Source organism: Diceros bicornis, chromosome 15 (assembly GCF_020826845.1).
Source record: "Diceros bicornis minor isolate mBicDic1 chromosome 15, mDicBic1.mat.cur, whole genome shotgun sequence".
Taxonomy (NCBI): Eukaryota; Metazoa; Chordata; class Mammalia; order Perissodactyla; family Rhinocerotidae; genus Diceros; species Diceros bicornis.
The window spans coordinates 49,383,738-49,488,879 of NC_080754.1; the positions used below are offsets into that span (position 1 = coordinate 49,383,738).

Here is a 105,142-nt window from a genome sequence, read left to right on the forward strand (position 1 = left end):
ACGAGGCAGGAAAGCAATAAGAACCACATGGGAAAGAACCTTACAAGAGAGTCATGTCCCCAAAACCACGAGAACTAAAACATGGTGTGATACTGAGCAATTGGAGGAGGGCTTGCTGATGAGAAATGGAAATCCATTTGAACTGGAGATGAGGATCATTTGGCTTTGATTGGTATCAAGGTTGAAACATTGAATTTATAATCCTAACTCATTACGTGTCTCTACACTGGACAGTATTCACTTAGTCATAATAATGTAAATGCTGTGTGTTGATATTCAACCTTTGAATTAACCTATAAACCAAACCTAGAAAACTGTAAAATGTTACGTCACAGAGTGTAAATGTTATCAATTTTGACAATCTAAAATTTTTTTTCAGGGCAGACAATTTAATGCTCTCCACCAGCATCACCATCCTCCCCCATCCTCCATGAGGGCCCCTGCCCCAGGGCACCTCGTCCTGGAGCCCCAGACAGTGTGCCTAAGAGAATGCCCACCATCAGCACCACCTTTCCCAGCCCTGATGCCCAGGACTTGGAGGGGTGGCTTTTTGCTCTGGGGACCTGGGGTCAAACAGAAGAGAGGGTTTCCTCTGAGGGAGAAGAGCCACAGAGAAGGAAGACCAGTACTCTCACTCTAGAAGGTGAACAGAATGTGTGTGGGGAGTGAAAAGGGAAAAAGAGCTGTTAGATGCAGGGGGTCAGTAGACACAAGGTGAAAGTGGAAAGGTGAAGTGGAGGGAAGGCGAGGCTTCTAATGGCTTGCTCTGTGGGAAACCGTAGAGCATAATAATTAGTAGCACAGATAATGGAGCATCCCAGCTCTACCACTCACTATCTGGTAACCTCACACGAGTTACGTAACTACTCTGTGCCTCAGTTTCATGTCTGAAAAATGGGGATAATAATCTCTATTTCATAGGTCTGATGTGAAGATAAAGGAGTTAAAATCAAGTGTTTAGAACAGTTCCTAGCATACAGTAAGAACTCAATAAATGTTTAATATTATCTAACATCATTGGGAGTTATGAGACACTGTCTCAGTAGAATAAAAATAAAACAAAAATAACAACTGTTTTAAATTGGAGGAGGAAGGGGAGGAGAGGAAGTGTAGCTTAGGTAGACTAAATTCCTTTCAGCTTCTCAGAAGTTCAGCAAATAAATAATGCCTAAAGGTGACAGTTGAAGAAACAGCAGTGTTTTGTATTATTTAAAGTTAGGGTAGTAACCATGAGAAACACTAAAACTAGAAATAGTTATAAGCATTTATTCTTTTTCTAATCAAGTAAAGAATTATACAATTATTTGCTAAAAAAATCAAGTTACAATAAAGTTGGCACAAATTAATTCTGTGAAAGCTGAAACCACAAAAGCCAAATAAATCAAGCTGAATTTATTCGTTTGCAAATGAATTCAGCCTGGCAGATTTATTTGGAGGTGAAAAATAATCTCTCAGCCTACAATATTTTCCCGAGTCTTTGTCACACTTTCCAGGGTTATAGCAATGCCACACCTCTTGGCGGTGAGACGCAGATCCTGGGGAGGTACAATATTAGTGCCTTATGTCACGTTTTCAAACTCTACGAAAATTATCCTGGCCCATAGCCCAATTTCATCCAGGCTCGTGTGGCTGCTTTTCTAGCTCTAGCGTGTGGGTGCAGCGTATCTGGAGGGCTGAAACGCTTTCTCTAACAGATTGCTACACAGGTTATCAGTTTTCACACTTCTCCCAGGCAGGTGATCTGCGAAGTGTTATTTCCATCACTAACAAGACTGCTCTTTGGACGGATTTAGCATGTCAGAGCTGCCACCTTTCTCGTCTCTTTACCTAACACTCCTTCATGCAATGCTTAAAATCTGCATTCTTTCTAAGGCACGTCTAAAGGGAGCATGTCAGATTAACAGCTTCTGAGAGGAATGAAACCCCAAAGGTATTTAGACATACATTGAATGTGGTGATTCTTCGTCTCTGTGATATATACAGTTGGTTCATTTTCCCTAATATACAGCTTTCCCATAGATACTGAAACAATTTCAACAGTTTTTAAGCACCTATTATCTGTCAAGTTCTGTGATAGGAATTGACAATCTAATTTAACAGATAAATTAGACCAAAAAAAAAAAAAAGGAACAGAATATAATAAGTTCTATGGTGAAGGTAAACACAGGGCACTGCTGGAACGTGAGGAGGGAAACGAACCCAGCCTGAGAAGACTAGAGCGTCGAGTGAGGCTTCCTGAAGGAGAGAACAGTTGAGCGAAAAAGGAGAGGAAGGGCATTCTAGAAAGAGAATACAGCGTAGATAAGGAGCCAGAATCAGGGTGGGGCATGTTCTGGAAGGGTTTATATGGGAAGTGGTGAGTGATGGCTCTAGGGAGGTAAGAAGGGGCCAGATCATAAAAGGAGGGCCTTTATGATATACCAAAGAGCATATATTTTTCTGGAAGTCTCTAGAAGAGACATTGAAACATTTTAAGCAGGAAAATAACATAATCATTTTGTTTCAAAGATTACTCTGGCTCTAAAGAATGGATTGCAGAAGGACAGAATATTAGTTAGAAGGCCAATCAGACACTTCCTGTGGGCCACTTCAAACCATCTCAGCCCCACATTTTCTTAGTGAAGCCATTGCTGGAGTGTGTGCTACCCACTTCTCTCTTCCTGCACCAGGGATTTCTGAGGCTTTGGGGTGTCAAAATCACTAGCTATTCACGTAAGAGCAGCCTGGAACTGCTGGAGTCTTAATGTCCAAAGGACCACTCTTGAACGACTGGAGATAGAAGCTGAGAAATCAACGCTTCCCCCTTTCACACAAGAGATGAAAATTTTCCACAGGACTGAGCAACAGTGGTTTGTGGTGGTGGCCAACTTGACATAGCAAACTGTGTTGGCTTTCCCTTCTTCTCTGTTTCTCCATTCCTACTCCCCAGGATAAATTACCCAAAGAAACCTGAACATAAGATTTTTCTCTAGATTCTGCTTTTGTGGAACCCAGGCTAAGACTAAAGATTACCACAGAAATCCAGGAGAAAGTCATGCATGCCTGAAATAAAGCATGGCAATGGGAATGGAGACGAAAGAACGGATTCACTCATAAGATCTTAAGGATGTGGGATCAGCAGCCTGGCTGTGAAGAATGAGGAAGAGAGTCAAGCCTGGGTCTAGGATGATACCCAGGTGTCTGGCTTAGGTGGTAGGGTGGATGGTGATGCCATTCATAGAAAGCTGTAGAGGAAAAAGAGAAACAGTATTGAAGGGGTGAAGGAAGAAGACATTACAGATTTGAACATGCAAAGTATGAGGTGGTTTTAAAGCATCCAGGGGAGGTTTTATAGATAGATACAGGCAGTTTTATAGATAGATAGATATAGATATAGGTATAGATATGGATATAGAGATAAAGATATATAGATACACACACATGCATAAAATACTATAGTGTAAGTATGTAAAATGCAAAGAAATGAGGACCAAAGATGGACATTTGGGGAACATCTATAAGTAAGGGATGGGCAAAGATTCTCTATTTTATATATTCAAAGAAATACACTGAGATGTAGCTCAATAGGTTGGGGAAAAAATGTAGTGAACAGAATCAAAGGACAAAAGAGTTTTTACAAGGAAGGAATAATGCATCAAAAAGAATAAAATATTTAGAAAAAAATTTAACCAAGGAGGTGAAAGATCTGTACACCAAAAACTATAAGACATTAATGAAAGAAATTTTAAAAAGGGACACAAATGAATTGTAAGACATTCCATGCTCATGGATTGGAAGAATTAATAATATTAAAATGTCCATTTTGCTACACAAAGCAATTTACAGATCCAATGAAATCCCTATCAAAATTCCAATGGCATTTTTCACAGAAATAGGACAAACAGTCCTAAAATTTATGTGGAACCACAAAAGACCCTAAACAGCCAAAGCAATCTTGATGAAGAAGAACAAAGCTGGAGGCATCATGCTCCCTGATTTCAGACTATATTACAAAGCTATAGTAATCAAAACAGCATGGTATTGGCATAAAAAGAGACACACAGATCAGTAGAACAGAATAGAGAGCCCAGAAATAAACCCATGCATATATGGTCAATTAATTTATGACAAAAGGGCCAAGAATATACAATGGGGAAAAAGTCTCTTCAATAAATGGTGTTGGGAAAACTGGACAGCCACATGCAAAAGAATGAAACTGGACCACTATCTTACACCATACACAAAAAAGTAACTCAAAATGGATTAAAGACTTGAATGTAGGACCTGACCATAGAACTCCTAGAAGAAAACATAGGCAGTAAGCTCCTTGACATTGGTCCTCATGATGATTTTTTGAATTTGACACCAAAGCAAAGGCAACAAAAGCAAAAATAAACAAGTGGGACTACATCAAACTAAAAAGCTTCTGCACAGCAAAGGAAACTACCAACAAAATGAAAAGGAAACCTACTGAATGGGAGAAAATATTTGCAAATCATATATCTGAAAAACAGTTAATATCAAAAATATATAAAGAACTCATACAACTCAATAGCAAAAAACAAACAATCTGATTAAAAACCGGGCAAAGGATCTGAATATACATTTTTCCAAAGAAGACATACAGATGGACAACAGGTACATGAAAATGTGCTCAACATCACTAACCGTCAGGGAAATGCAAATCAAAACCACAATAAGATGTCACCTTACACCTGTTAGAATGGCTATTATCAAAAAGAGAAGAAATAACAAGTGTTGGTGAGGACATGGAGAAAAGGGAACCCTTGTGCACTGTCGGTGGGAATGTAAATTGATGCAGCCACTATGAAAAACAGTATGGAAGTTCCTCGAAAATTAAAAATAGAATTACCGTATGATTCAGCAATTCCACTAACTCAAAAAGATATATGCACTCCCACGTTCACTGCAGCATTTTTTACAATAGCCAAGACATGAAAACAACCTAAATGTACAATGGTGGATGAGTGGATAAAGAAAATGTGGTATATGTATATATACAGTGGAGTATCATTCAGCCATAAAAAAGAAGAAAATCTTGCTATTTGTGACATCATGGGATAGACCTTGAGGGCATTATGCTAAGCGAAATAAGTCAGACAGTGAAAGACAAATATTGTATGATCTCCCTTATATGTGGAATCTAAAAAAAAAAAATGAGCTCATGGATATAGAGAACAGATTGGTGGTTGCCAGAGGCAGGGAACGTGGGGTGGGGTGTGGGTGAAATGGGTAAAAGGGGTCAAAATGTACAAACTTCCAGTTATAAAATAAATCAGTCTTGAGGATGTAATGTATAGCATGGTGACTATAATTAATAATACTGTATTGCGTATTTGAAAGTTGCTAATACCTAAGATCTTAAAAGTTCTCTATGGTGATGGATGTTAACTAGATTTACGGTGGTGATCATTTCACAAAGTACACACATACTGAATCATTATGTTGTGCACCTGAAACTAATATATGTCAATTTTATCTCACTTTTTAAAAATTTATAAATAAATAAGTAAAAAGAAAAAATAAACAAGATTCTGAATGGAAATGCAGTGAATTTAGATATTAATTTGGGAAGAATTATTTTAAATATTAGGTATCTAGGAAAAATAAGTCTCTGTGGTCATTCGAGACTGATTCACACCCTTTAATAAGGGTTTGTATTTACATAGGGCCTGTGCCTTTCTTATTAAATTTATTCCAAGGGTTTTTGTAAACTTTGTCACTATTGTGAGGGAGATTTTTTATTTGTTGCTTCAAATGCTAGCTGGATATTCCCAACTTGGAGAAAAGCTTTTGATTTTTGTATATCTTTCATGTAACCAGCCAAATATTAATTCTACAAGATTTTTAGGGAAGATTTTTGGAGTATACAGCCACAATATCTGAAAATAAAAATGTTGCCTATTTATTTTTTTATACCAATTATTTAATTTTCTTGTATTATTGACTTAACTAAGACTTTCAAAACCAAATACATAGTTGTAGTGATAGAGGGTAAATCTACCTTTTCATAATTTAACGCAATGGTGTTAGTATTTCACTATGTACCATGATATTTGCTGTCAGTTATAAAGTCTTTATCATGTTTAAGTGATTTCTTCCTATTACTGTTTTATTTTGAAGATTTCTTTCTCTTCAAAAAAATTTTATTGTAAAGTAGATAATACAACTTAAAATTTAAAATGAATATTATGAGAATAACAAAATAAATACCAATGTATACACATTCCTGTTTAAGAAATTAAAAATTGCCGTTACCTTAGACGCTCCCTCGGTGTTCCTCCCTGACCACATCTCTCCGTACAGCCACACCTCCAGGAGGTAACTTGTTACCCAGAATTTTGAGTCAGTTATGCCCTTGTTCTTTAAAGTGTTACCAGCTATCTATCCCTAAATAACTCAGTTTTTCTTGTTTTAGAACTTTATATAGATAGAATAATGCCATATCTATTTTTCTGCCTTGCTTTTTTCACTCTGTATGTTCCTGAAATTAATTTGTTATTGCATGCAGATAAAATGCATTCATTTTCATTGCTGTATGTCATGAAATTATATGAATATGCTGCAATTTACTTATCTATTCAATTGTTGATGGACATATGGGTTGTTTCCAATTTGGGAATATTATAAGCAATGCTGCCGTGGGCATTCTTGCACTTGTACAGCAGCAGACACGTGCGCAAGGGTTTCCCTAAGTAAAAGATATAGGCTTGGTCATGTACAACTTTACCACACAATGACAAATTGATTTCTGTTCAATAAATCACTTTATCTATACATCACTACATCAATTTATCTATTCTTGCACCAAATACCGTATTGTTTATGTCTTGATATCTGGTGAAGCAAATGCTCTCACCTTGTTCTTGCTCATGAGTATCTTAACTATTACTGGCTGCTTGCTTTATCAAGTCCATTTTAGAATCAGTCAGTTTAACAAATTAAAAATTCTTATTGAGGATCAACAATCAATTTGGGGAATTGCCAATCTAAGAATATTCTCTATATTTTTAGATTTTCTTTAATGCCTTCCAATAAGTTTTAATTTTCTCCATAAAAGTCTTGCAAATCTTCTGTTGGAATTAACTCCAGCATTTTATATTTTTTGTTGCTATTATAACTGTTACCTTTTTTTTTTACTATAACTTTTGATTTTTGCTGGTGTATAGATATGAAATTGATTTTTAATTATTGTTTCCAGAACCTTATTAAACTCTCATTAATTCTCCTAATTTCTCTGTATATTCTTTGGGGAGAGGCAGATGGGACTATGTAGACAATAGTTTCCCTGTGAATAACAGGTTTTTTTCCCTCTTAAATTCTTATACCTTTTTTTGTTTTTGGTCACTGTACTGGCTAGGATCTCCAATACAATGCTTTAAAGGACATCATTGTATTCTGATCTTGAAGGGAATACTTTTAAACTTTCACTATTAAGATGTTTGCTGTAGTTTTTCTTTGGCTAAAGTCCTTTATTACCGTAAAGAAGTGCTTTTCGATACATTACTAAGTTTTTCCAAGGCTTTTTACTTATTTATTGAGATGATCCTATGACTTTCCCCTTTATCTGTTAATGTGGTGAATTACATTAATTGATTTTGTATTGTTAAAGCAAGCTCGCAGGCCAGAGATAAACTCAACTTAGTAATGATGCATGATCCTTTTTACACAATGCATATTCACTTCGTTAATATTTAGCATATTAGCAATTTTAGAATTTTTCCATTGATAGTCTTGAATGAGGTTAGACTATAGTTTTCCTTTCCTATTCTGTCTTTGTTTTAATATCAAGGTTATGTTAAACTCATTAAAAGATGGAAAACAATCTCTCTTTAATCTGTCTCTTGAATTTGGGGTCTAATTATCCCAAAACCATCTAGGCCAAGTGTTTGTTTTCTTTGTAAGAAAGAATTTTAACTTTGGTGTCTACTTTTTAATAATTGTAGAATCAACCATGTTTTTTTTCTTATTGACAGTTTTGTTAATTTATATTTTCTTAAAAATTTATCGATTTCAACTAAGTTTTCAAGTTGGTTGGCAGAAAGTTGTTCATAATATCATGTAGCATGTGTCCAGTTGTATCATATCATACCTAACATTATTTATTTGTTCTCTCTCTCTCAACCTTGCCAGATGTTTGTCACGGTTATTGGTCCTCTCAAAGAAGTAACTAGTAAATAAAACAATAAATTACCATGAAGGGAACAACTGAATAAGAGATAGAACCGGTTAAGAGACAGAATGCTGCCAGCAGCACAGTTCCCATGTGCCCCTTCCTTATTTTCCCCCATGGAGGTTATACTACGTTGGCTTTTAGGTAATTATTTTCTTGCTTTTCTTTAAACTTTTACCAGATAACTCTGCAACCTTACACAATAAAGTATCACTTTACCAATTTTTGAACTTTATATAAGTGGAATGATATGGGAGTTATTCTTTTATATCTGTTTTCTTTCTTTCTGTATTTCTTTTTTTTTTTTTTTATTGATATTTTAATGGTTTCTAACATTGTGAAATTTTGGGTTGTACATTTTTGTTTGTCCATCACCCCATATATGACTCCCTTCACCCCTTGTGCCCACCCCCCACCCCCACTGCCCGGGTAACCACAGTCCAGTTTTCTCTGTCCATGTGTTGGTTTATATTCCACATATGAGTGAGATCATACAGTGTTTGTCTTTCTCTTTCTGGCTTATTTCACTTAACATAATACGCTCCAGGCCCATCCATGTTGTTGCAAATGGGACGATTTTGTCTTTTTTTATGGCTGAGTAGTATTCCATTGTATATATATACCACATTTTCTTAATCCAATCGTCAGTCGAGGGACACTTAGGTTGCTTCCACTTCTTGGCTATGGTGAATAATGCTGCAATGAACATAGGGGTGCATAAGCCTCTTTGGATTGTTGATTTCAGGTGCGTTGGATAGATTCCCAGTAGTGGGATGGCTGGATCATAGGGCATCTCTATTTTTAATTCTTTGAGGAATCTCCATACCGTTTTCCATAGAGGCTGCACCAATTTGCATTCCCACCAGCTGTGTATGAGGGTTCCTGTTTCTCCACATCCTCTCCAACATTTGTTGTTTTTTGTCTTGGTGATTATAGCCATTCTAACAGGCGTGAGGTGGTATCTTAGTGTTGTTTTGATTTGCATTTCCCTGATGATTAGTGATGTTGAGCATCTTTCATGTGCCTATTGGCCATCTGTATATCTTCCTTGGAGAAGTGTCTGTTCATTTCCTCTGCCCATTTTTTGATCGGGTTGTTTGTTTTTTTTGTTGTTCAATTGTGTGAGTTCTTTATATATTATGGAGATCAACCCCTTGTCAGATGTATGTTTTGCAAATATTCTCTCCCAGCTGGTTGGTTGTTTGTTCATCTTGATTCTGGTTTCATTTGTCTTATAAAAGCTCTTTAGTCTGATAAAGTCCCACTTGTTTATTTTTTCTTTAGTTTCCCTAGTCTGGGTAGGCATGTCATCCGAAAAGATTCCTTTAAACCCAATGTCAAATAGTGTGTTGCCTATATTTTCTTCTATGAGTTTTATAGTTTCAGGTCTCACCTTCAGGTCTTTGATCCATTTTGAGTTAATTTTTGTGAATGGCGATAGCACATGGTCCACTTTCATTCTTTTGCATGTGGCTGTCCAGTTTTCCCAACACCATTTATTGAAGAGACTTTCCTTTCTCCATTGCATGTCCTTAGCACCTTTGTCGAAAATTAGCTGTCCGTATATGTGTGGTTTTATTTCTGGGCTTTCAATTCTGTTCCATTGATCTGTGTGTCTGTTTTTGTACCAGTACCATGCTGTTTTGATTACTATTGCTTTGTAGTATGTTTTGAAGTCAGGAATTGTGATGCCTCCTGCTTTGTTCTTTTTCTTTAGGATTTCTTTAGCTATTCGGGGTCTTTTGTTGCCCCATATAAATTTTAGTATTCTTTTTTCTATTTCTGTGAAGAATGTCATTGGGATTCTGATTGGGATTGCATTGAATCTGTAGATTGCTTTAGGTAATATAGACATTTTAACTATGTTTATTCTTCCAATCCACGTGCATGGGATATCTTTCCATTTCTTTATGTCATCGTGGATTTCCCTCAATAATGTCTTGTAGTTCTCATTGTATAGGTCCTTCACCTCCTTGGTAAGATTTATTCCTAGGTATTTTATTCTTTTTGATGCGATTGTAAATGGTATTATCTTTTTGAGCTCTCTTTCTGTTAGTTCATTATTAGCATATAGAAATGCAACTGATTTTTGTAGATTGATTTTGTACCCTGCAACTTTGCTGTAGTTGTTGATTGTTTCTAACAGTTTTCCAACAGATTCTTTAGGGTTTTCTATATATACAATCATGTCATCTGCAAATAGTGAGAGTTTCACTTCTTCGTTACCTATTTGGATTCCTTTTATTCCTTTTTCTTGCCTAATTGCTCTGGCCAAAACCTCCAGTACTATGTTGAACAGGAGTGGTGAGAGTGGGCAGCCCTGCCTCGTTCCTGTTCTCAGAGGAATGGCTTTCAGTCGTTCCCCGTTGAGTATGATGTTAGCTGTGGGTTTGTCATATATGGCCTTTATTATGTTGAGGTACTTTCCTTCTATTCCCATTTTATTGAGAGTTTTTATCATAAATGGATGTTGTATCTTGTCAAATGCCTTCTCTGCGTCTATTGAGACGATCATGTGGTTTTTATTCTTTGTTTTGTTGATGTGATGTATCACGTTGATTGATTTGCGGATGTTGAACCATCCCTGCGTCTCTGGTATAAATCCCACTTGATCATGGTGTATGATCTTTTTAATATATTGTTGTATTCGGTTTGCCAATATTTTGTTGAGGATTTTTGCATCAATGTTCATCAGCGATATTGGCCTGTAATTTTCTTTCTTTGTATTGTCTTTGTCTGGTTTTGGTATCAGGGTGATGTTGGCCTCATAGAATGATTCAGGAAGTGTTCCATCTTCCTCTATTTTTTGGAATAGTTTGAGGAGGATGGGTATTAAATCTTCTTTGAATGTTTGGTAAAATTCACTGGAGAAGCCGTCTGGTCCTGGACTTTTATTTTTTGGGAGGTTTTTGATTACTATTTCAATCTCTTTACTTGTGATTGGTCTATTCAGATTCTCCATTTCTTCTTGGTTCAATTTTGGGAGGTTGTATAAGTCTAAGAATTTATCCATTTCTTCTAGATTGTCCAATTTGTTGGCATATAATTTCTCATAGTATTCTCTTATAATCCTCTGTATTTCCATGGTATCCGTTGTAATTTCTCCTCTTTCATTTCTAATTTTATTTACTTGAGCCTTTTCTCTTTTTTTCTTAGTTAGCCTGGCTAAGGGTTTGTCTATTTTGTTTATCTTCTCGAAGAACCAACTCTTTGTTTCATTAATCCTTTCTACTGTTTTTTTGGTCTCAATATCATTTATTTCTGCTCTGATTTTTATTATTTCTCTCCTTCTGCTGGCTTTGGGCTTTGTTTGTTCTTCTTTTTCTAGTTCTGTTAGGTGTAATTTAAGGTTGCCTATTAGGGCTTTTTCTTGTTTGTTAAGGTGGGCTTGTATCGCTATGAGTTTCCCTCTCAGGACTGCTTTTGCTGCATCCCATATGGTTTGATATGGCATGTTATCATTTTCGTTTGTTTCCAGATAGTTTTTGATTTCTCCTTTAATTTCATCAATGATCCATTGGTTGTTCAGTAGCATGTTGTTTAATCTCCACATTTTTGTCACTTTCCCAGTTTTTTTTTCCTGGTTCATTTCCAGTTTCATAGCCTTATGGTCTGAAAAGATGCTTGTTATGATTTCAATCTTCTTAAATTTATTGAGGCTTGCTTTGTTTCCCAACATATGGTCTATCCTAGAGAATGTTCCATGCGCGCTTGAGAAGAATGTGTAGTCAGCTGTTTTTGGGTGGAGTGCTCTGTATATGTCTACTAGGTCCATCTCGTCCAGTTTTTCATTTAAGTCTAATATTTCTTTATTAACTTTTTGTCTGGATGATCTATCCATTGCTGTAAGTGGGGTGTTAAGATCCCCTACTATTATTGTGTTGTTGTTGATTTCTCCTTTTAGGTTTGTTAATAGTTGTTTTATGTACATTGGTGCTCCTATGTTGGGTGCATATATATTTATAAGTGATATGTCTTCTTGATGCAGTGTCCCTTTTATCATTATATATTTCCCTTCTTTGTCTTTCTTAACCTGTTTTATCTTGAAGTCTACTTTGTCTGATATGAGTATGGCAACACCTGCTTTCTTTTGTTTGCCATTAGCTTGGAGTATTGTCTTCCATCCTTTCACTCTGAGCCTGTGCTTGTCTTTAGTGCTAAGATGTGTTTCCTGAAGGCAGCATATTGTTGGGTCTTGCTTTTTAATCCATCCTGCCACTCTGTATCTTTTGATTGGAGAGTTCAATCCATTTACATTTAGGGTAATTATTGAAATATGAGGGTTGAATGTTGCTGTTTTGTCACTTATTTTCTGGTTCTTTTGCATTTCCTTTGTTTCTTGTCCCATTTGTTTTGGACTGCCAATTCAGTTTGGTTGTTCTGTCTTATGATTCTTCTAGTTTTCTCTTTGTTTATCATATGTGGTTTTAATTTGATTATTTGTTTAGTGGTTACCTTGAGGTTTGGGCGAAAAATCTTCTGTATGAGATAGTCCATTATCTGATAGCCTCCTATTTCCTTATACTAAGTCAATTCATTCACTTTCCTCTTCCCCTTCTAAGTTGCTCTTGTTATACCTTATTCTATCTTGTGTTGTGGCTGTGTGTTTACAGTGATGAGGTTAAATTTATTTTTGGTGAATTTCTTCCTTTGATCTTTGAGTTTAGTATTTAAGTGGTTGCTAACCTATTCCGGTAAAGATCTACTATTTCTCTGATTTTGTCTACCTACTTTTCTCCTTACTCCAAGCTTTGTGTTCCCTTTCTCTTCTTGTTTTCAGGCCTGAGGGCCTTCTTGAGTATTTCTTGTAGTGGCGGTCTCGTGGCCATGAACTCCCTTAGCTTTTGTTTATCTGGGAGAGTTACTATTTCTCCATCATATTTGAAGGATATTTTTGCTGGATAGAGTATTCTTGGCTGAAAGTTTTTGTCTTTTAGTATTTTGAATATATCATTCCAGTCTCTTCTAGCCTGAAAAGTTTCTGTTGAGAAATCCGCTGAGAGCCTGATGGGAGTTCCTTTGTACGTTATTTTTTGTTTTTGTCTAGCTGCCCTTAATATTGTTTCTTTGTCGTTGACCCTGGCTAGCCTTACCACTAGGTGTCGTGGTGAAGGCCTTTGTCTGTTAATATATATAGGCGTCCTGTTGGCTTCGCTTACTGGTATTTCCTGCTCCTTCCCCAGATTTGGGAGATTTTCAGCTATTATTTCCTTGAATAGGCTCTCTGTTCCTCTTTCCCTCTCCTCTCCCTCAGGAATACCTATAATTCTTATGTTACATTTTCTAATAGAGTCCGATATTTCTCGGAGTCTTTCTTCATTTCTTTTTAGTCTTAGTTCTCTCTCTTCTTCCATCTGGAGTATATCTGTATTCCTATCCTCTAAAGTACTAATTCTTTCCTCCATATTGTCAGCTCTGTTCTTTAAAGATTCCAGATTCTCCTTTATCTCCTCCATTGTGTTCTTCATCTCCATCAGCACTGATAGGTTTTTCTTTATGATTTCAATCTCTTTTGTGAAGAAACTCCTAATCTCATTTAATTGTTTGTCTGTGTTGTCTCGTATTTCGTTGAGTGTTTTTATGATAGCTATTTTGAAATCTCTGTCATTTAGTTTATGGATTTCTGTGTCTTCGGGGTTGATTTCTGGGTGCTTGTCATTTTGTTTCTGGTCTGGTGATTTCATATATTTTTGCATTGTGGTTCCTGTGTTGGTTTTGATTTTCCTCATCCTGGAAGTCTCTGGTTGCAATTTCCACCTGCTGCCACTGTCTGGTGGTAAAGGGCTGTGTAGTCTAAGCCCCCTGCGCTCTGCCCCAGTTTTTCCGCTGCGATCCGCAGTTTTGTTTTGTTTTGTTTTGTTTTCCCCACTGCGATCCACGGGTCCAGTCCAGTTTATTCAGGTCTGCCTCGGACCGCTAGATCTGGTCGAGCTGCAGACTCCGGGTTGCGGGGAGGGGGGAGCTCTCTCTTTTGCCCTCTGGGTCCCTGACGTGGGAGGCTTCTCGTTTGCCCCTCTTTATCCGCTCTCTGGGTTGCTCAGATGTTGATGGTAGCCCTGTGGCTCCTCTGAGCCCTCTGTGCGGGAGTTTCCCACTGGCTGAGAGAGCCCGAAGAGCTAGTTTCCCGCCGAGGGCCGCCCCTCCCCCCTCTCTGGGAGCCGCGCGGACCGGATCGCTGATCTGATGGGGAGGGAGCAGAGCTCTCCTTACCTCTCCCCACTTCCTCCGGGGGCCCAGCACGTTCCGCTCTCAGATGTGCGGCAGTGTGGATCCCTCCGCTCTAGCTTTTCACTGTCTGGGATTCCGTTGTTGGTCTGTGGCTGTTGCTTTTGTTGTATCTTGTGGGGGAAGAATTCACGGGAAAGCTCACTCCGCCATGATGCTGACGTCACCTTCTTTCTGTATTTCTTAATAAGCTAATTAGCCATTTGGATTTCCTTATTGTGAAATGCCTGTTTTTCTATAGGGACGTCTGATTTCTCTGATTTTTTAGTTCTTTATATATTCTGTATATGAGTCCTTTGTCAGTTATATATATTGCGAACATCTACTCTGTGACTTTCACTCTCTTAATGACGTCTTTTCATGACTAGAAGTTCTTAATTTTAATATAGATTTACCAATCTTTTCCATTATAATGATCTTAAACATGGTAAAATGCTTAAGCATCTTTCCCAATCCAACAGATTAAGATACTCTCCTATATTATCTAGTAAAATCTTTTAGCTTTACCTTTCACATTTAGGTCTATAATACCCTTGGAATTCATTTTTGTAGTCTGAAGAAAAGATTAGATTTCCTTCTCTTTTTTATAAAATACGCATTGTTCTCAGCACTATTTATTGACTTGACTGTTTTCCCCCACTGTTTTAAAGTGCCACTTTTGCCTGTCTGTGGATTTTCAGTTATGACCCATTAATTTGCTCAGTACACCAAGACTTCTAACACCTCAGGCTTGCTTTACTACAGCTTTACAACAAACCTGCTTTCTGACAGAGCCAAGTCCTCTCACTTCTTCAACCGATTGGTTATTCTTAACCCCTTTGTATTTCCACATAAATTTTGGAAACAATTTGTCATGTTACACACACACACACACAACCTCTCAGTATTTTGATTGGCTTTGTTTGAATCTATAGTTCAATTAGGGGAAAAGTGCTATTTTTCAACATTGAAGCATCAAATCCATGACTGTGGTATATCTCCATTAAGGTCTTTAACTACTGTAAATAAAGTTTCATAGACTTCTCTGTAAGATGTTGTACATCTTTTATTAGATTTACTCTTAAGTGCTTCAATGGTTTTTATGCTATTGTTAACAGGTATCTTTCAAGAAAAAGTATCAACCTGTTTGTGGCTGGTGTCAAGAAATACAACTGAGGGGCCGGGCCCATGGCGTAGCGGTGAAGTGCATGCGCTCTGCTGCTGGCTGCCTGGGTTCAGATCCCAGGAGCGCACTGATGCACCGCTTGTCAGGCCATGTTGTAGCGGCGTGTCACATAAAGTGGAGGAAGATCAGCACGCACGTTAGCTCAGGGCCAGTCTTCCTCAGCAAAAAGCGGAGGATTGGCATAGGATGTTAGCTCAGGGCTGATCCTCCTCACAAAAAAAAAAAAAAAAAAAATACAATTGATGTTTGTATATTGATTTTTGTATCAGAATTTAATGTAATAATTTATCTGTAGGTTTTTTAGGATTTTCTATCTACACAATCATATCATCTGTGAATAATAAGAGTATTATTTTTTCCTTTCGAATTCTTATACCATTTCTCTTTCTTGCAATACTGCACTGGGTGGGGCTAACAGTAAAATGTTGATTAAAGGTAATAAAGTGAGCAGTCTTTTCTCCTTTCTGATCTCAAGAGATGTTGCCAATGTTTGACCATTAAGTATGATGTTTGTTATAGTATTTTTGAAAATAGCCTTTATCCGATTAAGGATGTTCCATTCTACTCCTAACTTGCAAAGAGGTTGGTTTGATCATAACAGACATTAAATTTATCAAATGTTTTCTCTGCAACTAGAGAGATACTACTACTTTTCTCGTTTAATCTATTAAACTGGGAAAATATACTGATGAATTATCTAAACTTGCGTTCCTGGCATAAACCTTGGTCATGATATATAATTCTTTTTACTATATTACAAGATTTAATATTTTATTTTGAAATTTTGCATATATTTTCACAAACAAGATTGATCTTTCTTAAAATGTCCTAAGGTGTCCAGGACTCTTAAAATGAGTTAGGAAGTGTTCCCTTTCTCTATTCTCTATAAGAATTCGTGTAAGATTGGTATTAATTCTTCATTAAATACTAGAGAGCATTACCCAATGAAGCCATCTTGGCCTGGTGATTTCTTTCCAGGATTTATTTATTTATTTATTTGCTTGCTGAGGAAGATCTGCCTTGAGCTGACATCCACTGCCAATCATTCTCTTTTTCTATGTGAGCTGCTGCCACAGCAGTGCCACATGTGGCACTGACTGCCACAGTCAGTGAGCAGTGCACTGACGAGTGATGTAGGTCTACAGCCAGGAACCAAATCTGGGCCACCAAAGCAGAGCACACCAAAATTAACCACTAGGCTACCGGGGCTGGCCCTTTCCAGGAATGATTTTAAACGTGGATTCCCTTTCTTTAGTTTTATAGGAATATTCAAGTTTTCTATTTCTTCCTATATCAATATTAATGTTATATTTTTCTAGAAATATGTCTATGAGAATTGTAGTATTCCATTGCAGTAATGAATTCCAATCTGCTCACATCTTCCTGCATCCACACCCCTGGGTAATAGTACCTTACCACATTGACTTGAGGTTTAGCTATGCATATTTTGAGGAAAAAGTTCACACATGTGGGATTACTAGGTCAAAGGATAAATGTATATAATTTTGGTAGATATTTACTAAATTCCTCTCCATAGGGGTTGTAATCATTTTATACTCCCACTAGAAATGTTTTGAGAGTACGCTTCCCCACAGCCTCACCAGCAGAAAACACTGTCAATCATTTGGATTTCTGATAATGATTAAAAATAGTACATTAGTGTAGTTTTAATGGTATTTCTTTTGTAAGATTGACCATCCTATCCTTTTAAGGGTCACTTTTCATTTCTTTTATTGTGAATTGTCTTATTTCCTGACAATTTTTCTATTTCATTGTCTTTTGGAGATTAATTCTTAAGAGTTCTTCATGTACTCTAAATGTAAATCTTTTTTTGTGTGTTATATTTTCTTCCAGTCTGAGGTTTCTTTTTGTTTTTTGTGTGTTATATTTTCTTCCAGTCTGAGGCTTCTTTTTGTTTTTTGTTTACATTGTCTTCTTTTGTATTAAGTTTCATAAAACATCCACTAAGCTTTTGGTTGGACTTAAATGTGTAAGTCAACTTGGAGAAAATTCACATCTCTTATATTGAATCTATTGATAAACTCATTAGAACTCACCATGTATTTTTCTCCTACTTTGTCATTACAATGTTCTCAGGATTTTTATTGATCCTGCTTAGTTGATGTGCATGCTTGATTTTAAGTTCCACGTCTTTCTACAAATTTTGAAAACACAGCTATTACCTCTTCAGATACTGCTTTCCATGACTTCCCAGGATTTAAATTTCTTCCAGATATGTTATACGGACATTGGATCTTTACATTCTATTTTTTATATCTCTTAAACACTTTCTAGTACTTTCTAACTGTGAGGCCTTCTGGGTAACTTCCTAAAATTTATCTTTTAGTTCAGTAGTTTTCTCCTCAGCTGTGTCTCTATTTTTATTTCATTTCTGGAAGTTCACCTTGGTTCTTTTTCAAGTTTTTAAATTTTTTTAAAATTAATGCTGGCCTATTAGTGAATATAAGTTTTTTTTTTACAAATATATTAGTGTCTTTGTGATTGATCCATTATTTCCAGTTCTTGGAGTACAGATTTTATTTGCTACATCAGTCTACTCTCCTGACACCTTTTCATTTCATATTTTGCTTTCAATTGAGATCTTCTTTTCAGCTAAGTGTTTTCTTTTCTTTTAAAGGCCGTTTCATATGCCCTAAGCCATTTCTAACAGATGGGTCAGATTTTTAAAGTTAATAGGGTATTGATTCAAGATCTATTATCTTCCATTGTCCCAAGGAACTATCTCCTACACCTGCAACAGGATGAGGCAGGATCCACTCTCCAGCTCCATAACGCCTCCATCTTGGTCTTTAATTCCTTCAGCTCATCATTGGTATCAGTTTGCACTCACCATTCTGGCTTTGATTCCTCTCAATTTCTCATACCTGGTGATTTTCATATTTCCTTTTAACCTCAGTTATACATTAAAATTATTTTTTAGTTATATTTCATAAAGAAATGTTTGATGTTTCTGTTAGAAGGACATCCACTCTGACTGTATTAATTTAGTCATGTTGCCGAAAGTCCTTAGAATTTTATTAAGAACAGTGGCTGAGGGGGCTGGCCCAGTGCTGTAGCAGTTAAGTTTGCATACTCCGCTTTGCATGGTGGCCCGGAGTTCGCAGGTTCAAATCCTGGGCGCGGACCTATGCACCACTCATCAAGCTATGCTGTGGCAGCATCCCATATACAAAATAGAGGAAGATGGGCACAGATGTTAGCTCAGGGCTAATCTTCCTCAGCAAAAAGAGAAAGATTAGCAAAGGATGTTAGTTGAGAGCTGATCTTACTCACCAAAAAAAAAAGAGTGGCAGAGTTTTATTCATTGACCCTTTGGAATCTATTGATATATCATATGCCTTTTCTCCTACAAATTATTGATATACATCATATTGATAAACTTCCTTATATTGAAGCACTCTCGCATTCTTGGAAGAACATTATTTGATGCATTAAAAGCCCTAAAGCAGTTCAAAAGGTTCGTTAGCATTAATGTGGGAGCTATCTAGGAAACTGATCCTCATTCTGGCTCTATAACAGTGCCGAGTTGAGGAATATACTTGAATCAAACTGTTTTAGTCTAAGAAGGCTGAAGTAATGGATGAGAATATATTCAGATTTCTAAGTCATGCACTATATCTTGTAAACATGCTGTATGTCACATGACTGATTCTTTCTTCCTTCAGACAAGAAAACAATGTTCCATTTACCAGGATAATTATGTCAATTCAAACCTAGTATGTTTATTAGTCAGTCCAACGGTCATATATTTGGTTAGGTTGTATTTTCTTAATTGCACTTCTAGATTTAAATGTTGATATTTTATTCAGAATGCTTGCTTCTATATTCATAATTGAAATTAATCAGTACTTTTCTTTCTTACATTATTCTTTTAAAATGTTGGTATAAAGCTAATGTTGGGTCCGGCCCATGGTGCAAGTGGTTAAGTGCACCTGCTCCGCCGTGGCGGCCCAGGGTTTGCCGGTTTGGATCCCGGGCGCACACTGACGCACCGCCTGTCAAGCCATGCTGTGGCGGCGTCCCATATAAAGTGGAGGAACATGGGCACAGATGTTAGCCCAGGGCCAGTCTTCCTCAGCAAAAAGAGGAGGATTGGCAGATGTTAGCTCAGGGCTGATCTTCCTCACACACACACACACACACACACAGACACACACACACACAAACAAACAGCTAATGTTAACCTCATGAAATGAACTGGATAGCCACCAATCTTTTTTAAGTCTGTGAAGTATAATTATTACTATAAATTAAGTAGTCTTTAAATGTTGGAACTTGGCTTTAAAATCATTTGGAATTCGTGTTTTTTTTAATAGTACAGATTTAACTTTCTAATGTGCTATTTATTCGGCCTTTAGAATTGTCTCTCTTCTTGGGTCAAGTTTGGCTATATTTTGCCTAATTTCTCCAGATTTTCAAATCTGCTATGGAGTTAAACATTTTCTTATGTTTTTTTCATATATGGGATTCTTTATTTTTATGGCTCTATATTCAATACATTATGACTAAGTAGGGTATAACCTACAAATACAAGAGTGAATTAACATTAGAAAATATATTAATATAACCCATCAGATTAAAGATCAATAAACATCATTTTCTCAACAGAGAAGTTTGATTATATTTAAATATTCATATATGATAAAGCATATTAACAGATGAATACATGCAAGCTGTCTTCAATCGACAATGGGGATATACCAAAAAATACTAAATATTAGAGCATGTGTAGTTAATGATAAAAACTAGAAGTATTCCCTTTAAAGTCAAAATTAACTACCTGCTATATTTTGCCAGTATCCAATATGTTTCCATCTCCATGCCTTATCTCATATCATTTCCTCTCCCTTGAAATCCCACACTTTTTGAGGGAATCACAGCTCCATCCCCAATAAAATAATAAAAGTTGTGTATTTTCTGCTAGAAAAATGCATACATGCAAATAAACACAAAATTTTATGTAAGCTATCATAGGATTCACTACCACCATTCTGCAAAATAGATTACAGATTAAAAACTTCTATCCTACACATAACCCGTATACATAATGCTCAAAAATATTAATAGAGGAAGGAATAAGCATATAAATATGCAAGCAAATACACAACAGAGCAGAAGTGGATGCAGGCATTCACACTGGCCTATGAAAATCTGTCTAAAAAGTGTTTACAACACGAAACATAAAATATACTTGGGTTTTAAGTATTTATTTACAAAGTTCTTACTAATACAACTGCTTTTAAAATATAGCAATAAAGGGTCATTTACTATTTAAGAGTGGCAAATACGTGGCACAGAAAAAAATCTAGGTAGTCAAACTATTAAGGCAGACAATTGGAAATCGTTAAATGACAATTAAAAGTTTGCAGTACTCCCTAAACAAGTAGGAAATAAAAATGCATTTATTCATAGGAATTTGATTCTTTTATATCACTGACCCTTAAAAAAAAAAACATTGTGAAAAATAACATCAGGGCTTGAAAAATATTTTACAACTGCAAAAAAATGCATTTTAATTTTACATTTAATTATGAGACCACCATAAAAAATTGACCATACACATACCTATGTATTTTACAGCAGGTTAGTATAACTGACGCCAACTTTAGAGTTATTTCATAAAGAGTATAAACAATCTATAAAGAGTATAAACAATCTATACCACAATTTCCCCATGGTCTTATCCTTCAAAATAAAATTCCATACACTATCAAACTCAATTAAGATTTGCTAATGGCTAAAATCACCATAAATATATTGTCTCTGAAACAGCTACAAGTATACACCAATATCATGTTTGTGCAAAATATACATTATTTTTTAATCTTTCTGTCCTTATTTCAATTCGCAGAAGTATTTTGAAACAATCTCCTTTAAATGTTATTCTTGTTAATATGGGCAAATCTTTTTAAATCCACACCCTAGATCTTGAAAACTTCTGAGAATAAAATAAACTGCAAACGGAGCAGTTAAATAACTACTTCAAACGGCACATGTGAAACAAGGCTCCACCATTTAATTGGAAATCTATGCAGGTTTTTAGCTAGTAAGTACTGTGATATCACTTAATTTCTGCACAAACTGAGATACACAAATACGTATTTCCAAAAATTCATTCATGGATATTATACAAAGAGATTCACAGCAGTATTTGGCATCCACCAATAAAATTTATTTACTGTATCAGGTTGCAAAGCTACTGATATCATGAATAACTTAAATTATTGGTCTTCAAATGAAGGATTGAGCAGAGAGAAAAATTACATCAAAATCAGTATAATTTTTTACATGAATTAACTCAGAAAATGTAACAGGTTAACCTTACTCTTTCAAGAAGAAAATCAAAAGGCATAGCTTAGTGTTATTATCTTCTTTCCAGCTTTCACCAAGTGCTAATGATAAGTACCATTTAAGTCAGTTTCTTATTTCCGTATGAGGTGTTTATAAGTTTCTATAAATTTAGATTTTTTGCAGCTTCATATCAAATGAGTTGTAGATCTACTTAAAGTATGACTTCTCCTTTCAAAAAAGGAAGGAAGGCTGACAAGGGAGGGAGATGGGATACCCTGTAAAGATAAGCCAAATATTTTAGATTTTAGATTTTTCTTTCAAAAAATTATAACATACAGTTCAGCATCATGCATATCATTTTTACATTTTACAAATTACCATAGCAATGAATTAAAAGACATCTGAAAATTCAGTTAAACTCTTTAAATAAATACAATAATTTAAAATTAGGAGAGGGGATAGGGAGAAAACAATTAAAAGTATTTTAGCATTCTGAAAACAAAAAAACAAATGGATAGACCAGTTAACTATATATTAACTCAATTGGAATAGATATTGGCTTACTGCTAGTAATGGTACTTAACTTCAGTGAGTTATTAATTCAGTGTTTTAAGTTATAAAAAAAATTATAAATTAGTTAACAAGTTTTTGAGGTAAAAAAACAAACCCTAGTGGTTTCTTCTTAACTTAATCATAAAGCAGAATGAAGAGAAGTAAAATTATTTCATGGGAAAAAATTTTCTAAAATTAAAACTCATACACTCCTAAAGTTTTTGTATTATGTATGCAACCCATATGTAAGTGTACGTTTGTGTGTGTATGTATAATTTTGCTCCAAACAAAAATTGAGCAAAACAGCAGCACTTCTGATAACTGAGATATTAAGTTACTCAGCTATCTAAACTTATTTTTTCAGGGTTCAAAGTTAAATACTATCAGAATTTTTAACAATAACAAAGAAACATGCCCAAGAATACCAAAAACCCAAGAGTGAGTGTAAATCAAAATGAATTATAAAGAAAATTACTGTTTTATTTTAACATACATAAATGGCTAACTGTAACTAAACTTAGAGCCAACAAGGTAGCTGGCTATTAAGTTCTCATCAACAAGGTAGCAAAATGAAGTGTTTAAAGAGCTGAGTTGGTAAAGTATCACCATTCAAGCGATAACAAAGCAACGATTTAAGTAGATAGTATAAAAGTTTACATCTTCCTCAGTTGAAACTTTTATGATTTGCCATACTAAAGGCATAAATTTATTTAAATGCCATAAATCTAAGATTAAGAATCAGATTTAGAATATAAATCCACTTTACATGACAATTATTACTATTCTTTAAAATGATGGTTTTCATAAATAAGAAATTTTCTAAAAAGATTGGTTTTTTCTGGACGTAAGAGTAAATTACCTTGCAAAAATATTTTCATGTGCCAATATGCAAAGAAACTCTATTAAGCCTAAGTTGCTGTGAATTCAAAGCAGTTATAAAGTTGTGAATTCAAAAGTCCCCATCCACCTAATAAGTGATTCAGTTTAGAAAGAATACTTTCTTTTTTAACAATTACAAATTTCAAATAGCTAATAAGCTCACATTAAACTTCACGAGGCTTGTTTCCATTACTGGTTGGCATATCTCCTAATTCTTCACAAATGTCAAAGATGACTTGGATAGAACTTTTTTGGAAATTTGGAAAAGTATTTTCTTCTAGTATCTCTGAAAAACTAGCTCGTGAGGCAGAATGACGTATAGATCGAAACCAGGAATTCTGAGAGCGCCCACCAGTAGAGTTTGAGCGCTGAACAAAAAGAAGCTTAGCAAATCCAATTACATTGCTTGTGGAAACAGAATGGGTAATCTGTTAGAACAGAAACAAGCAATTGAGAAGAGGACATAAATGTCCCAAAGATATTTTAGATACTTATTTATATTTTATTTACATAAAAATGACAAAACCATAAATACCATAAATTAATTTTCTAAAATTTTTCTATAAAATCCAATTACTTTCATATGAAAAGCAATAATGTTTATTATAGTTACTATAGATGCAAGAAATAAAGAAGGGATAGTACTTTGGCCTTCAGAAAGCTTAAAATCTGATTTTAATAAATGCATGCTTACTGTATTTTGTCTATTTTAACACATTTTTCATTGATCAAATTTCTTTGCATATATTTATATTATCAACTAAGTACAACTTCTCTCCCACTGGAAGTTTAACCTTGATCAAAAATACGTATAGGGGCAGGCCCAGTGGCGCAAGCGGTTAAGTGCGCGCGCTCTGCTGCGCCAGCCCAGGGTTCACTGGTTCGGATCCCGGGCCTGCACCGATGTACCACTTGTCAAGCCATGCTGTGGTGGCATCCCATATAAAGTGGAGGAAGATGGGCATGGATGTTAGCCCAGGGCAGTCTTCCCCAGCAAAAAAAGAGGAGGATTGGCAGATGTTAGCTCAGGGCCGATCTTCCTCACACACACACACAAAAAAATGTATAAACATACTCATAGATTTAGCTGTAACTCTTTAATGTATTAACTAAAGACTTAACTTGTAAAAAAATAAGTTATTGAGCATTAAGTGCCTTGCTATATCAATTTTATATAATAAACGGCAACCACTTATAAAACACTAGAGCACTCACTGTGTGCCAGGTACTGTTCGAAGTGCTTTGCACATATTAATTTATTTAATCCTTACAACTACTACTTTAGATTCATTTTAAAGACAGTGAAATTGAAATAGATCTTTAACAACTTGCCAAAAGTCATATAGCTAGTAAATAAGCAGAGCCGGGATTTGAACATGTAAGTTCCAGAGTTCATGCTCTTAACTACTCAAACTGCCTCTCAGTATATAATCGCATCATACGCATGTGCGTGTGTGTTGTATGTATTCAGTCCTTACAATAACACTATAGGGTAATATAATACAGGATTATATACTATTAACCTCTTTTCTCTCATCTACAAAAATGGGGATAAGAGAATAAGAAACTTGCTGAAGGACACATAACTAAGAAGTGACAGTGACTTGCTTTTCTTAACCTTAGTAGGTTAGGTTAATAACTTTACAAAGAACAGATACATCACTCATATACTCAGTGACAGAAGTAAATGTTAGAAATGTGCTTAATATTAATTAAATGTCTAATAATGACAATGACACTATTGGGAATTTGTTCAGGAAACATTTAAAAATATACACATGAACCCATATCATCCTTTGACGTTCATAGCTTCAGAGATTATATTCTACTCATCACAGAAATAGTAAAAGGAATAAGACCTAGTTTCTGCTACATTGTTGGAGCCAATCTGTATAAACAGAACCATCACTATTTATGTTAGTAAAGAGATAGGCCAGATTGAAACATGTTTCTTTTCTTAGTGATTTTAGAACATACCTTAATCCCTTCATATCAAATAAACTACACATTAAGTACATCTCTAGTTCATTAAGCGAGGTTATCTCAGTTATCTTTAGCCAATTAAGAGGTTAGAAGTTTAGAGATATATATTAAAAGAAGACAGAGATATTAAGATTTCCATTTTTAAAAAGTTAACAAATCGCACACCAACTCCATAAGTGTGAGTAAATCATTTAGCCCATTAAATCAAAGTCACTTACTGCTAATGATGATGTGCTAGACAGACGACTCATTACATGCTTGTCACTGCTGGGAGGACTTCTTCCCTCCACTGAGCTTTGAGACGCCATAAGGGCCCTGCGTAGAGCTCTTTTTGGAGTTTTGGAGAAAGAGAATGCTCTTGTAACCTAGAGTTCAAGAGTTATAATTAATTAAGCCTAGACAAATTTAATATAACTGATAAGAATGACTATGCATAAACAAAGCCAAATACACATCAACAGCTTTCTACAAATAGCATATGGCAGAATTAGAACCTCTTTGGACAAAGCAGTGAGAAAATGTAGTACATTGTAGACTATGCCATTTTGCACTCATAGAGCATTACAGTCCAATGGGAGAAAGAAAGCGGGAGGAAAAACCCGGCCTGGGAGAGAAGAAACCTGGGTTTTTGTCTGACCCAGCTAAAATTCAGTTGTGAGATCTTTAATCCAAAGCCACTTGAACCTTAATTTCTTTACTGAAAAAGTGAAGGAGTTCATTTGAATCATCATTTAACATGTTTATCCACTATATATCATAACATGTTAAATGCTGGGAGATACAAAGATGATTAAATAAAGCACAACGCCTCCCCTCAAAGGCAAAGAAAAGAAACAAAAAACTTATAAATCTAGCAGTAGACTATGGCTGTAAATTTCACCTAGAATTATGAAAATTTCAGTTCTACTTTTGAAAAGCCCCATTACCAACATTCTTACATAGTCCTCAACAACTCTGATAAGGTAAGTAGGAAAGTTATCTCCATCAGAAGACTGAAACATACTTATGGTCAGGAATAGATCCCAGGTCTCCTGACTCTGTCACACGCTCTTTGCTGAAAAATATCTGAGGCAATATTTAAGATGAATGCACATATATCTATATCTAAAACACCATCAGTACATTTCTACTCAAGTATATAGCTCATAGAAGTATCACTCTAACAAGAATGAGAGAGATAAGTTGTTATAATCACTGTGGCAAAGAATCTACTGAACTAAAACTATTATCTCTGTGGACTATTCCCTAGAACCAAAAAACAGTTTTGTTTTATAGACTATCTCTACATTGGTGTCTATGGCAATATTATTTTTAATATACTCTGACAAATACATTTTGTAGCTATGTTAAATAATAATTTCAGCAAGACTTACCTTTTTTTCTTTGCTAGGAAAGATTTGCTCTGAGCTAACATCTGTTGCTAATCTTCCTCTCTCTTCTTTTTTTCCCCCTCCACAAAGCCCTAGTACATAGTTCTATATTCTAGCTATAGCTCCCCTAGTTCTTCTATATGAGCCGCCACCACAGCACGGCTGCTGACAGACGAGTGGTGTGGTTCCACGCCCAGGAACTGAACCCAGGCCACCGAAGCAGAGTGTACAGAACTTTAACCACGAGGCCATCAGGGCTGGCTCAAGACTCACCTTTTTTGAAGTCTTTTTTATTGCTCTAGATGCTCTACTCAATGTACTGTCCATATCTTTTGTATTTACTTCAAAGGATTCTGGATCAGCAGTGTAAATAAGGTTCTCCTGTTGAAAAATAACACTTTTTAATTGTTTTAAATAAATAAAAAATAAAAATACACAACTGTTTCTAAAATCAAACCTTTAAGCACTCATATATGGAAGTATATATAAATCAATCTACTCAAGATTTTTGATGTGCTTGACATAATTTCTACTCTGAAATGTACTAATTTAAGGATAGTGGAAAATAAGCATTAAGTAAACGAAAAATTCACTTCAAGGACCATGAACACCAAAGCAATTGGATAAAGAACTCAGTATAAAATCTTACTAACAAGCCTAAAACTAACAAGTTAGAAATTTAGTAGACATTTGGGCCGGCCCTGTGGCTTAGCGGTTAAGTGCGCGCACTCCGCTGCTGGTGGCCCAGGTTCGGATCCTGGGCGTGCACCAACGCACTGCTTCTCCGGCCATGCTGAGGCCGCGTCCCACATAGAGCAACTAGAAGGATGTGCAGCTATGACATACATCTATCTATTAGGGCTTTGGGGGAAAAATAAATAAATAAAATTAAAAAAAAAAAAAAATTTTAGCAGACATAGTGTTTAAGTATAAAAACTGCTCCAAAACAGTATCACAAACTTTCCTTAAGATAATCTCAAATTAAAATAGACTTTCTCCCATTTTTCCCTTTCTTCTTCAATTAACATCTAGATGAATTCTAAATCAGAGGTTCTAAATCTGTGATCAAGAGCTCCCAGAAGTGGCAATGGATAGAAATCAGGAGGTATGCAACCTCCATGAAATTATGTGCAAAATTCTGTGTGTACATAGTACAAAGGAAACTTTCTCTGATGACGGGGTTCATAGCTTATACCACATTCTGGAAGGAGTCCAAGATTTCATATAGGCCAAGAACCACTAACCAAATTAATTTTAAATGAGACAACTAATCTCAAGTAATTAAAAATATTACTTGCTCAAATTACGTTTGGGCTTTCAGAAGAAAGCAAGTTAGACAAAATGTTTTTGCAAATTCCCATAGCCAATTTTCACTTTAAATTTACAAAGCTAGGCCATTAATTGGCAAGTTGCCTCACTACTCTAGCACTATAAGACCATCTTCCAGCAAGATCATTCTGTAGCTAGAGAGAATTTTATACAACACTGTAAACGTTGGTTTTTCTGAAAATTCTCTCATCTGTAAGATGTAGAAAATACCTGGTATATATAACCACAGTAATCATAAGGCTAAAAATACATGCTATTTGAAATGAAATGTTAAACGCCTTTACAAACACAAGGTGTTAAATATTATACTCTACAATTTTAAATGCTTGCTTTGGCTCTTCACCATTGTCGTCCACATAGATAGCCTTGGTTTTGCTAAAGCTTCTCTGATTTCATCAGGAACAACTAAATCCACTCTGACTGCTCCAGACCCTCTCTTTCCACTTGATCCATTTGCCAAATGACTTATAGTTGCTAATCTAATCCCAAGCAGGTAACAGTACTTGTAATCATCAGTATCTTTTAAAAATAATGTTACAATTTTTTTCTGAGTTTTAAAACAAATCATATCCACTATAAAAAATTTGGAAGAAAAATTTAAAATAAAATCACCCACTACTCTACCAACCATCTACTATTTACATTTTGGTATATTTCTTTCAGATATTTTTCTACATGCATAAAATGTTTCATTTTAAAAAAACGGGAGTCATACTATCCAGTTTTGGATCTCGTGTTTTTCAATTAGCTGTATACTATGGGTATTTCTTTCATGTCATTAAATACTCAAAGGAATTACTCTTAATAAACAGCTGATAAGAGTCTTTTCTGATTATACTAGAATTTTATCATTATACTATTTTTGAACACTTAAAAAGAGCTTCCACTTTCTTGTTGTTAAGAAAAACTATTGAGGCTGGCCCAGTGGCGCAGTGGTTAAGTGCATGCGCTCCGCTTTGGCAGCCCAGGGCTCCCAGGTTCAGATCCCGGGCACACACTCGACACACCGCTGTCAAGCCATGCGGTGGCAGCATCCCATATAAAGTAGAGGAAGATGGGCATGGATGTCAGCCCAGGGCCAATCTCCCTCAGCAAAAAAGAGGAGGACTGGCATTGGATGTTAGCTCAGGGCTGATCTTCCTCACCAAAAAAAAAAGAGAAGAAAAGAAATAAACTATTACAACAGCATTAAAAAGAATAAAGTAATACTTAGGAATAAACTTAACCAAGGAGATGAAAGGTTTATACACCGTAGACTACAAAATATTGTTGCTGAAAGAAATTAAACAAGACACAAATAAACAGAAAAACATCCTTTGTTCATGAAATGAAAGATTTAATATTGTTAAGATGTCTATAACCCAAAGCAATCTACAGAGTCAATGAAATCCCTACCAAACGGCAATGATTTTTCTCTCAGAAAAAGAAAAATTCATTCTAAAATTTATATGGAATCTCAAGGGACCCCAAATAGCCAAAACAAGCTTGAAAAAGAAGAACAAAGTTGGAAGTCTTAAACTTCCTGGTTTCAAAACTTACTACAAAGCTACCGTAATCAAAACAATATGGTACTGGCATAAAGGAATGGAATGGAATAGAATAGAAAGCCTTGAAATAAACCCTCACATAATATGGTCAAATGATTTGACAAGGGCGTCAAGACTATTCAATAGGAAAAGGACAGTCTTTTCAACAGTATGGAAAAACTAGATATTCATAAGCAAAAGAATGAAGTTGGGGGGCTAGCCCGGTGGCACAAGCGGTTAAATGTGTGTGCTCCGCTGCAGCGGCCCGGGGTTCGCCGGTTCGGATCCCGGGCGCGCAGCAACACACCGCTTGGCAGGCCATGCTATTTCAGCATCCCATATAAAGTGGAGGAAGATGGGCATGGATGTTAGCCCAGGGCCAGTCTTCCCAGCAAAAAAAGGAAGAGGAGGGGCCGGCCCGGTGGCGCAGGCGGTTAAGTGCGCGCGCTCCGCTGCGGCGGCCCGGGGTTCGCTGGTTCGGATCCTGGGCGCGCACCGACGCACTGCTTGGTAAGCCATGCTGTGGCGGCGTCCCATATAAAGTGGAGGAAGATAGGCACCGATGTTAGCCCAGGGCCGTCTTCCTCAGCAAAAAAAAAAGGAGGAGGATTGGCGGATGTTAGCTCAGGGCTGATCTCCTCACAAAAAAAAAAAAAAAAAAAAAAAAAAAAAAAAAAAAAAAAAGGAAGAGGATTGGCAGATGTTAGCACAGGGCTGATCTCCTCACCAAAAAAAAAAAAAAAAAAGAATGAAGTTGGACCTTACTTTACACTATATACAAAAATTAACTCAAAATGGATCAAAGATCTAAACACAAGAGGTAAAACTCTTAAAAGAAAACATAGGGCAAAAGCTTCAAGACATTGGATTTAGCAGTGATTTCTTGGATATGACATCAAAGGCAAAGGCAACGAAAGAAAAACAGATAAATTCAACTTCATGAAAAGTAAAAAAACTTGTCCAAAAGACATTATCAAAAGAGTAAGAAGGCAACCCACAGAATGGGAGAAAATGTTTGCAAATCACATATCTGATAAGGGATTAATAGGCAGAATATATAGAGAATTCCTAAAAACTCAACAACCAAAAAATAAACAACCAGATTCAACATTCACTACCTAAATTTTCTTGTGAGTTTTTGAAATGGTTTCATTTTTTCCTTTTTAAATCTATAACTTTTGTGAATATAAGGTTAGGATACACACCTAATTTTCTCTAAGTACTTAATCAACTATCTTAGCACCATGTGTTAACAATCTTATTCAATTATTATAGTTCTACATTTATCATACAATCAAGTCTTATCTCAAGGCTATTTATCCTTTCCATTGATCTACCTATAAATTTGTGAATCAGTGTAATAGTGTTCTGATCATTGTAACTTTAAAAATACAACTTAATAGCTCATAAAGGAAGTACTGTTTTCTAAATTTTCTTATTGTTGCTTTTTCTTTAGAATCATTCTGTCAAACTCCAGAAATTCCCTATAGGATTTTATAAGAACTGCAAAGAATTTACATCTTCATGGCTAGTCAGCATTCTCATTCAGGAACACCGTAAGTCTCTCCATAAAGTGTTGTAGTTTTCTTAAAATAAGTTTCATTTGCTCCTTATAAGGCTATTCCTAAATTTATGCTAAAATTTCCTGGCCTAGCCCCGGTGGCCTAGTGGTTAAGTTCGGCGCAATCTGCTTTGGTGACCCAGGTTCGGTTCCCGGGTGCAGACCTACACCACTTGTCTGTAGTGGCAGTGGCGGTGGCTCACATACAAAAAGAGGAAGATTGGCAACAGATGTTAGCTCAGGACGAATCTTCCTCAGCAAAAAATAAAAATTATAATAAAAATTTAAAAAATAATAAAATTTCCTAAACGTATACCAAATTTTATTGGAAAGGGGGGGTTTTCACTTCCTATACTTTCTAGTTGGCTACTGCTAGCATAGAGGAAAACTATTGATATGTATTTATATTTTATTTAGCTACTCAACTAAACTGTTATAAATAAGTTCTAATAGTTTTCAATTGGTTCCTGTCAATTATCTAGACAATCATTTGCAAAATAACTCTGAATAGTTAATGTCTCTTGCCAATCCATGAGAAACAAAGCAGTCAGGATTCAAGTTCTGCCTATCTCTGAGTGTCTCTGCATCCCCATTCACATACACCTGCAAGATTTTGCACTATTAAGATTTCCTACATCTCACAGGAGAGGGATCACATTTCCTACACTGCTGTACATATGGCACCATAAACTAAGCACAGCTGTAACTTTAATCTTATGAACTTAATTTTGTTTTCATTTCATTTCATTTTCAATTTTAATTTCATTTCAATTTCAATTTTTCATCCAATCAACAAATATATATTGAAAATCTACTATTTGATAGAAGTTTTTTATATTCCTAGATATAGAGGCAAATTCAAAAAAAGGATGTTTTGATGCTGAAATATGTTCTCATTATTTATGTTTTGTTTCTAAACTACAAAGTAATTTATCAATGCTCATTCTGAATTAGTCAACTTATGACATCTTTTAAAAACTAAAAGCTGAAAAACAATAGAATTAGGTGGAAAACAATTAGAAACAATAAAAGAATTAATTTAATACAAGTGATGGGTTACAAAATTAACATGCATATATCAAAGATTCACCTATATACAAAACTAGAAAACAACTTAAACAGCTAAAATATCTCATTTATGATACTCTTATAAAGAGAAAATTACCTACGAATAAATCTAATTAACAATGCATGTTTACACTTATATTTCCTTTGTGTGTGTGTGTGTGCGTGTGTGTGAGGAAGATCAGCCCTGAGCTAACATCTGCTAACCTCCTCTTTTTGCTGAGGAAGACTGGCCCTGGGCTAACATCCATGCCCATCTTCCTCCACTTTATATGGGACGCTGCCACAGCATGGCTTGACAAGCTGTGCATTGGTGTGTGCCCAGAATCCGAATCAGCGAATCCCGGGCCACCACAGCAGAGCGCGCCCACTTAACTGCTTGTCCCACCGGGCTGGCCCCTACACTTACATTTCTGGGAGATACCTAGGAAAGTATCAAAAGTTGCACTGCTGAGGGGCCAGCACAGTGGCATAGTGGTTAGGTTCACACACTCCGCTTCAGCGGCCTGGGGTTCATGGGTTCAGATCCTTGGCGCAGACCTACACATCGCTCATGAAGCCATGCTGTGGCAGTGTCCCACATACAAAATAGAGGAGGACTGGCACAGATGTTAGCTCAGGGACAATCTTCCCCAAGCAAAAAGAGGAAGTTGGGCAATAGATGTTAGCTCAGGGCCAACCTTCCTCACCAAAAAGAAAGTTGCACTGTTGAAAAAAAGACTTGTGGGAAAGGTACAAATATTTTACTACAGTATACTTTTATCTATTTGATTTTTTTCTTAGGTACAAATACTATTTTTCAATTTAAATTAGAGTAAAAATCATAGCATGAATATAAAACTAAATATTGGTAACTTTACCCCTTGAATAAAATATTTGACTGCAAAATGTATTAATGTATATATAATGAAACTAAATGCCAAGTGTTTCATTTTGGTGAAATGCTTTTTTTATAATGAAGGCCTCTGAAATTTAAATCCTTAAGCAGCTGCTAATATAGAAACGAGATTCTCAGTCCTTCCTATTGCTATCTTAACTATTACTAATAAGCTTATAATAACCACTCATGAACTGAGAAGGAAGCAGATGGCTTCATGTTTTCTCTCAACAAAAAAGTAAATTACTTCTGATTTGGTGAGGGGAGATAGATTTGAGGTCTTTTACATTTCTAGAAGGATCTGGGTTCAGCATGACTGAAAGAGTAAACATCTAGGTAGCTCACTAGTCACTGAGAATACAGCTGTTTGCTAAGATGTAAAGATGAAGTACTTTCTTTAGTTCTCTCTGCGCAGAGGAAGGTAGATAGGGCAAATCATAGGCAAAGTGCAAAGGAGGGGAAACTTATCTTCAGTATTCCTAGGCTTTTTTCTACTATTTTTTTCTCATTAATAGTTCCCAATCTCTCTTCCAAAAAAACCTCACTGCTTTCTAATCTATTCCTCTAAATTTCTAAAATAAAAGTGAAATCTATACCATAACCAAAACTCATTTTCAATAACAAACTAATATAATTTTTAAAACATTTTATGACTTATTCAAACTATCTTGAGCATTAAAGAAGCTTGGGAGAGGAAGGAGTTCTTCAGTTGGCCCCAAATTCACATATACCTAAGAGTAGTTCTAAAGACAGATCAGCTGAGTTTAAGATTAGAAAGTAGTAATCAATTTCTCCCATTGAGATATAATATTAATTTCAGGGCAAACTGAGCCTCAGCTACAGATTTTAGAGGCCTATTCATAGGTGTTAATTCACAGGAAATTTTCCAGCATTTCTGACATCTTAAGCCAATGAACCCAGCTACATGCGAGTTATTGGACCCTTCTTTCCGTAAGTTCTCCTCTCCCGCTAGTCCTCAAATTCACAGATACAAAAGGGAAAATATCTAGCATCATTGTGTCCCCTCCCTTAGCCTGTGCCTCAGTGATTTCCTCAAACTCTGAAATCATGTTTATAGCTTAGAGCTTCTGATTTGGTCAAATTAAAGTAGTACCAATAACAGACATTTATATTAACAACTTACTACATATGGCTAATAACCAGGAGTAATTATAATTTTAAATATAAATCATATTAACTCCATTAGAAATATTATTGGCTCAGAAGCACAAACTCTTCTAATATATGTTCTATCTTCAGTCTATTCCTTATATAGTTAGAAATCCCAATTAAACAAGTTTAAAAACTAAGAATGAATATTACTACTCATAAATAGCCAGCGGTGATTTGACCAAGATGTAGGCCAAGTTTGATTCTTAAAAGAAATATAAAGAATTAGTGGTAAAAGTACTTAATTGTAGCCTAAGGAATTTAATTTTCAAGTTACTTCTTTTAAACTATTTGAAGTGGGGGGAAGGTAGTGGTAACATTGCTTAAATTCATTTGTTAATAAAATTATACTTTTGATATTAGAGGTTAGAAATCTATAATGGCTTCAGCAAAGCTACCATCTGACTTCAGGCAATAAATGAACCTTTACAGTATGGACTATGTAATTAAAGGTTACAGGTTGGCAAGAGACTAAAAATACATACCTAAGTATTCTGAGAGAGAAAATTTTCAACAGATTAAAACTTTAATCTTTAAATTCTCCAGTAACAAAATTTGGGATATATCCATGGGGAGAAAAACTACTAAAGGGGTTTAACCAAGAACAAAGATACTTGGATTCTAATGTTAGCTTTATGCTCTTGGCCTTAGTTTCACAAGTAAAAGAACGACATTAGATTAAGTTTCTTTCAGCCTGAAAATTTTAATTTTTAAGTCATTTACAAATGGGCATGACAAACGAAATAGTGTAAAATAAAGTAGTTGTACTTATTTTACTCTTAATTAAGTAACCTCCAATTATTTAGGGCACCAAAAAACATACAACAGGAGGAGAAAAACTACTGTCAAAGAAATCAGAGATTTTTTTATATCTTTTACATCTTTTGTGAAGATATATTTTTAGAAATACATTCTCTTCAACATGGCAATGTTCTCAAATGATGAGACACTGATTCAGGGCTTTTTAGAATTTTACCATGTGTAATATTTTAAATGTGGGAAAGAGATCGACTGAAGTCACTGAATATATGAATTTACAAACATATTTCTTAGAAACAAAATTTGACAACATGAAAGAATTTTGTGGTTTAAGACAGTAAATCAAGATATGGTTAAATGTTTGCTGCCATCTTGTGGCTAATTTTACTCTAAGAAATCTTTTCCTTAGCTGTTTATATTTCAGTTCTAAGATTATTAGCTATCTTGTGGCTAGTTATTCAATAGATTGCATTTTAAGGAAATTTTTCTATTAATTGTTTACGCTTCCATATATAAAGCCATGCTTCCATGGCTATAAATTTGGAAAGGAGTGCATAAGCCATCTAGTCTGACATCATGATAAATGCAGGAGTATGAACTAGAACCATGAAAAACAATTCTTCCTTATAATGAGCATTTTTGTAAGCTTTAAAACAAAAGCTATCTCCATCATTTTTGTAGCAAGCATTCTGTTCTATGTTCTAGCATTGTATTACCCTCTATGAACATTCTGGGGAACAATCCTTTATTTATAACATATTCTTGTCCCATAGAAATTTTAAAAAACAAACAAATCAAAGTCTGTTAATTGTTCTAAACACTGAGGTAGGGAGTTTTAATCAAGTATTATCTAGTTTATAAACCACAATAATTTTACCTCAATGTCTTTTAAGGTCAGGCTTAACTATGATAAAATAAACGTTTATTCCCAGGAATGTCCAAGACAATCTCAGTTACAGTGCCACTGTACTGAAAAGAGTCGTCTATCAACACATTCTCCTCCGTCTATGTCATTTGTGCAAAGATGAAGGGGTCTATATCTGTCTATCACATGTCTTTCCCATATATGATGCAGAAATCAAATTATCTTTTTTTTTTTTTTTGTGAGGAAGATCAGCCCTGAGCTAACATCCATGCTAATCCTTCTCTTTTTGCTGAGGAAGACCAGCTCTGAGCTAACATCTATTGCCAATCCTCCTCTTTTTTTTTCTTCCCCAAAGCCCCAGTAGATAGTTATTATGTCATAGTTGCACATCCTTCTAGTTGCTGTATGTGGGACGTGGCCTCAGCATGGCCGGAGAAGCAGTGCATCGGTGCGCACCCGGGATCCAAACCCGGTTCACCAGCAGCGGAGCGCGTGCACTTAACCGCTAAGCCACGGGGCCGGCCCCAAATTATCTTTTTTTTAAGGGACAAGATTTCATCCAAGATCTACTACAGGCTATATGATTTCTGGTGAGTCATTTAACTTCAATAATTTATTTTCTCATATATCTTAACTTTAATCTGTATATAATAAAGATAATTATATATTCATAATGGCATTTGATTTTAAGAGGTCGGACTGAGAAAACTGGATTGGCAACTTGCCTGATAGGAAAAGCAACTAGCTATAACTCACCTATTGCTTTCACTAAGATAAAAGAACAAGAGAACAAAATACCCTCTATTTTACAAATAGCCAGATCAAAGAGCACTAATGAAAATCACAAGGTATATTACAATAAGTCCCAGAAGCCTCACTAAATCAGAGCCACAAGAGCCACAGGCTATGAGGACCTGTTTATAAGCTAGGGACTCAAAGAAATGTTTCATGCGTCTATACTTCTAAAAATCTTTTCCAAATAACTTATTAAACCATTTGTCTTCAACACACACAAATCTAAAACTCTCTAACATTCATAATTAACAAGTCATTAGAAATGTACAGGTTTAGACTGAATGCATTGCTATGGAGTTTAAATTTTCATTGTAGTAGTAGTTTAAGAACTTACAGCATCTGCTTTACAAATGGTGTTGGCTACATGTCGACATAGCATCTTTAACCAGTTTTCTTTTGGAAGTTCCTCCGATGTCATCTGGAAACTGAGCAGCACATTTGCCTGCTCTGTTGGTGGCCTCACAAGTAAGGCAAAAGCATTATGACAATCTAGGATTCCAGAATAAACATAAACATTAAATGTTACTCCTTGGAAAACGACAGATTCATGCAAGTTTAGTTCCTTCAGAGCAACAAAATTCCAATGAAATTATCTCTTCTCCACCCTTCCTGTCCCCTCTTTTTTTAACTGGACAAAGAACATCACCATATTACGTTGAAACATTGGAAAGAACTATAATAGTAAGTACCATGTGAGAAACTAACAATGATAATTTCACATTAAAGAAGCAGTATTTTCCATGACATTTAATATTTTATATGATGGAGTTTTTAAAATTATATCATTTCTTAGAATTCTAGAATTTAAGTTTTAAACTAAAATGGCATTGTTAAGAATAACAACTCAAGCTACTCAAATCAAGTTCACAAAAATAAAATTGCTATTTCCAAATATCAAAATTGTTACAAAATTTTTTTTAACGAAAAAAAAAACAAATTTTATTCTTTTAGCATCCTGGAACCTATTTTAAACAAAGAAGTCTTCCATAATTGTAATCCAAAAATATGGAGATGATTTAAATAAATGCATTATGTAACCTTTAATGAATCCAGAATTTGACAACCAAGTAAAGATAGCAATACAAATTGCTGTTCAAGTTTTCTTTAATTGTTTCTATTAATTCAAAGCCTTCCATCTCTATAGGATGGGATCAGTAAGGGAACCAGCTTACATTGTAAAAACATATGCCTAACATCCAAAATATGGCCATGCACACACATCACTAGGTGCTAATTAAACAGATGATGCTGTTTTTGGTAGGTATAAAGTCTGGCAATTTCAAGAAGCCTCCCTAACACTGTCAAAGTTGAGAGTAAAAGCTTTCCTTAATACACATTTGACCCCATGTCAAGTCTACCACAGTTACTTTGGATGTATTTATTCACGCACATCTTTTCCTATCATATCCTAAATATATCCCTAAAAATGCAGCCATTGGCAACAGGGAAGGTATAAGACATGGAGCACAGGTAACAGACTGGTGATTTCTTTTGGATTCTGAGGGAATAAAATAAGTTTTGGTGTGGGAATAGACTAGGCTAGGGCACTATTTTGACATGTAACCATTGAAGGGAGGAAGATACTCCTTAAGGGAAGAAGATATCCCACAGGTTGAAACAGCACTTTCATTTGAAAAAAATCAAAAATAAAGTCAGTTCCTAGAGATAGAGTTCAAGTTGAGATAGAAGTGTAAAAACAACTACTCTACCAGAACTAACCAACTACACTTAAAGATTAATTTACCAGTTAAAGAAAGAAAAATAAGGGAGTGAATCAAACCTACAATGAATATAAACTATTTTTTATTTAGCCAATAGTTTATCCAATGAGCATACCTTCTGTCTCTCTTATGTCCAGCACCTTCTTAATTTGAGAAAGAGGCATTAGATGAATATGCTTAAGAGAAGCTGGGGGTCGGGTATGGCCATGAGGACTCCTAAAAGGGCCAATAACCTTGTGCCGTTTTCTTGCTATCTGATTAGAGGGAAAAAAAGTCACTATCAGTAACATGAATAAAAACAATTAAAGACCAAATACTTAAAAATAAAATGGTACTAATGACATAAATCTATACGCAGCTCATTTGACTATCAGTCATTCCAGAATTAGTATGTGATAAGAAGTAGAGTTACTTTGTGACAAATGCATACATGTAACTGTACCAGAAATTGTGTAGCTCTTCTCATGTTTATATGGCAAGAGCTCAAAAGTCAGGAAAATAGGCCAAGGGACAGGGTCTAGGCAAAAGGTCCCAGAGGTGTGAAAGAACTTAGAAGCATTGTCAGAAGTAATAGGATCAAGGGTGGAAGAATCTTCTTGAGTTCAGGAAGAGGAATAGTTGCTCTGGGATCTCCGTCTTGGGTTCAAAAGATAATCGATATCAATTTAAGAGCAGAATTCACAATTATCTCAGATCTTGTGCAGGACACTGAGGATAAAGAGTGAATAACACAGAAATGGTCCTGCTCTCATGATATTTATACACTACTGAAAAACAGAAAGATTACAGAAATAACTAACCAATACATTAAACAAATAATACAAATTATAAACTCAAGGTGGTGTGTTAAGATATAACTTTTACCGGGGCCGGCCCGGTGGCATAGCGGTTAAGTTCGCGTGCTCTGCTTCGGCGGCCTGGGGTTTGCAGGTTCGGATCCCGGGCACGGACCAACGCATGGCTTGTCAAGCCATACTGTGGTGGCGTCCCATATAAAGTAGAGGAAAATGGGCATGGATGCTAGGCCAGGGCCAAGCTTCCTCAGCAAAAGAGGAGGATTGGCATCAGATGTTAGCTCAGGGCTAATCTTCCTAACACACACACGAAAAAGATATAACTTTTACCTAAACTGGGAACTCATGCAAAAGGAAGAGATAGGTAAAGTAACACTGGAAAAGACAGGAGGCAAAAGCACAAAGGACCTCGTGATTCATGATGTACTTGAGTTCTGTGAATTTTATAAAGTCTTTAAATTTATTGTTTTCATTTCCATGGAAGCCTAGTATATTATTTTGACTTTTTAAAAGAACATCTCTTTTGAGGTTATAATCATCAACTGAAAGACATTAACACAAAAAGATTTAGATTAAGTTACTTAATGACTTGAGATTGGTCATGATAATGAATATGAAAAAGTATAACTGAAAACTGTACTAACTTGTATTGACTAATGAGAAAAGATCAAAAGGCAGTCAGTATCATATTCACACTGAAGCAGAAATATGACACAGATCTATGTTACACATCAAATACTAAAAGTTCATTTGCATTAACAGTAAAAATAAGCAATAAAGACTCTTTATTTAAATAATTATTTCCACTGGAGTATTTAGATGTACTTTTGATGATATAAATGATAGTACATCAAGGTAAAAAATTCAAAACATAGAAGAAAATATATCCTTAAATACTAAATTAGTTTACCTTCAGTAAAACATCACCCATATTTAAGTCAATATAGATTTTTTCCATTTTAAATGTCTCTAACTTTTACTACCCTCTTCATCTCAAATTTGCTAAGAGTTTTGTTTTGTTTTGTTTAAACAAACAAGCTAAAGGAAGAGTTTAGGATTAAAAATCTTGAAGCTCAAACTTCACCTTAGAAACAGCTGTTTCAGCTAATGTGATTCTGAGGCATGGAGACTAAGAGAGAGTAGAACAAAAAGTCACAGGTAAAGGAAATGAGAGGCTAGGGTATCACATAATGGACTCAGAAGTCACAGGGAATGACCAATGGCAGGAATTAAAGTGGAAGGGAAGTCAATGAGCCAGTTAAAAAAGACTTCACGGAATTTGAAGGGGATGTAAGATCAAAACCTTAAAGTAAACCAAAACTCTCTCAGGATTAAGGGGATAAAAACCAGAATGGATTAGCAAGGAAGTAAAGGTAACCTAACCTAGTAGATGAATGGAGCCAGCTGACCTAGGGTCTTCAACAGGAAAAACTTCAAAAAGCTTTAATAGAAGCAAACAAATAGAAGTACCGAGCAACCAAGTACAGTAAAACCCCAACGTAACACAAATTCAGATAAAATATGATTGAATATTGACTCCACTTAGCCCTTTTCTCAAAAACAGAGCAGGTAAGAGACAAGGAGTTCAGAATGATCTACTTCATGATTTTTTGACTCTCTCAGTTTAGGGTACAGTATTTTTTACTGTCTTTATTTTTGTGTTTTGTGACATTACTGACCAAATGAAAGTATCATTTTTCACTAACCTCACAACAGCCTCTGCATTTAACACCAGTGAATTTTTGGTGAGATTTTATTGTACCTGTAACTGTGCATGGCTTGTTCACTAAGATTCCCTTGTATTTTACACTTTAAATAATAATATACATGATATAAGAGGGCAGCTCTAGAAGAGAAGTGAAGTAGAAAAGGTTAAAAGGAAGAGGTATAGACTTTAAGGAAACCCATCAAATCACTTTAATGAAAGCAAAAGAAAGTTACCCAATAACAGACATGTCAAATTAGTCTTCTGTTATGTCTGTTTTATCAAAAAGAACAGTTTTATCTTCTGAGATGAAGGAAAATACACTCCCTTTATATCCCCCATTAGATTGTTTCGTTGTTTAAAAATACACTATTAAACGAATGAAAGAGAGCTGAAAAAGCAAACAAATATAACACCATTTGCCTGGGGGAAAAATTTAACTTAGATGAGAATTTTAGAATTAGAATCATTGCAACCCATCTGATATACTGACCACTCAATCACTCTAAACCTACTGACTTAAGGAAGAATCAGAGGATCACAGTTCATAAAATTAAATAATCAAGTTATCGCCCTCTTCAACAAAATACTGACCTCTTTTTTGCTGAAAAAAGCTACTTAAATTTTAAAAAGAAGAACTCATAATTACTTCATAAACCTTGAATAAATATACATAGAAACAAGAAGTTCCTAAAATTCTTGACCTAAGCATTTACGTGCCCTGAAATAAACTAAATTTTCATTTGGATTTGGATTTGAAGCCATGGAAATTTATTATACTTCTTAATATTAGGCCTTCTCCTAAAAGCATTCTATTAAAAGTATTAAACCAACAATTGCTCTCAATTTAAAAAATATGATTATTTAAGTTCACTTTAAACATATAATACTTCAATCAAAGCTTGGTTTTAAACATTCAGGGAAGTCACACAGATCAGTGGTGTTATACTCTATTAAGCACAATTTTACCTCCAGGCAGTCATTGAAGAGGAAGAGAGTTACTTGTTCTCCTCTGTCACAGGGGTGCTCACCTAGAGAAATTGTTTCAACTCGTTGGACTAAGCTTCGGTGAGAAGATAAAAGATTAGCCTGTATAGATTGAAATATTAATAGAAGAGATCACTTAGTAGTACGTAATTTTTTAAAAGTTATAATTAAAAAAAAAAGTGGGGCCAAGATTCTGTTCATATGAAAACTATAGAATCTAAATAACAATAAAGAGAAAGTAAATTCACAATCATCAAAAACGAACACTTACTGGGCATCCATCTACTTCATAGACAACATCAAAAATTTGCTTTTGAGCTTCAGTTTTTCTCTTATCTTCATTAATATGCCTGGAAAATTAATAAGGTTACCTTAAAAACTTTAACTTTTAAAACAACAGAATATGAAAACTGCAGACAAATACATCTCATGTCACAAAAAAGTCCTTCCATGTAGCCTCCCTTAATTTTGATAGTTGAATCAGTTAAAATATTCTCTAAAAGTATCCCATGACACTAAAAAAAAAATTCCACAGATCCTTCAGCAAAGTATGTCTTACTATACTCCTTACTATATTCTTTTCTTATAAATCACTATATACTTCAAGTTCTAACTATAAGTTCAGTTAAGGTTTTATGCAAGTCATTCCCAAGTCATACGCTAATCATTTCACTGAAACAAAAACTAAGACTACTGCTTCCAAATAAGATGGAATAAGGAGGAAAGAATTATACCCTTCTGCCTGAAACAATTAAAAAACCATCAAAACATAAAAGAAACAAGGGTTCTCAAGACACTGAAAGTCAATTCTTGAGACAGGAAACAAGGTAAGTCAGCTATAGTCTACTATACTGTTTATAAGAGACACATTTTAGGTTCAAAGACATAAAGAGGCTGAAAGAAAAATGATGGGAATACTCCACCCAACAAAAGCAAAATATACGTTCTTCTCAAGTGTACATGGAACATTCTCCAGATTAGGCCATAAAATAAGCCTTAAAAAGTTTGAAAGGATTGAAATAATATAAAGTATATTTTCCAACAACAATGGAGTTAAATCAGAAATTAATAACAAAAAGAAATTCTGGAAATTCACAAATATGTGGGAATTAAGTAACACACTCCTAAATAACCAATGGGCCAAGAAGAAATCACAAGAGAAATTAGAAAATACTTTGAGATAAAAACACAACATAGCAAAATTTATGGGATACAACTAAAGCAGTGCATTAAGGAAATTTATAGCTACAAATGCATATAATACAGCAAAATAATCTCAAATCAATAACGTAAGCTTCCACTCTAAAACACTGGGGGGAAAAAAGCAAACTAAATCTAAAGCAAGCAGAAAAATGAAAAATCATAAAGACTAGAGTAGAAATTAATGAAATAGAGAATACAAAAATAACGGAAAAATCAACAAAACTAAAAGTTGGTTCTTTGAAAACATCAACAAAACTAACAAACCTTTAGCTAGGCTGACCAAGAAAAAAAGGGAAAGAACTCAAATTACTAAAATTAGGAATAAAATATAGGACATCACTACCAACCTTACAGAAATAAAAAGGATTATAAGAAAACACTATGAACAATTATATGTCAACAAATTAGATAGCTTAGATAGCTCTGGACAAATTCCTAGAAAGACACAAACTACAGAAACTAACTCAAGAAGAAACAAAATCTGAATAGATCTATAACAAGAAATTCAATTAGTAATTTTAAAACGTCTTACAATAAAAACCCCAGGTCCAAGGCTTCACTGAGGAATTCTACCAAACACTTCAAGAATTAATAATAATTCTGCATAGGGCCGGCCCCGTGGCTTAGCGGTTAAGTGCGCGCGCTCCGCTGCTGGCAGCCTGGGTTCGGGTCCCAGGCGCGCACGGACGCGCTGCTTCTCCAGCCATGCTGAGGCCGCGACCCACATACAGCAACTAGAAGGATGTGCAGCTGTGACATACAACTATCTACTGGGGCTTTGGGGGAAAACAAATAAATAAATAAAATCTTTAAAAATAATAATAATAATTCTGCATAAATTATTCCAAAAGATAGAAGAGGAAGAAACATTTCCCAACTTCTTCAATGAAACCAGTAGTAGCCTGATACCAACACCAGACAAAGGCATTACAAGAAAACTATCAACCAATATCCCTTTGAATATAAACACCAAAATCCTTAACAAAATACTAGCAAACTGAATCCAGCAACATATGAAAAGGATTATACACCATGACCCGGTGAGATGATATCCCAAGAACTCAAGCTTGAGTTAACATGTAACAATGTAATACACCATACCAAGAGAATAAAGGACAAACACCACACAACCACCTCAGTAGATGCTGAAAAAGCGTCTCACAAAATCCAAGGCCCTTTCATGATAAAAAAACTCAACTAGGAATAAATGAGGACTTTCTCAGCCTAATAAAGGGAATCTACAAAAATCGCACAGCTACCACCATACCTAGTAGTGAAAGACTGAACGTTTTTCTCCTAAAAGGAACAAGACAAGGACAAGATGTGCGCTCTCACCACTTCTGTTTAATATTGTACTGGAGCTGCTAGCCAGGGCAATTAGGCAAGAAAATGAAATAAAAGGCATCCAGATTGGCAAGGAAGAAGTAAAACTATCTCTATTTGCAGACATGATCTTGTTTACAGATAATTCTAAGCAATCCACTAAAAAGTTATTAGAACTAAAAAAAAAGTTCAGCTAGGCTGCAGAGCACAAGATCAGTCTACAAAATTCTACTGTCTTTCTATATACTAGCAGTGAACAATCCAAAAATGAAATTAAGAAAGCAATTCCAGGGCTGGCCCAGTGGCTTAGCGGTTAGGTGCGCGCGCTCCGCTGCTGGCGGCCCGGGTTCGGATCCCGGGTGCACACCAACGCACTGCTTGTCCGGCCATGCTGGAGCCGCGTCCCACGTACAGCAGCTGGAGGGATGTGCAACTATGACATACAACTATCTATTGGGGTTTTGGGGGGGAAAAAAAAAATTAAAAAAAAAAAAAAGAAAGCAATTCCATTTACTACAGCATCAAAAACAATAAAATAGGAATAAATTTAACAAAAGAATTGTAAAACTTATACTCCGAAAACTACAAAACATAATTGAAAGAAATTAAAGAACTAAAAAGTGGAAATAAATGTTCACAGATCACAACCTTAATATTGTTAAGATGACAATACTCCCCAAATTGAAATACAGATTCAACAAAATCCCTATCAAATTCCCCACTGTTCTCCTCCCCTAAAACTGACAAGCTGATCCTAAAAAGCTATATGCAAATTCAAGGGACCCAGAATAGTCAAAACAATCTTGAAAAGGAAGAACAAAGTTGGAGGACTCACACTTTCTAATTTTAAAACTTAATATACAAAGCACAGTAATCAAGCCTGTGCAGTACTAGCATAATCATAGACGTATAGATCAATGAAATAGAATTGAGAGCCCAGAAATAAACCTTCACATTTATGGTCAGCTGATTTTCAACAAAGGTGCAAAAGAAATTCAGTGGAGAAAGAACGGTCTTTTCAACAAATAGTGCTACAACAGATTTCCATATTAAAAAAGAACATCAGGGGACGGCCTGGTGGCGCAAGCGGTTAAGTGCACGCGCTCCACTGTGGCAGCCTGGGGTTCGCCAGTTCGGATCCCGGGCAAGCACTGACACACCGCTTGGCAAGCCATGCTATGGTGGAGTCCCATATAAAGTGGAGGAAGATGGGCATGGATGTTAGCACAGGGTCAGTCTTCCTCAGCAAAAAAAAAAGAGGAGGACTGGCAGATGTTAGCACAGCGCTGATCTTCCTCACACACACACAAAAAAAACATCAATCTGTACCTTGCCCCTTATACAAAAATTAACTCAAAATGGATCACAGACCTAAATGATTTTTACCTAACAACTAACATTGCAAAGCTTCTTGAAGAAAACAGGAGAAAATCTTTGTGATGTTGGGCTAGACCAAGATTTCTTAAATAAAATTATAAAAATACCATTCATAAAGTGGACCATGTGCTATCGCCATTCACAAAAATTAACTCAAAATGGATCAAAGACCTGAAGGTGAGACCTGAAACTATAAAACTCATAGAAGAAAATATAGGCAACACACTATTTGACATTGGGTTTAAAGGAATCTTTTCGGATGACATGCCTACCCAGACTAGGGAAACTAAAGAAAAAATAAACAAGTGGGACTTTATCAGATTAAAGAGCTTTTATAAGACAAATGAAACCAGAATCAAGATGAACAACCAACCAACCAGCTGGGAGAGAATATTTGCAAAACATACATCTGACAAGGGGTTGATCTTCATAATATATAAAGAACTCACACAATTGAACAACAAAAAAACAAACAACCCGATCAAAAAATGGGCAGAGGAAATGAACAGACACTTCTCCAAGGAAGATATACAGATGGCCAATAGGCACATGAAAAGATGCTCAACATCACTAATCATCAGGGAAATGCAAATCAAAACAACACTAAGATACCACCTCACGCCCGTTAGAATGGCTATAATCACCAAGACAAAAAACAACAAATGTTGGAGAGGATGTGGAGAAACAGGAACCCTCATACACAGCTGGTGGGAATGCAAATTGGTGCAGCCTCTATGGAAAACGGTATGGAGATTCCTCAAAGAATTAAAAATAGAGATGCCCTATGATCCAGCCATCCCACTACTGGGAATCTATCCAACGCACCTGAAATCAACAATCCAAAGAGGCTTATGCACCCCTATGTTCATTGCAGCATTATTCACCATAGCCAAGAAGTGGAAGCAACCTAAGTGTCCCTCGACTGACGATTGGATTAAGAAAATGTGGTATATATATACAATGGAATACTACTCAGCCATAAAAAAAGACAAAATCGTCCCATTTGCAACAACATGGATGGGCCTGGAGCGTATTATGTTAAGTGAAATAAGCCAGAAAGAGAAAGACAAACACTGTATGATCTCACTCATATGTGGAATATAAACCAACACATGGACAGAGAAAACTGGACTGTGGTTACCCGGGCAGTGGGGGTGGGGGGTGGGCACAAGGGGTGAAGGGAGTCATATATGGGGTGATGGACAAACAAAAATGTACAACCCAAAATTTCACAATGTTAGAAACCATTAAAACATCAAAAAAAAAAAAAATACCATTCATAAGAAAAACTGATAAATTGGACTTCATAAAAATCTAAAACTCCTGTTTTTTGAAAGAAACTGTTAAAAAACATACCACAGACTACAAGAAAATATTTGCAAATCACATATCTGACAAAAGTCTTTTAACCAGAATATGTAAAGAATTCTCAAAACCCAACAGTAAGAAAATAACCCAAATTATAAAAAAAAAAAAAAAGTAGACAAAAGACTTGAACATAGATATCACCAAAGAATATGGATGGCAAATAAGCACACAGAAAAATGCTCAACATCATTTGTCATTAGGGAAAATGTAAGTCAAAACTACAATGAGATATCACTACACATCTCTTAGAATTTCACAAATTAAAATGACTAACCATACTGCAAGTTGATAAGGACATGGAGCCACTGGTACTCACCATACACTGTTGGTGGGAATATAAAATAGTACAACCACTTTGGAAACAGTTTGGCAATATTTTTAAAAGTTATACATACAGGTACTATATGACCCGGCCATTCCTACTCCTATGTATTTACCCAAGAGAAATGAAAGTATATGTCCATACAAAGACTTGTTCACAAATGTCCATAGCAGCTTTATTTGTAATAACTAGAAACTGGAAACAACCAAAATGTCCACCAACACATGAATGGATAAATCAATTGTAGTATATCCATATAATGAAAAACAATAAAAGAGAATGAACTATTGATATAAGCAACAACAAGGACTAATCTCAAAATGATTATGCTGAGTTAAAAAAGTCTGACAAAAGATAGTATACTGTCTGATTCCATTTAGATAAAATCCCAGAAAATGCAAATTACAGAAATAAAAAGAGCAGTTGTTGCCTTGGGATGGGCAGGCGGGGCAGGGAGAGGCAAGAAAACGGATTACCAAAGGGCATGAGTAAACTTTTGGAGTTGATGGAAATGTTCCTTATCTTGATGGTGGTGATGGTTGCATGGGAGTATATCATCAAACTATATTTTAAACATGTATAGTTTGTTAAATAAATACTTAAAACTATTAAAGCATATATCTATAACAAATTAATGTTTTTAAGTTAAGCCATGTGTAACTAATGTTGTTAGTATCCAATTTTAGGTTTTTTAGGTTTGCTTAAACGGCAAGGACTAGTTAATTGGTGCTGTCTCATTATTTCCTTTACCTGACAAATTATGTTTCAATAAACCATAATACCCATTTAAACCCCAGGCTAAACATTCAAGAATCTCAAGAATTCAAGAATTCAGATGTGGTCAAATTCTATAAGGTTTATAAATCAGCATCACAATTCAACACAAATAACAAATAGCATAAACTACCATCAAAATAATAATGGTAAAGTTTCTATACACTAAACAGGTAAACTGAGCAAGTAACCTCTAAGCTTTTCTCTTTTGTGAAAATATGTTAAAACTGACTGCCTACTTCATAGAGTTTGTTGAAAGAATCAAGGTAAATAATGTGTGTCAGAATATGTTAAACCATGAAGTGTTGAAAAAAAACTATTCTCTGGCTCCAAAACAAATCGAAAGCATGAAGGTTGGCTAAGGAACATATAAAAGACGAATATAAGCAAAAAACAAAACATGCATAACCCTTTCAGCAGCAACAGAAGTTGGTATTCGCTAATTTGAGCATTATTCTACTGCTGAACCCTCTGTCTAGATAGAGCTAATAAAGTTTCTCTCTAAGAGCTCCTTTGCAAGTATTTTAAGAAACTATTTCACATAGAAGCTCCCCATGGAATCTCAGAAATCATTTAATTAAATCTATTAAATATGTTGATATGTAAAGTCCAAAGAGTTGAAGTGCGCTCACCCTCCATGAAGCAAAACAATTAACAGCAACAGAGTTTTCAATTCCGATCATAATAGTCAGAAAAGATCATTTCTGATCAGAGCTATGTCTCCAAATAAGACCTACAGCAAGTAGCCTAAGGTTAACAATCAAGCTCCCCAAGTCAATTTATGAAGTTTATACTTTTAATACACCTCCAACCAACCTCATCAATTTAACTTCATAAAATTCAAGGTAAGAAAGAAAGTCACAAGTAAAAATCAAACAAGTATTATAAACCTTGTCTTTTTATCTCGCCATGGTGAAATTCCTGAGTTACATTTGGGTAGTTTATATGAAGACAAGACCAAGCTATGACTGGAGGTACGTGAAGAAAATGTCTATTATGAGTACATTTATAACATTTTCAAATTTGCAGACCATTGTTACTTCTGTGCATAGTAGTTTAATATCTTCAGAAATAAATGTTTTTGATTAATCAATGTATTCTTATAATACTTCTCTCTCATCATTTTAATGTGTAACTACACTATTAGAAAAATAATTTAGATACTATTTTACAAAAATTTGTTACTGATATTTTTCTCTCCGTTTAAGACTCAAATTGTTCTATTAATTCCATTCTAAATCTAAAGAACATAAAAAAATTTAAACAATGCACTTACGTCATTACTTCCTTTAGTGATCCAATGGCTTTTTCTAGAGTGCTTTTGTCAGGATTCTCTTCAGCTGTATGCTTCTTAAGATCTGTAATGATAAAATGTTTGCTCCACAATTAAAAAAAGTTCAGTGGTTTTCCAAGACTTAAAAATGCTGGGGGGGCCAGCCCGGTGGCTTAGCAGTAAAGTGCGCACGCTCCGCTACTGGCAGCCCAGGTTCGGATCCTGGGCGCGCACTGACACACTGCTTCTCCGGCCATGCTGAGGCCGCATCCCACATACAGCAACTAGAAGGATGTGCAACTATGACACACAACTATCTACTGGGGCTTTGAGGAAAGAAAGGAGGAGGAGTGGCAATAGATGTTAGCTCAGAGCCACTCTTCCTCAGCAAAAAGAGGAGGATTAGCATGAATGTTAGCTCAGGGCTGATCTTCCTCACAAAAAAAAAAAAAAAAAATGCTGGGGCCAGCCCCATGGTGTACTGGTAAAGTTTGGCACGCTCCGCTTCGGCAGCCTGGGTTTGCAGGTTCGGATCCCAAGCACAGACCTATGCCACTTACCAGCCATGCTGCGGCAGCAACCCACATACAAAATAGAGGAATACTGGCACAGATGCTAGCTCAGGGTGAATCTTCCGCAAGCAAAAAAAGAGGAAGATTGGCAATAGATGTTAGCTCAGGGAGAATCTTCCTCAACAATAAAAAAAATGCTATCCATTTTGATAGATACAGGCTGATTAATTTTTAGATAATATCTAACCTTTACATTATTATTTTTGTGTGTGTGTGAGGAAGATCAGCCCTGTGCTAACATCTGCCAATCCTCTTTTTTTTTGCTGAGGAAGACTGGCCCTGGGCTAACATCCGTGCCCATCTTCCTCCACTTTATATGGGACGCCGCCACAGCATGGCTTGACAAGCGGTGCATCAGTGCGTGCCCGGGATCTGAACTGGCGAACCCCAGCCCGCTGCAGCGGAGCGCGCACACTTAACTGCTTGCGCCACCGGGCCGGCCCCATAACCTTTACTTTAAAAAAAAGTTTTACACAATGTTCTCCTAAGAGCTCCTTTCTTATACATTTGTTAAGGTTTCCAACCTTTTTTCTTTTTGCTGAGGAAGATTCACACTGAGCTAACATCTGTTGCCAATCTTCCTCTTTTTTGCTGAGGAAGATTCACCCTGAGCTAACACCCGGTGCCAATCCTCCTCTCCTTGCATGCAAGCCACTGCCACAGCAGAGCCACTGACAGACGACTGGTGTAGGTCCACACCCAGGAATTAAACCCAAGCCACCAAAGCGGAGCACGCCAAACCTAACCACCAGGCCACTGTGGCCAGCCCAAGTTTCCACCTTTTTTTATTGACTAAATTTTCAGAATATGTAACACAGATTTTCTTACACTGCTATCTCAATTCCTTTCTAGTAAAGTTTGGGAACTCCTCGATTCCTCCAACTCTCTCCATAGTGCTAAATGAAAACACACGATCCTCAATTAGCTGAAAAATCATTATATGTGTTATATTTCATATTGGGGCTCATGGCTCCATCAGAGAGAGCATTCGGTGTCCTTTAGAGAAGGTTTGTTTAGTTTACAGGTTCATGAGGTGCTTACACTTTGACTCATAAATTCTTATGCAAGTTGTTTATAATGTTCCCTATGCCACGTTCCACCTAATGGTTCCCTAGTACCAAGCCCACCTAATCTTTTAAGTGGAATGATAGGAGAAAGGCTTAGAAATCATGTGCATTTTAGTCATGACACATTTGATGGATTTCAACAAGTACTTAATAAAACAATAATGAAGATAAATAAGCAAAAAAAATACACTGCTTGGTAAAGTTAACAGTTGGCTTGTTCCTATATTCTCCCTATAATCTATAAAATGGGATATCTATTAAAGACTGGGGAAATCATTTTATAAGCTAGTAATTCTAAATTCCATTAGATAACCCTAGAGAGAACAAAAATTATCAATTTTTTAAGTTACTACTATAACTCATACGTTAACCAAAAGATTTTAAAGAAAAAAAGATTAACCAGTCACAAAATTAGCCTTGTCTGCTATACATACTACAGTAGTTAAGATTTCGGGATCACAGGCCAGCCCAGTAGCATAGTGGTTAAGTCCATGTGCTCCACTCCAGCGGCCTGTGGTTTGTGGGTTCAAATCCCAGGCACAGACCGACGCACCACTTATCAAGCCCATGCTGTGGCGGCGTCCCATATAAAGTAGAGGAAGAGGGGCACGGATGTTAACCCAGGGCCAGCCTTCCTCAGCAAAAAAAAGAGGAGGATTGGCAACAGATGTTAGCTCAGGGCTAATCTTCCTCACAAAAAAATAAAAAAATTTTTAAAAAAGATTTGGGGATCAAATGCTTTATTACAGACTCATTCCTGTTTGTCAGTTTTCATATTATTTTTTAAATTTAAGTATGAAAACTAAATTACAATGTTCTAAAAATATTCACTACTTTAGTCAGCTAAATGTAAAAATCATATACATGCTTTTCTTTCACCGCAGGCAAAATTTATTCATAAAAACTTATTTTCTGCTATAAAATTCCCTTCCATTGATCTCATATGTAGTTTAAGTTCTAGAATACATGGATGCATGTCTCAAGAGTGTTCTGCACAGTCTAAGGGTGAAAAAAGTAAACATAAGACCAAGTATACAGAACTTTACTAAGATTCAGAAAAGGACCAAATAACTTGAGACATATGAATTATCTCTCATGATTTTGTGGATGAATTTTGTTTACATGGATGTAAACTGATTTTGAATTAGTGACACACCACAAAATGAAAGACTTTAGCAGAGAGACAAAAAGTACAGTACTAGTCAATATAATTGATATCAGAACAAATAAAGCATTTTAGGCCAGACTGAATTTTTACAGCACCAGTGAACTATTAAGATTATCCATAAAGATATTTTCTATGTAAAAGACATAAACTTTAATGGTGAAGTCTAAGAAAACTATGAAAATGAGAAGGATTTCAATTTTTTTAGAACAAAACAATTCCATAAAAACATCCAAAATAGTCTGAAAACAAATCAGACAAGTACCATTTAAAAGTAACGCAACACTGGGTAACCTCTGTACTGGTCGGATGAGAAGTTCAACAAGGCTTTGCCGTCCACATTCTGGTTTAGCTTGGTTTATCTGAAAGGAATTAATTTATTAAACAACCAAAAAAAAGTTTTCTGTAAAGATTAGACACCCTACATTTATTAGATTACACTTTCTCATTAGTGCCCTGTTAAAACCAAGAAAAGTGGTGGGGTGAAGTGGTGGGGTGGGAGCTGGCAGATTACTGTGGTTGAATAATCTTCCAGGCCCTCAAATGACCTCCTGGCCAGCCAAGGGTTAACATCTTAAACAGAAAGTGAGTTCCTCTACACACTTCCAAATATTCCATCTTAAGTTTCTCTTAAGTCTACAGCATTCACAAGAAAAAAACAGTTTTAAAATATTAATTACGCTGGGGCCTGCCCGGTGGCGCAAGCGGTTAAGTGCGCGCACTCGGCTGCGGCAGCCTGGGGTTTGCCATTTCAGATCCCGGGCGTGCACCGACGCACCGCTTGTTAAGCCATGCTGTGGCGGCGTCCGGTATAAAGTAGAGGAAGATGGGCACGGATGTTAGCCCAGGGCCAGTCTTCCTCAGCAAAAAAAGGAGGAGGATTGACATCGGATGTTAGCTCAGGGCTGGTCTTCCGCACACACACAAAAAAATTAATTATGCTGATATCATTGGATAAACAAAGTAAGGCACTGGTAAGAGAAAAAAATCATTAAAGGCAAAACAAAATCTCCCTGGAAAATTTTAGGTGTTTGAGCACTAAATCACGTATAACTTTTTGAAAAAAAAATAACCACATACAACATTCTCATTCACTCAGATGCCTCTTGGACCCTGCTACCTAACATGTCAAATCTTCTCAAGCTAAACATCACTGCCACTCTCTGGTACACCTAAAGTTAATAAATAACACTAAGGTATTCTTACATGGATACATTTTTACCAAAAGTATGATTTTAATAAACTCTGTCAGAAGTTATTCTCAGATTTTTATTTGAAAGAAATGTACACTACCTTCAGAAAAGCATGAAATCTGGGTTTCTGTTTTTCACATTTAATAATTGTTTCCTTGCTCATTTCAAAGAAGTTTACAAAGGGAGGATAGGTTTTTACCAAATCTTTTGACTAGGAAAAAGAAAAAAACACAACATTAATTTGTAATGCATGTCACCCTTAGACAATGAAACTTAGTCAAATAATCAAGTCACAATCTGACATATTAGATGCAAAAGAAAAGTTTAAAGTAAGTTTTTTCTCAAGTTAAACAGAGAAATTTATTTTATAAACTTCTCACTAATGAGTTAATTGTTAAACAAAACGCATCAATTAGTACATATAGCCTAAAACCCGAAAAGCAAACAAAGACCCAGAAAGAAACAAAAGTATATTATAGCTTATTGTATTGATATAAACATGACAAAGTTTAAAAACTTCTATAAGTTCAGAATATAGTAATTAGAGTTGATCTACACAAAACCCAAAAGCATACTATTATTTATTGAAGGATCCAAACCACCATTAAAAGATCAATTATACCACCCAAAAATACAAACAAAAAAAAGGAAAAATGTCTTGGTTAATAAAGGAGACTAATAGATATCAAAAAGATATGTGAAAATAATTTGCATATTTGGAATTCTCAACCAAGCAGAAAACACATCTAAGAGATTATATGGTAAGGATGGAAGTTAGAAGGAGGCCTCAGAAAACAAAAGCATCAGAACGCAAGGCACTGAAATTTATACAATGCATTCAAAGAGACTGAAAGAAATTTATAAATCCTATTCACAGCACCTCATTCAAAAGGAATTAACTTTATTTGATAAACTTAAGTTAAATGCTTCTTATCCTAAAGAAGCAGTTCATTAGAAGGTTTTATGCAGAGCAGACACAAAACAGCAAAAAATGCTATCAAGTAAAGAAAGAAAAATAAAAACTCGATTATAGAAAATTTCAGAAAAATCATTAATCTGTGGCCATTTATGAAGGGCAAATAATTTGATATATAGTAAAACAATTATAGCTATATAGTAGTATTCCTATTGATGATCTTGAGCTATCAAGAAAGTGTTCAATTGTATATAGAAAGTATGTTTCAGAAGACAAAAAACTTAACAATATATTTTACAGACACAATGTCAAAGTTTTAAATGCTCTCACATTTAAACAGGTAACTTTCATTCCCTGTCAGTCCTTGATCAAATGATATTTTAACCAGAAAACTTAAAAAAGAAATAAAATACTTACATATTTAAGAAAGATGTCACCAATGCTTTTGCTCTCATCCCAATTAACAATAAGGTCTTCAAGATCATCCTGAAAGAGCACAAATTAAAACACTTAAAACTGAACTTGACAATTCAAAATCTTTTAATATTTTCAAGATATTCATATGAAAGAAGCACTTTAGAAAGTACCTTAAATTTGAAATGCAAAACAATTAATACATTCTTTCTCAATAAGGAATTAACTTTTTGACTATGAAGAAAACATCCTTTGAAAAACGATTAAGAAAATACAAAGCATCAAGTCAATAAGACTAACTTCCCAACATGATGTAATAGTTCAATATCTTTTGTAATTAACTATAAAGCTGATTGGTGTTATTTATTATAAAAAACTACTTTCCATCCTGCTGCTAAAGCATCTTATTTAACATCAGCCATTAGAAACTGTAATTTATAATAGAGGTCAGCAAACTTTACTTAAAGGGCCAGATAGTAAATATTTTAAGGCTTGCAGGTCATATGGTTTCCGTCACAAGTACTCAACTCTGTCCTTGTAGAGTGGAAACAGCCATAGACAATACATAAACAATGGAGTGTGACTGTGTTTCAATAAAGCTTTCTTTATAAAAACAAGCAAAACTTTACCAAAATCCAAAACTGGTTAGATTTGGTCCATCAACCACAGTTTGCTAATCTCTGGTCTATAAAATTTCTCAATCATCGTCCTAAAATACTACATATTTGTAAAAATTTAGATGACCTTTAAAAGCTCTAGAAGATAATAAAACACAAATCAGACGATAAAATGACATGCCAAGAAATGATATGCCCTAATTGAAATTCAACAAGTGACTTTGAAGTAGAAATTATTCAATAAGCTTTTATACCAGAGGTTCTCAAAGTATCATCAGTAGACCCCCCCCCAGTATAATGTTTTAGCGGGATCCATGAGATTAAAACTATTTTCATTACAATACTAAGGTGTTATTTGTCCTTTCCACTCTAATTCTCTCACAAGTATACAATAGAGTTTGCTAGAGGCTACGTGGTATGTGATACTGCAACAGACTGAATTAAGAAGCAGATACAAGAAAGAGTCTTCTATTAAGCCAGACAGAGAAAACATAAAACACCACCCTTCTCACTATTTCTGTTTTGGAAATTAGTTATTTTTCATGAAGAATATGTTATTTATGTTACCATAATGAGTTATTATGACTTTAATGTATTAATAGGGGCCGGCCCGGTGGTGCAAGCGGTTAAGTGTGCACACTCCGCTGCAGCAGCCCGGGGTTCGCCGGTTCGGATCCCAGGCGTGCACTGAGACACTGCTTGTGGAGCCATGCTGTGGTGGTGTCCCATAGAAAGTAGAGGAAGATGGGCACAGATGTTAGCTCAGGGCCAGTCTTCCTCAGCAAGAAGAGGAGGATTGGTATCAGATGTTAGCTCAGGGCTGATCTTCCTCACAAAAAAAAATAAATAAATAAAACAAATGTATTAATAAATATTTTTTAAATTGGATAGTCACCCAATAATTGCCCAAAAATTAACACAGAATAGATTATAGACCTAACTGTAAGAGATAAAACAAATACAACTTTTAGAAGAAAACAAGAGAAAATCTTCAAAATCTTGGGTTAGGCACAAATTTCTTAGATATGACTCCAAAAGCACAGTACATAAAACAAGAAATGGATAAACTGGACTTCATCAAAATTTAAAACTTTTATACTTCAAAACGCACCATTAAAAACATGAAATGACAGGGGGCTGGCCCCATAGCGTAGTGGTTGAGTTCGTCATGCTCCACTTTGGCAGCCCGGGTTCGCAGGTTCAGATCCCAGGCGCGGACCAAAACCACTCATCAGCCATGCTGTGGCAGCGACACACATAAAAAAACAGAGGAAGACTGGCACAGATGTTAGCTCAGGTCTAATCGTCCTCAATCAAAAAATAAAAAAAAGAGGAAGATTGGCAAGAGATATTAGCTTGGGGCAAATCTTCCTTGCCAAAAAAGAAAGAAAGAAAAGACAAGCAAGAACAGACTGGAAGAAAATATTTGCAAAACACATAGCTGATAAAGGACTTGAATCCAGAATTTATAGAGAACCTTTACAACTCAATAAGACAACCCAATCAAAAAAATGGACAACAGATCTAAGCACACATTTCACCAAAGATAATGTACAAATGGCTAACAAACATGTGAAAAGATACTCAATGTCATTAATCATGAGGGAAATGCAAATCAAAACCACAGTGAGATGTACTTCACATCCTAGAATGGCTATTTAAGAAAAAAAAAAAGTATTGGCGAAAATGTGTGGAAATTTGAACCCTCATACATTACTGGGAAAAATGTAAAATGATGTAAAAGCCTGGCAGTTTCTCAAAAAATTTCAAATATAAGACTACCAATATCACCCAGCAATTCTACTCTCCTAAGTGTCTACTAAACAAATGAAACCATGCCCACACAGAGATTTGCACACAATGGTCATAGCAGCATTATTCATAATAGCCAAAAACTTGAAGAACCTAAATTTCCATCAATGGTGAATGGATAAAGAAATATGGCATACCCATACAATGGACTATTATCTGGCTACAAAGGAACAAACTACTAACATGCTACATCATAGATGAAATTCAAAAATATGCTAAGTGAAAGGAGCTAGACATAACACCGCATACTGTATATTTGCATTTATATGAAATGTCCAGAATAGGCAAATTCGTAGAGACAGAAAGCAGATTAGTGGTTGCCTCAGCTAAGAATGAGGATTAACTATAAATAGGCATGAAAGATCTTATCGTGGGAGGAGAAAATGTTCCAAAACAGATTAATGGAGATAGCTGCATTGCTTGGTAAAGTTATTAAAATCACTGAATCATATATCTCGAATAGGTAAATTTAAAGACATGTAAAATATACCTCAATAAAGCTGTTAAAAAATTGATGTATCCTAAAAAATACTTTTAAATTTTAATTTCAAATACAGTTAATACCAATAGGTAAAACCCACATAAACAAAGTTCCTCAATAATTTTTAAAAATGAAAAAGGATCCTGAGACCATATAAGAATCACTGCTATACCAGCAGACTCAAAAAAGTTTAAAAGGGGAAAAAATTACTTCTGATAGCATATAAGTGAACTCAAAGCAAGAATACTTTAACAGCTCACAAGTCAAGAAATAAGATTTAATTATTTAAAATTGCACTTGAAAGAAACAATAGAAAGAAAAAGATTAAAAATAAGATAAACCTTGAGGCAATATAATGTAGTGAATTCTGGCACTGACTAGCTTAATTTTAAATATGGGCTCTAGGGCTTGTTAGTTCTGTGCCCTTGGGTAAGTTACTTAACCTCTAAGTGCCTCAATTTCCTATTCTGAACAATTAGGACAGTAATGATTCCTATCTCATAAAGGATTAAATTAGTTAATACTTGTAAAACACTTAAAAGAATCCCTAACAAATAGTAGTGCTCAATAAACTATTATTAACTATATTTTTCTATGTATTTAACATAAAGTAGGGGGGATATTTGGAAAACTGATGCAAAAGAGAAAAAACTTAGAACTCTGGCAATGTAATCTAGTGGTATGTTTTTAAAGTGTAAAAAACTACAGGATGGCTTTATATACTCATATAAGAACATCGCTATCAGAAAGCAAAAATCTCTAGGCACTCTGAAAAATAGTTTACTCTGTTTCTGGTTAATCTTTAATTCCTAATGCTTGTTGATTAAATAAAGATTTCTGCATTAATCAACTGTTAGCTCAAGAACTAAGTAACAAAGGAACTAAGGCTTAGAGAGATTAAGTAATTTGCATCAAATCACTGAGTTGTGAACCAGTATTCATACTCAAGTTTGTCTGACTCCAGATTCCATGTCATTCCACTTCATCTATACCACAGTTCCTATCCATTAGAAATGGGGAGTCAGATTGGCAGAAGAGCCCCCAAGAGCATTATTTATAGTGTCACCATTTCTTACAACGTTTCTGTTGGAAAATGGTTGATCCAATTCAAGACTGACGCTGAAACCTGTCTCCTTCTCCTTGTCCATAACACATCAGGAAATCTCCATAGGATTCTCCCAACTTTACCGCCTGGCCATAAGAAAGTAGAACTCTATAGTTCTAAGACATAGAGAGCATAGCTCCCAAAGCCTGTTAGAAAAGCAGAGGAAGTGATAAACAGATGGGAGTAAGAAAGCTAAGCTACTTTCTTCTTTTCTTCCTTGTTAAAGATTTCTTCTGTATTGTTACCCTCTACTTTTATATAAGATGGGTTTCTCTTTTACCTAGCTCACCACACAATACTCCAAATTAGCAGATTACCCAGGATACATCTGTTCCTGAAACAAGTACAAGGTACCTTGAGACTTACCCTAATTTAACAAAGGATAAACACAGAAAGAAAAAGCACTCCCTCCAATCCCTCCCTTTCTCTTTTGTTCCATCATAGTTCCATACAAAAGCAGGCATTTGCACATCAAGGACCAATGTTATCAGTCCTCAAAAACAAAAATTCACACTTAGGAAAAGAGAGACAATGATAATCTCAAAAATTCTCATCTTAATCTAAACATCAGCATATCAGACGTTGGAGGCAAATTAAGAATGAGGCTAAAGGTGTTCACATAATATCTAGATGAGAAAATACACTGAGTTCTTTCCAGTCCTGATTCAGACATTTAAAAGTAGCATGATCATCATTCACCAAACATTTACTGACAGAAATCTAAGTGCCAGACACAGTGGCTATAAACACAGTGGGTAAAAAATGGTTTTAATCCTTCACAAAACTTCTAAACATTACTTTACTCACCTTCTGAATTTATTATTAATATAAATTGCTATTTTGATTTACTGATTGCTCAGTGTCAGGCACTATGCTTAGCAACTTATAAATATGTAAAAAATAAAAAACTTCACAACCACCCATGAGTCAGATACTACTATCCACAGTTTACAAATAAGAAAACTGAAGCACTTAGTCACCTGACTTCAAACCCAAATCTGCTCTATTCCACAGTCCCTATCCATAACCACTATTCAATACTATAACATACAGACACCAGTGCTTCTCAGGAATACTGTATTAATGAGATGATATGAAAAACTGTACAAATTTAAGACACATTTACAGTTTATTCACTTACATACTAAAACAGTGTATCTACAGCATGATCAAGAAGCAACATAGCATTAGTAATAACCAATGGAATACAATAATGGAATGTAATAACCATGGAAACAACCTAAGTATCCATCGATGGATAATGGATAAAGAAAATGTGATATATATACATAATGGAATATTATTCAGCCATAAAAAAGGAAATCCTGCCATTTGCAACATGGATGGGCCTTGAGGGCATTATGCTAAGTGAAATAAGTCAGAGAAATACAAATACTGTATGATCTCATATGTGGAATGTAAAAAAAAAAACAAAAAACATAATACAGAGAACAGATTAGTGGCTGCTAGAGGCAGGGGGAGGGGGATGGGCAAAATGGGTAAAGGTGGTCAAAAGGTACAAACTTCCAGTTATGAGATAAGTAAATCCTGGGGGTGAAATGTACAGCATGGTGCCTATAGTTAATAATACTGTGTTATATATTTGAAAGCTGCTAAGAGAATAGATCCTAAAAGTTCTCATCACAAGAAAAAAAACTTTTGTAACTATGTGTGGTGATAGACATTAACTAAACTTATTGTGGTGATCATCTCGCAATATATACATACAGCAAACCATTATGTGGTACCCCTAAAACTAATACAATGCCATATGTCAGTTATATCTCATAAAAAACAGAAGCATCAGCAAGAAGTTAGCCAAAAAGGGGGTCAAATCCTGGATCCAGCATTTATTAGATGACTGACTTTGGAAAAATAATTTAATCTCTGTGTGCAGCAGTTTCACATCTGTAAAATATAGACAAAAATAACACCAAAAATAACACCAACATCTTGGTAGTGTTCAACAGATGTGGCAGTACTTGACAGATGGCTGGCTACATTTAAAAGAAGAAAAGAAAAAACTGCTATGTATAAAAAAGACAAAGAAAACACAACAAAATCTAGGAGCATTTCAGTGATGGGATTATGGGTACTCCTTTTTCCTTTTCTCCTGATTTTACAAATGTCTGACAGCATGTGTTGGTTTCATGGTAGAAAAGAACACAGGCTTTGAAATTTTTAAGTATGTGACAAACCTAAAAGCAACTAATACTTGAAATATTGGTAATCTAACTTGACAGAAGAAGCTTAAAGAATTATGTAACACACAAGAAAACTAAAGGGTAACAATCATTTTCAAAGCTTCAGCAAATCAGAGCACATGATTTTCTGAATTTAGATTATATTATGTTCACATAAAAAGTATAACATTTTATATTAAAAGGGAACTTGAACACCCAAACTGGCTAAATGACTGACACAAATTCAAATTGATCCACAAATTACTGGAAGAACACCAAGATGAAAACCTACTTGCCTTCCCACCCTACCTTATGCCTCTCGGTGTTTCTTATGAAACAAAAAACATTCCAAGAATACTTTCTTCTTTAAATATTCAGAAGCCTAACTAAAAATAAGGATAAACTAGCCTGAGACTTCTGGCTTTTTAAGTTTTTTGAGAAAATAAAGATTCATTCAGAGTTCCCTTTAGATTTAGAAATAACTAAAATATGATCAAGAATATTGATAAAATACAAAATACAAGCATTTGATAAATTGCATTTTTATTAACTTATAGATCTATGTATGTTTATATATATAAACCTAGATATAAGAAGTTCTAATATATAACATATAAACTTTATATATAATATATAAACAATATATATTATACATAATGTGCAGTAAAATCAAAAGTAATTTAATGTATTTGTTTGAAAACATTTTATAATTCCGAGTGATCTTTTTATTGGAATATTGAATAAACGTTAATATGGGTTGTTTTGAGGAGAAAATTGATCAATTTTGCTCAAATACCACATAGGAAAAATAAGAGGAAATAAAGCTAAACTACTGTGTGTGTGTGTGTGTGTTTTTTTTTTTTTTTTTTTGGTGAGGAAGATCAGCCCTGAGCTAACATCCATGCCAATCTTCCTCTTTTTTTGCTAAGGAAGACTGGCCTTAGCCAGTCTTCCTCTACTTTATATGGGATGCCACCACAGCATGGCCTGACAAGCAGTGCATCGGTGCACGCCCGAGATCCGAATCCAGGCTGCCAGAAGCAGAGTGCGCACACTTAACCGCTACGCCATGGGGCCAGCCCGCTAAACTACTTTTAAAAGGTCAGCTATAGTTTCCCCAAAATTATTTTACTATGAAATAGTAATACCTGAAAATCACAGACCCTTCATCAAAGGAAAATCATTAACAAGAGGATAGCATTATCTTATCTTATGGTTTTGGCACTTATCTGACTATAAAAAGAGAAATGAATGAAATGATCTCCAAGTCCCTTCCAGCTTCAGAAACTAAAGCAAAACAAAAACATATAGCCCAAGAGGAACAACAGTAGGAAAATAAGGAAAATAGTACTAGCAACCACATGTCTCTAAAGAAAAGACTTCATAAGGTCTCAATTCCTTATTTACAAGATTAATCAAAATCAAAAAACAGGCAAACAACAAACATTAATACGGCACTGGTGCAAAGGGACAAATGATTTGAAGGAATAAATGAGTGACTGGGAAGTTTTAGTTACAAAATTATCCTGAAAAACCATAATAAATAAACACAATCCAAAAAGAATTACTACCAACCTAACATATACAAATTTACCTTTATCTTAGTGTGCACATCGAAGATATCTGGGATACTACCAAAAATAGTCTTAATCTCTTCTGGTGCAAGGATAGGCCCACCACGTTGTCCTTCCTCTTCCAGTGGTACCTGAAATAACTAAAAGGTAAAAAAAGACTAGTTTAGGCAGATTGTAGGAAAAGAAGCAAAAAACCTGATATGTAAACAATGACAAAGAAGCGATGAGATGTCGATGGAAAAGAAAAAAGTAATTAAAAAAATACTTCTCCCTAAATTTGAGACTTTTCCACATAACATTTTCTATTCTACTTTATCCTATATATTTATACATCTGTATATGTGTGTATATATACACTCATAATAAAATGTTATGTTATAATCTAATAAAAATTTATCACACAGTTCTAAAAATCATTAAAATTGTTAGTATAAGAGTAATTTCTACTTTTTTATTCAAGTTACTAAGGAAGAAAGCAATAAGCAATCAATTATTTTCAGACATATACTTAACGTATGTACTAAATGTTTTGAAATGGTAGCACAGAAACTTGGTTTAGGGGAAGGAGACTGGATTTGAAGTTAGAAGACCTGTTTGAATCCATGTTGTTGCTTCTATCAATCTAAAAAAATAAAAGGAAAAAAACTCCAAGAACTAATAGTGAGTTTAGCAAGGTCACAGGATACTAGGTCAGCACACACACGCACGCCCGTACACACACCACTCATATTTCTATAAACCAGTACTGTACAAATGAAAACCAAAATGTAAAAAAAAGAGTATCATTTAATTAACAATAAAAAATTAAAATACTTCAGTATAAATGTAATAAAACAAGTACAGATGCTGAAAACTACATCAGAACGCTGATGAAAGAAATCAAAGACAACATAAATAAATGAAGACATATAGTCATAAACTGCAAGACTCAATACAGTAAGAATGTCAACTCTCCCCCAAACTGATCTATGGATTTAACCCAATGCTTCTCAAAATTCCAGGACTTTTTGTAGACAGAAAACCTGATTCTAAAAATTTACATGGAAAGGCAAAGTAACTTGCTATAAAGCTGCAGTACCCAAGACTGTATGGTCTTGGCGAAGGGAGAAACATCCAAGATCAACAGAACAGAATAAAGCCCACAAACAAACCCCTGAAAATACGGCCAAACAATTTTTGACAAAAGTGCAAAAGCAATTCAAATGAGGAAGGCTAGTCATTCAACAAAAGGAAGTAAAACACCATTTGCCAGAGGCAAAAAAAAACGAACCTCAGCCTCAATATAATGCCTTATACAAAAATTAACTCAAAATGGATCACAGACCTAAACGAAAAACCTAAAACTATGAAACGTTTAGAAAAGAGCATAGGAGAAAATCTTGTGATTTAGACTTAGGTAAAGAGATTTTAAATCTGAAATCAAAAGCATGATCTATAAAAGAAAAAAAAACATAAATTGGACTTCATCAAAGTTAAAAACTTTTTTGGGGCAAAAGACTTAGAATGAGAAGACACGCTATAGATTAGGAAAAAATATTTGCAAATCATATATCTGACAAAGGACTACTATCCAAAATATATAAAGAATTCTCAAAACAAGAAGGAAACAACCCAATTAAAAACAGGCAAAATAACAGTTAGTTCAACAAAAAATATATACAGATGTCAAATAAGGACAAGAATAGATGTTCAACATCTGCCGTCACTATATAAATGAAAATCGAAGCCACAATGAGATACCACTACACACCTATTTGAACAGCTAGAATAAAAAATACTGATAATATCAAGTACTGGTGGGGATGTGAGCAACTGGAACTCTCATACCTCGCTGGTGGAAATGCAAAATTGTATAGCCCGTCTGGAAAAAGGTTTGACAGTTTCTTATCAAGTTAAACATTACTTACCATATGATCTAACAATCCCACTCCTGGGTGTTTACCCAAGAGAAACAAAAACTTCTGTACACATAAAACTTGTACACAAATGTTGATAACACTCTATTCATAACTGCCCAAAGCTGGAAACAACCCAAATGTCCTTTAATGAGTCAACACAAACAAATTGTGGTACATCCATACAATGGTATACTACTCAGCAATAAAAAGGATTGAACTATTGATACACACAGGTTAGATGAATCTCTAAGGCTGAAAGAAGCCAGCCTCAATAGGTTATATATATACTATACAATTCCATTTGTATGACATTCTCAAAAAAGACAAAATTATAGTGATGGAGAAGAGATCAGTGGTTACCAGGAGTTGGAGTGAGGAAAGGGTGTGACTCATAAAGGAATTGTACCAGGAATTTTTTGGGGGATGAAAATGTTCTGTATTCTGACTGTAGTGGTGGTTATACAAATTTCCACGTGTTAAAATTCATAGAACTGCACGTCAAAGAAAAGTCGATTTACTATTCAAAGTAAAAATAATAATGTACTATTATTCTTAACATACATAGAAGTAAAATGAATGACAATAACATAAAAGCCAGGAGGAGATGAAGGTAAATAAAAAAATAAAGAAAAAGATAAAAAGAAAGTATATAATAAATAGTAAGAAACTACACGAAGATTACAAAGCCACTATTTTTAAGAACTCTTACAATTCTACAATAGTTTATTCTCCAAATATATATAGATTTTTCTGGACAATATATATATTCAGGCCTTCCATTTCTGCAAGTATGGTAAACTCTACCTGCTGAAAACAACTAAAAATACTGAAGTAAGAAAAAACCTCTAAATACATCAATAAGTTGACAAGAAAGTGAGGTAACTTCAGAGGCCAAAATTTAAGTGAAAGTAGGAAGTTGACTACTAAAACCAACCTTTGTCCCAAGGACATTTGCCTAAACTGATGAAAGTTAAGCTTCACCTATAAAAGCCTCAGTGGGCATAGAAGACCAACACAAAACCTACCTTCCAACCTACTATCAACTTCTGGTAAAGTTAAATACCTATATAGCCTACGACCCAGAAATTCCAGGCTTTTACCCAGAATACATTCTCAAGGAGACATGAATAAGAATATTCACAGCAGCAATACTAGTAATAGTAAAAAACAAAAGAATAAAACACTAAACACTAAAACTTAAAGTAACTCCAATGTCCATTAAAAATAAAAGTTAAATAAACTGATATATTCATACGGGAAAATGTATTACAGCTACATGCAACAACACCGATGTCTTAAAAATATTTCTATCAAGTGAAAAAAGCAAGTCACTAAAAATATATAAATATGGTACATTTACATAGTTTTGCTTTCCTACACAAAGGTGATTCTATAACGCAAATGATAAACACAAAATTCCAGATAATGATTATCTCTGAGGGGAGGGAAAGGAATGGGACTGGGAAAAAACACAATAGAGGTTTCAAAGATATTTGTACCATTTATAAATATTCCTTTAGCTAGTCAACATTTAAGTAAAAATCCTACACAAAACCATTCAGACAACCAAAATACATCAAGGTTCATTAAAACTTCTCAGTAGTCTTAAGACATGTTCAACTATCAAAAAGAGTTCTATTGTTTGCTTTAATCCCCCATATAAAATTAGATAGACAAAAACTATTGATTTTACCTTTCCAATATTTCTCAAATTTATCCTTTTATTTTCACTGATATCATAAGAAATTCAAGTTCTCAAAATCTCTAACCAAGACTGCTAAAATAACCTTCAAATTGGTATCCTTGCCTCCACAATTTCCCCTCTTCAATACCTCCTTCAAAGTGAACTAATTTTTGTGTGTGTGTGAAGACTAGCCCTGAGCTAACATCTGTTGTCAATCCTCCTCTTTTTGCTGAGGAAGACTGGCCCTGGGCTAACATCCGTGCCCATCTTCCTCTACTTTATATGTGGGACGCCTGCCACAGCATGGCTTGATAAGCAATGCATAGGTCTGTGCCCAGGATCCAAACCTGTGAACCCCAGGCCACCGAAGTGGAGCACATCAACTTAACCACTACGAGGGCCAGTCCCTAAGTTATCTTTCTAAAATGTAAGTCAGATGATATCATCTTCCCCTTCTCATCAAAAACTATTCTACAGTTTATAAATGACAAAGCACTCTATACAAAGGCCTTCTCTGGTCTGACAGAGGCAGTCTTATCTCAACTCTCACTGTATCCACACCCTACCCCCTACCCCGGTCTCTCTACCCCACCCTAAACTCAAATCCCCCAAGACTACTCATAATACCTTGAATGATACACAACTTCAATTGTTTGTAACATTTGTGCAATCTCAAATACAATTCCCACCCACATTCTTTGCAGGTATCAATCATACTCATATGTTAAAATTCACTTCAATTTTTATCTTCTTTATGATACTTTTTCCAATGTTCAAGTCACCGAAAATTCCAGCCCAATATCTTCCCTAAGCTGAAAGAGGAGTAAAATTCTTACCTCACAAATCTCCAAATACCTAACTAAACCTCCCTCATGATGTTCATAACCTTCTACTTGGTATTATAATTAGGTATGTATGTTTTATCTCCTCTAACAGTCAAAGCTCCTTTAAAACAGGAATCCTCTTTAACACCTGGCACAATACTTGATATTAATAGGCACCCAAGTATTATATAAAATAAATAAAGAAGTTTCTAGATATTCATTTAATTTGGGGGCTAAATTAAAATTAAGTTATTCCAAATTCAATTTTAAAAAAAAGAACATAGTTCTAAAATAAAGCTTACAAGAGAAAAAGATCATGAATTTCTTTATTTTTTTGTGTGTGAGGAAGATTAGTCCTGAGCTAACATCCAATGCCAATCTTCCTCTTTTTGCTGAGGAAGATTGGCCCTGGGCTAACATTCCTGCCCATCTTCCTCTATTTCATATGGGACGCCACCACAGCATGGCTTGACAAGCAGTGCATCGGTGTGCGCCCAGGATCCAAACCCACAAACCCCGGGGTGCCTAAGCAGAGCACGTGCACTTAACTGCTACACCACCGAGCTGGGCCCAAAAAGATCATGAATTTCACCACAATCTTTTAAATAATACCTTACGTGAGTTTATACTAAAGCATAATGGTATGAAACTTTGTCTATAGCCTAATAATTCCAAGAGCTTTTTTAAAAGGAGTTTTAGTGAATTTAATTGATATACAAATTAGAATTCTGAAACTCCAGCGCATTTACTGTGGCCTGAAAGGATTTACATTTCTAGGTAACAAATGCTACCGAAATACATGAACAGTATATGCCAAAGGGATTTTCTGCTACTCAACTACATTTGGGCTGGCTACAAAAACTTCAACGAGAAACTCATCTAGGATGCTTTCCCTTGAGGAAGAAAAGCAAAGCTGACTTAAGTTTAAAACAGCAGAGGGCCTCATAAAACCTTGACGACTGCTAAACAAATTAACTGTGAAGAACAACCTCTCCATGACTGCCACAAAAGGAGTCTTTCCATTTCTTATCCATGCATTTTATCAATGGTACAAGCAACTAAAGGCTACTACATTGAACCCCAATATATTAAGAATTCAGATAGAGATTAGTTAAAAATTAAACCTGCACAGAAACTCCCTATCATTTTTCTATTCAAAGACAAGCTTGCTGGTACCAACTTTATTTTCCTAACAAACTGTCTCCTTCATTACCTAAAACAAATTTATTCCTTCTTTCTACAGATTCCAAATAATGTTCTATTACTGTGTCTTTCAGAACTTTGAATTTTGGTTTATTCCTTAATTCTTCTTCAAACATCCTACAAGGATTCATTAGAATTGTTTTTCTTCAGAAATAACTTCATACTACATTTTAATATTGGTAAGCAATGAGTTAACATTTATTTACGACTAATCACTGCATACTTAAAGAAAACCTGACACTCAAAAGAATTACTGAAAAAAATTACTGACATCCATATTGTTATGCTTCTTTGCTATTGCTTTTTCACATATATACAGTACTAAATAAAGCAATGACTCTAGAACATACACTTTCATAAAAAGTTACCTACCACTTCCAAACATAAATATAAACGTAGTATCTTGACAAGGAACATGCAAAGTTCTGATTTAAACTCAGTCTCCTCTAAGATCATGTATTGAGGATCCTTCTCTCTTTAAAGTCACTATAGGGGCCAGCCCTGTGGCGCAGCGGTTAAGTGCGTGTGCTCCACTGCTGGAGGCCCAGGTTCAGATCCCGGGGGCGCACCAATGCACCACTTGTCAGGCCGTGCTGTGGCGGTGCCCCATATAAAGTGGAGGAAGATAGGCACAGATATTAGCTCACGGCCAGTCTTTCTCAGCAAAAAGAGGACGATTGGCATGGATGTTAGCTTAGGGATGATCTTCCTCACAAAAAATAATAATAATAAAGTAAAATTAAAAAATAAAGTCACTATAAAAAAATGGTGCTATTTCTGCATGAATAAAAGCTACTATGTCAGTTATGGCATTTCCCTAACAGCAGTTTCTGTCATACATTTTCATTTTTAATATCTATGTTCAAAGTCTATGCTTATATAGTTTTCTTATAAGAAATAACATCTCTTAGATTTTTTACTTAAGAATGCTGGAAAAGAGATCATTTTACAACCAAACTCTTACCTGAATAATTGTGGCCAATATATTTACATAATTACTTTCAGTCTGATAGAGCTCCTTTGCAACTTGCCACCTGGCTGACTGCTTTGAAGGAACCGGAGTGGAATTTTTAGAAGACTTAGTACAAGACTTTGGTGTTTCTAAAAGGTAAAAAGAAGGAAAGATTTAAAATGGAAGCCAGAAATAAGTACCAAACATTGTACAGATTTAACAGAAAAAAAGAGAAAGATACCTACTCTTATAAATATACCACCATATAGATCTTCTTTAAAGTATAATTTCCTCACAGAATATGGCCAGAAAAATATAATGGTCAAAAATATCAATGACTCCAAATTGACATTCTACTAAATGGCCTGTACTCTTCAAAAATGTCAAGGTCGTTAAAAACAAACAAAGACTGAGGGGCCGGCCCGGTGGCGCAAGCGGTTAAGTGCGCGCGCTCCGCTGCGGCGGCCCGGGGTTCGCTGGTTCGGATCCCGGGCGCGCACCGACGCACTGCTTGGCAAGCCATGCTGTGGCGGCGTCCCATATAAAGTGGAGGAAGATGGGCACAGATGTTAGCCCAGGGCTGTCTTCCTCAGCAAAAAAAAGAGGAGGATTGGCGGATGTTAGCACAGGGCTGATATCCTCACAAAAAAAAAATAAATAAAAAAAAAAAAATAAAGAAAGACTGAGAAACTGTTCCAGATTAGAAGAGGGCTGGCCCGGTGGCGTGAGCGGTTAAGTGCGCGCGTTCCGCTGCGGCGGCCCAGGGTTCACCGGTTTGGATCCCGGTCGTGAACTAATGTACTGCTTGTCGAGCCATGCTGTGGCGGTGTCCCATACAAAGTAGAGGGAGATGGGCATGGATGTTAGCCCAGGGCCAGTCTTCCTCAGCAAAAAAAGGAGGATTGGCAGATGTTAGCTCAAGGCCGATCTTCCTCATTAAAAAAAAAAAAGAAGAGACTAGAGAGAAAAAACAACGTGTGATACTGAATTGGATCCTAAACCAGAAAAAAAAACTTTTTTCTTTTGCTAAAAAAGACATTAGGACATAAGTGGAACTATTGGTAAAATTTGGAAGTCGACAGAGTAGACGGTAGGATTAATGTTAATTTCCTAACTATAATACTTGTACTGTAGTTATCCAAGCAATGTCCCTATATTTTGGGAAATATACATTTAAGTATTTAGAGGTAAAGGCATATCATATCTGCAACTTACTCTCAAAAACTGCAGATATAAAAAATTCGTGTGGGGGCCCGCTTGCTGGCGTAGCAGTTAAGTTTGTGCGCTCTGCTTTGGCGGCACAGGGTTCCTGGGTTCAGATCACAGGCGCGGACAGACACACCACTTGTCAAGCCATGCTGCGGTGGCGTCCCATATAAAATAGAGGAAGATGGGCATGGATGTTAGCCCTGGGCTAATCTTCCTCAGCAAAAAAAAAGGAGGATTGGCAATGGATGTTAAGTCAGGGCTAATCTTCCTCAGGAAAAAAAAAAAAGTGTGTGTGTAGAAAAAAAGAGAGAATGAATGAGTGAATGCTAAAGCAAACACAGCAGAATATTTCCATTTGGGAAATCTGCGTACAGAGTACAGGAATCTTTATACTATTTTTGCAATCTGAAATGATTCCAAAATAAAAAGCTTAAACATTAAAATGGAAAACAACATATAAAAATATTTAAGTTAAAAAAGGAGGAAAACATTGTTATGACTATACAGTTAGAATAATGGAAAACTTTTCATGTATATACAGAGAAAGCCTCCCTCAAAAAACCCCAACATCAACTGCAAATTCTTTATTAGTTCAAAGTATCTTAACATAATATAAAATATCCAGTCCAACCCAAAGTGGAGCAAGGATGTTAGCGTATTTTATATGTATCTTAAGAAAAATTTTTAAAAAAATATTTCATAAAATCTTAAAATACATTTTCTTACTATCAATATGGCTACAATACTTCATGATTATATTAGAATCTCCTAATAGCAAGTTTTTCAAAAGGAAAAGGAATGTATAACATACAATAGAGTGACATGAAAAAAGACAATACATAGTCTCAGCATATCAACTTTACTCAGTGATAAATAATTTTAAGCATTATTAAAACAAGCATGTGTACTATGGAGTTCTAAACGCTTTTCAAAGATAACAGACTTCAAAGAATTTCTGTCTTGCCATACATAATTCAGACTACTCTCACCAGACCCAGGAGCCTCTGCCATTACAGGATAATTCAAGGGGAAAAAGTTGACATACACTGATATGATTTAATGACTGTGTCTAGGCAGTGATCTACAAACTGGGGATTCTATTATATAGAGTACCTGATATATTAGTATAGTTGTCATATCTGTTTTCTTTAGTGGTTCATTTTCGTCTCCTGTCCCCTAAACTGTGTATTCAAGCTTCAGTCCTTTATGATCAGCTCTTACCATCCATGCACCTTATGTCCATCGAGATTACGGAACCAGTAAAATTCTCAGGTATCTGCATCTAATCATATTCCCTGCCCAAGCACCTGGTTCTACTTTTCCAAATGCCTACTGGACATTTCTACCTCTATCTGACCTAGATTTTCTCTAAAACTGCACCATCTTCCTCCAAAATATAAACTTCCTACTTTTGCCAAGGTAACATTTCTTCAACTTAATACTTCGCCGTCATCTCCTCTTATTCCCTTCCTATCACTCCACTCTATCAATATTTCCCCAGTGTTTCTTACTTTTCTTTCCAACCATCACCAACCCTAGGTTTAGGGCCTTATCACTTTATGGCCCTAGCCACACTGTAGATTACTTCATTGTCTGGCTATGTCTAAACTATCTTCCTTCTAATCATTCTTCAGAATAATCCACTACAAGTTACATATTCAATCAATTACTCTGCTGCTTAAGAGTTTGAAAAGTTCTTTGTTGATGAAAATATACAGTTCAAACATGTCAGTCTGATTTCAAAGTCCTCTAATATTAGGCCCCAATTAACTTTTCTAATTCAACTATTACTCCTCCATACTCTAAGCAAACTAACCTACTCACTATTCCCCAAAAATTCAATTTATATACTGTTATCTGTATTCTTGCTCCTGATATATTCTCAAATCCACCTTAGTTTCCTGGGCCCACCTTAAACTGACTTTCAATTCCTTCCATGAATATTTAGTTAGTACCTACTAGGCACTGGGAATAAAGCAGTGAATAAGATAGACAAGGTTCTTGTTCTCTTCAAGCTTACGTTCTGGTGAAGCAAATAAAATAATAAAGAAGTAAACAAAAAATATAATTCCCAACAGTGATTACTACTGAAGACAACAACCAGGTAATGCGTTAGTCGGAAGGAGTAGTGGACCAGAGACTTCACTTTACAGAGAACCCAATGAGATTTCTTTAAGGCAGAGACAACAAGTATGAAGTTCCTAAGGTATGGATGTAGTAGAAATAGTTGAACAATAACAAAGATATTATTTGAAGCTTAGAGAACAGTACTGGAAAGCACGATACCACACAAGGTTAGAGGCAGGTGAGAAAGGATTACATAGGTACTTGAAAGCTATGGTAATACAAAGCCACTGAAGGACTTGAAGCAGAGGAGTGGCATGATCTAATTTATATATTTTCAGAGACCTAAGTGCTGCATGTAGAAAGAAAAACGGATATAGAGAGACCATTTAGCATACCACCGGAATCGTCTAAGAGAGATCCCTTTTACAGAAAAGGCTGATTAAAGGGTGGCAAAGGAATAGAGTTAAGAGTGGTAGAGAACCAACAGTTCTAATTTGATTACATTAAGTTTAAGATGTGTATTAGACATGAACAAGGAGGTATCAAGTAGGCAGTTAGATAGAGAAGACAAATTTGGAAGTCATCAGCATGAAAATGTTTTTAAAACCATGGAATCAAATGAGATCATTTAGGGAGAATACAATAGAGAACAACTCAGGAATAACATTCAACATTTAGAGTTGGAGAGAGAAGTGAGGCAAAGAAGAACGAGAAATAAATGATGTACACACAAGCTAAGAAGAAAAAATGTGTCCAGGAAGAAGGAGTTGTTCATGTGCTGAATGCTGCTGACTGCATAAAAACTGTCAGTTTAAGGGGCCAGCCCGGTGGCGCAAGCGTTTAAGTGCGTGCGCTCCGCTTTGACGGCCCGGGGTTCACAGGTTCGGATCCCGGGCAAGCACCGATGCACCGTCTGTCAAGCCACGCTGCGGCGGTGTCCCATATAAAGTAGAGGAAGATGGGCATGGATGTTAGCTCAGGGCCAATCTTCCTCGAGAAAAAAAAAAGGGGGAGGATTGGCATCAGATGTTAGCTAAGGGCTAGTCCTCCTCACAAAAGGGCCAGCCCCGTGGCTTAGTGGTTAAGTGCGCGTGCTCACCTACTGGTGGCCCAGGTTCGGATCCTGGGCGCGCACCGATGCACGGCTTCTCCGGCCATGCTGAGGCCACGTCCCACATACAGCAACTAGAAGGATGTGCAACTATGACATACAACTACCTACTGGGGCTTTGGGAAGAAAAAAAGGAGGAGCATTGGCAATAGATGTTAGCTCAGAGCCAGTCTTCCTCAGCAAAAAAGAGGAGGATTAGCACGGATGTTAGCTCAGGGCTGATCTCCCTCACAAAAAAAAAAAAGAAAAACTGTCAGTTTCCCCAGCAAAGAGCAATTTCACATAGTAGTGACTGAAGTTCAATTGGAATGGGTTGAAAAAACAACGAAAAGCAAGGAAATGAGACAATGGATCAAGGTAATTCTTTGAAGAGTACTCACGTGAAAGGGAAGAGAAAAATGGGATAGGTAAGTGGAAAGGGTCATGGGGTCATGGGGGAGGTTTTTATTGTTTCTAGAGAACACAACATATTTGTGTGCAGAAAAAAACAAAAATACAGCGAAAACGTGATGATCAAGAGAAGAGTTAACTGTAGGAGCCTTCCTATACACAGTTGAGGACAAAGTGAACTCACCCTCCCCTGATTTTATTGTACCTATTTTCTCCATAATGCACGTGATATCTTATGATTTTTTTTTTAGCTAGTGTTAAGAATCCATTCTTTGAAAGGCCCTATCACTTTCTAGCAGTGTGACCCTAGACAAGTTACTTCTCTAACCTCAGTCTAGGCATTTGTAAAATAGGGGCGATAAAACCTATCCTATAAATACACACAATATGTAAAGCACGTAGCATATACTAAGCAATCATTAAATGGAAGCATTTTCATGTGCTTTTCTCCTCAGCTAGAACAAAGGTAACTAAAGGCAGAGGCTTTCATGTTTACTGTAGCAGGGATTTATCTATATTCTATTAATCATACCATTCCACTAAATTTTAAAGATCAATTTTTAAAAATTTGAATTACCTCCACAGTTAATGCTAGACTCTGGTGTGTTGGAGATATCTAGGAGTGAGCCTATAGAAAGGGAATGTTCAGCTGATGGGCGCTTACGGGGAGGGAAAGGTGACATGTCTGTCTCTCTTGAAAGCTGAGCAAGTGTCTCTTTTAAACGACGTCTTTTGCGATTGCTGTTTGGGGTATTTAGAGAAAGCAGTGACACTGATTTCTTGAGCTCAGGTGTATTAGCCTGCAATGAAAAACAGAAAAGCTCAATTTTACTTCCATGGCTCTTTACTGAGACAGAAACAAAAGAAAAATATATTTATGAGTCTGACAAAATCTGGATTTTACACAATAATTTTACAACTATACACTCTGCCAGGTAATTCAGAAACCTCATAAAACATAAGAGTCAAGGGACCACTGTAATTGCCTAATCCCAGCACCTCATCCCTTTTCTTCACAGCACTCTCACCATTATATATTTATCCGTAAGCTTGTTTACTGTCTACTCCCCCGTTAGGCCATAAACTCCAGGAGGGCAGGGACCATTCATATTTTGTTCACTGTATCCCTAGCATTTAGCACAGTGCCTGGACATAGTGCTTGCCAATATTTGTCAAATAACATTTGGTTTTAAGAGCTCTCTCCCAAAATCTAAAGCACATTTTTTAAACTTTATGTTTAAGAACCTTACACTGAGAACAGAAGAATTTGAAAAGAACACAATATAGTGCCTATTTGGATTTTATAGAAACATAATAAATCTATACGTCATCTTCAATATTCCATTCAAAATGGTTAAATCCCAAAGTGAAGTAAATCTTCCCTTATAGCCTGCTTCTATACCTTTATACTGCATTTTGGTAAATGATACTGCTCTTCACCAAGATCCAGCATGAAACGGATTTTCTTGCCTACATTCTACTACTAGTCATTTTTTTAATGACATCTCTCCCCTTAATATTCTTCAATGACTCCCAATACTTAAAGGATAAAATCTAAACTCTTCAATGTATTAAAAACTTCCTGATTCTGCCTACCTAGTAGGCTTTATCTGTCGGCCTTCTTTCCCACATTTTTCTAAAGCCATACTAAACTACTTGCTATTTTAATGTACTTTCAAGCTTTCATACCCTCTCCCACCTGCTGTCTAACTTGAACTTCTTTACCAGGTTAACCTAGTAAGCTGGCTCAACATTTATTTGCTCTTTTCAATCCTGCCTGAGTCTCTCAGAGTGAGGCTAGTTAGAATACAAGCACATACTGATTATAGCACATATTCTATACTGTATCTCTTTGCGTATTAGCTTAGAATCCTTAAGGTTCTAAATTTCTGAAGATAGGGATGTTATTATTCATAATGGTATCACCAAGAATTAGCACAGAATGACATATCTTAAAAGAAAATAATGTCCATTACATTGACTTGTTTCACTTAAATCTACATAGACTAAGACTATTATTCAATATCCAATTCTTTAATTATTCTGAAACTCCTAAACATGATGTAAAAGATGACCATATGCTAATTATACCATGCCCTTTTTGGACAGAAAGGTCATACACTCAATTTCACAGAACAAATGACTAACGGACAAAAAAAACATACCTTTTCATATAAATACATAGTTTCTCCAGCTCGGGCATCCATTTGAATGCTTCCCCAGAACCACTAGGTGAGAGAAAAAAGATTTTAATTAAGAATTTACTTTATCAGAAAAGCTATTAGTAATATTTTTAAAAAACAAATCTCATTCTAGAATTACTTGCCTCTTGCTTGACAACATAAAGCTTCTTTGAAGGTTCAAATGGAAGTTCTTTTACTATATTCTCTTCAACTATAAGGTGAGTGCATCTTTCATCTCCAACTGGTAAATAGTTACCTCCTAAAAAGGAATGCATACAAGCATAAAGAAGCCAAACTATCTCCAAATCCAAATTTTTAAAGAGGCATTATTCACCAGTAAACAATTAAGCATAAGTGAGGAATAAAATATATATAACTTTTCAATTATGCTAAATTCTACCTTGCATTTCAGTCATTTCTTCCATATTCGTTTTCTCTTCATCTGAAAATCCAAGGAAACTTAAAATGCAATCTTGAAATGGAGGAACTTTAAATTCATTTCTAAAGTCATCAACTGATGCACAGAAATCCCTAAAAACAAAATATACTCTTCTAAAATGAGCTTAACTTAAATTCAAAACTTGGTCTATCAATTTATAAATCTACAGTAATTCTCAGCGTTTTATTGAAAATATTTATTGAAATTACTTATTGAAAATATTTTACATCTGGTCCTGAAATGCTCACAAAAACTTCAATTAAAAAAAAATTGCTATGGGCCGGCCCAGTGGCATAGTGGTTAAGTTCAGACGCTCCACTTCAGTGGCCTCGGGTTTGCGGGTTTGGATCCCAGGCACAGACATACACACTGCTCACCAGGCCGTGCTGTGGCGGCATCCCACATGCAAAATAGAGGAAGATGGGCACAGATGTTAGCTCATGGCCAATGTTCCTCAAGCAAAAAGAGGAAGGCTTACAACAGATATTAGCTCAGGGACAATCTCCCTCACAAAAAAAAAAAAAAAAAAAATTGATGTGTCCTCAGTCTTCCCAGAAGTAATTTCTGACAAAATTTAATCAGAGCTAATCTTTACAAGATTCACATCTCTGCTCTGTATATGAAATTTTATATGTGTTCCAGGGGTTCTATAGTGAATCTTAAGTAATGATGAAGTACAATAACAAAGAATTATGAGGTTGGAAAGCTTAACAAGGTTATAAATTGCAATCACCACTTAAAAGGTAACCAAACAAAATAAGCAAAAATATAACACAATCTAAACATCCAGATGCATTAAGCTATTACCTAATAATTTTAGAATGTTTGTGATAATCAAAATTATTTCACAAGGTAATGTCCAAAGATACAGATATTTTTCAATTTCTAATTTTCATAATTTTGTTATAACTTTGGTCCTCCTAGACTTTATTCTCTAAGCTACCAAGAGCTAAATTCATTTTTTCTATACTATCTATGAATTTAGGGTTTTGGGTACTTGAGTTTATCTTTATAACATAGTATGTTTAATTCACATAATAAACTACTGAATTTCTAAACACTTACTGTTCATTTCGTCTTTCCCAAGCTTTATAAATCCATTCTGGCTTCATAATTGGAGTACCCAGGCTCACAGCAATCTAAAAATATAAACATTATGATGAATTTTTACCTTAAATAATTGCATTCACGGAAATTCTAAGCAATGACACACTTTTTTTGCAGTTTTAGATCGTTGTTCATCTGCGTTGTAACAAAATATAAAGAAAAAACTGTCTTTCAATCATACAACTTAGGTTAAAATAACTTGAAAACAAGTTCCATGATGTCCAAACCATTTCCTTATTTTATTTTAAACAAATATATCTCTGAAGTTAGGTTCATCTTTATTGTATTTTTATTTCTCCTTTCTTCATGTTTATTTCCTTGGAAGTACTGACCCCCAAGACAGTACTACAGAAGAAAACATCTGATTAAGTTACTAAAAACTTAGCCATGAATTGAAGAGTTTACCTCCCAAGAATTCAACATTACCCTAAAATTACCGTTTGCTACATAAATACACTGATGGAGGGTGGGAACAAATGATAAACTCTTCTGAAGATATTCAAGTGCAATCGTAAACTAAGATTTTTATCCTAATAAAAGTACTTTCTCCCGTTCTAATTTTCACAAGTTAAATCTTAGAACCATTTTATAAGAACATAGCTCTGTTCTTATAAACACCACTTGGACAAGAGTGAAATACCTGCTCTCATTACTTCATGACCTCCTCATTTACAATGCTAATAGTAATATTATTCATCTGCCTGAAATGTTATCCATCTACCAACCTCCACAATACTACTCATCTTTCAAGGACTAACTCAAGTTCCCTTGCCTCCTTAAAATCTAAGGGAACATACTCCTATGATTTAAAATTTTTACTAAATGTACATAGAGCAAAAATTGAATTTCTGATCATCAATAAACTGTGGGAGAAACAGATAAGGTGCTATTACTAAATCCACTCCAAATAATGCTATACTGAAATACAAAAAAATACCAAATTTACATACCCTGAATTTTTCTCCTTGTGTACAATTTGCCACCAAATGTGTAATTTTTGAATTAAAGTCTCTTCGAATAACGCCACCCATGTGATGGACCAATGTCACTAATTTGACCTCAAAAGAAAAATTAAGCAACACTGTCTTCAGGATCAATTTGAACAAAATTTTAAACTATGTTTACAATTCATTTAGCATTTACTGAATACTTTCTATTCATAAGGGTACATACAAGAATTTTTATAAAGATATAAATTTTATGTCAAAAAACTTAAAGATTCATTTGCCCTATTGGCACAGCCAAAATTACACATAGCAATAAGCAAGTAAAGATGATCACACAAAACAAAGTTAATTAAATTGACTTTCATACAACCTAAATATACTACTTTTTTTTTTAACACCAGGTTACATCATACTAAGATTCTTCTCACAAAATTAGAGTAATACCCCATTAGCTCCAACAAAGAAAATCTTATGAATCAGAGAAAGTTTCTATGAATTCTCTAGAGTAATGAGAATACTTTAAGGCTGGCCTTGTATAACAAAAAATTGCAATGTGTAAACAAAAACTTCAAAGAACGTGGTTGATATGGTATTTAACAAAAAGACAGTTAAATCAGACACTTATGAAATTTTTCTGTTAATTCATATGCCAGCCATCCTAGACAAAATACTTGCGTCTTTACAAGACTTTTCAGAATGTTTCCTGACAAAATTTAAAACCTGGTATAGTCATAGTAATTTCTCTTTCAATATTTTTAAGATAAAACCATGATACAACTACCAAAAAAATGCCACTTAAATTGATTTTGCTGGAGAAAATATTCTTTGAATAGAATGTTTTAAAATACTTACCAGTTCTTCTTTCTTCCTGAATCCAGTAAAGCACAGTACTAGATTCATCATGCTTGTACAATAGAGTGGGCGACATGAAAACGGCAAAGGCTGAACGATACAATTTTAAATCCGTAAGCTTTCTTTATAGCAGAAAATAGAACACATCTTTCTCAAGCTAAATATACCTCCCCCTCTTGCCAATCAAAAGACTCCTTGCATTTTTCAATATGCAACAAAAAAAAAACAGCAAAAAAACAGATTGCAAGTTTCACAATAAAAAAATTTCCCATGATTGGCAAATCATATTTCATACACATAACCTAAACACACTTTACTATTGGCAAATTAAACATATTTATATCCAAACCTTTATTTCCAAAATGTACTTTGACATAGATGAAGTATTGTCTAAGGAAAGATTTCAGACTCCATACACTATTGTAAATACTTTCAATTAAAGTTAAAATAGGTCAAAGATATTTTATGATAAATACTAGGTAAATAACACATATACTTAAATCAAATATGATTCCATTTTTTGAGCTAAAGAAAATGACATAGTAAATAATTTAACCAATGATGTACAATATATATATGTACACACACCTCAGAGAGCATGTATACACACACACATCAGAGAGAAAGACAATGGCTAAAAAATAGAGAGATATATATTTAATTCCCACCACTATGCAAGAAGATTCTTTTTCATAATTTTGGTCTTTAAAAAGTATATTTGGGGGGCCGGCCCGGTGGCGCAAGCGGTTAAGTGCGCGCGCTCCGCTGCGGCGGCCCGGGGTTCGCTGGTTCGGATCCCGGGCGCGCACCGAAGTACTGCTTGGTGAGCCATGCTGTGGCGGCGTCCCATATAAAGTGGAGGAAGATGGGCACCGATGTTAGCCCAGGGCCGTCTTCCTCAGCAAAAAAAGAGGAGGATTGGCGGATGTTAGCTCAGGGCTGATCTCCTCACAAAAAAAAAAAAAAAAAAAAAAAAAGTATATTTGGTTTTTGAAAGCAACACTTCTGAATCAAAACAGAGAATTAAAGATTATCATGTGCTTATTACTAATGTCTGTAACAAAAGACGCACAATGACCTAAGCAATTTTAAGTTAATAAGGCAAGCTTAAAAATGAAAAAAACATAGCAATAAAACCAAAGAACAGGGACTAACTCTACTACAACTCTTATATTGAAATGCTATTTAAAAAAAAAAAAAGCTGAAGTAATTTCCCTAATTTTAAATCATGCAGTAACTGATAAAAATGGAAATGTGGTATGTGTTCTGTGTAGAGGAAAATAAAAGTTTATATATGTCTATGCATTTCTGGAACCCAAGTTTAAGCAAATTATCTCTTCCCAAGACACTGTAGGTATTAAGACATATACATGTACACAAACACACACGTGTGTACATATATATACACACAAAACACACACATAGTTGTTATTGTTTACTCTCAAAGCTCTTAGATTTTCACTACTGAAAATTACAATAGAAAGAATGAAATGACTATACTAGAGTAGCCACTACTATACCAATTCTAAATATTTCATACTCTCAACAACTAACGGGATTTTTATGCTTATGAATTTTCAAAAAATTCATTAATAAAAATTTAACCTAGTAAAGTCATTACAAACGTATATCCTTTCTTACCTCTTCTTTCCGTGCACAGTTTAATACAACTGGTGGTCCAATAACTCTACAATCAGTCTTGTATAATTCATTAAAGACAGCATCCTGGAAGTTCACGACTACAAATACATTTTCAAATTCTGGAGAATCCAAACTGTCAAATTCTTCCACTGATGCCATCTTTACAAAAGGCACTTTAATTTCCTTGATTTTTTTCATGTAGTTATTAGAAATAAAATGTATATGTTATTAAATTAACTCATATAACTCACTAAATAAGACCTAAAAAATTCAATATCAACATTTAAGTTTTCTACAAAGTTTTAAATCATATAATAATGAGCATTTACTTAACAGTGGAACAGCCATATTTCTTTATCTGTATTTTTATTTATACATATCTCCATCCACATTAAGATCTTAAATTTTGAAGATTATTATCAAGGCATAAGCTTCTGACATAACTTAGTAGTCATTATAAATCATCTAGTATGCATGCAAGAAGGAAGAATTTTTTTAAGTACACACATTCTGATAGTGGGATGCATTAGAAAGATATCCACTATTGCATTGCTTTTTATTCTGACCAAAAAACGATGCTATACATATAGCTATTCCTGCCCAAATTAACTGTCCTCAGAAAAATATAAAAAATACTATGACACTTCATAGCTACAAAAAGGATGTAGATTAACTTAATCATTTCAGTATATATGAGGGAAATAACAGAAAGATGTGAAATATGTAGGCAGTTGTAGCATGGCAAATGTAGGATATAAAAAGGCAAGTGACTGTTTAACGCTTTATACTGCATATCTACGAAAAAGAAGAAAGATATTTAAGTACCTGTATGACTCTTACGTAAAAAAGAACAAAACCATTTAAAAGAAAATTCTGAATGGGTCAGCAAATTATTTGGGCTTTATTTGCTAGGCTGATGTGATGGGCTGAATCATGTTCTCCCAAAATTCACGTTGAAGCCCTAACCCTTTGTACCTTAGAATGTGACTATATTCGGAGATAGGGCCTTTAAGGTTAAATGAGGTCGCATGGATGGACGCTAATCCAGTCTGACTGGTGTCCTTATAAGAAGAAATTTGGACAGACACAAGAGATACCAGGGATGTGCATGTAGAGAAGAAAGGCCACCTGCAAGGCAAGCAGATAGTCCTCAAGAGAAACCAAACCTGCCGACACCTTGATCTTGGACTTCTGGCATCCAGAACTGTAAGAATATATATCTCTGTTGTTTAAGCCACCCAGTCTGTGGTATTTTGTTATGGCAGCCTTCACAAACTAATATAGCTGATATAGAGAATTACATATATTTCATATGCTGAGGCAAATTCCCTGATGATTGTCAATTGTGATTTATAATTTTGAAAATAAAGCAAGAATTTAGAATAACTATAAAATTAATGAGAAAAAAGAAGCTAAAGAGTTTAAAGAAAAGTATCAGATCTTTGTAAATACATGGTACATCATTTAAATTTAACAATGCCAAATTACTTGATAAGGATTTCATTATTCACAATATATGCTATAGTTTGGGGTTTCAGAAACACCCAAATTTTAAAAATAAATATAAAATAGCTTCTATTCCTCTAGCTTCAGAGTGCACAAAATATACCTTGTGCCTAATTTAGGTACAATCACCATAAGCGAAATAGAAGAATACAATCAAGGGAAGTGCAGCATGCCACATGCAATGAAATGCTTGACCTACCATATTAACAATACTTTTTATTAATTTTTCATCCGATTTTCCAGGACAACTTTCTTTTATCTTTATAACAGGGACTTCCATTATTTTAATAGTCTGTGGAAAAGAGACTTAAGTATGAGATTAAGAAAACTACAAAATTATTTACACACTGATGGAAGAAAAACAGCCTTTTAAAAAAAACTAAAAACTAAAACTCCATACCTTTAATGCTCTTAAAAGTTCTTCTTGTTTTCCAGCTTCTTGAACTAATATCACTCTTGTTTCAACTTGAGGCATTTCTTCTATTAAAATTAAAAATGTTTATCAGGTACCAACATCAAAACCAGTAGTTCCTAACCCCTTTTTTGCCTAAATCTTGTATGTTTTCCATCTTTGAGATCACAATATTCTCTAAAATTAAACTGACTTAATTCCCAGTTTATTAAAAAAAAATGAGGCCATATATCACCTTAGAGGAAGAGGAAATATATTGTAGCAGTGTATACAACATCAGCACTTCTCCCATCCTCTTCAACAGTGCATGCAACTTTAGGAAAGACCATTTACATAGTGGTAAGCAAAGAAGTGGCTCTTCGCCTAACCAGTCATAACTAAATATATTCTACCTAAAAATGTTGCAGTTAGATTGCCATCATATACAGAAAAAACAATATCCAACAATAAGGTGCCTTCCTCTTCAAAGTTGGGAATCATTAATCCAAACAATATTCAAAAATCTACATAAGTGCAAAGAGTTTCTGTCAACAAATATGTACTGAATACCTGTACTCTAGCTTAACAGTTAATATCACAGTTAAATCATAAGAAGTCCCTAGACAGTAAGTTTAGGATTGAAACAGTGATTTGGTGTTTTAAAGCATATAACAGATTTACCTTCAACATATGAAGTGGATCCAATAAATAAGTTTTCCTTAGAAGTTTCAGTAACTTTAGAATCAAAAATGGAAGAGTCGGCCAAGCTTGTCCTCCCAGAAGTGGATGTTGACACAGTATTGTCAGCCATTGTTTGTACTCTTCTACGTTGGCTGAAAAAATAAAATTTGAATAAAAATACATGAAATAAACATGATTGTTGTGCAAAAACAAGCACTAGAGGCTCTACTTTATATGCAGAATTTATAAAAAAGCATCATTACTCATTTTTCTTAAAACTGAACCAAAGAAAATCACTCAACTTCTCTACGCCTCAGTTTCTTCTTCTGTAAAATAAATAGCTGACTCACAGTAATACAGTAAAATAACAATTTATCAAAAGTACTCAGAACACTACTTGGCATACAATGAATGCTCAAAAGGTACTCATAATTATTCCACCTCTCTCCTCCACACCTTTGCCCTCAACCAACCTAATTCTCTTCCTATATTCATTTATAATACCACCGTCATCCCCCAAATACTCCCAGTCAAAAACTAGAACTGTCCTTACTCTTTGCTCTACCCCATTCGCCCTCCCAAAACTCTAATCAATCCCAACACAAGTATATCTGGGACCTGGCCCCTCTTCTCTATGCTCAATGCCACAATAGCCACTTGGTCAAATACAACAGCTCCAAACACCTTTCTCTATCATTAGTTTCTTCAGAGGTCACTCTCCACACACAGAGTTTTCAGGGGTATGGTCCTAAAACAAATGTGACCATACCACTTCCCTGCTTAGAACTTCCATGAGCACTCCTCCATAAAATGAACAAGTCCAAATTCACCATCCAGTTTACAATTTGGTCCTAGCCTACCTATTCAGTCTCATCTCCTGTAATTCCCCCAGTCCACATGTACTATATGCTCCAGCCACGACGTAATTCTTAGCATTTTTCAAACACAGATCACAACTTACTCCACACCTACTTGCATTTAATGGTGCTCAATTCTCCACCTAGAATGTCTTTCAACCCCCAACCCACCACTCTTGACTCATCCTCTGTGGATTTCTCTGATCCTCTCATATATAATTGGATTGCTCTCTTATCAGTATTTTCATATTACTTTACAAGAATCTCTTCTTTAAAAGAGTTAACAAGACAATTATGCATAGGTTAGTGCCAATGACTCTAGACTGTGAATGAAAATCTTTTTTTTAGGTTTCCAAGACTTAAGAGTTGTAAGGTTAGGCAAGCAGGGAATAAAGAAAAAGTTGAATAGATTTTCATCAATTCAAATTGGGGATTTTATATAAGTTTATTATTTTGAAGTACTGGGCAAATATAAAGAGGATGCCTCATCTTTATGTAGAGGTACATGTCTGATCTAATTTACCCTTTTCTGCTTTTTCAGATTAATAAAATATATAAATATCTTCCACCACATTCTTAGCAAAGTAACAGTTTAAGTAAACTGTATGCTGTGGAGAAACATTAAGATATCATTAGCATTATTTCTGGATGGTGATACTAAGCAGTATGAAGATGTGCACACTAATAAAACAATAGACCTAAGCACAATTGTTAGGTCTGGCAACTCAGTTTCATGTGTCAGCTCTGCACTTAGTAGGTTAAGCCTCAGTTTCCACATTGGTGAAAGAGATAATAGTACAACTCAAATCCAGTAGTTGTGATGAAAACTGAATAGATGTCTTAAAATGAGTGACAACTATCAATTCTCATATAATATTCACAACGTGGACATTTCTTATTATCTTACCATAAATCCATGTCAGTCATTATTCTAAGGCTCTCCAAAAGAGTGCTCCAACAGTTGTTAATAACAGTCTTTATTTAGAATCAATAATAAACTCTATACAGCTCTTATTTTTTTTTTTACATCTCTTACACTTAATTGTTTCCATTGAAAAAGAAAAGGCTCTAAACAGATTTTCATTCAAAGTCTCCTTAAAAGAATGTTAAAAAAAAAGTCAAGAGATGAACTAACCTGCTTTCAGGAACGGAGGGAGACTTTAATAAATCAAAAACACCATATGAGTTCACATTTTTCTCCTACGCGTCTGTTTAAAGACTATCAAAACACACAGGCAATTAAAAATTAAAATTGTCTCTAATGGTACTGTATATGATCAATTTATTGCCAAAATAGCTTTAAATTTTAGGAAAAAAGAGCTGCATGGTAAATTGACGACATAACATCCAACAGTTTGATGACAAACTGAACTACACTAATCACTCTTTCATTCATGTATTCCATAAGCTTTTAAAACAAACACAATAGGATCGGTGTTCACAAATCTATACAGCTTATTTCCCATCCAAGAACATAAACAAGGAGCTTCTCACTAAACACCCTATAACACATGTCTCTTTTCATCACAAAGATAAAATTTGTCATTTAAACATATTCACTTTAGGTTTCCTTTTATTTATTTTTTTAGGCATCCCTTTCCAGGGTGGAGGAGCTAAATGCAGTACTGGATATGTTGGTGGTGTTATTGACAATACCAACATTCTTGTTAATATTATAATTAACAACCAACATTTATTTACAACCAACATTTATTTAACATTTAATATGTGGCAGACAAACCTTTCACTTGTATTTCTTTAATCTTTGCAGCAATCCTAAGAGGCAGGTACTATTATTAGCTCCATCTAACAGATAAAGAAACCTAGCATGGAGAGGTTAAGTAACTTCCCGCAGGTCACACTGTGAGTGGTAAAATAGGGATTCAAAGCCGGGCTGATTCCAGAGGCTGCGCTTTTAACCATAATCTGTACCGGGGAGAACGAGGGGAAGTGGGCTGGCGTTTTATGTAAAACCTACATACTAAACTTCCCACAAAGACGCCGAGAGCAATCCTGGAGTGAAACCACTAAGTACTCTGAGATAAGCCCCCACGGCTGCAGCTGCCGGCCCCCAGAGCCGCAGAGGGCAGCGCGGCTTGCCAGACCCGCTTCCCACGCCCTCCCTTCACCCCGAGACTCTCCCGGAAACAGTACCTGACCAGGTGAGCGGTGAAGACGGGCCCCACCCCGCGTCACCGGCCCGCGCCGCGAGCGCCGGGGGAGCTCCCAACGCCGGGGGGTCCGGGCTGGGGCGCTCCGGAATGCGCGGTCACCGGGGCGGGGCTGGCGGACACAAGCCAAGGGGCCCCCTCCCCGGGGACGCTGGCCCGCTCCCACCGCCCCCACCACACCCGGGGTCCTCACCACTCTCAAACAACGCCCTGGAAGTGCCGCCTCTTCAAGCGCCGACTCCTCTCACGCTCACCGCCATTCCTCGCCGGCAGCAGCCTCAGCGATTCAAAAAGTGAGCCGCTCTCTCTAAAAGCCATGCCGATTGGCGCGTGATGTCAACCTCCTTCCCATAGGCTGGAGTCTCCAGCGGGGGCGGTGATTGGTCGCTGCTCTCTGCCCGCCTCCCCGTGGGCGCCGACTGATTGGTTGTGCGTATGTTTCAAATAAACCCAACGGCTTGGACGTCGGAACGTCAGGAGTCTGTGGCGAAGTGCCCGGATGTGACCAGGAGGGGGCGGTGGCGGCCCTTCCGCTTCTCGTCTGGGAGTAGCAGGTGTGTCTGCGGCTACCGCTTGTTTAATCAGTAAACATCGTCCCATTTCCTGAAGACAGTTTGAGTGGATTCTCCTCCCTCTCGACTTTTTTCTCTTTAAGCGCCGCCAATCCTTTAACCTTAATCCGTGCCTCCGCAAATGAGGTTTTCCCCACTGGTTGCTGTGAGCTGTAAGATTTTTCTGCCTGCATACTTTCTGCTTTAGGAATTTAAAGTGGGGTTACGGGGTTTTGACTTGGGTGGTTGTGTTAGTGTGGCAGGGCCAAGGACGCGGGAACTCGGGGGCTCTCCAGGTGGACTTCAAAACAGCGGCAGCTTATTTAAATCTGTTCTTTGTAAAGCACTGTGCTCTGGTCTAGGGAGCTTCACGGATGATTAGAATAAATTCTTAGTGCTTCTCGGGCTTTTTTTTTTTTTTTTTAATATGAGCTTTTATTTGAACAAATGTAAAAATATGTCTTGAGACTCTAGAATTTCCTGGAGCCAAAGGAAATTGCTTCCTGCTGCTCCCACCCCCCAGCCCCTTGAGATCTTTTACTTTCCTCTCAAGTATAGCCAAAAATGTATCGTTTTTCCTGTAATTACTATTGCTATTATAAAAGCAACCTTTTATTTTCTTTATTTTCTAAATATAATACCCTTGATCACAATCTCAAGAAAAATACCCCTCCCCCAGGTGGGTTTTGCATAGTTCCCGCCTGATCGCTGATTTAAGTAAAGGAAGGAAAGGGAATCCGTTGCCAGAACCTTAAATCCCAATAAGACGAGGAAAACAGACTTGGAATGGAACGCTTCCGAACATCTCAAACAGGTCATAAGGGTTTACAATTTTTCGTAATTTTGTCAGGCCACCTTAGAATGCCTGAAAAGTTTGTAATGCAATCCACAAAATGAGTAAGCAGTCTGGTAATTATTGGTTTCCCTGTTTATAATTGAAGAGTATTTACAGTCTGCTCTCCATTATAAATGCCATGATAACCGTTAGGGCAAAAGAAGAGAAAAACAGTCATTGAAATTGAACTTTGGAATGTGCTTGCATACTTAAACTAGGGTGTGCCCAGCATTCCAAAAATTCTCATCCCTGAAAATATATTAAGCTAGTGAGCGAAGCAGCCTATTTCCTGTGTGCACTGCTCCCTGGTAAACAGGCTTTGCACCCAAATCTAATGATTGACTATGTGGTATCACGGCACAAATTATATGCTAGCCTAACAAAAGCTATACTTGATTCCTTTTTAAGGGATGTATGGCAGTTTGACTAGCAAATAATCAGGTAATACAATCTTATTTCCTAACCATGTAACCTCCTTTTCCATTTCCTAGGTAACCTCAAGTTATTTAACCTCTCTGTGCCTGTTTGTTCTTTTATAAAAGAGAATGACAGTACTTAACTCAGTGTTGTCATGAGGATTAAAAGAGTTAATATATGTAATTAAAACATATTCTGGCATATAATAAACTCAATAGATGTTGGTCATTACTACTACTGTGGCTGCTGCTACTATTACTACTACTGTTATCTCAGCTAAGGTCCGTTAATTGCCTGATGGGACTGAAGCTTCTCTACACTGCCTTCTCACCCCTGACCACAGGAGCAATGCCACCTGTTTCTGTTCCCTTGCCCCACTCCAGCCATAAATCCCACCCCCTACCAGACCAAACTTGATGCAGTGAAGACCTCCGTTGCATTCTTTTCCTACCAGAGGAAGAACAGTCTTTCTACACCAAATCTAATCTCCCTCTTCTCTTTTAAGGGAAAGCCTGCTGTGTTCAAGCGCTCTCCTCTTGTCTAGAAGATGTGGCTCTCTTGCTACCGCCCTTGACCAAGCTTCAGTCCCCTTCCAAGGGAGATCCTAGTCAAGCTTCCTTGTATTAAATGTTAGCCTCTTCCTCCAGTTCCTTCAGTGGAAATATAGTTATTGAATTCATATGTCAAGAGGACAAAACTGTTTAAAGTATAGGCTAGATAGATCAAAATGAGAAGTTCTTTGGAAGAATAAAATTAAAGAATTTTAATTAAAATTAAAAAATTCTTGTGTGTCATCCACAACTCCTAAGATGCTGAATGAACAAGTTTCAGGCAAAAAATACCAAAGGAATTGAACTGAATTTAAGTACTTAGTATATTAAAGTATCTGACATATTTTCCCCAAGCAATAAAATAATTTCTTTTTTTTTTTCTCCCCAAAGCCCCAGTGCATGGTTGTACATCCTAGTTATAAGTCCTTCTAGTTCTTCTTTGTGAGCCGCTACAGCATGGCAACTGACAGATGGGTGGTGTGGTTCCACAACCAGGAAATAAACCCAGGCCATGATGTGGTGAGAGCACAGAACTTGAACCACTTTAACCCTGTCAGGGCTGGCTCTAAAATAATTTCTGAGGTGGGGAAAATGAGATAGAACTACTGAGATTCCTCCTTTGGAGGATCAACTTCCCCACCTCCATCTCTGAATTGAGTGACCTCTGAACCATCTTTCCTGACTCCCATCTCACAGTTTAGTTGTTCCTCTTCCAATTTATTCCCTCCTCTTTATTTGTATTTCCTTTCTTTCCCTCTCTCTCTCCCCTCCATCTCTATCTTCTTTTTTCATCTTTCCTACTTCAAAGCAACAGAGAATGGGGAGTTAGGAATGGTAGTTTGGACTTATGGAATATATACCCACCGTCATTTACAAGTGTGCACACTGCCTGTGCAATCACTCTTTAAATCACGGTGAAAAAGATTTCTCACACCTTTGTAGTTTGTTCTAATCTACTGATAAGAACTAGCATATCTGAAAAATTATTAAATTTGTTGCAGTAAATGGGCAACATTTGTTGTGGTGGATTTGTTTTTATTACCTAAAGTTGTGATGAAATATATTACAATTTCTAGATTTTATTTTTAAATGTGAAATGTTATGTTATAAACCGATAATAACTATTTTATAGTAAATTTAAATATTTCATCACAGGATTAAATGTTTTATTGTAACTAAATATTAACATTGTAATGTCACATAGATCTCGTGTAATTGTTTTTCTCCTCTATCACCATCCTTACCCCATCAAAACATTCGTGAAGTACATAGCTATATATAATGTCATACTAGGCGGTAGCAAGAGAGCCACGTCTTCTAGACAAGACGTGTGTTACAAAGATTCAGTCCCGCTAAGAACTTACCACGTAAGATTTTCGTTTCAAAATTTTTAATGAATAGCCATGGAATTCTGTCCTTTCTTGTAATTATTAACATTTTCCAATTAAAATGTCACATTTCCAAGTTGGTTATAAAACAGCATCTTCTAACCTGTCATCTCTGCCTGTAAAACAAGCTTTAGAAATTATAATCACTGTGAACCAGAAGAAGCTATTTTACACACTTCAATAGTCAGTAATTAGGATATGAATCGTTGCTTTATTCATATGAATCGTTAGCCTATAAATCACTTGACATAGATCTGCAAGACTATACAAATCTAGCGCTTAAAGTTTCACTTGGACAAATAGAATTAGCTTTCCTTGATGGAGCAAGAGGTTTCCAAATATGATGAGGCCATTATTTCAAATTATGTAATTTGATTAGTAAAATTTTAGATGTGGAAAAAAAATCTCAGTTCATTAGTCTCATTCTTTATTTTACAGAGGAATTTTACCAAGGCCAGCAAGATCGAGGTTATATTCCTTTACCAAGGTCAAGTAACTAGTTAGTGGCAAAACCAAGATCAAAAGTGTTATTTTCATTAATCTAGTCTGTCTTTTCATTAAAGATATTAATATTTATATTTTATATTATACTTACAAGAGTACCAATATCTTTATTCATAATGCTTATATTTCTCACCTTTGAAAATATTAAGATGCTTTTCAGTTCCATAGGAGCCTTGTCGGTCTTATTCACCTATATGTCTCCAGCACCTAGCAACAGTTCCTGGCACATGGTAGTTCTCAAAAATTGTTGCATGAATAACATTGTGATTGAAATCCAAGAATCCATATTGCCTTCTAATCCATTCTCCAGCCTGCATTCAGAGCGACGTTATGCAAATCCAAATTAGTCATATCACCACCTCCTTAAAACACTTCAGTCCTGCTAGGCCTGTATGGTCTGAATTCTACTTGCATTTCCAGCTTCATCTTACACCATGTTCACTTTCTTTCTCTTAAGTTCTATACTTGCCTTCCTGCTCAAGGATTTTTGCACCTGCTCTTTTCTCTACCAATCCCTCTGATCCCCATTCCTTTAACCTAGAGCAGGCAACTTCTACTTATCCTTTAGCATTTGCTCACTTACCACTCCTTGGAAGGTCTTTCCTAACTACCCACACTATCAGAACCCCCATTATACAGTCCCCAGCACCACGAGTATCTCTTTTGTGGTACTTATGAAAGATGTGATTATTGGATTAATATTTGTCTCCTCCACTATCTAAGCTACGGAATGTAGGGAAAATGTCTTTTTGTTCACCATTTTATCTACAGCGCCTAGCACACAGAAGGCACTCGGGCTGGCCGGGTGGTATAGTGGTTAAGTTAATATGTTCCACTTCAGCTCAGCGGCCTGCGGTTCACCCGTTTGGACCGTGGGCATGGACCTACTTACCGCTCATCAAGCCATGCTCAGGCCGCGTCCCACATAAAGGAACTAGAATAGAAGGATCTACAACTAGGGTATGCAACTGTGTACTGGGGCTTTGGGGAGAAAAGGGAAAAAGAGGAAGATTGGCAACAGATGTTAGCTCAGGGCCAGTCTTCCTCAAAAAAAAAAAAGGCACTCAAAATATTTGTTGAAACAACAAGTGAGTGAATTAACAAATGAACGAACTTCTTTTTCTTATAATATCAGTGATGCTTTTTCCAAAGATACTAAAGAAAGTTTCTATTATTTTTACTTTTATCTAACCCATTATTTATGACAATTTTTCAGGAAAAATTAAGTGGCATATTTCCAAAATTAATAAATTACATCAAGGATAAAATAATTTATATCTTTAATTGACATTTGAGTAAATTACCCAAGAATTGAATGATTTTTGTACCACAGCTAGTCCAGCTAGAAGAGGAAGAGAGTTCATGCTAAGGTACTAAATTGATTTAGTTAAGACTTGCCAGTGTTTATGAACATAGTCAATTATCCATATCAAAAATTCAGTTTTCCTACAATCTACACTTTCATACATTATACACTAACACTCATAATTGCCTCTTCCACATTATCAACTGACTTGTAAACGTCTGAGTTACCTCGAATTGATACTGTCTGCCAGTTTAGTTTTTTTTTTTTTTTTGTGAGGAAGATCAGCCCTGAGCTAACATCCGTGCTAATCCTCCTCTTTTTTTGCTGAGGAAGACCGGCTCTGAGCTGACATCTATTGCCAATCCTCCTCCTTTTTTTCCCCCAAAGCCCCAGTAGATAGTTGTATGTCATAGTTGCACATCCTTCTAGTTGCTGTATATGGGACGCGGCCTCAGCATGGCCGGAGAAGCCGTGCATCGGTGCCCGCCTGGGATCCGAACCCGGGCCGACAGTAGCGGAGCGCACGCACTTAACCTCTAAGCCACGGGGCCGGCCCTGCCAGTTTAGTTTTGACAGCAACTCCATCTTTGTAGAGTAGCATTTGCTATGCAACAATTTGAATACTTTGATTGTACTTAGCAATATTTTTGTTGTTGCTATTCAAATGATGGAAAAATGAAATTTCTAATGCAGTTAGAATAAAAATGGAACCCAGGTCATCAAAAAATGGTGCACATTTGGCCTTGATTGTATGCCCATTTGACATAAGCAGATTAACTGTGGGTTAATAATAGAAATGCATTGAGGAAGATATTTAAAAGGTGAGATACAGTGTTGCAAATGATATTCAAGTGCATAATGCAACTATATATAAATCTTATGCATAGAAAAAACTTAACTGTAAAGAAACACAAAATGTTCTTAGTGTGGACAGTAGCATTTGGGGAGATTATTTCTCCCTCTCCTTTCCTTTTTTTTTTTTGGTACTTTTCAAATTTTCTATCATGAGTGTTTTAGTGGACAATTGTTGTTTTCCTGGCTATTGAACGTTTAACCCTTCCTTCCTAATAATAGTCTGATTTCCTTTTTGAGGAATCCTTCATTGAATATGGTTTTAGTGAGAGGTAATGCTTGTCTGTTACCATAGATCTGAATGGGACAACATCCTCTTCCCAAGATTAAAGTTTAGCCAATTAGATACTCTCTCATAGAACTTTGAATTTTTAGCATGTGCTAAAGGAATGGAAAAGGTTAAGAATCATTGAATTCCAACAGCAACAACAGTGTTCAGACCGGATTCTTTTGGTCAGATAATCTTTGCTCATGTTTCCACTGCATACGCCTCTGGAGCTCTCTAGCTCCTGTCCATTTCCCAAGCCTGCTCCTCAGACTGATTCTGTGAGTTTGCAAAATAAATTAAATCTTTTTTTCCTTCAAGATAGCTAGAGTTGGTTTCTATTGCCTGTGACCACAAATGCCAAGATATGTTGCTTTTACAAACCCAAATCTTGTTGGCACTACCTTCAAAATATATCCAGAACCAGACCAGTTATTATCCCCTCCATTACCCTTTTCTAGGCTTCCCATCATCTTTCCGAGGAATTATTGCAATAGCTTCCTATCTCATCTCTCTGATTTTACCCTTAAACTTTCACTGTCTATTCTCAGTAAAGCGACTGGAATATTCCTGTTAAAACATAAGTCAGATCATATCACTCTGCTCAAAACCTTTTAATGGTTTCCCAGTTCTTCCATACTAAAGCCAACATTCTCACAATAGTCTTCATGGCCCCATACAATCCTCACTGACATCATCACCTACTCCTCTCCCCTTCACACCTTTATTTACCTCTAGCCACACTGGCCTCTTTGCTGCTTCTCAAACATGAGAGGCATCCTCCTAATTCAGGCTGTTTCTTTTGCTTTTATGTTCTTCCTTATATATGCATGACTTGCTCACTCTTCTCCTTCAATTCTTACTCAAATGTACCTTCTCAATCAGCCTCGGTGGCTACCCCATCCAAAATTGCAGCCACCCCTCAAGCACTCCTGGTCCTCTTGGCCTTGCTCTTTTTATTTCATAGTCTTTATCACCTGTAAACATATTATATATTTATTTGTTATGTTATTGTTTATTGTCTGTCTCTCTACACTAGAATGTGAGCTCCATGAAGGCAGGGGGTTTTGTCTGTTTTGTACTCTGGTATATGTCCAGTGACCAGGTCAGTACCTGCCACATAGTAGATACTCAAAAATTTTTTGAAAGGAAGAGTAAGTGAAAGAAGAAAGGAGAGAATGAAAAATAAAAAGAAGGAAGGAAAGGTTTTAAAACATTCCAAATATTATCTACATATTATAATGAAAATTTAGTCTGTAGTTTATCCATTGTTTTCAAGCTTTTTGAATATTTCTTCAAATGAAATATTACAGTGAACTCAAATACATAAAACAGATAAAAGCCAGGCTGAATTGAAATAGGGGAAGAGAGGTCCTGATTTGCCTTCATAAAGACTGCAGAAATTTAAGTTCTTCCAGAACACAGAATGTGAAAACCACTGACCACTGACCACTGGCACAAAATTTGAAAACCAATAATCACTGAATTTGAAAAGCCAAACCCTTCATTTACAGCACAAGAAGCTGAGATTTACTCCTAATAGAGATTCACACCCATCTATGAAGTTATTTTGCACAAAAAAATATATATTTTTGAATTTTAATCAAATTAATCTCTAGATCTGATTTTTTAGGAAATACAGGGAACAGAGAAACACGATAAATCACACCACAGGGATACAACCAGCAAGATCTAGACTTGTAGAAACTCTACAAGACAACCTGGTTTCTTCAACAAATAAATTGCAAGGGGAAAATGAGCAATAAAGGAGTAATTAATAGATTAGACTTAAGAGACATATAACCAAAAACAATTTATGTATTTTCTTTGAATCACGATTCAAAGTTTTTTTTTAACTATGAGAATAGGATTTCTGCTTCTCCTGTAGCTGAGTGAACTGCTAAATGACCAATTCTTTTACAAATAACAACTGTAAATTTGGGGAAAAGTGCAACAAACAATTACCTGAAGGATCTGAAAAATGAGAAAAAGCAGGTAGATTCTGCAGGGGAGTAAAAACTTGGAAGAATGGACTGCCATGGGGTAATTTTCACAATGTAATGGCTTTTAGAATAAGGAAACTCTGCCATTGGTGTCAAGCAGAGGCTAAAACTAAGAGAAAATCAAACAGTCTTTCTGGCATAAAGACCAGAGGATAGAATTTGGGGTAACCACAGCTGCAGGAAAGCAAAGGGGGAGTCCTATATAGAGCCTGAGAAGAGCGTGCCAAATTCTGCATATAAACTGAAACCATCTCTAGCTGAATTCTTAATCATGCAAATACAAGGAGGACTGCAAGTAGTGCAGCCAAGAAAAAAAGAACAGAACTGAGATTTGAGCTGCTGCTCAAAAGACAGAGTTTTCAGTTTGAGTTCAAACAAGTTAATTGCCTGATAATACAAAAATAGTAACAATTTTTTGAGGAATAAAACAGAATTCAGAATATCAGGACATAACCATCACATACAGTTTACAATCCAAAATTCTGTGCCATATGAGAAAAAAAAAGTGTGACACATTCCACAAGAAAATAACCCAATAGAGGCTAATTCTGAGATAGCCCAGAAGTTAGAATTAACATACAAGGACTTTAAAGCAGTTATTATAACTGTGTTAAATGAGATAAAGGAAAATATGCTTGTAATGAATGAAAACATAGAAAATCTCAGCAGAGAAATAGTATAAAAAAGAATCAAATGGAGCAAAAAATGCAAGAACCATAAAAAATTCACAAATCATATTTCATCAAAAATAAACATTTATACCCCTCAAAACGCACTGTTAAGAAAGGTTAATAGTTAAGAAAGTGGAAAGATAAGCCACAGACTGGAAAAAATTATTTTCAAAATACCTATATGATTAAAGACTCATATCCAGGATATTTAAAAAACTCTCACAACGTAATAAAACAAGCAACCTGCTTTTTTAAAAATGGGCAAAGAAAGATCTGACAGATACCCCACTAAAGAAGAGGTACAAATGGTAAATATGCACATGAAAATATACTCAATATCATTATTCATCAGGGAAATGCAAATTAAAACCACATTCAGATACTGCTACACACCTATTAGAATGGCTAGAATTTAAAATAAAGATGGTCAGTACCAAGTTCTGGTGGGGATGTGGAGCAACAGGACTTCTCATTCATTGCTAGTGTGGATGTTTCTTACAAAGTTGAACATATGATTGCATAAGACCCAGCAGTCCCATTCCTATGTATGAGAATCTTTGAGGAAATTTTACTCATAATTGCTAAAAACTGGAAAGAACCCAAGTGTGTATCATTAGTGAATGGATAAACAAACAGTGGTACATCCAAAACATGTTATATGATTCCCCTTATATGGCATTTTAAAAAGGACAAAGCTATAGGGCAAAAAAATAGATCAGGGGCTGGCCCTGTGGTATAGCAGTTAAGTGCACGCGCTCCACTGCTGGTGGCCCGGGTTCGGGTCCCGGGCGTGCACCAACGCACCACTTGTCCAGCCATGCTGTGGCAGCGTCCCATATAAAGTGGAGGAAGATCGGCACGGATGTTAGCTCAGGGCCAGTATTCCTCAGCAAAAAGAGGAGGGTTGGCATGGATGTTAGCTCAGGTCTGACCTTCCTCACAAAAAAAAAAAAAATAGATCAGTGGTTGACAGAGGCTAAGGGTGAGGAGAGGAGGTTTACTACAAAATGGCACAAGAGACCTCTTTGAGATGATGGAAGTAAAACATTAATGGTATAATCTGGGTGGTCTGTAAATAGGTGTTCACTGTTAAATTATTTCTGCTTCATTGTATGAAAATTTTCATAATCAAATGTTGGGGAAAATATTCAATAAAAATTTATTTAAAAATATGATAATATCAAAGAAATGTAAATGCAGGTTGGATATTTAATGATATTAAGGATTTTTTTTTTTTACTTTTGTGTGTGTGATAATGATATAGTGGTTATATTCTTTAAAGAGACCTTATCTTTCAGAGATACATTCCAAAATATGAAAACCAGACTTTTGAGACCCTTGCCAAGTTTTTCTTTGTTCATTCCCAAAATTTATATATTTTTATTCATTTAATTGACCTTATGGGCTTCCCAGTTCTCCTGTTTTTCCTACAGTAGTGATATATTGACCCTGAATACAATACATTTACTAAATCATGGGGCAGAAATAGAGCAAAGGAGTGACTGTTAGTGCAGGAATTCAGAACTTATGGGATATGAGCTCAAAGGCACTGGGACCCAAGGGAAGTTTTAAACCCATGATGATTGAGCTACTGAAATTCTAGCAAGCATAAGGGACCAAGTAAACAGTGTGTGAGATGCTAAGGACCAGAGAGGCACAGACAGGAAAAGAAATTCCATATTTTGGGCAACAAAGGTGAAGCAGAGGAAACCTAAAATTCAGGCAATTACATGATTCCAAAAGTTCTTAAGCTTTGCCCTTGATGAATGAACTATTGGGTACCCTATGAAATAGTTCATGAGTTTTTGTGAGGATTGTATAAAATAATGTTAGTGCTTAGAAGAGTGACACATAGCAAGCACTCAATAAATGCTAGCTATTACTACTATCCTTTATTTGACAAATATTTCTTAGGTACTTATTATACACCAGACACTGTGCTAGACACTGGGGATAAAACTATGAAACAAATTGATGCAACTTTTGCCCTCATAGAGCTCAGAGTTTAGTGAGGTCTATCCCCATTCCATCATACTGCTTTCCTTTTTGTACAACTGGAGTTCACAAGGCCATATAGCATCCTAACCATCCATAATTTTATGTTAATATGTATAAAATGGAAAAATGTTTCCCTAAGGCATACTAACATGAAAGCTGTGATGCTTGATATAGTCACAGATGTGAAAAAAAACCACTAATGCTTTATCTCTCATTATTTTTACCTTTTCTTTCACATACAGTTGAACTTATTTTATAGAGGCTATTAAAATATTAGGCTATTTTCTCCTTCATTAAGCATAATTCCTTTAATTTTCATTAACATTTTGCATGCTTCTCTTTTTGAAGATTAAACAGAGTTGTTATATATAATATAATAGAGTTGAGATGTTTATCAATGTTTTTAAGTTACATTGTTTCATTTTCATAATTAAAATTTTTTGTTTTCTTTTCTTTCTTTTTTGCATGAATGTGACTGACCAAGGAATTGATATATATTAAATCACTGCTCTTGAGGACACCAATGTGCAACTAAAAGCCACTATGTTATCATATAGTAAATACCTCTAGACAGCACTTCTATATTGTTTTATTTTTTTAATTGCAAACATGGATTACTTTTATAATTTAAACCGTGGAAAACAAAACAGCCTAATTGTGCCATTTTCTTTATCAAACCTTTGACTTCCTGTTAGTTACCAATAGCATACATCCAAGCACTTTCCCAATAACATTCAAGGTCTTTTACCAACTCTCCCCAAAGCAGAAAGAACAAATATGTTTTCATGCTATGAAAATAAGGAACACAAGTTAAAAGACCCATTTCCAGGAAACTCTTGGGATACCTTAAGGTAAAAACCACAACTCAAGTATTTATCTGATATTTTTAAGTTAGAAATTAAATCACCTACCTATAAACTTTACAAGTAATAGTGCAAATCTCAAAAAAACGAACAAAAAAGCTTGAGTTTCCAGTCTATTAGTCTATTCCATTATCTTGTTAGTATTACTGAATGTATTTAGTATCTTACTACCTTAGGTTCCTAGAGAAAAATCGAATATGTATTATCACAAGATTATCACAGGGAAAAGAAATTTTTAGTAAAACAGACTTTGTACTGTCTTGAGCAAGCTTTGGCTTGATATCTTGAATATACGTTTGAATTCCTCAAGACAAAAAAATTTGTTATTGTGGCACAGTTGAAGTGGGATTTAAGCATAGGCTTTGTTTCCTAGGCCATAGAAATGGAGGGCTGGGTTCCCACCATCTTTGTCTTCACCTCCACCTGCTTCACTTGGTGGGTCTTTTTATATCTTCTCTCCCATGTGGACATATTCTGCCAGGAACCGTGGATCCCACAGTGGTCTCCCTTTCCCATGGGTCCCGAATAGCTCATGCTTAATCAGAGTGCACCCGGCTCCACTACATTTCTAAAGAATGTGAATCTGCTCTCCAATACTGGATCCAAAAAACATCATTCTCTTTAGTGTTCTAAATAAGATATATCTGCCTAAGCTTGCTACTCGTCAGCATTGGTGGGAAATTTAATCCATCTTGTTTAGCTGACTATATAGGAGAATGAGGATAGGGCAGATGGGCTCTACCCCCTCTCTAGGATCATAAACAATCTAGGTCATCATTATACAATCCAAAAAACTGGGGGGAAAGGATTCTGGTCTTCAGTCCATTTTAATCACCTCTGAGATGTTAATTATTGATGCCTGCATAAATTATTTGCAGGCAGCCACCTCCACTCCTTTCATGCCATGCTTAAACAAGAGTATCTTTTATTCCCCCAAATCAAGACACTTGGTATTCAGTCCCCAAGCATTCTCAAGCTGCCCCTACTCAGCAGCTGCCCCTGTTTCTTCCTTCTCCTGGAGTCCTGCATGGGAATGGGTTTGAGATCTTCATCACTCTCAGCACTGCCTCCACCATGTTTCAGGAAAGATACACTGGAAGTCAGACTAGAATTCACCTTCACCTCAAAGAACTGGTGTCCATCTTCTCCTACTCCTTCTTCCCTCCAATGCTTCTGAAACGCAAAATGGCAAAAGGGCGAGTGCTGATAGGATCTTCAATGTCATGGAGCTTTTCATGGAAAGGAACTCTCACTCCTATATGTACTTTTTTTAATGTTCATTTACTACACTAATTATTTAAATGAGTTATGATGAGATACTAAATCAAAATAAATTAAATTTAAACATTGATTACTTAATGAAACACTGAAACAGATAATCAAAGTTTCGTAATTTATTAGTTAAAAATCACAAGGCTGAGAGGCCAGCCTGGTGGCGCAAGCGGTCAAGTGCACGTGCTCCGCTGCGGCGGCCTGGGGTTCGCTGGTTCGGATCCCGGACGCGCACCGACGCACCACTTGTCAGGCCATGCTGTGGCGGTGTCCTATATAAAGTGGAGGAAGATGGGCATGGGTGTTAGCCAGGGCTAGCCTTCCTCAGCAAAAAGGAGGATTGGCAGATGTTAGCTCAGGGCCAATCTTCCTCACACACACACACAAAAAAATCACAAGGCTGATATGTCATTTTCTTAAATACTATATACACATTTATCAAACTAAAAAACACAAATTATACTGATTACAAAACGTATTACTACTTTTATACGTCAAGCAGTTAAAAAAATATTAATATTATGGATTTAAATGCATGCTTTTCATTATTTATACACTATTCTCATTATTATTTCTCATTTCTTTTAGAGGTTGCCTTCCTAGGGTTACAGCAATATTAATTACCTTGAGAGTTATAGTACCAAATGAAAAAAACAAAAAACATCAATGCAGGGTAGCCAAGGTTACAGATTCTGGATTGTCAGCATATTGGGCCTGGTTGTACCTTTCAAATCTTATCTGCTGATCTCCAGGCTGTACTTCCTTTTCATACTTATTTTTTGTAGCAAAGACTCTAAGGTAAAATTTAGGCTAAGATATTTTGGGCAGAGCAGAGTCAGAATCAATATGAACAGCAGGGGCTAAATCATGAATATTAGGGCTAGGGAACACCTTAAAATCAGTCTCTGCTCACTTCATTTTCTAAATGGGGGAAAAGAGAAAGAGAAAGAATCAGCTGCTGGTGGCAAGGAGGCTATTAAAATGGTCTTTTTAGTAGTCCAGGAATCATGATTCTATGATCGTGAACAAAGATGATGGCAATAAAAAAGAAGGCAAATGTGAGAGGCAGAGTAAACAAAACTGAAGACTTGCTGGTGACATGTAGGAGAATAACACAAAGCCAGGTTGAACTGCAAGTTTCTATCATCAGTAACATGCCATGGGGAGTTGATTTTATAGCAAGGTATAACATATTTACAGCAGAGCTTGCCTTGTTTCTCAAGGCAGTAAAATCAGTAGAGCCACTGAATGGAGTGACTGCCGTGGCACAGTGCTATTTTATATCCCCAACAGGGTTGGTTATCAATTGGTTTTTCTTCATCCTATGCAATAATTGTAGGTGTTTTAAAACAGTGCTACTCAAAGCATGATCTGTAGATCAGAAGCAGTCTATAAACTGTTATCGATTCACAATGAGGTAAGTACAGAAATTGCAAGCAAGCATTTAGAAACTTTAATAGCAATTTAACATTGCTGTGACATCCAAGTGCATGATCAGAGTACCTTAATGAAAATATTGGTCTTAAAGGATTGAAAAAAACCCTGGTCCTTTACAGACAGTTTGAGAAGCTCTGTTTTCAAAGACAAGGGAAAATATTCACAATATATGAAGTTATAAAAGCAGGTGATAAAATTTTATATTGTATGAGACTGCATTTATAAATACACGCATTTGTCTATAGTAAAAGTGGAAATATATTAACTAAAAAAAGATTAAATAAAATAATGTATATAAAATACTTAGAACACTGCTTGGTGCATAGAAACACTCAATAGGTGTTCCTGATGTTGTGGATGATGACGATGACAACAATGCTGGGACCTCTCTGCACTTGCCAGTCCTATTCTTACTGTTCTATAACCACCAAGGATCTCAATTCTATTCCAAAACTTCTGCTACTGCAACTACTGTGCTTACTGGTCCCTTACTGCTGGTGCAGACCCCACCCCAGAGGTCTCTGCCTCATCAGTGTGCCATTCCAAACACACATTTATCATTAATCAAAGATTCTTCCCATGGCAGCCAAGCCTCATGGTTGTCTGTCTTTCTGGGTCAGTTTCAATAAGAGTTAACAGGATATTAAGCCTACCAAGAAACCTAGACTACATTATGCTGCTTAAAAATCAAAATGCATAGTGTTGGTTGTACACGTCAGCTTACATCTTCCTTGCAGTTCTTATCTAGATTTACAAAAGAATGCAAATTTATTTAGAGGGTTATAGCTGAAAGAAACACAAGAGATCACCTAATGGAGATTAAGGAGTAAAGCTTTGGTAACAATATGTCTGAGTCCGTAGTCCAGCTTTGCCATTGCCTAACTGTGTAACTTTGGGCAAGTTATTCATCGTCTCATATCTCCTCTCTTAGCCTGAGGTAGCAATATTACTTATCTCTCTTTCAGCACTGACCAGCAAAGCGTGTGCTCAGTAAAGAATAGCTATGATTATTAGCACAACCCTACCATTTACAGAGCAGGAAACTAGGTCAAAGAGGCCCAGGATCACATGGTTGGTCAGTAATTGAACTAGGACTTGATGCCAGTGCTCTTTCTCATCCCCTCACTGCCTTTCACAACTCTATTCTGCAATTCTGTAAGTTCCCAGAGATACCTAAGCATTGTGTTTATTTTGTATTCTTGGAAAACATAGGCAAAAAATATGTCAGTTTCAGTATATATTTTTATTTCGTGCATTCAATAATTTAATTCTGGAAAAGCAGTGGGGTGGACCTATAGATGGAGAGAAAGGGGGAGAAAGAGCAAATGCAACTAAGTTGTAATTCCTGTGTATCCAGTGGGTGTACCACTACTGGCTGGCCTCTGCCTTCAGGAATTCACATATGTTAATAAGCTGGGTTTACAAAATATTAAAAATCATCATAATTGTGAATTTATTCTGTAAATGGTTATACTGGGGCTTTCAATTGCAAACAACAGAACCAACTCACTCTAGGTAGCTTGAACAGAAAAAGCCTAATCATTCTCAAAGGTTAAAGCTGCTTGAAGCAGTACCCAAAGCCACCATGAGACTGTCCACAGGGCCTCTGGGAACAATAAGCATAGCCACTACCAGCAACCTTCGCCTCTGCCGCCACTGAGAGCTCCATGCCTCTCAGCCAGACTCTGCATAACAACTCCTTTCTCACCCTGCTTTTTTGAATCATAGGCATTCCAAGAGGGCGGCTAATGACAGAATCTCAGGCAAATGCTGGGTGTCTGGGATGCGAGAGAGACTGGGAAGGTAACATTTGTAGCTTCCAGCTTGCAGACCTGGGATTCACAATGTGAGAAATTACCAACATTTACAAAGAGTGTTCAAAAGATTCCAGGAGGCCACAGATATATATACCAAATGCCCACTATGATGCTCACGTAAGTTTTCTTTGGAATAATGTCCCATTCATATGCCCCTAAACATATTCACCAGAAGGCATACGAAGAGTCAGATGATTCACCTTTTAAACAATATGGAATGAAATGACTATTTCTGGGGAGTTAAGTAGTTTAAAAATATCCTTCTTATTCTCTTTCCCTCCAACACTCCTTTGTCACCTAGTTTTCTTCCTATTTTCCCTCCTTTTTTACCTTCTTTTCCTCAGAATCTATGATTTCTCTAAATATATTTATCAATATGTATAAATGACGACTGTCATTAAATTTGAAGAAAGTATAGAGTGAATTTACCAATGCTTCATAATATTCATTCGTTCCAAATATTTGTTAAGCAGCTATGATGTTCTAGGCACTGTTCTAGGCACTAGGGATACAGCAGTGAATAAATGAGACAAAATCTCTGTCTCCTTAGTGGATAGAATGAGAATTTTAAAGCACTTCAAGACCTCACAAAAAGTAATCAGCAAAGTAGGACCAAGTTCAACAAGAGAAAAGCAAAGTACAGTATATAATTCAATTTTCAACAATAACACTCTAAAATAAGGACTCTCCAGACAGCCCTGATCTAACATCCATGCTAATCCTCCTCTTTTTTGCTGAGGAAGGCCGGCTCTGAGCTAACATCTATTGCCAATCCTCCTTTTTTTTCCCCAAAGCCCCAGTAGATAGTTGTATGTTATAGTTGCACATCCTTCTAGTTGCTGTATGTGGGACGTGGCCTCAGCATGGCCGGAGAAACGGTGCGTCGGTGCGCGCCTGGGATCCGAACCTGGGCCGCCAGTAGCGGAGCGCGCGCACTTAACCACTAAGCCACGGGGCCAGCCCTCTATGTGTTTTTAAAAATAATTATGATATGGGAATATATTAGCAGATATATAAAGAGCAAAAGTGAGGACACAACCCTGCAGTCCAGGACTTTTATGCGGCTTCCTCTTCTTCTGTCTACGGTTTACATATTGTTAGTTCTGCACTTCACCCTCTCTCTTTCTCACTTTTCATACTGTCAATGTTTTAAATATTCAAATTTACATCTCCAGCTAAGATCTCTATCCTGAGATCCACACTCAGACATTGAACTGCCTACCAGAATCTTCCTTTGGAAGTCTCACAGGTTCTCAAACTTCAGTAAGCCCCAAACTGAACTCAATATTATCTTACACATACCTTCTTCTGCTGTATTTTCTAAGTGAATGGTGCCATCTACCCAAATGCCCATGTCTCTAGAAAGCTTGGAGTCATCTTCTTCTCCTCCCTTTCCCCAAATTGTAGTAGCCCAGCAATCCTGTGTATTATACACCTCTAAACCTGTCAGGTTATTTCCACCCCTTCTGCTGCTATTTTATTCAGGGTCTTAGCTCTTCTCACCCAGATCATCACTTCCAGGCTGACACCCTGACTTTCACCTTGCCCTGCCCACTACAGCAGGCATACACCATCAGAATAATCTCTTTGAAAATGTAGATCTGATTATGGTACCCAACTTCCATTAGACTATTTCAATGGCTTCCCTAGCCCTCAGGTCAAGATAAAGCTTAAACTACACCTTGACAATCAAGGACCTTCATGATGTATTTACTGCCCCCTTCCCCTGCCAAGGGGCAAGGCTAGC

At 35.9% G+C, this 105,142-nt stretch overlaps 1 protein-coding gene across 1 annotated transcript; it reads right to left on the reverse strand.

The window, feature by feature from the left end:
- Positions 1-22,084: 22,084 nt before the first annotated feature.
- On the reverse strand, positions 22,085-86,964 carry ECT2 (epithelial cell transforming 2). The gene is given in 27 exon segments (XM_058556340.1): positions 22,085-22,150; positions 23,470-23,559; positions 23,561-23,734; positions 25,508-25,654; positions 26,933-27,040; positions 36,941-37,095; positions 38,443-38,581; positions 41,796-41,915; positions 42,085-42,163; positions 49,457-49,538; positions 52,523-52,619; positions 53,551-53,661; positions 54,784-54,852; positions 62,573-62,692; positions 69,126-69,262; positions 74,468-74,690; positions 76,056-76,118; positions 76,217-76,332; positions 76,474-76,604; positions 77,578-77,651; positions 78,570-78,677; positions 79,419-79,508; positions 81,060-81,242; positions 82,765-82,857; positions 82,966-83,045; positions 83,638-83,789; positions 86,859-86,964. Coding segments are annotated over 25 exon segments (2,874 nt in total). The 5' UTR covers positions 83,768-83,789; positions 86,859-86,964; the 3' UTR covers positions 22,085-22,150; positions 23,470-23,514.
- Positions 86,965-105,142: the final 18,178 nt, after the last annotated feature.